Below are 144,179 nucleotides of genomic sequence, written 5' to 3' on the forward strand. Positions count from 1 at the left end.
ACCTATAATCTAGGCTGCAATAATTTGCAGGTTGCAGAAGCTTCGAACAATAAGAATGCTTTCAATACCAAGGCAGCTGATTGGTGCAAATTTCAGGACACTATTCAGCAAATCGGCAGACCTTCATCTAGGATTGTATCACATACTGAGGCCAAAGCCTATATTGAGTCAGCTATTATCCAAATCTCTTCTGCATGCGTGGAATCCATTCCTAGGAGGAAGAACAAAAAACGGATAACTCCATGGTGGAATTCGGATTTATCTCTTATGCGCCAGAACAACAACAGACTGCGCAGGGTATTTCAGAGATGTCATGATCAAAGGAGGGAGGAACTGCGAATGCAGTACCTCTCTTACCAGAGAGGGTATAAGGAGGCCATTAAGAAGGCAAAACTTGATTCTTGGAAGTCCTTCTGCGCAGGTGCAGGTAAAGACCCATGGGGGTTTATATATAAGCTATGTGTAAACAAACTCAAAACTCCTAGTTTTTTTAGTAGTAATATTGACAGCCCTGCCAGTCTTGAGACCACAGTTTCCGGCCTTTTCGATTATTTCTGTCCTTCTGACTCCCTCGTGGAGGACACTCCCGAGCACTCTGCAATTAGAAGATGCAGGAATGATGGTGAGCTCTCAGAGGATGACCCGCCTTTTACCTTTTCTGAGGTCAATGACTCTATAAACCGTCTCCCAAGGAACAAAGCCACGGGTCTAGATGGGATAAACAAAGACATTATTCTAACAATATGGAAAACCTGCCCAGATCTACTTCTCAGCATTCTCAACTTTTGCCTCAAGTTCGGTATCTTCCCTCAGCCATGGAAGAGGGCTCTTTTTGTTTTAATTCCGAAAAATCGGGGAAAACCTGTTGACATTCAAAACATGCGAAATATCTCCTTGTTGTCAATCTTGGGGAAGATCTTAGATAGGCTCCTTTTTAATCGCATTTATTGGTTTTGGGAATCCAGAGGACTGTTCCATGATTCCCAATATGGTTTCCGGTGCCAGCGTGGAGCTGTTGATGCATTGATGGACTTAGTTGGGCACATCAAACATTTGCTACGAAGCAACAAATTTGTCTTTGGCCTCAGCCTAGATCTGAAAAATGCATTCAATTCGGCCTGGTGGCCGCAAATTTTACGCAGATTGGGTGAGAGCAATTGTCCGGCTAACTTATTCCATCTTGCTGCTAATTATTTTGAGGATAGAGAAGCAATTATCTCTCTGGGGCATCTTCAATTTACACGTAAGCTACAACGTGGCTGTCCACAGGGGTCTGTTTGTGGGCCCCTGTTCTGGGATATTTTATTCGATAACTTCTTCCGTACTGATTTCGGCTACCAATGTCGTGTCTATGCATATGCAGACGATGCCTTCTTGGTTTTTCCTGCTCCATCAAGAAACTACATAGAAAGGGCAGCTACTGACATTCTTAAGAAAGTGTACAACTGGGGTATGAGTAATAAACTCAGTTTTAACATGGCAAAAACTAAGGGAATCGTTTTCTCCTCTCCGGGTGCCTCCGATCTTTACAGACGTGTACCTTGTATCAGGTTTCGTAATGAATCGATAAAGGTTGTAAGTCATCTCACTTTCCTTGGGGTTGTGATTGATCATAAACTCTCTTGGAAACAGCATATAAAACACATTACTAGTCGAAGTAACTTGACCTTTAATGGTCTTTTAAGGGTCGCTAGATGTAATTGGGGCCTCGGTCTTGAGGCAACTAATGCCATATATGATTGCCTGTTTTTACCAACCATTTCATATGCATCTGCTGTTTGGAGCGCTGCTGCCTCTCAATCTCATAACCATCGGCTTCTGAGGTCTGCACAACGGATTGCCTTATTACGACTTACCAGGTGCTATTCCACTGTTTCAAATGCAGCCCTCCCTGTTGTGGCTGGGAAGCTCCCCATCCTACAGTTTCTCCAATTTAATAGCAAACGTTTCTGTATCTCTAGGGGCAGGGATGTTGATATTAATGGAACCATCTTTAATGCCACCATGTTTGAATTAGACAGGCCTGTATCTACACTCCCACATCCTGCTTTAAGGAAGGGACTCTCTCCTCGCGTTACCTCTACAGAGATTGAAGCTTTTACAGATGGATCCAAATCGACGGATGGCACGGCAAGTGCCTTTGTGATCTTTCAGGCCGGTGAAGAGGTCTACAATAATTCCTTTGCTCTACACCCAGAATGCTCTGTCTTCCAAGCTGAGATCTTTGCTGTGCTGATGGCAATCAACTGGTGCAACACTAACTTTGTGAACAAACTGATAAACATCTTCACAGACAGTGCTGCGACTGTTGCTGTTTTGGGGAATAAAGATAACACTCACCCTGTTGCGAACGACATCTTCGCTGCAGCTTCTACGTCTTTTAACAAATATGCCATCAATTGGATCAAAGGACACAGCGGCATTCCGGGTAATGAACGGGCTGACTTTCTGGCACGAAACGCAACGCCTAATCCTGATACCCCTCCTGCCTACAATCTCATTCCTAAGTCAAGACTTAAATACCTTATCTGGGACAATGCCTTGGAGACCTGGCAACTGGATTGGGACAAGATCCCAGAACAACACATAACAAGACGTTTTATCCCAAAGGTCAAGGAACGTATTCAAAGCAAATGGATTCAACCCACACATGATTTAGTCCAATTTTTGACTGAACACGGGCGCTTTCGTGCTTACCTGAAAAGGTTTCACCATTCTAATTCTGACTGCTGTCAGCTCTGTGGGGTGCGGGACGGTGTCATGCACTATTTATACAACTGTCCTATGCTGGATGACATTAGGCATCAGTGCATGCAGCATGCCAATATAAGCAATCTAGACTGGCCAGTAAAGCCTGATTTTTTTCTACAAAACAACAGCAACTTTAACTTGTTAAAGAAATTTGTTGCACTCTACTCCATTAGATGTGGGATCCGTTGACCTGCTCTCTTGTGATCCGATTCACTCTAGCCTTGATGCCAATGTTTTTACATGCCTTGCTCTGCTATTACAGCATTTAGACTTTGATGTACAGTAATTTTATTTTAGTTATAGTGCACTTTTATTTTTTTTAATCATTTATTTAATTTTTATTCTTTTTTATTTTAATTCATTTATGTTATTTTATTTTATTTCCCTTTTCTCTGCCATTTTATTGTATCCCTTGTATGACTAACGGCATGTATCTACTATGTACTTTTTGTATTTCTGCCTGGCTGTGCTCAGCGGTGCCAGAGAATAAAGATTATTTGACTACTATATCAGAACTACAAACATCAAAGCTCGACAACAGTCTCTACTCCAATCCACGGCTGTTTAAATGCTACCATATTGCAATTACCCTATCTGTGATCATCACCCTATAAACAAGGTTATTCCCAGGGTACATTCCTCCACGGATAACCATGCAGACATTAATATCTACACAGATGGGTCCAAAAGCCCCCTTCATGTCCGCTCAAGTATCTGTAGCTTCCTCCAAACTGACATATTTTGCCCAAAATATGTTAGAAGATACCCTCACATCAAGCTGAAGAAGATGCTGTCTACCAAGCTGTTTAGTGGGTCACTTCACTACCAAACAAAACTCTGTCTATCAACATTTACAGTGATTTTTAGTCCGTCCTAAAATTTCCAATAAATACCAATTTCAATAGCAAAAAAATCACATACATCCAGAAACATATTAAAACTCTTGTAAATAAACTACTTCTATGTTTGTTTGTGGCCATACTGGCATCCTAGGAAATGAAAAGCCGACTTTCAGGCGAAGTCAGCTGCAAAGGACATTGACTTGGACTACACTCGCAACCCTCTCTCACGCAGCAGCCTTAAATATTATATTTATGACAACGCTATGCAAAAGTGGAATTAACAATAGTTGAGTAGTAAAACTGGTAGAATAAGATTATTTTCCTAGCGTTGAATGCAGGTTCTCGTTATTACTTAGAGATTTAACGTTTGCTACTGCTCAACTACTTACTGAGCATGTATAACCAGACAGAAACTGCCTCTTGCTTTTGCTCTACAGGAAACCTAGACACCGTCGACCATGTGATCTATCATTGTTTAATTTACGATCAAGATAGATTTATTCTGAAATTAAAAATCTTTACGCTTGGTATTAGGTGGCCATGTCCACTCGATAAGCTTGTTCGGTAGCCACTGTTTGATACTTTTTACAATTATGTTAAAAAATATGGAAGATAAGATTATTTATACTTTCTAATTTCTAGTTTTACAGTTTAGTTTTCACTAAAAATCGAATACTAATTTTATGTTTACTTTGAATCATGAATTTCGGTTTATGTATTCTTAGTGTTATAACCCATAGGAGAAAAGCACTTATTCAAATAAAAAAAAAAAAAAACGGTTCGACACTTCTACCCGGCCTTTCTCCCATGATAAAAAATGTGTAGAGAATGAGTCTGCTAGCGTTATTATTCTATCATGTCACATCTGATGGCGTTAGTACAACGGGCGTTCTTAATAGAAACCGCCAAATTAAAGCCAAATTCAAAACTTCACCACTCAACGAGATCAAAAAGTAAAAACAATATATTACGTAAGACAAGATCTATTACCCTTTACCCCTGAGTAAGAAATCGTAAGAAATCCTTGACCCCCACCCATTCCAAAATACCTTACGTAATTTATGGACGGTTCCTTACTCAAATCTCGTTCGAATAAATCGTCTTATATTAAGATGTGTTTGCGCTTAATTTCAACCATCTTTGTATCAAAATGTTTTCCGTGGTACAAAAAATTAAATCCTTGAAATTGTCATAGATATATCTTGAAGATAGTGTACGAAATCAGTCCAAATACACTCAGGGCGGATCTAGTTTTTCGAGGCCTAGGGCTTATTCAAGTCCAATGCAGCCCCATTTTTTGTTCGATTAAGAATTTTTAAATTTGGGTTTAAAATTGCAACTTGGTGACCTGACCAATTACGTTACATCAATTACAATAAAACAAATAATACTATAAATTATTATCAATATTATTATATTAACTATTTTTTACTATACGATAAGTACTCATTGTTAATGAAAAAGTATTAAAAATTTATGATAATAATTCAATTTTTGTGTGCCCTTGACACTTGGAATTCAGGGCTTAAGCCTTATCAGTCTCTATGTAGATCTGCCCTTGAATACACTGGAGGAGTTCGTGTCATCTATCAAAGCTAAACTTTCTCTATTTCCCAAACTTTTGACTTACATTGAGGAAGTTTGGGATTGAACTAAGCATATTGATCATATTATAACTGAAATCATATTTGAAGCTATTTATATTTAAGTAAAATTTGTGTACTTCGTATTTCACTCTGGGCATATAAAACAAATGACCTTGGAAAGTATACACAGGAAACTTTGAACAAAAAATAAGACATTTGACAAATGGGAGGTGGCCTACAAACAGACGAAAAGATATTTTTTAAAAATTGAATAAAATAGGAAAAGTTTAAAAGATAATCCCAGGAGAAAAATCGTCAAGAAAGAATGAAAGTCTTTGCTTAACCTGACACAGTGGCGTAGCGTGGGTGTCAGTAGCCGGGCAGAAAAAAATTTCGCTGCACTCTTAAAATTTCGCCCCCTTAAATAAAATACGAGGAATTCCTACAAGTGAGTACAGACGGTATTGTCGGTCGCTACAACGAGCAAAATATCATTATTATACATTCATTTAAAGAAAGGAGATTCTCCATTTTCGTCACAGAATAAGTAATGAAAAATTCCGTGCTCATTTCAATCGGTCCGAATCGTAGGTGTGACAAAAATATGAAATGAAATGGTTCAAATTTTTACAAGATATTATTATTATTTATTGTGAAAAAATGCCGACCCCCTAAAAGTGCGGCCCGGCGCGGGCCACCGCTGCCGCCCCCACTACGCTATGCCACTGACGAACGGGCCCTGACGCGCAATTAATTGATTGCCCCTGTATGTCGGCTTCTTACGGAAACACAGCTTCTCTTACATCAAATGTCACGGCACGCCACTGTAACACAAGTGCTTCACTTCGGTCGAGTTTACTGCCCGACACGTGTTCTCGATCCGGTTGAACTTCCGAAATTCCCCAACATAGCGATTTTGTAAATAATCACGATTTCGACGCGATTTTAAAGATCTTCACAGTATAAAGCCAATATTCTTATTGAAATGACGTGTGCAACAATTGATTAAGAGATCGTACGCTTCTAAGTAAATGATGCAAGTGGCTCGCGTATTAAATAATACGTATATAATAAAGTGTAAAATAACATTTTGCTTTAGTGGCATACAGGTTTTTATACTTGAAGCGCTGTATTTTTGCGTAGTGACGCAAATGTAAAATAACTTTTGTTTCCCTGAAGTCTATATCCCACGATGCAAATTGCATGAATACAAAGTTTTATCGACGAATGAAATTAAAACCAGCTGCAGAAAGATCTGAGTGGAATTCGTTTAATAGTCAACTCGTACGATAAAGGAATGGTTTTGACCAGTAACGTGCTGTCCATGAAAGCTGTGGAAGCACCGCTTCCTTTTTATTTTCTAAAATATATATACATATTGTGCGATTATTTTTTATTTTAACATACTTTGAATTAATTAAAATTAATATTTTTTATAACCGCTAATTTGTAATAAGATAATATGTAACTTATTACAAATTACTGTATTACATTTGAAAAAAGGGATAAGATTGCTATTGTAGATTCGAAAATAAATTCGTACATACATCTTTCCAATGGAAGCGTTGTATTGTCGATTACGCGACAGCTTTCATGGCCAAAAATACTTGAATGGTGTAAAGCAGGGGACACTAAACTTTTTCACAGCGGACCAAATAACCGAGAGAATGACAAGCACGGACCACGTAATCATTTTGTTCAATAAAGTTTTGTTCAGAAAATAAAGAACACTAATATATTTATTTACCAGCACACAAACACGATCGCTGCAGCGAGCTCGTAATCGCTTTTCTTAGGAACTTCATTGCAGATACATACACAAAAAATGTTCTCATATCAAAAGTCGCAAAAAGTCGCCGAAATTTTCGTTTCACTGATTTTCCTAAAAATTATATTATTGTTAAATATATTAATCAAATTGGACCAATTCGGCATTTTTACTTACTTTTATTTTAGTTTTTTCTACATAGTAAGTTCATCTACAATCTACGTATGATATTTCCATTGGCACAGTGCGGCAGCGGGCCGGATGAACTGACCTCGCGAGCCAGATCCAGCCCGCGGGTGGTAGTTTGGTGACCCATGATGTAAAGCAACCAGATTATACGCATTCGCGCATGAGCTTTACAGAGCACCCACCTCACGCGGCTACACACCAAAATATCGTATAATGCTTCCAATGATTCTATCCAGGGGACCTATTTTGAGTAATATCGTTAAGCTAACGAATACGATAAAAACCAGTTCCTATCGGTACCACGTGATTCGCGTTTAATCATCTGTGAAAATGCTATTCCGAGCCGTACGTTTCGTTTCCGGTGCCGATAGTCACGTGCGATAACTAAGCTTATGTTATCGGTCACTCTTGAGCTGCCATTAGGAACGTAACGAAAGGGAAAATAACATGGCGTCTTTCGGTATAAGAATAATTTTACTTCACGAAGAATTGGAGAGAAAGGAAATTAGAATTTGACGTCGCGAATCTCAGTTTGATGTTCGAGCTGATGCTTTTCGGTTGAATGATACACAGTTTAAATAACTTTATCGTCTTCCGAAACCATCTATATATGTAATGAATTACGAGATACGCTAGAGCCAGTGTTTTAAGAAAAATGCTGTATCTGCAGAAAAAGTAAGTAGCTTTTTAATGTTAATAAACTATGTTGTTGTATTGCTTAAAAATAATTACCTTAACTATTTATTAATATAATTGCTTTTTTGTTAAAATTTAAAGTAAGTACCTATAGCATGAACATTGTTTCTGAAATAAGTTTCATTCGCATATGTATAAATGAAAATGATAGCTTTGAATATAAATATGGAGATTAGTATATGCATGTTACACTTTTTAAATGTAATTTTTAACAAGAATTTTGAATAAACATTATTTCTTATATATACAATGTAAGCTGCAGCTTTGAAGAAATTAAACTTTATACACTATAGTTTGATATATTAATTAAGTAATATTAACATTTACTGCTTTCAAAATATATAAAAGTATAAATTTTAACTTATAGTAACCAATTATAAAATATACTATATGTGAAGATCTCACGTTAGGGTCGAGATTTAGGGCTAATTTGTGAAATTATTATTTTAAATTTAATTAGAAATAATATTTTTAACCACAACAAAATTTTATCAACGGATGTACAATGCTTTCGTTTCTGAAAGAAAAAGGAAGTTGAACTTCCCTTAGACGGCCGACTCTTGTCTTATTCAGATGCAGCTTTTGCACACGTTACTTGGCCGTCTACAAAAGCCGTCCGTTCCTCATAAAAAGGGATGTTTTCCCGCCTTTTTGCGCAGTTCATCGGAGGTTTATGTGAAATTCGGAATTTTATCTAGTTTTTCCAAATTAATTATTCTTACGATTTTGGAAAGCGAACAACAGAATTCGTGGGAAATTTTATAATTTTTCCTATTAAAGCAACCGGTCTCACGCTGTAACATCATAAAATTTATACTTAACATCCGAGTTCATCATTTTCTTCCGTCCTGACAACGATCTCGTGACTTAGTTCCCACGACGAATCTGTAAAAACCGCGTCTTTCCCCCCAGGGGAATCTTATTTCGATCTGCCAGTCGAGCATGTTGTGGACGAGCCGCGAATTAATTGTTCATCGCAGTCGCGAAAATTTGACCTAGTGGCTTGTGGATATCAAGTACCTTATTCCGGAATCACGTCAAAAGTTTCCTCAGAGATTTTTAAGAGGTATGAAAATGATTTATGTAAAATCTCTCTTGGGCTCCCCCTACGCCTAATTGAGAGTTAGAACTGTAGCTAAATTTTTTGACTTTAATAAACATTTGTTTTGTTATAAAAAAAGAAGAAAAATCAAATTTAACTCACGCATATAAATATAGCTCTTGTACATTAATTGTCAAATTAAATTAAATAATGCTTTTCTCCGTCTTCTCACATATCCTTTTTCCCTTTCAGAAATCATTGCCGCCCCCGAGCAAGACTCCGCGTTGGCTGCATTAGTAAGCTGCCCGATTTGCTATAATATAGTTCAGCCGCCGGTATATCAGTGTACCGATGGCCACATTGTTTGTTCTCAGTGCAGGCCGAGAATCTTCACGTGTCACACATGTAGAGAGCCTCTCGGATAGAAACGGAGCCTTGTGGTGGAGCAAATAGCGGCAACATTATTACTTCATTGTGGCAACAACCAATATGGATGCACCGCCTTGTTAAGGGAAGTAGAGAGAGAGACTCATGAAAATGATTGCCCTTACCGGCCGGTGGCTTGCCCCCTTTCCGATATCAATTGCATGTGAAAAGGAGGAAGAGTCAACATCATATCCCATTTACAAAGAGCCCAACCGCAAGTACCCGTCCATCAACAGTCCCATTTAATATTTTTAGGTGTCCCAGCCAGTGAACAACGCCTTTTGATTTGGGCTACAGTATTAACCTGTTATGAACGCCAATTTCTCCTTGTCGTCACTAAACGACATCAGGAAAATCCCTCTTTTTGCATTAAAATTTATTTACTATGCGAATCCCAAAGCTGGCCCGATTCCCCTAAAATATAAATTTATATACCGATATAATTATATCAATTTGTTATACATCAAATAAGAATTATAAAGATTAGTTTTACTTAATGTTTCGAAAAATTGTCAACGATGATAAAAACCTTTAATTTCTTCCATTTCACATTTATCTGCATAGTCCAAACATCTCTGACAGGAGAAAAAAATCAATTATATATAAATTCTAATGGTCTTTATTATAAACTAATTTAGATTTACGCACAAAAGGTAAATTATCATTTCATTTTAATTTATATAATGATATTTTATATAATTTCTGATAGTATTTGTTTGATTTAAATATAAACTTGAAGAGAGAATTTCGGAAAAGATTTTTAGTTCTTTTATTCTAATATTTTAATTTAATGTACAGTACTTTTTCCTTAATGTTTAAATGAATATGTCGAATAAACGAGGAAAATATTTTGCTATTTGAAAAATTTAGTAAACATACACAAATAATATAATTTGGCAACCGTTATATAACTAAAAATTTAACATTTATAAGGTGTATAAACTTGGTGTTTCTAAATTGACATATCAGCTATTTTATGTTGACGGCCGGATGGCCGAGCGGTCAAAGGTGGCAGCCTACCGCTCTGGGGGACCCGGGATCGAATCCGATACGGGTCGAATAATCCCCAGGAATTTTTCGGGGGGTGGTCCGTTCGGATATGTCGGGCCCCGTCCCTCACCACCCGGTCGCCCCATTGTGGGCCTGGCCGAACCCATAATGGCCCTAATGTGAAGGATGAATCTGAAGTATTTCGACCAGTTCGTTAATATCAGGGTCGAATTCACTTAAAATCAGCTGTAAGTCGCCGCGTTCAGTAACTTGCAGCCGATTTCTGTTTTTAGTTAGCAACGTTGCTGCAGCACTAAATCCACGTTCACACAAATACGACGATGGGAATGCTATCAGAAATCGTTGAACAACTGACCATAACTCTGGGTACAGTTGAGAGATTTGCTTCTGCAGCCAAAATTCTTGGTAGCCATTCTTGAACTTTCATTTTTAGCATATTTATACAATAATGTTACTATAATAAGTTCATTCATGCTATAATATAAGTCAACGTGTTAGAAATATTCAGGTTGTGAGCTTCAATAAAAATTAAAAAATATATAGATTGTCAGCATTATATATATATTATAGTCAGATTTTTATAGATAGAATTTGTCTGCCATCGCCCCTCTAGATTTCCTTAATGCCCTCTAATTTCCTTTGAGCCTTCTACTGCCCCCCTGAAAGCCTCCAGTACCCACAAGGGGGCGTTATCGCCCACTTTGAGAAACACTGGTCTATAGTGCTGGTTGACCCCATTTCAAGTGAAAACAACGCCAGCAATGATAAAATTAAGAAATTCTCAAAGTAAATGCAAAATTTTAAGTTTTAAATGTAATCCCTAAAAATTCTCAAAAGAAAAAAAAATCATACTAAATTTTTCAATAAAAAAATCTTCTTCCTAAATTCCCCCTAGACTCGAAAGTAATCCCTAAATCTAGGATAAAAAACCCTAACTTGGCAACACTGCTAATAAGTTGTCACCGCTCCTGAAAAAAATGAATTCACTCAGCACGTGTAGTGCGAACTCATTTTTTTTCAGGAGGGGGAGTCTATTTATTTATTAATATATAATTAATATATTTAATATATTAATATTAATAATATATATTTAATATACATATTAATAAAAATGCCTTAACGTTTTATGTATTTTTATGTGAAAAAAGAAATAAACAAAAAGAAAATACACAATCTACATCTACGTAACACCAGAATCCAATTTTGCATTTTCTCACGATAGAGGCATTAAGAATCCTTAGACGTTACTTGCTAACGATTGACAATTGCGAAGATGATGTTTTCAAGGCGTTCGTGATCGTTGAAAAAGAAAGTCGAGACAGTTAAGTGCTCAAAACAAACAACACTAAACGAATTTTTCAGTTTTTCATCTACAGAGTAATTGTAAATGGGGGACACAGTGTATTGTAAGCCTATACTCTGTTTAACGCACTACTGTATTTTCCTAATTGTAGTTTTGTGGGTTTTTTTTCCAACTTCGCTTTAGTCGTCACATCGGAAAACTCGACACATTTCCACTTCCCCTTGGGGTGTCGACTTATGCGGACTTGACTGTATAAAATTTTCCAAACCTTTTATAATAGTTAATAGTATAATAGTAGACATTGGGTCTTATCTGCTAGTTAATTTATATTTAATTCGTTAAGAGCTTTACAACTATAAAACGATTAAACATCGTATTTTTTATTTAAAACACTTAAACCAATGACTTAAAACACTTGAATTTCTCATTTAAAAAAAAAAAAAACGTGCAAATCGTGAAGAAAAATAAAACACAACTAAAATAGTATATTAGTTTATAATAATGGCGTTTATGGTGTGAATGGAAGTTTGGCTCACCAGCGGAGAGAGTGGACCAATTTTCATGAATGCCATAATCGTTAATTATAAGCTAATTGCCATACGGTATTTCGTGGTTAGGCTACACCTATACAAATATACGATTTTAAATAAAAAAGCAAAACATGGAATTTTAGTAACATCCTATATAGTCGGTGACGATATATCGTCAGCTGAGCATGACGTCATTAGGTCAAAGCCACTTGATATAATCTCAATTACCTTGGTGACGTTAATGTAGTGCTGTTTGGAATATCGGTTGGCCATATTTGCATGACAATAAAATGATACATACCTTTAATTAATGTTAAGAAATGTTAATTACTTTAGAATTGAATAGAATAAGTATAAACTTACACGTGTATTTGCAGTTGGATCGAAATCTCCTCTTGCTAATGCACCAATCCATTTTCTCCTAATATCGGAATCAGAAAGAAATTTAAACGTAAAAACACTTGGAGCGTTTTTATGATTTCTTCGGCACCTCGGTGCTCGACATTTAAACACCATCTTCTCAGATATTAAGAAAAGACAAAAAAGTACTAAACAAAAGAAGAACTTGTACGAACGATAACGACGAAATGGCGACTATCGGTCAACTTTGGTGACGTCACGCAACTGTACCATGTGGACTAGAGGGCCTTCAGTTATAAGAGATATTGGATAAACTGTTACGTAAGATAACCTTTCTTATTGTATAAATCAAATACTATAATAAAATATGATAAAACGGTTGGAGTAGGAAATAATCTAATAATTTTAATGTTTCGTGTTCTTATTTTTGTTCGGACAAGGCTGGACACATCTAAGGTCCTAGATTATATTGGGTCTCATCTAATTAAATATAAATTAAACTAGCAGATGATATTGGGTCTCATCTGCTAGTTAATTTATATTTAATTCGTTAAGAGCTTTACAACTTTAAAACGATTAAATATCGTATTTTTTATTTAAAATTATCGACGGATTTCAAATGGAATGAATTTATTTTATGAAAGTAAGCCCACATTATGTAAACACATCGGCCTATAATCAACCTGTGTTTATGAATATAAAAAATATTAAATTCGTTTAGAGAATGATTTATAACTTCTATTTGTAGATGTTATCATTAGCTTAGGTTATTTTAAGTGTGTTTCTATCAAATATAAGAGTTAAGTATGTAAAAGTTACCTTATTTATTTTACGTATTAAGTATGTAAAAGTCACTCTTTTATTTTACGTTCTATTAATGGGTAGTCAATACTACTGTTCACTTTTCAAACCTTGTAGCTCTGACCTAGAAAATAGTTCAGGGGACCATCATTAGGGTGTGACTATCCAGCTGCGAATATAATAACGAGCGACAGGTTGAGAACGGAGGAAAACCATGCACAAGCGAGAAGCGAGAAATCTCGCTGGTGAGAGCGAATTTCTCGCTTTCGCAAATATCTGACAGGGTTTGATATTTTTACGCGTCTCGCCTCTTCTCGTTAAATACTGTGCTTGCGTCTTGGTACGATGGTTTCTTGTATATTTCATCCAATGTATATATAAAAAGATGTTTGTTATTTTTTTAAGGTATAAATATACATAAAGTGATATAAATTCTGTTTTATTAGAAAATTATCATAAAGTTATTTATCCTTTCGTTGTTTCCAGAGAGAAGGAACACAGTATTTTCGATTTCTTTTTACGTGTTCATCATGTAGTAATCCAAATAATAAAAGTTTTTTTTATTATTAGGATTACTTTGCTATTTGCTATCAGTAACCTCATAATGAAACCATTTTCTTTTTATCTCCGCAATGTGCGATATTTCACTTATAGCTTCAAAGCAAACGTGTGACGTCATCATCATCTCGCCACTTTCGTTTGCTCGCGTCGATGTGGTCGTAATTAAGAAGAGCGAGAAACGTCGTTACCTCTTCTCGCAACATATTGTCGCTCGTTTGTCAATCGCTCGAAAAATTTACTCGCATGCATCAGCATAGTCGCACCTTTATGTACGGGCCTAAATGACGTCATAGATGAAGTTTGGGAGCTATACGGAATATGTTAGAATGGTTGGATTGAATTTTATTTTTTGTGATGATAATTTCAAATTGATATCTTTTTCTAGTTTAGAAAAGTCGTATTTATATTTTTATTAAATATTAATATTAATAAAATATTTAAAGTAATGGAAGCATTAATTAATTAAAATAGCTTTTGTCGCGTTAATTCTAACAAATATAAAGGAAGATGTTTTGTAATTACAAAGTTCACACCATTGCGTATGAACATATTGCTGTAAAAATAAGCTAAGGACGGAGATAATTTATAAGACAAAAACATCGCGTACTGTTTATTAATTTAACACTTTGCGTTTTAATTAAATATAACCGAAAATTATGAAATTTTTAATAAAATCATTTCTTATTGACGAAAATTTAAAAATAATTTATATTTTTAACTAAAAGAAATTAACGATTATATATAAATATTTCTTGTATGTGTTAAACTCTTTGCATGTGATATCCACTTTACATTTTGACTAAACAAAATAAATAAAAGTCAAGTTATTAAAATACTTTATTTAAGCAAATTATGAATCATCAAAAACTTGAATAAAATTTTACAATTTGAATTAACTCAGAATTTAAAATATAAATTTATATACCGATATAATTATATCAATTTGTCATACATTAAATAAGAATTATAAAGATTAGTTTTACTTAATGTTTCGAAAAATTGTCAACGATGATAAAAACCTTTAATTTCTTCCATTTCACATTTATCTGCATAGTCCAAACATTTCTGACAAGAGAAAAACGTCAATTATATATAAATTCTATTGATCTTTATTATAAACTAATTTAGATTTACGCACAAAAGGTAAATTATCATTTCATTTTAATTTATATAATAATATTTTATATAATTTCTGATAGTATTTGTTTGATTTAAATATAAACTTGAATAGAGAATTTCAGAAAAGATTTTTAGTTCTTTCATTCTAATATTAATTCAATGTACAGTACTTTTTCCTTAATGTTTAAATGAATATGTCGAATAAACAAGGAAAATATTTTACTATTTGAAAAATTTAGTAAACATACACAAATAATATAATATGGCAACCGTTATATAACTAAAAATTTAACATTTGTAAAATGTATAAACATTGTGTTTCTAAATTAACATAGCTATTTTATATTTTAATAATATTTTTTATAATTTCCTCAAAAGTCATGTGGATAAAAATCATATCAGTCATTATATCTTACTGTCAGTACATTATTCATAATATAATAAACTAGCAGGTAGACCCGGTCTTGCTCGGGCAATTGTAACGATAGCGAAGATTAAGATTATTACGTTATAGTCACAAAAGAAAAAGAGTAATTTCATCAACAAACTAAATATTTCTAAAGACAGGTCGAATTTGAAAATCGAATATTCTAATATTGTTCGATTTTCATCGAATGTTCTAAAGAAGAAAGGTGGAGAAAAACCGAACTAATCTGTTTAAATTTGAAAATTGAATATGTTCTAACATATTACTCTTTTTCTTTTCTTTTTTTTCTCCAGCGCCCGTAAATCTTGCACGTCGCTTTCTCTTGTTCTCCATTGTTACTTAACACTTCCATTGTTATTTAACACTTTGGTACTTAAATTTGGTACCCTGTGTACCAAATTTCAACTTTCAACTCCTAACTATCTTAGCGAAAATTAAGATTATTACGTTATAGTCAACCTTACCCATTTTCACAGAATGCAGGAATTTGGTCCCCCCTGTTTTCAGACTAATTACAGAATTTCTAGATAGGTCTAAAAATATGTTCGATTTCCCGCAAAAACGTAAAAAACTGCATCTGCGTCTTGCGCGTCACTTTCTCTTAACACGTCCATTGTTGACACTTCCATTGTTACTTAACACTTCCATTGCTACGTAACACTGAGTTAAGCCTTAATACTGTCCCTCTCCCCCGTGGGGAGAAATTTTGAAAAATCCCTTCTTAGTGTGCGTTCTCGTGACACTAAGAACTAACTGTGTACCAAATTTCAACTTTCAACTCCTCACCGTTTGGGCTCTGCGCTGATTATTATTATGTTGGGTGTAGCAGGTTACACTCGGTTGACAACGGTGGCTGTGTACTATGCCGAACCTGAGTCAAGGCATAGCAACCAAAACAAAACTAATATTAAGTAAGTGTGTCAGTGTCAGTATTCAGGAATTTCCTAACAATATGGCATGTATTCAATATTGTGGCCTTCTGTAGTGTGATGTATGTATTTCTATTCAATTGTAATGTTCCCAGGCTTTTGTGTAGTGTGTGTGGTATCACACCTGTACAGGAGAGAACGACAGGTACAGTACAATACGCACTCTATCCATCCTCCACAGATGCCTTCTTTCCTGGGCGAGTTCTGTGTACTTGCTGATTTTTCCAGTGAAAGTGTTTTGTACATTGTGTGAGGACTGAATTAAGCCGGTCCGATTTTAACATTTCTTTGTTTCAAATCCCCTCGGGAGATAACGATCAAAATCAAAGATAACAATCACAAGTCAAAGGATGTGCAGTCTTCCGCCGTCAAACTCGCTTCCCTCCTCCCCGGATCCCACCGCTGCGTCACGGAGCTCAAGTCATCACCCTCCGTCGCGATTGGTGATCGTAGCGGACGGGACCGGGGTTATATAAAGGAGGGAGATATCTAAGAACGGGGTGGCTGAACGTCCGAAGAAGACGAACGTCCCGGCGATTGAGAGTCCCATACGAAGACCATTCCGAAGACGCCGGATCCTTCCGCCCACCGCCAGAGCCGCCGCCAGCCGAAGAACATTCTGCGATTGTTGTCGATATCAGAGAGGTATAAACCCCCCAACAATTGTGAACTCTCTCTCTCCCGCGATTAGGGACAGGACGCGGTAGATTTTTGTATTTTGTTTGTCCGTCTAAATAAATCGTCATGTGTTTTCATCCTGGGTCCGTTTATTCGAATATCGCCTTAACCTTATCGTCGAACCCACACACTTCCTCCACTCGACCTGACAATTAATTACCCAATCCCGACGAGTCGGGATATCATAAAAATTTTAGCCATCCTTGACAGTGGGGTGGGTCTTACCGACCTGTTCGCCGACAAAAAGGAGGTACGACTCCGTCCTACCTCTCGGCGTTCCCACAATTGTGAGTGTTTGGAATGGATATGTCTATAATATATGTGATTTTATTGTGTTTGTCAATGAGTGTGATGTCTGGTCTGTTGTGGTAAATTGTTTTATCTGTGATTATGGCTCTGTCGAAGTACAATTTGTGCGTGTTGTTTTCCAATACTGTCTGTGGAATGTACTTGTAGTATGGTTCGTGGATGTCTACTAATTTGTGTTTCTTTGCAAGCTCTTGGTGTATTATATTTGCTACTTGATTATGTCTGTGTAGATAATCTGTCTGTGCCAAGAGCTTGAAACCAGAAGTCATGTGTTGTATAGTTTCTGGCATGATATGACATTTATTATTATTATTATTATTATCAACTCGTCTCGATTATATATATAGATTAGATATCAAAAATACTTCAAATTTCAAGTAAATTAGAAAATATATATTGTTTCTGTATGTTTCTGTCGCACATTTAAATGTTAAGTGTCACATCATAGTATTAAATGAAACTGCATGTATTGTTACTTGAACTAATTCAACCAGTTTTAAATGCTTTAGTTATTATACCATAATTGATTTAATAAATTTTCTATAAATAAATTGAATCGCCTAGTTGCCGTAGTACTTACTTCAAGAATGGGATAAGTACTTGGATTGTCCAAACTGTAGGTATATAAAGCTGAACTGTAACATTTCAGAAATTTGTCGTATAGCTATTAATAAAAATATCGTTAAATTGTGAAATAAGTAATAATTAAGACAATGTTCAGAAATACGAATGAATTACGAATACCGTTCCATTTGTCTGTCGGATATCACAAACGAACTCGCAACAGTCCTCTGAGGTTTGGCAAAATTGTATTTGTTGAGCACAGTTTCTACCGAGCTCTATCATCTAGACATTAAATAATAACAAGTTATTGTTTGGAAAATTCATTCATAAAATAAAACTTTTGCCAATGTTCGAAAACTTACAACTTGCAAGTTATTTTCAATTAAGCAATATCGAACGTTTCTTTTGCCGGGACAAGTCATTACTAATAAAAAAAAAAAAAAAAAAAAATGAGAATCGCGAAAAATGAATATATTTTCATTTAATAAATTAAGACATAGTCGCTCTGGAAACATTTTTTACTTCCCTAGACGATCTCCATTTTTTCTTTTGTTCTAGAACAATTTTTCTTTTAGATGACCGGACCTTTCTTTATAGGCTACTCAGCCATCCAATATTAAAAACGTTCTTTAAAACAGGATTAATTCCAGAGCGACTATGTCTTAATTTATTAAATAAAAATTTCACATCCGACGAACTTCAAAAAAAAAAAAAAAAAAAAAAAAATATATATTTTCATTAAATCTAATGTAGATTATTGTAAGCATAATAAGAATATTATAATGAATATTTATGAGTAAAACATGAAACGAACTACAAAAAGTTAATCGTATTATTAACACTTACCACAATAAATGTCGTAGGCCTTTGAAAGCTCTGTATATGGATCTTTAGGTCTAACATTCGGAACGTCCATAGAATTAATTGGAGAGAAAACAATAGCAAACATAAATAACACTAGCATAAATGCCAAATTTATTGAAGTTTCCATTTCGTTCGTTGATTTATGTAATATATTTTATCAGGTGACAATTGATCTGTTTTATTACCTTACCAAGAAAATTATAATTTCAGATCATCTAAAAAGATAAGAAATATTTAATCTTAAAAAAATAATTTATTTGCATATGCATTTCTTAACTGATATCGTTATTTTATCAGATTCCTTTACTTTTAGTGATTGACTAAATTATGAGAGACTGTTTTATTATACCTTAATGCTAAATATTTAAACTAGATATATATTTTCAGATATATTATTAGTTTTTAAATACTATTGAATTTTATCTAGTTTATATTTTAATTTTAAGATTGAAAAAATAAAAAAAGAAAAGAAAAGAATGAAAGCTTGCAGCCTTTCTAAAAGAATAGAAGCAAGCAAATGCTCTCGCACGACTTTCGAAGATCCTCACATATTCAACAATCACATAAATGCAGAAAACCTAACTACAAATAAAGAAGGCATCAATTGTCTCAAACGAACCACCCAAACCCTCAAAAAAAGCCACCAAAGCAACTCTAAAAAAATAATAAATAAACAAAATAATTTTTAAAATTCAAAGAAAAAGAAAAATCCAATATTCACCCCACATGCATAATAGACGAATATGCTAAAATCTTTCTCAATGAAATCTGATTAAACCTCCCATAAAAACCAACCAAAACAGAACAAACAATAACAAATTGAAAAAAATTAAATTCACTAACCAAAAATAAAGGAACCAACCTCCGCCGAGCCAACAAAACAGCACAAGAAAATCATCCCAACCCCTCAACAACAGAAGGAAATCACCTATGAAAAGGAGCTGCCCCTAATTTAATAAACAAAGCTAACATAACAATAAAACAAAACTCAAAAGCCGCAATAAAAAAAGGAAACAATAAACCCACCAAAATTAAAAGAGAAGCCAAAAACTGAGCAAAAAAATACTTAATTCCGCTTTCATTTCTCTCCATCAGTCCACCTCAAAAAATGATGGAAAGAAATGAAAGTAAATTTTACTCCAAGCCAACCCAGGCCACATACCAAAAAGACGCTCTTATGGTCATCACACTCCCTGCAATTACACCAGAGCCAAACAAAATGAAAGAAGACAATTTAAGGAAATTTACATTTTTGAGGTTGAAACCCAACAGCTTACTTTAGCTTACTCTTAAAATAGGAGATAAAACATAATAAATCTCATCAAGATTTCCCTTTACTCAGGCACCCTATTAACAATGAAAAAAGCTTCTCTGAAGCCAAATTCCAGCGTGTAACACTCTTGTTAATGAATAAGTTATATACTCACCTCCTACCCCAACCTTACTATCGGGAGGTGAGCTCCCCCATTTCATATAAGTATTATATATTATCTTCCTATAGTCCACATCTGTTTTACCCGCATATCATATTAGTATTATATCTTATCTTTCTGTAGTCCACATCTGTTTTAATCTCATATCATATCAGTATTATATCTTATCTTCCTGTAGTTTATAATTTTTTTTTACCTTTTCTTCATCTCTACTCCATATAATAAATAGTTACATTCATTATTTATATTATTATAACTATCTCTTTGTAAAATTGTCTAGTCTTTGTAAAATTTCTTTTTTTAGAGAGTCATGATCGCAACTCACTCTTCATTATTAAATATTGATTGCTTGTTGGAAGGGTGACCCTTCCAACAAGCAATCATGACTCTCAAACGAAAATAAAAATAATTAGGGCTTATTAGCCCTAATTATTTTTATTTTCGTTTCTTAGAGGATAGGGGGAAATACTTTCGGTCGCGGTGCTTCCTCGAGTCCCCCGGGGGACTATCCCGTTTTTCATAATAAAATTCCTATATGGAGTATATACACATCGTCCAGAGCAGGAATGGACAACCTGCGGCCCGCATTAGTATATTGTGCGGCCCGCGTCGCACAAAATATTACAAAACAATATAACAGTCTATAAAATAAAAATTTAAAATACTAACATCTACTCGTCTGTAATCGTACTAAATACCAAGAACCCTCTTCGTATATATATTCGACGCAGCTAGAGACGGCCCTTGGGTTGATTCATTTTTGCGTTTTTAAGGGGTGCTACAATTGTTTACAAATGCACGTGTACTTTCGTAGATTGTCCATACGCGCTTGACCCTTTTTCAAGACTAAATGAAGCTCGAGGGAGTAATATGCATTCGTAAACAATTCTGTTGCCTCTTAAAGACGCAAAAATAAACCAATTCGAGGGCCAATTCTAATTGCAAGGTATCTGGTAATTTAACCCGACTTCACTCGATACTTCATATTGAGCTGTAAAGTTTTACCAACGCTTTGTATCATTGCATTTAATTTTTTAGTATTTTCTACATTTTTACTATTAATCTACTGTGGTTTATCCGAATTATAGAAAAAGATATGTTAAATGTTTGAAATTTTACGGAAATAGAATTTTTAATGTGGAATTTCGAATTTTAAATATCCAAGTTAGAATTTCTGTTTAATAATAAATGTTACTATTAATTTCCAAAATTGAAATTAAAAATGTTTGAACCAGAGAATTATTAATATTTTAAGAAAAATTCAGACTTAGAACTGGACAGTAATAAATACAAAACCCACATATGAAAACGTTTTAATTTTGCATTATTTTCAATGCTAAAACTGACCTTGAGGTTCGCACGTGGTTTTGTACAGTAAAAGCTCGATATAACGGACGGTTGCTGATGTCGGTCTGGCCAAAAGTAAAAAAATTATAAAAAAAACAATAAAACTCCTTGTAACGGACTCCTGCTACTTCGGATTATTTTTTAGTCCTCGCAAACCATGGTTATTACGGACTTTTTAGTCGCCGTTTCATTTAGTCAAGTCATTGTTTTACAATCACTTCTCGAGTTATGATCACCTCGTCCGAAGTTGCGAAACCGAACCCCGTCGTAAGTCGAGAAGTGACTAGTTATTTCACCATAGTCGTAGTTTTATTCATTTTATTTGACAAAAGTAAACACAAATTTAATATAAAGTTTATTTTAATCATTTTTTCGGTGTAGATTTTCACCTTACATGCAGTTTTGGTTTCGTTTTCTGATCGACTTGTTTTTGGACTGCAACTTGAAAAATTTGCAAACCTATAAATTCCCACAGTCGTCCGTCTGTCTTTCCTTAAACTAGGGGCAGGAGGCCCCAATTAACTATTTACGAACTTCCGGTTCAAAACCCAAGTCACGTTATTTCAATTCAAAAATTTCCCCTGAAAGAAGTTAGATAAATGACCGGCACTACTAATTTGAGGCGGAGAACATATATTATCTTAAAAATTAGATTAATTAAAAATGTGATTAAAAATTGCAGCCCAGCATTGTTCAGTTTTGGTTTCATTTTGCGATGAGTGATGCGTCGTGGATTTGTTTGTAAAGCGAAGATATGGATCATAAAAGAAGACGATAAGCTTTAGATTTAATACAAAAAAATAGATATACAGTCAAACCTGTTTTTATGCGGTCTTTTTTGTGCGATTTTTTTATGCGAATTTTCAATTTGTGCGGTATAGTTGGCGACTAGTCTCGTGCGATTCGTCATGTCTCACGTTGACTTATTATAGCTAAATAAACTTATTATAGCATAAATGAACTTATTATAGTAATATTATTGCATGAATATGCGAAAAATGAAATAATTTATTTTTTAAGTCAAAAAACACCACCTGGACAAAAATATGTAAAACAGACGATAGACGAGACGATGCAGTCAAGTGCTGACATCTGTTGTCAATAAATTCTATTTCGTACGGTTTTGAGTTATTTTCTATGTGAGACTTTTTTTATGCGGTCCCTATTGACCGCATAAAAAAATATTTTTTAAATTGTGTTGCGAAAACTATTTTTTATAGCCACTCGTAAAGTTTCGTGCGATTTTTTTTATGCGGTCCCTATCCACTGCATAAAAACAGGTTTGACTGTATTTCGTTAGATTTAAGATGGAAAATATCAAGATGAAGTTGGTAAAGAAATGTTTCCGAATAAATAGACAACTTCAGACATCTCGATAGCGAGAGAAAAATAACAGACTTTTCTTAAATATGACAGTTCAACTAAAACTAAAAAGTCTTTTACTTTGTCTGATATCATTTAGGCTGCGTAATAGAGTAAAATTTTAAAATAAGAAAAGTACAGCAGTAGTAGCCGTTTTTACTCTTCGTTTTTCGCTTTAATCTAACAATATTTTTTTTTATGTAGACAATTTTGATACAGGTGGTAATTAGTCTAAAGTTGAAAATTAATTTAATCAAGATCCCGTTCTAACGTGATTCTACTATATAATAATATACTGTTTGATATAACGGACGAGTCCGTAGTAATGAGTTATCGCGATAAAATGGACTTTCATTGTGATAAACCAATATCTTCAATTCCATAGTAGTTTGTTACATCGAGCTTTTACTATATTTATTAGTGCAGTATTTTATTCATTTTATTTATCCTCAATTTATAGATGTCAACAAGAAAGAAAAGAAAAATTGAAGATGAGAATCGAATTTATAATGAGTCGTGGAAATATGATTACTTTTTCATTCATTATGAAAAAAATCTTGTTTGTTTAATTTGTTCGGAATGTATTGCAGTTTTTAAGGAATATAACGTTAAAAGGCATTACACCACTAAACATTCCAATAAATACGACCAATTTACTGGAGACTTAAGAAAACAGAAAGTGGAAAAACTGATGAAAGTCGTAACCTCCCAGCAAACATTCTTAATGAAAACAAATAATGAATCTGAATCCGTTACAAAAGCCAGTTATGAAATTTGTAATCTATTGGCAAAAACTCTTCATTGTTATTCTGATGGAATGTTTATAAAGCAATGTATTGAAAAAGCAGTTGAAATTATATGTCCTGATCAGAAGAAGATTTTTGCTAATATTAGTTTATCTCGACGAACAGTTGCGAGAAGAATCGATGAAATGGCAGATAATGTTGACGAATCATTAAAAAAACGAGTAAAAGCCTTTGAATATTTTTCCATTTGTTTGGATGAATCCACCGACATAACAGATACGGTTCAACTTGCAATTTTCATTCGAGGCGTTGATTCAGAATTAAACATTACTGAAGACTTTTTAGATTTAGTTGGGCTAAAAGGAAATACTACAGGAGAAATTATGTACGGGGCTTTTGAAAAAACCTTAGAAAAAAATGAACTCTCACTATTAAAACTGAGTGGAATTACAACTGATGGCGCCCAGTCTTTCAGAGGAGAGCGACCCGGTTTAATTGGTATTCTCTCGAATAAATTAGCACAAAACGAAAATCCAAATGATTTATTTATTTGCCATTGTGTTTTGCACGTGGAGAATTTATGCGCTAAGAAAATTAATATGGAACATGTTATGGATATAGTAGTATCCACAGTGAACTTTCTGAGAGGTCGTGCATTGAACCATCGTCAGTTTAAAGAATTTTTGTCTGATATTGATGCTGAAAATAATGACGTTGTTTATTTTACTGACGTCAGATGGTTAAGCAAATCTTCAGTTTTACAAAGATTTTACAATCTCTTACCAGAAATAAAATTATTTATGGAAATGAAAGGAAAACCTGTTAAAGAACTTTCAGACTGCGAATGGCTGACAGATCTTGCGTTTTTTGTCGATATTACAATGCATTTGTCAGAATTAAATATAAAAATGCAAGGAAAAAATCTTATCATATCTGAATTTATAACGTTTATAAAAGCATTTATATCCAAGCTCAAATTATGGAGCACGCAATTGCGTAACAAAAATTGTCACTTTTTCCCCACTTTATTACAACGCACCGAACCTAAAAATTATTTTAAATATGCAGAGAAAGTCGAAGAACAGAACAAGAATTTAAAAATAGATTCGAAAAATTTCTTAGCCGAGAAAACGAAATACGAATAATTACGGCACCTTTTTCAGTAAACATAGAAAACGTACCAAATGAACTTCAATTGGAGTTAATAGACTTGCAAAGTAATTTAGATTTGAAAGATACTTTTAAAGAAAAAAATTTGGTAGATTTTTATAAAACTTTTATCAAAGAAAATCAATTTCCTAACTTAAGAAAGTATGCGGCAAAAATTCTGTCCTTATTTTGTACAACTTACGTATGCGAACAGTTTTTTTTCCGCAATGAATTTAGTAAAAAGTAAAACAAGAAATCGGCTAACAGACTCTCATCTAAAAAATAATTTAAAATTAGCGATGACAAATATTCAGCCAAATATATCTGATATATTACATTCGCATCAATTCCAGCAGTCACATTAAGTACAGTATACCTATGTTCATTATGAATAAATATTTGTGATTTACCCGTATTTTTTTTCTTCTTATGTGCGGCCCGCGTCAATTCGGAAGTTTCAAATGTGGCCCTTACATAGAAAAAGGTTGCCCATTCCTGCTTTAGATATTGCCCCGCCTTCGTCTAAAGATGACTCAGCTCTTGGTCTCTCCAAGTATTTCAATCTCTCAGTCAATGCCAGAATCATGCTGAGAGTCAACTTATGGATACGAGGAAGTCTCGTCAATGGTTCACTAGAAACTATACGCTACATTATATATGCTCCTAATGCTCGCCCTCCAGCTCTTCATCTGTTTATTTTAGTGGAATTCGATAGCTATCAGGGACCTGTCATCTATAGTAATCTGTTTCCAATAATCCCCATAACACGTTCTTCGAACGATAGCAGTATATTGCGATTTCGTAGACAGTTTCCCCCTTACCTTAGCATACTCGATGACTATACATAAATCATGGGGATTAACTCTTCCAAAAATCAAAATAGATACAGGAAAAAAAGAGAGCTATCGGTCTTACCTATGTTACATTGAATCGAGTGAAAAAATAACTGACAATATTTTTAAAGAGTTACAATAAAGATCGTTACGAGTCTAAGTCCAAGACCCATAGTGACAGTCAGAATTTCATGAGACGTTGACATAGCAATTAATTAATGGCTTATTCTGACCTTATATTTGTACGTTTAAATGATCCAATAGAAATCAAATATATTGTTGAGAACGAATGATTCTTTGTTTTTTTTTCTTCTTCATAATCTAGTGAATAAAGGTGCGAGCAGCTTCGTTCTGACTACACGCTGATGCAGCGTTACTTAACTAGTTAAGTTGTACTAACGGATATTACGACAAATTTTTATTTCAAAAATTATTGTAATAAAAATTTGTCTTAATATCCGGCTCAATTAAAACACAACAATTTGATTTGTTTAAAATAAAATAACACCAAAACGAAATTACAATAGAGCGTCGTTTATCCGAAAGCCGGTCAACCGAAAGCTTTCCAGTCAAACTGTGTCGTGCTGAATCGAACGTTTTTGATACTGGATTAACTTCCAAAGTATCATTTTCTTTGTTTTTATATTTTTCAATATATTTATTTTTTTTGTACAAAGTAAAGAAATAATTTTTAACGATACAATAGCCTCAATTATTTAAAAATTTTCGTTAGGCTTAAAATCGACGAAAATTCAACACGAAGCGACACGCAACGGAGAAAAATTTCAACATCGAATAGTTAATATATTTTTTCGTACATAGTCGGTTATCCGAGCAACCCCAGTCTCCAATTGATTCGGATAAACGACGCTCTACTGTATTTTGAAAGATTTTCATTTTTACATAGATGTAAATAACTTTGTTTATTTATTTAAGCTTTTTCCACTTTTTCATTTAGTTTATCTAAAACGGGACCAATTTCTGCAAGTAAATGGAGTAATAAATTTTGGCCGTTGTTGACAATATATTCCCGTTGTAATTTTTGATATTTTAAAATGTGCCCCCAAGAATAATGATTTTGGAAGTCATCAATAAATTGTTAGTCAAGTATTTGGTAAAGGAAAGCAAAATTCCAGTTTAGATAATCTTTTAATTCGCGTAAAGTCGCAGATTTAATCGTTGATATTTAAAAATTTTTATTATATCTAACTTATGTATGTGTCGCCTAATAAAATTATCTGAAAGAATTTGAATATTGGGGACTTTATTCCTATCAAGTTGCCCGAAAAGTGGGTCAAGAATGTTTCGTCTAATACCTGAAGTTCGCAAATTAAATCCCATTTTGCATATTTAATGTTTTTTCAATAAATAAAGTAGCAAATATGTAATTTTTCCATATGAATTCCCAATTTAACTTATCAGCTAATTCCGAAATGAATGTGTAAGATAAATCATTTCGTTGACTGATGTGATCTCAGTCAACATAATTGCATGGCAAAGATGATAAATTCTCCCAGTTAGCTGCGAGTTATGGTCTTTAAAGAAACAATTTTTTTCCATATTAGGAAATATCATTGTTTATTTAGTGACATAATAGGATACATTATTCATATTAATAATAGATATCATAACAGAATATGTTATTTAAATTGAATACATATATAAATGAATACAAAATTATTTTTGTTACATATTTTGATAAAAGTTACTTTCAATACATTCTCCGAAACCTTTTTCATTTCTGTTAGTGATATTTAATAAAGTGTTTTTTTTTTATATATATAGAAGTTGCATGCATAATTTTTTTCAAAAATTATTTGGGCAATAGTTTTCCAGCTTTTATAGTAACATTTTCTTCTCCGAAGTTATACATCAACACGCCAATATTTTCTCGGTAGTCACAGTCAATTACCCGTGCATTAATTATAATATTATTTAATGATAAAGAAAATTTTGGGCAATTCTACCGTAACAGTTATTCGGCATCTCAGTAGCCAGATATGTAAATATTACTTTTTTTCATTCGGATTAATTATGATCTCATTGTTACAAAATATATCATATTCAGCTGCTCCCGTAGAAGCCTTTTTCGGAACTTTTGCATTTTCGGATAATTTTTTACATTATACAGATCCTAGAAAATAAATTCAAAATATTTATTTATTACATTTCATACAATCGTATCTTATAAAATATTTATTGCATATAGGTAATGTTATTTTATCATGTTACAATATGTTTACAATGATAAAATGTTTACAAACAAAACTTTAAATCGAATGAATTTTTCTCGCGGAAATTTAATTATAGGTTCAAGCGTGCCGTAAGATAAAAGAAAGTTAAAAAAAACACTGATAGAAACGAACGAGTTAACATACACCGTTCGTCCAGAATTTTCGCTTTTTTAATATGAAAATCTATATCCCCGGCCCGGACAAAAGTACTGTTTACGAACTAACGGGATTCAAACTATCGATTTCGAATTAACGAGATTTTCCTGTATTGGGAATCAGAGCAAAATGTGCATTGTCTTAATTACCGATCGAATAAATTAATATTAACTGTAATTAATACGCGCAAGTATAGAACAATTATTTATTCAAGAAACAAGATAATAATTGATAAATGTTTGTAAAACATTTATATCTGTAGTAAAAATAGCATTCCATCATATCTGAAAATAATACAATTGATAAATTTCTTACAATATGAAAGAGTAATCATTGACTTGATCGTTTGATTTAAAACGATTCATTCGATCTTTAATAGATCGAATGAATAGTTTTAAATCATACAAACCATGAAGTCATACAAACCGAGATAAAACACATTACTGATATCAAATTAAAAGATTTAAATTAACATTAGTGATATAGAATAAACCCATGTATATTAAATACAAGTAATTTAAAAACTTCAACACTTAATATAAAATTTAGCGACCAAAAAAATCAACTAATGATCACCTCTTTTTAAGTTTTCTAATCTATACACATTTTTAAAAAATACTGCCAAATCTCTTGTTTTGTAACAATCCATTTTTTCTATCAAAATTGTACAGTTCTAATATATTTTCCAAATTAAAAACCTCACTAGATATTAAGAGTAAGTATCTATCATAAACATGGGAATGGTGATGATGATGATAAAAAAGCATTATAAAAATGAAATTTAGGATAATTCATTGAACTATAGGCCTAAATATGATTGATTTAACAGAAAATTTGTGAATTTTACCAAAGTAAGTAACATGTAAATTAAAAGCTTTGCCGGTTGATAACTTACGTTAATATTGCGGATAATTTTTAAAGACTTATTAAATAAAAATATAAAATTTTCCAAACGTTTATAATAGTTAAACCAAATATAATTGACGTAAAACACTTGAATATCTCATTAAAAAACGTGTAAATCGTAAAGGAAAATAAAACACGACTAAAATAGTATATTATACAATTAGTTTATAATAATGGCGTTTATGGCATGAATGGAAGTTTGGCTCACCACCGGAGAGAGTGGACCAATTTTCATGAATGCCATAATCGTTAATTATAAACTAATTACCATACGGTATTTTGTGGTTAGGCTACACCTATACAAATATACGATTTTAAATAAAAAAGCAAAACATGGAATTTTAGCAACATCCTGTATAATCGGTGACGACATATCGTCAGCTAAGCATGACGTCTTTAGGTCAAAGCCACTTGATATAATCTCAATTACCTTGGTGACGTTAGTGTAGTGCTGTTTGGAATATCGGTTGGCCATATTTACATGACAATAAAATGATACATACCTTTAATTAATGTTAAGAAATGTTAATTACTTTAGAATGGAATAGAATAAGTATAAACTTACACGTGTGTTTGCAGTTGGATCGAAATCTCCTCTTGCTAATGCACCGATACATTTTCTCCTAATATCGGAATCGGAGAAAAATTTAAACGTAAAAACACTTGGAACATTTTTATAATTTCCTCGGCACCTCGGTGCTCGACATTTAAACACCATCTTCTCAGATATCAAGAAAAGACAAAGAAAGTACTAAACAAAGGAAGAACTCGTACGAACGACAACGACGAAATAGCGACTAGTTGCATAGTTGCCAGATTTGAAGGTTAAAAAGTAGCGTGGTTGTGCTCCAAAAGTAGCGGATTTGAACTGTTTGTAGCCCAAATAATAAAAATGAATTATTTTGCAACTATGCACTTACTAATGAAATAAGTTCGTAATATATATATATATATATATATAGGACATTCGGTGTTTCTGCATAAATTTTCTCTAAATCAAAGCGAGTCATTCGCAGGCGCGGCGATTCACTTTTTGAACTTAGAAACTTAGCGACTGCGACTTTTGTTTTCAGTTTTAAGGCCTCTCTGTTTACACTGTATCAAGAATTGTTGTATCTGTTAGACTAGTTTAGAGACTGTCGGAGAGATTAGTAAAAACTAGTTAGACTCGAGTAACTGGTTATACAACAAAGAATACACAAGATTACACTGTCTTGACTCACGAAAGGTCAGCGCTGGAAAGGGGAGTGTGAAACGAGGTCACTGTCCCCGAAGGGCAGCGTCACTAACCTTTTATTACGTAACGGAAGAACGTTTACAAAACATCGCGACACAATTTGTTGTACGTAACGATGTATCACATTTGACAATAATTTAGATCGTTGATTCCAACAATATCAAAATTTAATAACTTTTGGATCACGTATTGGGAGAGAAAATTGGCAATTCCAAGATAATGCTGCCATTCATGCATCAAAATCAACTAAAAATTGGTTTGCTGAAAAAAAATTAATGTAATTGATCGGCCATCATGGAGTCCTGATATAAACCCAGGGATATAAACCCAATGTTAACAATGGAAGTGTTAAGAAAAAGCGACGCGCAATATTTACAGGCGCAAATGCGTTTTTGCGAAAAATCGAACATATTTTCAGACCCATCTAAAAATTCTCTAATTAGTCTGGAAACAGGGAAACCTAATTCTTGCATTCTGTGAAAAAAGATGAGATTGGCTATAATGTAATAATCTTAATCTTTGCTGTCGTTACTATTGCCCGAGTAACACTGGGCCTATTCACTACATTTTTAGTAGACGTTTCCTTTTTTTCTTTTTTTAGGTATTCCTTGGAAACCTAAAAAAAGAAAAAAAGGAAACGTCTACTAAAAGTGTAGTGTAGTGAAATCGTCAAATTAGAGAGAGGAACGTTCTGAAGCAGAATCAAGAAGTCAAGCAGGAAAAAACAGGAAAACGAAGTAAAAGTACAAATAAATTTGTGAGTAGCATATTTTCGTTTTAAAAAAAAAATGAAAAATAGGCGCATATTGATAGATATATGAGAGTAAAAAAATTAATAAAATTAGCAGTGTTAGTGGCAATGGATTGTGGATTACTGGAGCGAACGACAGATAGAAAACGGAAGCAAAGTATCTTTATCTTTGTTAAACGTTGCAACTTTATATCAATTAAGTGTAATGAAATTAAATAAAACTTTATTAGTTTTGTATGATACAATAAATGTTGTGCGATTTTATATATGAAAATAAAAAAGTAGCGTATTTTTAAGAATTGTAGCCTGAAGGTAATTATTACTAGCCCAAAAAGTAGCGTGTCGCCCAATTTAAAATTTTTGTAGCGAGGGCACTTAAAAAGTAGCCCAATCCGCTACTTGTAGCCCAATCTGGCAACTATGACTAGTTGGTCAACTTTTGGTGACGTCACGCAAACTTTGCTACGTGGACTAGAGGGCCTTCAGTTATAAGAGGTATTGGATAAACTGTTACGTAAGATAACCTTTCTTATTATATAAATCAAATAGTATAATATAATATGATAAAACGGTTAGAGTAGGAAATAATCTAATAATTTTAATGTTTCGTGTTCTTATTTTTGTTCGGTCAAGGCTGGTCTCATCTGCTAGTTACCCGTATATCTCGGCGGATAAGACGATAGTTGAATCATAAAAAAAGGCCCCGAAAATCCGGGGTCGTCTTATAGTACAGATACAAAAAATTAGATTGAAATTTATATAAATTAAAACCATTATAAAAAAACAGACAAACAGTAATTATTTACTATAGAGAGTAGGGTATGTGCACAAAATAGAATAGCCTATAGGACGTTTTTGTGAATAGTCAAGGTCATTACCCAAATGCCGAATCAGTGCAAATGCTTGCAACAATCGCAAGGCAGTGCTGCCAGATGCATGAAAATAAAATTTTATGTTCTTTCAAAAAATTACGAATATAACGTAATTCCGTTAATGCTATACAGTATTATTATCCAGAAGATGATCGCTGATCTAAACTAAATTCATAGGCTGTTGATAGTTTGGGGGTCGTCTTATAGGACAGATATATGCTAAAACTATAAAACTTCGACGAAAATTTATAGCTCGTCTTATCCGCCGAGATATACGGTAATTTATATTTAACTCGTTAAGAGCTTCACAACAACAAAACGATTAAATATTGTATTGTTTATTTAAAATTATCGACGGATTTCAAATGGAATGAATTTATTTTATGAAAGTAAGCCCACATTATGTAAACACATCGGCCCATAATCTACCTGTGTTTATGAATATAAAAAATATTAAATTCGTTTAGAGAATGATTTATAACTTCTATTTGTAGATGTTATCATTAGCTTAGGTTATTTTAATTGTGTTTTTATATACATTTTATAAGGGTAAGGAAAAGTCACCTCTACTCTTTTATTCTACGTTCTATTAACGGGTAGTACTAACTGTTCACTTTTCATACCTTGTAGCTCTGACCTTGAAAATAGTTCAGGGGTCATCATTAGGGTGTGACTATCCAGCTGCGAATATAATAACGAGCGACAGGTTGAGAACAGAGGAAAACCATGCACAAGCGAGAAGCGAGAAATCTCGCTGGTGAGAGCAAATTTCTCGCTTTCGCAAATATCTGACAGGGTTTGATATTGATATGAGTCTCTCCTCTTATCGCTGAATACTGCGCATGCGACTTCGTACGAGTAGAGGATGGCTTCCCGTATTTTTTATCTGCTGTATATATAAAAAGATATTTGTTGTTTTTGTTTTTCCAAATTATTGATATACATAATGTGATAAAACTGTTTTATCGACAAATTATAATAATGTTCTTTGTCCTTTTGTTGTTTCCAGAGAGGAGGAACACAGTATTTTCGTTTTCTCTTTACGTGTTGATTATGTAGTAATCCTAATAATAAAAGTTTTTCTTTGTTACTAGTAACCGTCATAATGGAATCATTTTGTTTTCACCCCCGTAAAGTGCTATAATTCACGCTTGCAAGTTCAAAGCCAACGTGTGACGTCATCATCCTTTCGCCACTTCCTTTTCCTCGCGTCGATGTGGTCCTACTTAATTAAGAACAGGTTGGTTGGATGGAATCAAATACCTGAGATATTTGTAGATATGCTATATAAGCAACATCTTTTCTCTTATAATTTTGTAAAATTGTATGTATTGTTTCATGTAAATTTGTACAAGTTGAGTAATTTCGTCTTCCATATTCCACAAATAACTTATTTCACAACTTATTTGTTGATATACTTTTTGGTAAAAACATATTTCGAATATTTTTAGCATGGCAGACGAGATTGTGATTGGTGTATATGTTATTTTATTTTTGTGGATCCACTTTAATTTTTGACAGAAACCATTGTTTCGGAACAAATACAAATTGAAAGTGCAAAAAAAAAATAGTTTTGGTGGTATTACAGATCAAGCAGATTTTAATCTTATATATAAAATTCTCGTGTCACAATGTTAGTTACCTTACTCCTCCGAAACGGCTTTACCGATTTTCACCAAATTTTATATGCATATTCAGTAGGTCTGAGAATCGGCTACTATCTATTTTTCATACCCCTACACCATTTCCCCCTTTCAAAAATATATTTATATATGGATTAAGGCTTTTATGTCCAACAGATGGCGCTAACTTCCGACGACCTAAGTTTGCTTTTCTGTGAGGCATTATGCTTTTCTGTGAGAATGGACTGAAGCAGATCATTTTCTATCTATCTATATAAACAAAATATAACGTTCGTTTGTTCCTACCGATTCCTTTGAAATTTTGACACAACGTTGCATTCGAATACGCACGTGTTTTTATATAATATACATGTCAAAATTCCCCCCAGTGGGGGAGATGGACGGGATTAAGGCTTACCGTGAAGAACTCGGCTTCTATTATACTATTTTACATGCGGTTTTTGATTGCGTTTTAATAGGTTACGTCAACAGAATATACACTAAAAAGGGATTTTTCGATATTCCCCAGCGGGAAAAGTGACGGGATTAAGGCTTACTGTGAAGAACTCGGCTTTTATTATACTATTTTAGATGCGTTTTTGATTGCGTTTTAATAGGGTACGTCAAGAGAATGTACACTAAGAAGGGATTTTTTGAAATTCCCCCACGGAGGAAGTGTTATACATTTATAATAGATACATTTTGAGCCACAACAACGCGTGGCCGGGTCAGCTAGTTTTATATAAAATAAGTACTACATATTATTAGATTTATTTAGTTTAGTGATCGACTCTTTGACCTCGGTGGAAGAAAGGAAATAATTTATTAGTTTTTTCCCCCTATTATTCTACATATAATATCATTTTATAAAACAAAATGTTTTGTTGAAATTTTGTATTTCTGATCATACATCCTTTATTGTGTTCAGTGTTTATAGGCCTATATTAGACGGCCGGATGGCCGAGCGGTAAAGGTAGCAGCCTACCGCTCTGGGGGACCCGGGATCGAATCCGAACGGGTCGAATAATCCCCAGGAATTTTTCGGGGGGTGGTCCGTTCGGATATGTCGGGCCCCGTCCCTCACCACCCGGTCGCCCCATTGTGGGCCTGGCCGAACCCATAATGGGCCTACTAAAAGAGGCTCTCTTAGTGCCCACAGGGCGGAAAGAGTTAAAAAAAAAAAAAAAAAAAAAGGCCTATATTTATTTATTATTATTATTTTTAAAATAGCATATTTATATCGTTTTCGAATTAACTGAAAATTATCTGGACTAAATAATTCAAGCCGGTTCGTAGTCAAGTGATAGAATAGAATACGGAAATACTTTCTAAACTTCCGTTTTCGGTAGAAAATGAACATCATTTTACATTCCTTCTAAACCACGTGACTACAGATCGACTGATGAAATCACGTGTCTCGACGTAAAGTAGCTGAGCTTCTCGTACCAATAAAAACACGTTTATGCTTATAAGCTGACCTTTTAAAATTATTTTAAGAATAGCTAGAAATATTTAAAACTACCGTGAATTAATAAGTCACTACTAAAATATTATATTTTGTATTGAGTATCATGTTCTTTGTTCTATTGTTCCCTTTTTTCTTGTCTATCATCTCATTTGGGAATGGCTCTCAGGGGACAGTGCACAGTGATGCGAAATTGGGACCACGGTGTCTTTTCGCTGCTTAGCAAAATATTTCCCAGATTGCCAGATATTTCTGTTCCGAGAAACATTTCCTTTTTTTATTTATTTTTTTGTTTTAGTTTCTACAACTGAACAAATTAACTACTCATGAAGTGAGCTTGCTCTTGAGTCGACTGTCTTTAATAATGAGACGGTCAGACGTTCGACTCTGCGATTCTTGACGAATGAAACTTGGCGAGCAAGTTCTAAATTAACAGACCCTTTTGTGAAGCGTTTCCTAAAAACGTACCTCTGTAAATTGAGTGTTTAGCTTATAAGACTGGACGTTACACCTGTCTTTAGCACTACGATATCGGTGTGGATAAGGTACCAGGCATTGAAATTATGGAACGTCCAGTGCAATTTTAATTTTTTATACGTGTAACATAATTATTTTATTATTTTGCCGTAGCATGAAGTTTATTATTACTATTATTATTCCTCACGTTTAAAGCTTATAGAACAATAGATTTTAAAATAATGCGTCATTTCATGTTCTGCGAAAAAGAAGTATCTTTTCATTTAACTCTTTTCTGTCGTAAAATAAAATTTTTATTTTTTCATATTTATTTCCAAATATTTCGGCTGTTTGTTACATATTATGAGCCCACATTCGAATCATCTTACGTTACTATGCATGGACGAATAAGACAAGGCTTTATATGAAAATTGAGTCATTACTTATTTTTGATTGTTAATTATATGGGCAATTTCCTCGTGCGCTCATGTTTTTTACACTTCGAATATAACAATATCATCAGATCGAAAAATAAATATAAAAAAAAACAATTATTTTGGGACAGAAAAGAATTATATCTAGAAATTTCTTTGCTAAACAGGAAATGACGTCACGAGTTTATACGCCCTTCTTCTATAAGCTTTAAACGTGAGGAACAGTGGCGTGTCATGACTTTTGATGATAGGGAAGCTGTTTCTGTGAGAAGCCGACTTCCAGGGGCAATCAGCTAATTGCGCGTCAGTGATGATCTTGGTTCCGTTCGTATTGTTTGTAACATACATATATAAAAAAAATTCAAGAAATACAGAATTATTTTCAGAAAAATTGTTAAAAATGTAGTAAAGTGTCTGATCAAGTCATATTAAACATAAATATTCTTTTTAATAAATATAAAATATAAATACGACTTTTCAAAGTTGGAACTTTGTTTTGTCTTTACTTCCGCCGTTCACACCATCAGCAGTCTTTTAGAATTTAGAATTAGTCCTTTTTACCTGTTTTACATTCTTTTACGGAGGCAGTACCGTCAAAAGAAAGGTCGTCTCCGAGCGACTGTGAATTCTAAAGGACTGCTGATGGTGTGAACGGCGGAAGTAAAGACAAGACAAAGTTCCAACTTTGTAAAGTCGTATTTATATTTTATATTTATTAAATGTGAATAACGCCGGCCATGTTTTTGTATTTAATTTTTACTTATAAAAAGATAACAATGTTTACATAAACGTTGCAATGGAAGCAATAAATTTGCTACCAAAGACACTGCTTGATTTTTAAGCTGTCTAGGATTTATTCTTTATCTAAAAATTAAATATCTTTCATAATTATTTCATGTAGATTGTAACAATTATGAATATAATATATTTTAAATTCTTTCGTTTTTAGTTTTAACAAATGTCTAAATTTAAATTTTGTTTTGATACAATTTCATATGAGATAAGCAGAGGGTCAGCGGTTAATCCTCGCTGACCACTTACACTGCACAGGTTGGCAAAACCTGATCTCTTTGTCGTTTCGGATGGCTAGGAGGGTAAAAAGTGAGTGGGGAGGTCATCAGTAAGTCGGCAGGCATCTTGGATTGACAGGAGACAGGTTAACGAATATAACATTTATTGGCTAACTAGCAGTAGCGTGCCGTCATTGGAAAATGGAAGCGGCGCTTCCACCTTTCAATGACCTTCCCTTGTATTTTATAAAATATAAATTTTCATATTTTAACGTACTTTTAATTAATTAAAATTAATATTTTATTATAACTGCATTATGCATCTTTTACAAATTTCTATACTACATGTGAAAAAAACGATAAAATTGCTATTGTATATTCGAATAATCCGGTGGCAAAAGAAATGTCTAAACAGGGTCAGTTTCCAATCAGCCAGATTATAGGCATTGGCACATGCGCTTTACAGAGCACCAACCTCACCCGTAGAAGACCGCTGGTAGAAGCAACACACGCATAAAGCATCCAATTTTATATCCTGGACCAGTTCTGGGCTGTTAACCGCCTGCTAGATATTCGGCCACCCTCGCCCGGTTATGTGAATCATGAGTAGACTAGATCAACGGCGGGGCAACCCCCGGCCCGCGGGCCAGCTACGGCTCGCGAAAAGTTTCTATCCGGTCCGCGAGATCTTTAATAGATTATTAAATTGGAAAAGTAACTAATTAATAGTTATTTTTCCAATTTGTAATTTTCGAAAACGATAAGAGAAATTAATGTAGTAATTAACTTTTTACTTATTTATTTCATATTTGCAGACTAAAAAAATTACAAGTCACAAAAAGGCGTCAATTAACTACTACGGCCCGCGGAAAAAACGTAACATTTATTCTGGCCCATGTTATAAAAAAGGTTGCCCACCATAGACTAGATTTATAACTTAACCTAACCGATAAGAGTTTACTGGTATGTTTTTATGATAGTGGTGTATAGTTGACAGGAGTTTTAAAAAATCCATTAAAATATTTGATATATTTATTCTGCGTTTATTCTACTCTCCCATGTTATATTACTTACGGATTTCAATGTTAAACCGGTGATATTACGATTTAGTATGTCCCATCTGTAAGGGAATGCAGTAAAAACGTGTACAATTCTTGTATAATGTTAAAAAATTAACTGTTACTTTGGCAGCATCATTTACAACCAAATTTAATGAATGAGACGTACAATGGTACAAAAAAGCTCTAAAATTTATTTTCCTTAGATCTACGATTTATGTATCGGTTGTCATAAAAATTTCTTTCCACTTCTTTCCCAAGACTACAGATATTCAAGTACAAAGTAACCGGTTTCAACTTATTTCTATTTAAGACGTAGTTAAATAATTAAGCAATTAGGGAATTAGAAACATAAATAAAACCCTGATGAAAGAGCTGAAATTTTACTTAAACAGAAGCTTAACCGAACCAATCACTAGCTCAGTACAGTGGGAACTGATTTCCGTGTACACCTGGTATTAAAACAAATTAGTTAGAAAACAAATGACTATTAAGTTTAACATATTTACATTTTTACAGCTATGGTGAGAAACGTTTAAAATCTACAACAACCCTGTCGCGTCCTTTGATATATACTAGTGATGCGGCAAAAGAGACATTTAACATTGACCGGTATCGGCACCCTCGTGATTTGACAACCTGCGTGCATGCACGCGCCGCACATCTACCAGGACGTCTCTGATTCCATTCATTAGCCATTCGTAGGGAGCTATTTCACCAAGTAGATTGTTTTAAGATTTAAAAAGTAAAGAATATTTTGTTATTTTTATGTACGTTTCTTCACAAAGTTATATTTAATTACAAGTTTCTTTAAAAGTATATTCATACGATTGAAGAATTTTTTGTACTAGGTATGTATATTCATCACACATTTTGTTTTACCAAGTAAGTTTTTTTTATAATTTTAATTTTAGCCCTTATATCGTGGCTAGTGATTCAAAAATTTATTTTAAAAAAGTTTTGGCTCAAGACCATATAATGAAAAAGAAAACATTATTAAAAGAGAAAGACCAATGCCTAAATTAAATATAAATACAACTAAAAAATTTTTCGACAATTTGACGATAAAATTTATGAGGAATGACGATTCTTTCGTAAAATTGAAGCAATTTGGAAATCAAAATAGAATAGAATTTAACATTGGTAGACAATATAAAATAAATATTGAGAATTATAACAAGATAATTACGATTAATAGATGTATCTAAATTAATAGATGTTATGTTTTTTCTCAAAGCAAGAATTGGCATTTAGAAAGCATATGGAATTTATTCAATCTAATAAGAAAGTTCAATATAATTACCTCTGTTATTTATTAAGTACGTCAGATAACTATAAAATACATTTAAAGAAGTATACGGTTTTTACTGGCTTATCGAACAAACGAATACGAACGGCAGTGGCGTAGCGTGGGTGTCAGCCGCCCAGGCGGAGGAAAAATTCGCCGCCCCCTTAAAATTTCGTCCCCCTTAAATAAAATACAGTGTTGTCAGTCGCTACAATGAGCAAGATGTCATTATTATACATTCATTTAAAGAAACGGGATTCCCCATTTTCGTCACAGAATAAGTAATGAAAAATTCCGTGCTCATTTCAATCGGTCCGAATCGTAGGTGCGACAAAAATATGAAATGAAATGGTTCAAATTTTTACAAGATATTATTATTATTTATTGTGAAAAAATGCCGCCCCCACTACGTTACGCCACTGACCTGACATAACAGTGCTGGAACGATGGGAAAGTGGAGAGGATGATGATGTCGTTCAATTGCAATTAGATATTTTAAATGTTGGTGGTGTACCTTTTGATAATTCTACAAAAAACCAACGAAACTTAAGGCATTGGATATTTAAATCAGTTTTCTTTCGTTTTAAATCGTCTAACGATGTGAAATGTAAAATATAAATAGATAGATGTTCGCCACGATATCAAAATTGCACGTCATCTTGACATTCAAATTAATAGCAATAATATTAATGAAGACATATGGCATTGACAGACTTTAATAAAATTTCTTTTAAAAACCCCAAATAGCGTTTATTAAAATATCAATAACAAAAATAAACAGATTGTAATAATGTTAAACAATACGCCAAGAAATAATGAAAAACGTTTTCATTGTCAGAATGCATTCTTTTCGCTGCCAGTTTTCTTTCGACAAGATGTTCCGAATGCTAATATTTTCTGTTATTATTTCAAGAAATTACTGCACGACCAATGCCACGATTAAGTTCTACGGTGACCTGGCTCGAATCTAAATTAACAGAATTGAGGGATGAAAAGATGAAAGAATTAGCTCTCGTTTTGACACAACAATCCGTCGGTACAGAGCCAGCTACGAACAATCCAGAAACCGTATCTATCGACGAACAAATAAAAAGGCGATATTTAACATTAACAATGTCGCTATCGATTTTGTTTTTTATAACAACGATCACCTTTTGTGGCATGTTGATTCAACGACATTGCTATAATGAATCCAATCAGAAAATGCGTCGAACTGTCGGACAGAGACAAGACAAAGAGGAAAAAAGAAAACCGGATAAGACACTGTCACCCGAACCCGAGCAACAACCTCTATTAGAACCAGACGAAGTCGAGGAAAACGCTCGACCTTCGTCCATTTCTTCGACAATTGATACGGAATATTCATTCGACAAATTCCTGAGATTGGTCGAACGTTTACACGACGATGAAATAAAACAACTCGAAATGACTTTTAAAAGTCCTGAACAGATCTGAAGTGTTTTATTGTGTTTACAAGTTTATTTATTGGTCGAAGCGATTTGGAAAGAAATATTACTAATAATAAAAACTATAAGTAAATCCATCTATAATTATTTACATTTGATATTAACGAAATGAATTCTGAATTTAATAATGAAACAGATATAATGCAATTCAATTTTCAAGACGATGAATTGAGAAATCAGAGTGATTCGAACAATAGTGATAATGTGTTGGAAGCATTATCCCTCACATCGTCGCCTCAAGAAGACTACAATGCTGATGATCAAATAGACGGAACTAGATTATCCACTGAAGTTTCTATAAGTACTGGCAGTACAATTGATAATGATTTTACAAAAAAGTCTGGCAATGAAGAAGAGAAAGAACTAACATTAAGAAAAAGAAAATTAACAGACAGTACTACTGAAAAAGATGAGGCTTCAGATGGAAAGGGTGCTATCTTTATCTCACATCTGTGCCATGATAACTTTTTGAATTGAAACTGTATATATATATAAATATGCAAAGTGAAATGCAAAATTAATTTGCAGATGATGTCTTAAAATAGTTTCTGATCCTAAAATTATAGTATTATCAGATTGTGAACTTTGATAGTTAATAAAAATATAATTATTAGTAATTGTGTTTATTAATTACTTATTGTCACGAAGGTAGATGAAGATAATGTAAGGAAACGAGCGTGTTTTTATGGTATACGATTTCAGTGAATCAACTGATTTGGTTGATTCTTCTAAATCGTATAAGTTTCGTCTCCGGAAACAAAATCCTGCGAGTACCCTTGGCCGCAGTGACTTTAGTTTCTCAATATGGATTTAACAAAACATATCTATTTAATCGATTTTGATTCGTGGTACTACTACGACGGGATTTTAAAGGAAGAGTGAAAATGATCTCTCATTGAAGCATACGATTATTGGAAATGCGATAAATATTTTCGACAATTTGTAAATATTTTCTTTTTCTTTAGTTTCTTGATTGAGACGTGGGCCCGCTTGGCCCTCTTCTGGAACTCGATGTAAAAACAATTGTGAAAAATATTTCGCATGTTTAAGAAAATATTTATTAAAACAAATAAATTTTTTTAGGAATAAATTACGAAAAAATAAATCTTAGCATTTTATTAACAGTTTTTAAATTAAAATGTACCAAAAATATTTTGATAAAATACGGTACGATCTTGGTACAAACAGATGAAATAAAATTTAATTACTTTATGTTGGTTTAGATGCGCAGACATTTCTCTTAGAAAATTGATTAATAGTGCGATCATACTTTAATCATCAGGAATTCTTAGCTGAGAAATGAACATTAAAATGTTTATATTACTTAATATTACACTATAACAATGGAGGCAACTTGGTATATATATCGGGCAACATTTTATTTTTATGAAAAGTACGTTTTACCGTAAAGATGAAAATATACTTGGATCCCTACCTTAAAACATACTTATTTGACAAATTTTAATGGATATATCGCTAAAATCTTTCACGAGGAGAGACAGATGAAAATAATAGAACGTTCAAAGTTCGTTCAAGGAATCGAAGTTTCGATGAATTTATCATAATCATTCGTTAATGGGTTAATTATTTTATTCTGTTGAAATAATTTTTAGTAGATCACTAACTGAAAAATTTTACAAAATATATTAATACTCTAAATACCAATCGTAAATAAAAATTTATTTGTTTTTATTATTGTTAATCACAAGAGAAAATCCCTAGTCATATGATTGATCGTATTGTCGTTTTCGGTATTGATGAATCTGATTTCTAGTGAAGCCTGCTAACATAATAGATAATGAAGCAAATAAATCCTATATAATAGCGAGCTGGGTTGTGCGCATTTCAAAGGTATATAGCGAGAAATTCGCACTTAACGTTGTAGACTGTTAATCTTTTCAAACAAATATTGTTTTTTTTTAAGGTTATTGTTTCTTATCCATACTATTACTATGCTAATCTTTCGGAGGTCTGAGTTATTAATAATGTAAAAAATGTATGTTATCTTTAGTGTCCATGTACAGTTTAGTCTCTACAGGGGGCCACAATGAGATTTCGCACCACCTTAAAACCCCTGAAAACCTTGCTAGGGTCTTCCCCGGCCATGGAAACTATCCTGTATTTGACAATAGAGTGCTTTCATTAAAAATATGCATATACGAATTTATATTCGAATATACAATAGGAACCTTATCATTTTTTTCACATGTAGTATAGATATTTGTAATAAGATACATAATGCGGTTATAATAAAATATTAATTTTAATTAATTCAAAGTACGTTAAAATATGAAAATAATCGCACAATATGTACTCATAATTTAGAAAAAAAAAAAAAACAAGGAAGCCGTGCTTTCACAGATTCCGTGGCCGGCTCGCCACTACTAGATAAGGAACCAGATTTCTTTTATTACACGTTTTTATACCCCAAACGAGGAAGTCGGAGGCGAATCCTGACCAAAACTTTTGGGCATGCTGAAAGTTATAATAAGAATGATAGGCCTATTTCTAGCACTAAACAATAGGCAGAAACGTTATTTGGTGTGAATAAAACGTGCACATGAAATATATGAAATATATTATAATGAAAAAGTTTTAAAAATTTACGATAATACTCGTAATTCAAATTTTGTGGACCTTTGACACAAGGGGCCCAGGGCTTAACCCTATTAGTCTCTATGTAAATCCGCCTCTGTACACAATACGTGTATGCTAACTGAGTACCACAAGCTTTTGATACAATCTGGTCGTGTTAAATGCTTCGAATAACGTCATACTCGCGCACTTGTTTCCTGCGGCAAACCACACGAGAAAGCGTCGAGTTCCCTGAAGCATCGCACTGACTTAAAACGGTTAGCCGCTAGCTGCCAATGTAAAAGTTAACACAAATGATAAAGAGTTTACATGTTAGAATAAATTATTATTGGAATATTTGTTCTCATATAAAAAGTATATTAACAGTCAAAACTTTCTCTTAAGCATGCGACGCATGCTAAGCAAGCCGAGAGAATTCGCCCCTGCACGAAGTAATAGTGTTGCCAATGCATACAAACCCTGAAGCGAAAATTTGCCAATACATAAAGATACAGAATAATGGATACAGAATAAAAACTGGTGCATGAGAGACAACATGAGATCAAACTCGTTCGTTTTTTGAACGTGCCTGCACTTCAGCAGCAATTTACTGTCTCCAGATATGGCGCCAAATTTTAATTTCGATATTCTTACTACAGTAATGAGTTAATAAAAGATTGGTTTGGAGTCCAGGCAATTGCACTTTTTATCCATAGGATAACCTGACGCTGAATGAAAATTATGCAAATCTTAGGGGCCGTTTATAAATTACGTAAGGGCGATTTTGGCCATTCTAGACCCACATTCCCCCGCCCCCTTCCTTATCTTACGTAATATTTAGGCATAATTTTATAGAAAGATTTTAACGGAAATAAATTTTTTAATGAAACTTTAAAAACTTTAGGTCCAAAATATATAATTACTAATTAGTTAATTAATATGTACTATTATTTATAAAAGACCATGTTAACAAATTTAAAAATATAAAAATTTAATGAATTCGAATAAACAATTTATGTTAAGAACATTATTTTTTAATTATTAACAACCTTTTTATTATTATCATTAATCAACATCATAATATTCATTTTTATATTAATTTTAATTTTCACAAAACGACGCAAAAATCTTCGACAGATCGACCAGCTAGTGCACGTGTAAACAGAAACTTCATACAAAATAAAGCTAGTTAAGTAACGCTACATCAGCGTGTAGTCGGAACGAAGCTGCTCGCACCTTTATTTTATAGATTATGAGGAAAAAAGAAACAAAGAATCATTCGTTCTCAACAATATATATGATTTCTATTGGATCATTTAAAGGTACAAATATAAGGTCAGAATAAGCCATTAATTTATTGCTATGTTATTGTCTCATGAAATTCTGTCAATCACTATAGGGCTTGGACTTACAGATTGACTCGTTGCGATCTTTATTGTAACTTTTTAAAAATACTACGTCAGTTATTTTTTTACTGTACTCAATGTAACATAGATAAGACCGATAGCTGTTTTTTTTCCCTATATCTATTTTGATTTTTGAAAGAGTTAATCCCTGTGGTTTATGTATAGTCATCGAGTATGCTAAGATAAGGGGAATCTGTCTACGAGATCGCAGTATACTGCCATCGTTCGAAGTGCGTGTTATGGGGATTATTGGAAACAGATTATCATAGATGAAAGGTCCCTGATAGCTATCGAATTCCACTAAAATAAACAGAGGAAGAGCTGGAGGGCGAGCATTAGGAACATATATAATGTAGCGTATAGTTTCTAGTGAACCATTGACGAGACCTCCTTGCACCCGTAAGTTGACTCTCAGAATGATTCTGGCATTAACTGAGAGATTCAAAAACTTGGAGGGACCGAGAGACCAAGAGCTTGAGTCATCTTTGGACGAAGGCAGGGCAATATCTGGAGTGTTTTCAGATGATATATAACAGGCATGGGCAAGTGCGGCTCTTTTTGAGTTACATGCGGCTCTTGCTAAAAGTGCTATCCTTTCCGGCCTTACCATACTATCCACCACGATAGTATAGAACTGCGGCTCCCATGCATTTCGCAAAACCTACATTTCGGCTCCCACTGAACTCTTGCTTGCCCACCCCTGCTATATAAGCAACAGGGCATCCAGATGACTGCAAGTAGTCTTCATTGCTTTGTTTAACTTGCTCGTTTGTTGGATATAGCTGTACTGCCGTTTGGAACTGATCAAGTTCATCTCTGGATAAATAGGCTCGATTTCTTGTCGTCAGAATGTTCAGATCTGTATCAGAGAAATCACCCGAAGCTAGATGTTGTAAGACATCCGCAAAGGAACTATCTGAGCTATTTTGTCTATGAGAATTACTAAGTTCAATGAACTTCTCAAAAGAATCAAATGCGAATCTACCTTGTTGGGACATTACATCGTAAAAAACACTCGAGTAGAGAGGAGTATTTTTAACAGAGGAAAGCTGACGAAAATCACCTAACAAATAGATAAAGAATCCACCAAACGGCTCATCTTTCTCGGGGTTTATCTCCTTCAATCTTCTCTCGATCATGTAAAGCAATCTTGCACCAATCATTGACATTTCATCGATGATGATGAATTTGAGCGACTTCATCTCAATTTGGAATCTCTGCGCAGCTTCTCCATTTAGAGATCGAAATTTCGTACTGACGATAGGAAGACGAAGGAGAGAATGGATCGTAAAGCCATCAATATTAATCGCTGCTGCTCCAGGTTTTAAAAAGAAGACTTGTTTAAACTTATTATGCTATAAAGATTCTTTATATTTGTTGTTGTGTATCTAGTTAGCGATAACATTTACCTTTGAAAATTACCGTTTTAATGCTTGTCATATTTTCCGACCACCAAATGGCGCTTCTACACGTGCGTGCAGGAAGCGACTAACACTTGACTACAGGCATTCCTTGTCAACATTATAACTCTAGAATAAATTGTCCGATCTTGATGAAATTTTCCAAGACGATTCATCATCACTCAAGGATGAACTGATTAAAATTTCAACTCTCAAAAATGATCCATACTGAAGAAAAACACCTATATCCAGTTCTACAAAAACGGATCATTTTTGAAAGTTGAAATTTTAATCAGTTCATCCTTGAGTGATGTTGAGTCGTCGTAGAAAATTTCATCAAGATCGGACAACTCATTCCAGAGTTATTCTGCGGACAAGGAATGCACGAAGTCAAGTATTAGTCGTCACTACGTTTCGACAACAAGAGGAAATAGAAACCACATTCTCTTGCCATATTGGTTACATCTTGGCTAAAGCCAAGAAAATAAACTACATGCTGTAAAATGTGCTAGGTGCACCGGGGAACTAAATCATAAAGCTTATAAAACTGTATATAATGGGGCAATACAACCAATGCTACTTTACGCGGCCTCTAGCTGGGATCATGTAACTAGTGAAAATTCAGTAGCAAGTAAATTACTCTCTCTTCAAAGACAGTTTGCCATCAGAATTTCAAAGTGCTGCAGAACTGTTTCTACTAATGCCTCTCTGATTCTAGCAGAGCTCCTTCCTTTGCCACTATGTATTGTAGAAAAGGTTCTGAACTACTATATCAGAACTACAAACATCAAAGCTCAACAACAGTCTCTACTCCTATCTACGGCTGTTTAAATGCTACCATATTGCAATTACCCTATCTCTGATCATCACCCTGTAAACAAGGTTAACCCCAGGGTACATTCCTTCATGGATAACCATGCAGACATTAATATCTACACAGATGGGTCCAAAAGCCCCTTCATGTCCGCTCAAGTATCTGTAGCTTCCTCGAAACTGACATATTTTGCCCAAAATATGTTAGAAGATACCCTCACATCAAGCTGAAGAAGATGCTGTCTACCAAGCTGTTTAGTGGATCACTTCACTACCAAAAAACTCTGTCTATCAACATTTACAGTGATTCTTAGTCCGTCCTAAAATTTCTAATAAATACCAATTTCAATAGCAATAAAATCACATATATCCAGCAACATATTAAAAATCTTGTAAATAAGATAACTTTTATGTTTGTTCGTGGCCATACTGGCATCCTAGGAAATGAAAAAGCCGACTTTGAGGCGAAGTCAGCTGCAAAGGACATTGACTTGGACTACACTCGCAACCCTCTTTCACGCAGCAGCCTTAAAAATTATATTTATGATAACGCTATGCAAAAGTGGAATTAACAATAGTTGAGCAGTAAAACTGGTAGAATAAGATTATTTTCCTAGCGTTGAATGCAGGTTCTCGTCACCACTTAGAGATTTAACGTTTGCTACTGCTCAACTACTTACTGAGCATGTATAACCGGACAGAAACTGCCTCTTGCTTTTGCTCTACAGAAAACCTAGACACCGTCGACCATATGATCTATCATTGTCCAATTTACGATCAAGATAGACTTATTCTGAAATTAGAAATCTTTACGCTTGGTTTCAGGTGGCCATGTCCACTCGATAAGCTTGTTCGGTAGCCACTGTTTGATACTTTTTACAATTATGTTAAAAAATATGGAAGATAAGATTATTTATAATTTCTAATTTCTAGTTTTACATTTTAGTTTTCACTAAAAATCGAATACTAATTTTATGTTTACTTTGAATCATGTATTCTGTTTTATGTATTCTTAGTGTTATACACCCATAGGAGTGGTGCACTTATTCAAATAAAGAAAAAAAAACGGTGAGAAACTCTTACACGGCTTTTCTCCCACGATAAAAAATGTATAGAGAGTGAGTCTGCTAGCGTTATTATTCTATCACGTCACATCTGGCGGCGTTAGTACAACGGGCGTTCTTAATAGAAACCGCCAAATTAAAGCCAAATTCAAAACTCCACCACTCAACGAGATCAAAAAATAAAAACAATATATTACGTAAGGCGAGATCTATTATTCCCCTACCCCTGAGTAAGGAATCGTAAGAAATCCTTGACTCCCAGCCACCCCAAAATACCTTACGTAATTTATGGACAGCCCCTTACTCAAATATCGTTCAAATAAGTCAACTTATATTAAGATGTATTTGCACTTAATTTCAATTATCTTTGTATCAAAATGTTTTCCGTGGTACAAAGAACCGAATCCTTGAAATTGTCATAGATATATCTTGAAGATAGTGTACGAAATCAGTTTAAATACACTCAGGGCGGATCTAGGTTTTCGAGGTCTAGGGCTTATTCAAGTCCAATGCAGCCCCATTTTTTGTTAGATGAAGAATTTTTAAATTTGGGTTTAAAACTGCAACTTGGTGACCTGACCAATTACGTTACATCAATTACAATAAAACAAATAATAATATAATAATAATGATAATAATTTATAGTAACTATTTTTTACTATACGATAAGTACTGATTGTTAATGAAAAAGTATTAAAAATTTATGATAAAAACTCAATTTTTGTGTGTCCTTGACACTTGGAGTCCAGGGCTTAAGCCTTATTAGTCCCTATGTAGATTTGCCCCTGAATACACTGGAGGAGTTCGTGTCATCTATCAAAGTGAAACTTTCTCTATTTCCCAAACTTTTGACTTACATTGAGGAAGTTTGGGATTGAACTAAGCGTATTGATCATATTATAACTGAAATCATATTTGAAGCTACTTATTTTTAAGTAAAATTTGTGTACTTCGTATTTCACTCTGGGCATATAAAACAAATGATTTTGGAAAGTATACCCAGGAAACTTTGTGAACAGAAAATAAGACATTCGACAAATAGGAGGTGGCCTACAAACAGGCGAAAAGATATTTTAAAAAAATTGAATATACAGTAGAACCTCCATTATCCGGACCTCTATTATCCGGATTTTCGATTATCCGGATTGTTCAACATAAACAAAAATTGTACGAATTTGCTGATTTGCACTTGGCAAGTTGTGACATTGTTTATGTACGTACGTGATGGAACAAAATTTTGAAAAGACCATTAGTAAATTCCAGTAACAGTAGAAAGTGGTATAGGACAACTTATGTTTTAAAAGTATTCGCGTTTAGCAGCTTCAAAAAGAACAGCTAGCTTTAAACAAAAATCGTTAATTGAATTTCTTAATAAAAAATAATTCAATATTGAAGCTATATGTAAATCTAGACAAATAAAAAGTATTCATACTATATGCTCAGGGTGGGCAAGCAAGAGTTCAGTGGGAGCCAAAATGTAGGTTTTGCAAAATGCATGGGAGCTACAGTTCTGTACTGTCATGGCGGATAGTATGGTAAGGCGCGCGATTTTATTATATAATATAAATATAATATAAAGCAAATGTTTAATTTTTTTAACAAACATCTTTTCATAAAATTATATAAATAAAATTGTAAAAACAATAATAAAAAACAAAAATTAACACTCAGCAAGAGCCGCATGTAACTCAAAAAGAGCCGCATTTGCCCATGTCTGCTATATGCACTGTCAATTATTATTTTTTTGATTATCCGGATTTTTCCTTATCCGGACTACCTTCATCCCCAATTAGTCCGGATAATAGAGGTTCTACTGTAATAGGAAAAGTTTATAAGATAATCCCAGGAGAAAAATCGACAGGAAAGAATGAAAGTCTTTGCTTAACCTGACACAGTGGCGTTGCGTGGGTGTCAGCTGCCGGGCAGAGGAAAATTTCGCTGCCCCCTTAAAATTTCGCCCCTTTAAATAAAATACGAGGAATCCCTACAAGTCAGTACAGACGGTGTTGTCAGTCGCTACAATGAGCAAGATGTCATTATTATACATTCATTTAAAGAAAGGGGATTCTCCATTTTTCGTCACAGGATAAGTAATGAAAAATTCCGTGCTCATTTCAATCGGTCCGAATCGTAGGTGCGACGAAAATATGAAATGAAATGGTTCAAATTTTTACAAGATATTATTATTATTTATTGTGAAAAAAATGCCGCTCCCCTAAAAGTGCCGCCGGGGCGGGCCGCCCCTGCCGTCCCCACTACGCTACGCCACTGATGAACGGGTCCTGACGCGCAATTAATTGATTGCCCCTGTATGTCGGCTTCTTACGGAAACACAGCTTCCTTATCATCAAATGTCACGGCATGCCACTGAATAACATACAAGGCGATTAAAACTATTCTACGATACTATGCGATTAAATGCAGTTATATGCAAGTAGATATAAAGCTCTACAAGTTCTAAACAAACAGGTGGCTATGAGCTAAGCCTATTGTTGTTGGGAGAGAGAGAGTTTACAAAGGTCCTAACAAAATATCTCTTGGTGTGAGATTGGACGATATAATTCGATGTATGGCGGTCGCCGATGATATGGAAGAGTTGCTGTAGGTCTTCTCTCGAACAGGACTTCGTTCCTGGGCATGGAGATGGACACAAGTACAATAATAACTTCCTATGCGAGCGCCCTAAGTTTCCAGTGGCGCGAGCTTTTATAGCGTTAGTGGGAGAATCGGTTGTTGACAATGATTTGCAAATTCTTGACAGCTAAGTGTTGACTTTCCCACCTAACTGTTGATAGTTACTGGAGACCTCTACTCCGTTTCTCGGGGAAGAGTTTTTTCTATCGGTGATTGTTTACAAAATTCTTGAACAAAAAAAATGTGAAAGTTTCTTTTATTTACAAAAATTTTCCCACTAAAATCCGCGGTCTCACACTCGTTTTTAGTTTTAACGAATGTCTAAATTTAAAGTTTGTTTTGATACAATTTCATAATAATTTTGAAATGATTTTTTTCTAGTTGAACGATGAAATTAAATGTTTTTTTCATTACAGAAAAACAGTATTTTCATTAAAACATTTGATTGCTGTCAACCTTTGATATGGCAATTCATACAAATGAAATATTCCAACTGTTTAAGCAATTTTTACAAGGTATAGCTTTATTTTTGATGCTTTCACTTTTCCGGCACTGTTCTGCCTATACATAAGAGGGAAAGTATAGCGATCAGTCAAAAATGAACCCCTCCAACATTTTTATATTTCGGATTCGAACACCTTGAAACGTCGAGAAATGCAAAAAGCGGAGGGTGTATGAATGTGTGTGTGGGCACGATTTCGTTCATTTTCTTGTTAAGCTTAATATCTTTGTCTTTTATCCATAATTTCTGAAATTTTTCAGGGAAGTTTGAGTATTATGAGGATTGATGATATTAAATTTCGGTTGCTAAAGCTCGAAGGAATAGGGAGATAAAGGAGTCGTATGTTGTATCTCGAATAGAATTGGACCTAATTACGATTTTACTTGTTATTAGCATTTACAATTTTTATAAAATTCATCCTTACTCTCAAAATTATTTTCCATTTTATAATAAATAAAAATAAAAAAGTTTTTAATTATAAAATGTCATAACAGGTGGCGATACAGGCACAGATTTAAATGTTGCCGGGAAAGTTAAGCAACTCGTTGTTGATTTTTTAATATGGTGAGTAATAAAATTTATTGAAATCATTTTTCATTAATTAATTCCACAGAGGTTCAAATTCCACAGAAGATTTCTAAAAATTTATTGTAATTTTACTAAATGTGTACTCTGTTTATTTGTAAATATTAAATAATTCAAAAACACAATTTCTATATTTTAAAAGATTAACGTAGAGAATAGAAATTTTAATCACTGTACAAAATACTTTGAGTATGAATTTGTCTGATATTTAAGAATGTTTTATTTTTCCATTTAGCTAATTTTCATCCTGAAAATACAGAAAACAGAAACTAAAAAAGAGAAGAACGAAATTCAATCCTGCAAGAATGAAATCCATGATTCACTCTTAACAATTTGTATTTTACAGGTTTCAACGTTGTGAATTCCTATCATTGAAAAGGTGTTATAAAGAAAGTAGTCTTTATAACACCAAAGTACAATTTTACATTTAACAATACGAATGAATAATGCATTCTAATGTTAAAAAATTATATTAAAAAAAATTTATAGAATTTATTTTATGTATGTTGTTATTATTTTCAGTTGTTCTTTGGATGAAACACAAAGATTTGAAGAAAATATTTTCCAGGTTTATAGAATAATTAGATATTAAATACTGCTTTACTTACATCAATGCCTTTCATTTGAAAATATAGTTGAAGAAGCAGGAAATTATTTTAAGAATATAAATAGAAAATTCATAAAGATATAAAAACACCTTTAAAATGTTTTACAGAAATTGTTTACTTAAATATGTCGTCTCTGCTTAGCTGTTGTTGAATATATTAGTGACATAAAATACATATACGCGAACTTTATCATTTCTGAAATTAGTTTTTGTGTTTTGATACAGAAATTTGCTGGTAGATATAAAAAGTATTATTTAATTAAATATTATTATTTTTATTTAAGAAACTTTTTATTATACATCGATAACCTATTATTTAAAACAAGTTTTTGAATTGCAAAGAAAAAGAAGAAAAAGAAATTTTCATGTAAGCACTGTAAGAAGAACTTTATATCTAAATATTATTTGCAAGTTCATGAAAGAATCCATACAGGAGAAAAGCCTTACAGTTGTGATGAATGTAAAAAGAAGTTTTCAGAAAGGGGAGGCTTAGTTAGACACCTTCGAACCCATACTGGAGAAAAGCCTTACAGTTGTGACATATGTAAACACAAATTTTCAGATAAACGAAATTTTCAAAATCATGAACGTTTTCATACAGGAGAAACGCCTTACCATTGTCACGAATGTAAAAAGAAGTTTGCAGGAAAGGGAAGCTTAATGAGACACTTACAGATCCACACTGGAAAAAAGCCTTTCAGTTGTAATATATGTGAACAGAAGTTTACAACTAAACATTATTTGCAAATTCATGAAAGAATCCACACAGGAGAAAAGCCTTACAGTTGTGAGGAATGTAAAAAGAAGTTTTCAGAAAGGGGAAGCTTAGTTAGACACCTTCGGACACACACTGCCTTACAGTTGTGACATATGTTAACACAAGTTTATATGAAGAGAAACTTAAATTCAACCTTCTGATTCACACCAGAGAAAAACCATATGAATGTCAATTATGTTCAGCGAAATTTATTCTAAAGCATGGTCTAATAAAACATTACAATATCCACACTTACAAATAATTCTACTTCGAAACATATAAGTTCTATTTATGTATTGATATAATAATTAGAAGATTTAAGCGAAATGGTTTTAAATTAAAATCATTAACAACCAAATATAAACGCAACATTTTAAATACTTAATGAACTCTCACTAAACCTTGTGTTGCTGAAAAATATTTATTAAACAAACCACAAACGTTTTCAGCCAAATACAGTAGGCCAGCTTCAGGTGAAACTGAATTCCAACGTCTTTTCAAAAATTTAACATTTTGACGACAGAACGTCCGAACATTTTTACATTTAAATTTAAAACAAAAATGTTCGATAAATTAGCAAATAAATAATAAAATAAAATACCAAAACAATGCTTCCAAGTATAATAGCAAGTGCGGACTAAGAACTTTATATACCGTATTTTACGGACTATAAGACGCTACGGACTATAAGTCGCATCTGAATTTTGGAGGCAATTTTTCGAAGAAAAAAGTGCGTCTTATAGTCCGTAAAATACGGTATTAATTTTTCTTTTTTATAGCAGTAGCAAGTCCATCCGCATCTCTGTCATTAATACATTAATACAACCATCCTCTAAATTACTTTTATAGATTTCAATGTTTTCTTCGTTCATCGCTAACGATGGGAAACGCATGGCCCTGAGGATAGTCAATACATTCTATTTAACTACAGAGTCCGCTACTTGTGCCATACTGGACAAAACTGTGTTGCAGTACCCTTTATTAATACATATTTATGCTCATTAAGTCTAATAGCTAAACTCCTTCTGATGACTCCAATATAGTCTTTCTTAATTCCTAATTGCTGTCTTTCAAATGAAATTTTTATATACGCTCGCTTTTTCTTCTTTCTTAAGCGTGTCTTTATCGTTTTGCAGAATACTACAGTATATAAATTAGGAGCTCTTTTGAAAACTATTTTGAAACGTTTTTTGTCCACCACCTCTTTCATGATGTTCTTGATGTTTTTATTATAAGTGAACTTGGCGATTTTACATTGATTCGTTTGGGTTCTTTTTTGTTTCCTTTATATCTCATAGTCATTAAAATACTTATTTAAGTAAATATTTTACCAGAGATTATTCATCCTGTAGGATGATCTCAGCATGAAAATCATCAACTGGTAACAGTTTTTAATACATTTTATGTTGTAGGAGGGTTTTACTTAATTCCTGAACCGTGTTAGAGTGAACCCGTGCTATAAAAGCACCGTGTTATACGGGGGATGTTCCCAATTCTCGAACCGTGTTAGAGTGTATGCTATAAAAGAGCCGTGGGGTGGAGTAGCTATCAAAGAACCGAGGAGTGCTATAAAAGTGCCGTGTTATACGGGGGTTACCTGTACTCTCTTCTAATGAGTGTATGAAAAGCGAACAGTTTGTATCCGGTCATTTGGGTTAGCTGGAATGTCTAGTAAACTATGTGTTGGTTTAGATACTGTTGTTATATCATTTTGCTTCAACTGGATGTCTAAATCTAAAAATGTATCCGATCATAACTTTCTTGTTCTAGTTCAAGTTTTAATCCATCATTGTTGTTATTGTTGATTACCTGTACGGACTCGTGTATTCTCTTGCCGTTTTTCCGGATAATCCACATGCCTTTTGTAAAATAGAATACGCATTATGAACCCATTAACCCCTTAAACCCATTATAAGATATTCTTTAGGGCACGGATGGGCAACCTTTTTCTATGTAATGGCCACATTTGAAATTTCCGAATTGACGCGGGCCGCACATAAGAAGAAAAAAAAAAATACGAGTAAATCACAAATATTTATTCATAAATTAACATAGGTTTACTGTACTTAATGTGACTGCTGGAATTGACTGTAATATATCAGATATATTTGGCTGAATATTTGTCATCGCTAATTTTAAATTATTTTTTAGACGAGAGTCTGTTAGCCGATTTCTTGTTTTACTTTTTACTGAAATTCATTGCGGAAAAAAACTGTTCGCATACGTAAGTTGTACAAAATAAGGACAGAATTTTTGCCGCATACTTTCTTAAGTTAGGAAATTGATTTTCTTTGATAAAAATTTTATAAAAATCTACCAAATTTTTTTTTTTTAAATATCTTTCAAATCTAAATTACTTTGCAAGTCTATTAACTCCAATTGAAGTTCATTTGGTACGTTTTCTATGTTTACTGAAAAAGGTGCCGTAATTATTCGTATTTCGTTTTCTCGGCTAAGAAATTTTTCGAATCTATTTTTAAATTCTTGTTCTGTTCTTCGACTTTCTCTGCATATTTAAAATAATTTTTAGGTTCGGTGCGTTGTAATAAAGTGGGGAAAAAGTGACAATTTTTGTTACGCAATTGCGTGCTCCATAATTTGAGCTTGGATATAAATGCTTTTATAACCGTTATAAATTCAGATATGATAAGATTTTTTCCTTGCATTTTTATATTTAATTCTGACAAATGCATTGTAATATCGACAAAAAACGCAAGATCTGTCAGCCATTCGCAGTCTGAAAGTTCTTTAACAGGTTTTCCTTTCATTTCCATAAATAATTTTATTTCTGGTAAGAGATTGTAAAATCTTTGTAAAACTGAAGATTTGCTTAACCATCTGACGTCAGTAAAATAAACAACGTCATTATTTTCAGCATCAATATCAGACAAAAATTCTTTAAACTGACGATGGTTCAATGCACGACCTCTCAGAAAGTTCACTGTGGATACTACTATATCCATAACATGTTCCATATTAATTTTCTTAGCGCATAAATTCTCCACGTGCAAAACACAATGGCAAATAAATAAATCATTTGGATTTTCGTTTTGTGCTAATTTATTCGAGAGAATACCAATTAAACCGGGTCGCTCTCCTCTGAAAGACTGGGCGCCATCAGTTGTAATTCCACTCAGTTTTAATAGTGAGAGTTCATTTTTTTCTAAGGTTTTTTCAAAAGCCCCGTACATAATTTCTCCTGTAGTATTTCCTTTTAGCCCAACTAAATCTAAAAAGTCTTCAGTAATGTTTAATTCTGAATCAACGCCTCGAATGAAAATTGCAAGTTGAACCGTATCTGTTATGTCGGTGGATTCATCCAAACAAATGAAAAAATATTCAAAGGCTTTTACTCGTTTTTTTAATGATTCGTCAACATTATCTGCCATTTCATCGATTCTTCTCGCAACTGTTCGTCGAGATAAACTAATATTAGCAAAAATCTTCTTCTGATCAGGACATATAATTTCAACTGCTTTTTCAATACATTGCTTTATAAACATTCCATCAGAATAACAATGAAGAGTTTTTGCCAATAGATTACAAATTTCATAACTGGCTTTTGTAACGGATTCAGATTCATTATTTGTTTTCATTAAGAATGCTTGCTGGGAGGTTACGGCTTTCATCAGTTTTTCCACTTTCTGTTTTCTTAAGTCTCCAGTAAAATGGTCGTATTTATTGGAATGTTTAGTGGTGTAATGCCTTTTAACGTTATATTCCTTAAAAACTGCAATACTTTCCGAACAAATTAAACAAACAAGATTTTTTTCATAATGAATGAAAAAGTAATCATATTTCCACGACTCATTATAAATTCGATTTTCATCTTCAATTTTTCTTTTCTTTCTTGTTGACATCTATAAATTGAGGATAAATAAAATGAATAAAATACTGCACTAATAAATATAGTAAAAGCTCGATGTAACAAACTACTATGGAATTGAAGATATTGGTTCATCACAATGAAAGTCCATTTTATCGCGATAACTCATTACTATGGACTCGTCCGTTATATCAAACAGTATATTATTATATAGTAGAATCACGTTAGAACGGGATCTTGATTAAATTAATTTTCAACTTTAGACTAATTACCACCTGTATCAAAATTGTCTACATAAAAAAAAATATTGTTAGATTAAAGCGAAAAACGAAGAGTAAAAACGGCTACTACTGCTGTACTTTTCTTAATTTAAAATTTTACTCTATTACGCAGCCTAAATGATATCAGACAAAGTAAAAGACTTTTTAGTTTTAGTTGAACTGTCATATTTAAGAAAAGTCTGTTATTTTTCTCTCGCTATCGAAATGTCTGAAGTTGTCTATTTATTCCGAGTCATTTCTTTACCAACTTCATCTTGATATTTTCCATCTTAAATCTAACGAAATATATCTATTTTTTGTATTAAATCTAAAGCTTATCGTCTTCTTTTATGATCCATATCTTCGCTTTACAAACAAATCCACGACGCATCACTCATCGCGAAATGAAACCAAAACTGAACAATGCTGGGCTGCAATTTTTAATCACATTTTTAATTAATCTAATTTTTAAGATATATGTTCTCCGCCTCAAATTAGTAGTGCCGGTCATTTATCTAACTCCTTTCAGGGGAAATTTTTGAATTGAAATAACGTGACTTGGGTTTTGAACCGGAAGTTCGTAAATAGTTAATTGGGGCCTCCTGCCCCTAGTTTAAGGAAAGACAGACGGACGACTGTGGGAATTTATAGGTTTGCAAATTTTTCAAGTTGCAGTCCAAAAACAAGTCGATCAGAAAACGAAACCAAAACTGCATGTAAGGTGAAAATTTACACCTGGCGAAATAACTAGTCACTTCTCGACTTACGACGGGGTTCGGTTTCGCAACTTCGGACGAGGTGATCGTAACTCGAGAAGTGATTGTAAAACAATGACTTGACTAAATGAAACGGCGACTAAAAAGTCCGTAATAACCATGGTTTGCGAGGACTAAAAAATAATCCGAAGTAGCAGGAGTCCGTTACAAGGAGTTTTATTGTTTTTTTTATAATTTTTTTACTTTTGGCCAGACCGACATCAGCAACCGTCCGTTATATCGAGCTTTTACTGTACAAAACCACGTGCGAACCTCAAGGTCAGTTTTAGCATTGAAAATAATGCAAAATTAAAACGTTTTCATATGTGGGTTTTGTATTTATTACTGTCCAGTTCTAAGTCTGAATTGTTCTTAAAATATTAATAATTCTCTAGTTCAAACATTTTTAATTTCAATTTTGGAAATTAATAGTAACATTTATTATTAAACAGAAATTCTAACTTGGATATTTAAAATTCGAAATTCCACATTAAAAATTCTATTTCCGTAAAATTTCAAACATTTAACATATCTTTTTCTATAATTCGGATAAACCACAGTAGATTAATAGTAAAAATGTAGAAAATACTAAAAAATTAAATGCAATGATACAAAGCGTTGGTAAAACTTTACAGCTCAATATGAAGTATCGAGTGAAGTCGGGTTAAATTACCAGATACCTTGCAATTAGAATTGGCCCTCGGATTAATTTATTTTTGCGTCTTTAAGAGGCAACAGAATTGTTTACGAATGCATATTACTCCCTCGAGCTTCATTTAGTCTTGAAAAAGGGTCAAGCGCGTATGGACAGTCTACGAAAGTACACGTGCATTTGTAAACAATTGTAGCACCCCTTAAAAACGCAAAAATGAATCAACCCAAGGGCCGTCTCTAGCTGCGTCGAATATATATACGAAGAGGGTTCTTGGTATTTAGTACGATTACAGACGAGTAGATGTTAGTATTTTAAATTTTTATTTTATAGACTGTTATATTGTTTTGTAATATTTTGTGCGACGCAGGCCGCACAATATACTAATGCGGGCCGCAGGTTGCCCATCCCTGCTCTGGATGATGTATATATACTCCATATAGGAATTTTAGTATGAAAAACGGATAGTTCCCCCGGGGGACCCGAGGAAGCACCGCGACCGAAAGTATTTCCCCCTGTCCTCTAAGAAAGGAAAATAAAAATAATTAGGGCTTATTAGGGTGACCCTTCCAACAAGAAATCAATATTTAATAATGAAGAGTGAGTTGCGATCGTGACTCTCTAAAAAAAGAAATTTTACAAAGAATAATTATAATAATATAAATAATGAATGTAACTATTTATTATATGGAGTAGAGATGAAGAAAAGGTAAAAAGAAATTACAAACTATAGGAAGATAAGATATAATACTGATATGATATGAGATTAAAACAGATGTGGACTACAGGAAAATAAGATATAATACTAATATGATATGCGGGTAAAACAGATGTGGATTATAGGAAGATAAGATATAATACTAATATGATATGCGGGTAAAACAGATGTGACTATAGGAAGATAAGATATAATACTTATATGAAATGGGGGAGCTCACCTCCCGATAGTAAGGTTGGGGTAGGAGGTGAGTATATAACTTATTCATTAACAAGAGTGTTACACGCTGGAATTTGGCTTCAGAGAAGCTTTTTTCATTGTTAATAGGGTGCCTGAGTAAAGGGAAATCTTGATGAGATTTATTATGTTTTATCTCCTATTTTAAGAGTAAGCTAAAGTAAGCTGTTGGGTTTCATACCTCAAAAATGTAAATTCCCTTAAATTGTCTTCTTTCATTTTGTTTGGCTCTGATGTAATTGCAGGGAGTGTGATGACCTTAAGAGCGTCTTCTTAGTTTGTAACCTGGGTTGGCTTGGAGTTAAATTTACTTTCATTTCTTTCCATCATTTTTTGAGGTGGACTGATGGAGAGAAATGAAAGCGGAATTAAGTATTTTTTTGCTCAGTCTTTGGCTTCTCTTTTAATTTTGGTGGGTTTATTGTTTCCTTTTTTTATTGCGGCTTCTGAGTTTTATTTTATTGTTATGTTAGCTTTGTTTATTAAATTAGGGGCAGCTCCTTTTCATAGGTGATTTCCTTCTGTTGTTGAGGGATTGGGATGATTTTCTTGTGCTGTTTTGTTGGCTCGGCGGAGGTTGGTTCCTTTATTTTTGGTTAGTGAATTTAATTTTTTTCAATTTGTTATTGTTTGTTCTGTTTTGGTTGGTTTTTATGGGAGGTTTAATCAGATTTCATTGAGAAAGATTTTAGCATATTCGTCTATTATGCATGTGGGGTGAATATTGGATTTTTCTTTTTCTTTGAATTTTAAAAATTATTTTGTTTATTTATTATTTTTTTAGAGTTGCTTTGGTGGCTTTTTTTGAGGGTTTGGGTGGTTCGTTTGAGACAATTAATGCCTTCTTTATTTGTAGTTAGGTTTTCTGCATTTATGTGATTGTTGAATATGTGAGGATCTTCGAAAGTCGTGCGAGAGCATTTGCTTGCTTCTACTCTTTTAGAAAGGCTGCAAGCTTTCATTCTTTTCTTTTATTTTTTTATTTTTTCAATCTTAAAATTAAAATATAAAGTAGATAAAATTCAATAGTATTTAAAAACTAATAATATATCTGAAAATATATATCTAGTTTAAATATTTAGCATTAAAATATAATAAAACAGTCTCTCATAATTTAGTCAATCACTAAAAGTACAGGAACCTGATAAAATAACGATATCTTAGTTAAGAAATGCATATGCAAATAAATTATTTTTTCAAGATTAAATATTTGTTATCTTTTTAGATGATCCGAAATTGTAATTTCTTTGTAAGGTAATAGAACAGATCAATTGTCACCTGATAAAATATATTACATAAATCAACGAACGAAATGGAAACTTCAATAAATTTGGCATTTATGCTAGTGTTATTTATGTTTGCTATTGTTTTCTCGCCAATTAATTCTACGGACGTTCCGAATGTTAGACCTAAAGATCCATATACAGAGCTTTCAAAGGTCTGCGATATTTATTGTGGTAAGTGTTAATAATACGATTAACTTTTTGTAGTTCGTTTCATGTTTTACCCATAAATATTCATTATAATATTCTTATTATGCTTACAATAATCTACATGAGATTTAATGAAAATATATTCATTTTTCGCGATTCCCATTTTTTTTTTATTAGTAATGACTTGCCCCGGCAAAACAAATCCTTCGATATCTGCTTAATTGAAAATAACCTGCAAGTTGTAAGTTTTCGAACATCGGCAAAAGTTTTATTTTATAATGAATTTTCCAAACAATAACTTGTTATTATTTAATGTCTAGATGATAGAGCTCGGTAGAAACTGTGCTCAACAAATACAATTTTGCCAAACCTCAGAAGACTGTTGCGAGTTCGTTTGTGATATCCGACAGACAAATAAAACGGTATTCGTGATTTATTCGTATTTCTGAACATCGTCGTAATTATTACTTATTTCTCAATTTAACAATATTTTTATTAATAGCTATACGACAAATTTCTGAAATGTTACAGTTCAGCTTTATATACCTACAGTTTGAACAATCCAAGTACTTATCCCATTCTTGAAGTAAGTATTACGGCAACTATACGATTCAATTTATTTTTATAAAATTTATTGTCGGAACGAAGTGACGACTAATACTTGACTTCATGCATTCCTTGTCAACATTATAACTCTAGAATGATTTGTCCAATCTTGATGAAATTTCTAGGACGACTCACCATCACTGAAGGATGAACTGATTAAAATTTCAACTCTCAAAAATGATCCATTTTTGTAGAACTGGAGATAGGGGTCAAAACGAAGATCGCGTTTTTCTTCTGTGTGGATCATTTTTGAGTGTTGAAAGTTTAATCAGTTCATCTTTCAGTGATTATGAGTCGTCGTAGAAAATTTCATTAAGATCGGACAACTCATTCTAGAGTTATAATGTTGACAACGAATGCATGAAGTTGACAAGGAATGTAGGAAGTGACTAACACTTTCCTGCACGCACGTGTAGAAGGGTCATCTAGTGGTCAGAAAATATGACTAGAATTAAAACGGTAATTTTGAAAGATAAATGTTATCGCTAACTAGATACACAACAACAAATATAAAGAATCTTTATAGAATAATAAGTTTAAAAAAGTTTTGTTTTTAAAACGTGGAGCAGCAGCGATCAATATTGTCTTTCTCCTTAGTGTTCCTTATCCATTCTCTCCTTCGTCTTCCTATCGTTAGTACGAAATTTCAATCTCTAAATGGAGAAGCTGCACAGAGATTCCAGACTGAGATGAAGTCGCTCAAATTCATCATCATCGATGAAATGTCAATGATTGCTGCAAGAATGCTTTACATGATCGAGAGAAGATTGAAGGAGATAAATCCCGAGAAAGATCCTTTTGGTGGATTCTTTATCTATTTGTTTGGTGATTTTCGTCGGCTTCCTACTGTTAAAGATACTGCTCTCTCCTGAGTGTTTTTTACAATGTAATGTCCTAACAAGGTAGGGACCTTGTTGGGACATTACATTACATTTGCATTTGATTCTTTTGAGAAATTTATTGAACTTAGTAATTCTCATAGACAAAATAGCGCAGATAGTTCCTTCACAGATGTCTTACATCAGCTAGCTTCGGATGATTTCTCTGATACAAGTCTGAATATTCTGACGACAAGAATTCGAGCCTATTTATCCAGAGATGAACTTGATTACTTCCAAACGGCAATAGAGCTATATTTAACAAACGAGCAAGTTAAACAAAGCAACGAAGACTACTTGCAGTCAATTGGATGCTCTCTTGCTTAAATAGCATCTGAAACACTCCAGACATTGCCCTGCCTTCGTCCAAAGATGACTCAGCTCTTGGTCTCTCCTAGTATTTGAATCTCTCAGTTAATGCCAGAATCATGCTGAAAGTCAACTTATGGGTGCAAGGATATCTCGTCAATGGTTCACTAGGAACTATACGCTACATTATATATGCTCCTAATGCTCGCCCTCCAGCTCTTCCTCTGTTTATTTTAGTGGATTTCGATAGCTATCAGGGACCTGTCATCTATGATAATCTGTTTCCAATAATCCCCATAACACGCTCTTCGATCGATGGCAGTATACTGCGATCTCGTAGACAGTTTCCCCATACCTTAGCATACTCGATGACTATACATAAATCACAGGGATTAACTCTTTCAAAAATCAAAATAAATATAAGAAAAAAGAGAGCTATCGGTCTTACCTATGTTACATTGAGTCGAGTGAAAAAAATAACTGACTCAGTATTTTTAAAGAGTTACAATAAAGATCGCAACGAGTTAATCTATAAGTCCAAGACCCATAGTGACAGACAGAATTTCGTAAGATGTTGGCGTAGCAATTAATTAATGGCTTATTCTGACCTTATATTTGTACCATAAAATGATCCAATAGAAATCAAATATATTGTTGAGAACGAATGATTCTTTGTTTCTTTTTTCTCTTATACAGTCAAACCTGTTTTTATGCGGTCTTTTTTTGTGCGATTTTTTATTTGTGCGAATTTTTTTATTCGAATTTTTAATTTGTGCGGTTTTTTTGTGTAATTTTTTGTTTGTGCGGTATAGTTGGCGACTAGTCTCGTGCGATTCGTCATGTCTCACGTTGACTTATTATAGCTAAATAAACTTATTATAGCATAAATGAACTTATTATAGTAGTATTATTGCATGAATATGCGAAAAATGAAATAATTTATTTTTTAAGTAAAAAAAACACCACCTGGACTAATATATGTAAAACAGACGATAGACGAGACGATGCAGTCAAGTGCTGACATCTGTTGTCAATAAATTCTATTTCGTACGGTTTTGAGTTATTTTCTATGTGAGACTTTTTTATGCGGTCCGTATCGACCGCATAAAAAAATACTTTTTAAATTGTGTTGCGAAAACTATTTTTTATAGCCACTCGTGAAGTTTCGTGTGATTCTTTTTTATGCGATTTTTTTTATGCGGTCCCTATCTAATGCATAAAAACAGGTTTGACTGTAATCTAGAAAATAAAGGTGCAAGCAGCTTCGTTCCGACTACACGCTGATGCAGCCTTACTTAATTATTTAAATTTATTATGGTATAATAACTAAAGCATTTAAAGCTAGTTGAATTAGTTCAAGTAACAATACATGCAGTTTCATTTAATACTATGATGTGACACTTAACAGAAGCATACAGAAACAATATATATTTTCTAATTTACTTGAAAATTTGAAGTATTCCTGATATCTAATCTATGTATATAATCGAGACGAATTGATAATAATAATAATAATAATAATAAATGTCATATAATGCCAGAAACTATACAACACATCACTTCTGGTTTCAAGCTCTTGGCACAGACATAATCAAGTAGCAAATATAATACACCAAGAGCTAAGAAACAAATTATTAGACATCCACGAATTATACTACAAGTACTGTACATTCCACAAACAGTATTGGAAAACAACACGCGCAAATTGTACTTCGACAGAGCCATAATCACAGATAAAACAATTTACCACAACAGACCAGACATCACACTCATTGACAAACACAATAAAATCACATACATTATAGACATATGCCATTCCAAACACTCACAATGTACAAAACACTTTCACTGGAAAAATCAGCAAGTACACAGAACTCATCCAGGAAAGAAGGCATCTGTGGAGGATGGATAGAGTGCGTATTGTACCTGTCGTTCTCTCCTGTACAGGTGTGATACCACACACACTACACAAAAGCCTGGGAACATTACAATTGAATAGAAATACATACATAACACTACAGAAGGCCACAATATTGAATACATGCCATATTGTTAGGAAATTCCTGAATACTGACACTGACACACTTACTTAATATTAGTTTTGTTTTGGTTGCTATGCCTTGACTCAGGTTCGGCATAGTACACAGCCACCGTTGTCAACCGAGTGTAACCTGCTACACCCAACATAATAATAATCAGCGCAGAGCCCAAACGGTGAGGAGTTGAAAGTTGAAATTTGGTACACAGTTAGTTCTTAGTGTCACGAGAACGCACACTAAGAAGGGATTTTTCAAAATTTCTCCCCACGGGGGAGAGGGACAGTATTAAGGCTTAACTCAGTGTTACGTAGCAATGAAAGTGTTAAGTAACAATGGAAGTGTCAACAATGGACGTGTTAAGAGAAAGTGACGCGCAAGACGCAGATGCAGTTTTTTACGTTTTTGCGGGAAATCGAACATATTTTTAGACCTATCTAGAAATTCTGTAATTAGTCTGAAAACAGGGGGGACCAAATTCCTGCATTCTGTGAAAATGGGTAAGGTTGACTATAACGTAATAATCTTAATTTTCGCTAAGATAGTTAGGAGTTGAAAGTTGAAATTTGGTACACAGGGTACCAAATTTAAGTACCAAAGTGTTAAATAACAATGGAAGTGTTAAGTAACAATGGAGAACAAGAGAAAGCGACGTGCAAGATTTACGGGCGCTGGAGAAAAAAAAAAAAGAAAGAGTAATATGTTAGAACATATTCAATTTTCAAATTTAAACAGATTAGTTCGGTTTTTCTCCACCTTTCTTCTTTAGAACATTCGATGAAAATCGAACAATATTAGAATATTCGATTTTCAAATTCGACCTGTCTTTAGAAATATTTAGTTTGTTGATGAAATTACTCTTTTTCTTTTGTGACTATAACGTAATAATCTTAATCTTCGCTATCGTTACAATTGCCCGAGCAAGACCGGGTCTACCTGCTAGTTTATTATATTATGAATAATGTACTGACAGTAAGATATAATGACTGATATGATTTTTATCCACATGACTTTTGAGGAAATTATAAAAAATATTATTAAAATATAAAATAGCTATGTTAATTTAGAAACACAATGTTTATACATTTTACAAATGTTAAATTTTTAGTTATATAACGGTTGCCATATTATATTATTTGTGTATGTTTACTAAATTTTTCAAATAGTAAAATATTTTCCTCGTTTATTCGACATATTCATTTAAACATTAAGGAAAAAGTACTGTACATTGAATTAATATTAGAATGAAAGAACTAAAAATCTTTTCCGAAATTCTCTATTCAAGTTTATATTTAAATCAAACAAATACTATCAGAAATTATATAAAATATTATTATATAAATTAAAATGAAATGATAATTTACCTTTTGTGCGTAAATCTAAATTAGTTTATAATAAAGATCAATAGAATTTATATATAATTGACGTTTTTCTCTTGTCAGAAATGTTTGGACTATGCAGATAAATGTGAAATGGAAGAAATTAAAGGTTTTTATCATCGTTGACAATTTTTCGAAACATTAAGTAAAACTAATCTTTATAATTCTTATTTGATGTATGACAAATTGATATAATTATATCGGTATATAAATTTATATTTTAAATTCTGAGTTAATTCAAATTGTAAAATTTTATTCAAGTTTTTGATGATTCATAATTTGCTTAAATAAAGTATTTTAATAACTTGACTTTTATTTATTTTGTTTAGTCAAAATGTAAAGTGGATATCACATGCAAAGAGTTTAACACATACAAGAAATATTTATATATAATCGTTAATTTCTTTTAGTTAAAAATATAAATTATTTTTAAATTTTCGTCAATAAGAAATGATTTTATTAAAAATTTCATAATTTTCGGTTATATTTAATTAAAACGCAAAGTGTTAAATTAATAAACAGTACGCGATGTTTTTGTCTTATAAATTATCTCCGTCCTTAGCTTATTTTTACAGCAATATGTTCATACGCAATGGTGTGAACTTTGTAATTACAAAACATCTTCCTTTATATTTGTTAGAATTAACGCGACAAAAGCTATTTTAATTAATTAATGCTTCCATTACTTTAAATATTTTATTAATATTAATATTTAATAAAAATATAAATACGACTTTTCTAAACTAGAAAAAGATATCAATTTGAAATTATCATCACAAAAAATAAAATTCAATCCAACCATTCTAACATATTCCGTATAGCTCCCAAACTTCATCTATGACGTCATTTAGGCCCGTACATAAAGGTGCGACTATGCTGATGCATGCGAGTAAATTTTTCGAGCGATTGACAAACGAGCGACAATATGTTGCGAGAAGAGGTAACGACGTTTCTCGCTCTTCTTAATTACGACCACATCGACGCGAGCAAACGAAAGTGGCGAGATGATGATGACGTCACACGTTTGCTTTGAAGCTATAAGTGAAATATCGCACATTGCGGAGATAAAAAGAAAATGGTTTCATTATGAGGTTACTGATAGCAAATAGCAAAGTAATCCTAATAATAAAAAAAACTTTTATTATTTGGATTACTACATGATGAACACGTAAAAAGAAATCGAAAATACTGTGTTCCTTCTCTCTGGAAACAACGAAAGGATAAATAACTTTATGATAATTTTCTAATAAAACAGAATTTATATCACTTTATGTATATTTATACCTTAAAAAAATAACAAACATCTTTTTATATATACATTGGATGAAATATACAAGAAACCATCGTACCAAGACGCAAGCACAGTATTTAACGAGAAGAGGCGAGACGCGTAAAAATATCAAACCCTGTCAGATATTTGCGAAAGCGAGAAATTCGCTCTCACCAGCGAGATTTCTCGCTTCTCGCTTGTGCATGGTTTTCCTCCGTTCTCAACCTGTCGCTCGTTATTATATTCGCAGCTGGATAGTCACACCCTAATGATGGTCCCCTGAACTATTTTCAAGGTCAGAGCTACAAGGTTTGAAAAGTGAACAGTAGTATTGACTACCCATTAATAGAACGTAAAATAAAAGAGTGACTTTTACATACTTAATACGTAAAATAAATAAGGTAACTTTTACATACTTAACTCTTATATTTGATAGAAACACACTTAAAATAACCTAAGCTAATGATAACATCTACAAATAGAAGTTATAAATCATTCTCTAAACGAATTTAATATTTTTTATATTCATAAACACAGGTTGATTATAGGCCGATGTGTTTACATAATGTGGGCTTACTTTCATAAAATAAATTCATTCCATTTGAAATCCGTCGATAATTTTAAATAAAAAATACGATATTTAATCGTTTTAAAGTTGTAAAGCTCTTAACGAATTAAATATAAATTAACTAGCAGATGAGACCCAATATCATCTGCTAGTTTAATTTATATTTAATTAGATGAGACCCAATATAATCTAGGACCTTAGATGTGTCCAGCCTTGTCCGAACAAAAATAAGAACACGAAACATTAAAATTATTAGATTATTTCCTACTCCAACCGTTTTATCATATTTTATTATAGTATTTGATTTATACAATAAGAAAGGTTATCTTACGTAACAGTTTATCCAATATCTCTTATAACTGAAGGCCCTCTAGTCCACATGGTACAGTTGCGTGACGTCACCAAAGTTGACCGATAGTCGCCATTTCGTCGTTATCGTTCGTACAAGTTCTTCTTTTGTTTAGTACTTTTTTGTCTTTTCTTAATATCTGAGAAGATGGTGTTTAAATGTCGAGCACCGAGGTGCCGAAGAAATCATAAAAACGCTCCAAGTGTTTTTACGTTTAAATTTCTTTCTGATTCCGATATTAGGAGAAAATGGATTGGTGCATTAGCAAGAGGAGATTTCGATCCAACTGCAAATACACGTGTAAGTTTATACTTATTCTATTCAATTCTAAAGTAATTAACATTTCTTAACATTAATTAAAGGTATGTATCATTTTATTGTCATGCAAATATGGCCAACCGATATTCCAAACAGCACTACATTAACGTCACCAAGGTAATTGAGATTATATCAAGTGGCTTTGACCTAATGACGTCATGCTCAGCTGACGATATATCGTCACCGACTATATAGGATGTTACTAAAATTCCATGTTTTGCTTTTTTATTTAAAATCGTATATTTGTATAGGTGTAGCCTAACCACGAAATACCGTATGGCAATTAGCTTATAATTAACGATTATGGCATTCATGAAAATTGGTCCACTCTCTCCGCTGGTGAGCCAAACTTCCATTCACACCATAAACGCCATTATTATAAACTAATATACTATTTTAGTTGTGTTTTATTTTTCTTCACGATTTGCACGTTTTTTTTTTTTTTAAATGAGAAATTCAAGTGTTTTAAGTCATTGGTTTAAGTGTTTTAAATAAAAAATACGATGTTTAATCGTTTTATAGTTGTAAAGCTCTTAACGAATTAAATATAAATTAACTAGCAGATAAGACCCAATGTCTACTATTATACTATTAACTATTATAAAAGGTTTGGAAAATTTTATACAGTCAAGTCCGCATAAGTCGACACCCCAAGGGGAAGTGGAAATGTGTCGAGTTTTCCGATGTGACGACTAAAGCGAAGTTGGAAAAAAAACCCACAAAACTACAATTAGGAAAATACAGTAGTGCGTTAAACAGAGTATAGGCTTACAATACACTGTGTCCCCCATTTACAATTACTCTGTAGATGAAAAACTGAAAAATTCGTTTAGTGTTGTTTGTTTTGAGCACTTAACTGTCTCGACTTTCTTTTTCAACGATCACGAACGCCTTGAAAACATCATCTTCGCAATTGTCAATCGTTAGCAAGTAACGTCTAAGGATTCTTAATGCCTCTATCGTGAGAAAATGCAAAATTGGATTCTGGTGTGACGTAGATGTAGATTGTGTATTTTCTTTTTGTTTATTTCTTTTTTCACATAAAAATACATAAAACGTTAAGGCATTTTTATTAATATGTATATTAAATATATATTATTAATATTAATATATTAAATATATTAATTATATATTAATAAATAAATAGACTCCCCCTCCTGAAAAAAAATGAGTTCGCACTACACGTGCTGAGTGAATTCATTTTTTTCAGGAGCGGTGACAACTTATTAGCAGTGTTGCCAAGTTAGGGTTTTTTATCCTAGATTTAGGGATTACTTTCGAGTCTAGGGGGAATTTAGGAAGAAGATTTTTTTATTGAAAAATTTAGTATGATTTTTTTTTCTTTTGAGAATTTTTAGGGATTACATTTAAAACTTAAAATTTTGCATTTACTTTGAGAATTTCTTAATTTTATCATTGCTGGCGTTGTTTTCACTTGAAATGGGGTCAACCAGCACTATAGACCAGTGTTTCTCAAAGTGGGCGATAACGCCCCCTTGTGGGTACTGGAGGCTTTCAGGGGGGCAGTAGAAGGCTCAAAGGAAATTAGAGGGCATTAAGGAAATCTAGAGGGGCGATGGCAGACAAATTCTATCTATAAAAATCTGACTATAATATATATATAATGCTGACAATCTATATATTTTTTAATTTTTATTGAAGCTCACAACCTGAATATTTCTAACACGTTGACTTATATTATAGCATGAATGAACTTATTATAGTAACATTATTGTATAAATATGCTAAAAATGAAAGTTCAAGAATGGCTACCAAGAATTTTGGCTGCAGAAGCAAATCTCTCAACTGTACCCAGAGTTATGGTCAGTTGTTCAACGATTTCTGATAGCATTCCCATCGTCGTATTTGTGTGAACGTGGATTTAGTGCTGTAGCAACGTTGCTAACTAAAAACAGAAATCGGCTGCAAGTTACTGAACGCGGCGACTTACAGCTGATTTTAAGTGAATTCGACCCTGATATTAACAAACTGGTCGAAATACTTCAGATTCATCCTTCACATTAGATAAGTTTTAAATTCAAAGCCTTCTTTTAATGTTAATAAAAATACTTCTAAATATGATTAAGTATGAGTTTTATTTCCTCTCATTGAAACATTCTTTGATCTCAGAAATAAGATATAGATCACACCCTATCTATCCTATCCATATAATAATGCATGTTTAAACATTATATTTGCAACTGTTTTTAAGATACGCAACAGATGGTAATGTAAAAAGGCAAGTTAAAAAATATGGGGGCACTACGAATTTTTTTAATCTCAAAGTGGGCGGTGGTCGAAATAAGTTTGAGAACCAGTGCTATAGACTAATTACATATCGAAGCTAGATAATTAGTCTATGCCATCACCCAGCAATAACACGTGATTTTACAAGTATTTGTGTTTGATTTTGATGTTAAATTGTTAAAACTATAGGAAATATTTAAATGTAAGTAATAAAACAAATTTTATAGTTATGCAAATAATTAATTGAAAGAATGAATATAAATTGAAACTTTTTGTAGGGTAATTTATGGTTTGGTTTGGTTAGAAACAATATAATCAAAAAATGTATGACCACATTAATTCTCAATTTACAAATGTATCAGAAGAATTAAATGATGTCTTTAATGTTTTTCAAGATATTTAATTTTCATAATGAATGGTTTTCTTTTAATGTTTTAAAAGTTTTGTAATTCATAAAAGAATAATAAAAGATTTTCAAAATTATAATTTCAAAAAATTAGGGTTTTTTTAGGGTGGAAAAATATATTTTTAAGGATTTTTTAGGGAGTTTTTCCACCAGATCTAGGAGGTGAAAGCATCTGGGACTTGGCAACAGTGCTTATCAGAGTGTGGGACAGCAAAAGTATGTCGACTTATCCAGTAGTGACGAGTTAAACGGTGTCGAGTAAACCGGAGTTTTTTAACATTAATGCCTATGTAAGTCGGCCGGGACCACAGAAAATTGACTACTTAACGGCCGTTCATAAATTACGTAAGGTATTTTGGGGTGGGTGGGAGGGAGTCAAGGATTCTTACGATATCTTACTCAGGGGTAGGGGGTAATAGACCTCGTCTTACGTAATATTCTTATTTTTATTTTTTGATTTCCTTGAGTGGTGAAGTTTTAAATTTGGCAGTTTCTATTAAGAACGCTCGTTGTAAGAACGCCATCTCATGTAACGTGTTAGAATAATAATGCTAGCAGACTCACTCTCTCACTCACAGACCATGGTAGAAAGGCCGTGTGGTGGTTTCTCGGTCTTTTTTTTTTTTAATTAGAATAAGTGCACCATTTCTATAGGTGTATAACACTAAGAATACAAAAACCAAAATGCATGATATCAGTGGCGTGCCGTGACATTTGATGATAGGGCAGCTGTGTTTCTGTAAGAAGCCGACTTACAGGGGCAATCAATTAATTGCGCGTCAGGGCCCGTTCGTCAGTAGCGTAGCGTAGTGGGGGCGGCAGCGGTGGTCCGCCCCGGCAGCACTTTTAGGGAGCGGCATTTTTTCGCAATAAATAATAATAATATCTTGTAAAAATTTGAACCATTTCATTTCATATTTTTGTCACACCTACGATTCGGACCGATTGAAATGAGCACAGAATTTTTCATTACTTATTCTGTGACGAAAATGGGGAATCCCCTTTCTTTAAATGAATGTATAATAATGACATCTTGCTCATTGTAGCGACTGACAACACCGTCTGTACTGACTTGTAGGGATTCCCCGTATTTTATTTAAGGGGGCGAAATTTTAAGGAGGCGGCAAAATTTTCCTCCGCCCGGGCGGCTGACACACACGCTACGCCACTGTGTCAGGTTAAGCAAAGACTTTCATTCTTTCCTGTCGATTTTTCTCCTGGAATTATCTTATAAACTTTTCCTATTATATTCAATTCTTTTTAAATATCTTTTCGTCTGTTTGTAGGCCACCTCCCATTTGTCGAATGTCTTATTTTCTGTTCACAGAGTTTCCTGGGTATACTTTCCAAAATCATTTGTTTTATATGCCCAGAGTGAAATACGAAGTACACAAATTTTACTTAAAAATAAGTAGCTTCAAATATGATTTCAGTTATAATATGATCAATACGCTTAGTTCAATCCCAAACTTCTTCAATGTAAGTCAAAAGTTTGGGAAATAGAGAAAGTTTCACTTTGATAGATGACACGAACTCCTCCAGTGTATTCAGGGGCAAATCTACATAGGGACTAATAAGGCTTAAGCCCTGGACTCCAAGTGTCAAGGACACACAAAAATTGAGTTTTTATCATAAATTTTTAATACTTTTTCATTAACAATGAGTACTTATCGTATAGTAAAAAATAGTTAATATAATAATAATGATAATAATTTATAGTATTATTTGTTTTATTGTAATTGATGTAACGTAATTGGTCAGGTCACCAAATTGCAATTTTAAACCCAAATTTAAAAGTTCTTCATCTAACAAAAAGTGGGGCTGCATTGGACTTGAATAAGCCCTAAGCCTCGAAAACCTAGATCCGCCTTGAGTGTATTTGGATTGATTTCGTACACTATCTTCAAGATATAGCTATGACAATTTCAAGGATTTGGTTCTTTGTACCACGGAAAACATCTTGATACAAAGATGGTTGAAATTAAGTGCAAACACATCTTAATATGAGTCGATGTATTTGAACGATATTTGAGTAAGGGGCCGTCCATAAATTACGTAAGGTATTTTGGGGTGGGTGGGGGTCAAGGATTTCTTACGATTTCTTACTCAGGAGTAGGGGGGTAATAGATTTCGTAATATATTGTTTTTATTTTTTGATCGCGTTGAGTAATGAAATTTTCAATATGGCGGTTTCTATTAAGAACGCTCGTTGTACTAACGCCATCAGATGTGACGTGATAGAATAACAACGCTAGCAGACTCACTCTCTACACATTTTTTATCATGGGCGAAAGGCCGTGTAGAGGTTTCTGATCGTTTTTTTTTATTTGAGTAAGTGCACCACTCCTATGGGTATATAACACTAAGAATACATAAACCAAAATACATGATTCAAAGTAAACATAAAATTAGTATTCGATTTTTTGTGAAAACTAAAATGTAAAACTAGAAAATATAAATTATAAATAATCTTATCTTCCATATTTTTTAACATAATTGTAAAAAGTATCAAACAGTGGCTACCGAACAAGCTTATCGAGTGGACATGGCCACCTGAAACCAAGCGTAAAGATTTCTAATTTCAGAATAAGTCTATCTTGATCGTAAATTGGACAATGATAGATCATATGGTCGACGGTGTCTAGGTTTTCTGTAGAGCAAAAGCAAGAGGCAGTTTCTGTCCGGTTATACATGCTCAGTAAGTAGTTGAGCAGTAGCAAACGTTAAATCTCTAAGTGGTGACGAGAACCTGCATTCAACGCTAGGAAAATAATCTTATTCTACCAGTTTTACTGCTCAACTATTGTTAATTCCACTTTTGCATAGCGTTGTCATAAATATAATTTTTAAGGCTGCTGCGTGAGAGAGGGTTGCGAGTGTAGTCCAAGTCAATGTCCTTTGCAGCTGACTTCGCCTCAAAGTCGGCTTTTTCATTTCCTAGGATGCCAGTATGGCCACGAACAAACATAAAAGTTATCTTATTTACAAGATTTTTAATATGTTGCTGGATATATGTGATTTTATTGCTATTGAAATTGGTATTTATTAGAAATTTTAGGACGGACTAAGAATCACTGTAAATGTTGATAGACAGAGTTTTGTTTGGTAGTGAAGTGACCCACTGAACAGCTTGGTAGACAGCGTCATCTTCAGCTTGATATGTGGGGTATCTGTACCTCTAACATATTTTGGGCAAAATATGTCAGTTTGGAGGAAGCTACAGATACTTGAGCGGACATGAAGGGGGCTTTTGGACTCATCTGTGTAGATATTAATGTCTGCATGGTTATCCATGGAGGAATGTACCCTGGGGTTAACCTTGTTTACAGGGTGAGGATCAGAGATAGGATAATTGCAATATGGTAGCATTTAAACAGCCGTAGATAGTAGTAGAGACTGTTGTAGAGCTTTGATGTTTGTAGTTCTGATATAGTAATTCCGAACCTTTTCTACAATACATAGTGGCAAAGGAAGGAGCTCTGCTAGAATCGGAGAGGCATTACTAGAAACAGTTCTGCAGCACTTTGAAATTCTGATGGCAAACTGTCTTTGAAGAGAGTGTAATTTACTTGCTACTGAATTTTCACTAGTTACATGATCCCAGCTAGAGGCCGCGTAAAGTAGCATTGGTAGTATTGCCCCATTATATAGAGTTTTATAAGCTTTATGATTTAGTTCCCCGGTGCACCTAGCACATTTTACAGCATGTAGTTTATTTTCTTGGCCTTAGCCAAGATGTAACCAATATGGCAAGAGAATGTGGTTTCTATTTCCTCTTGTTTTATTTTGTATGAAGTTTCTGTTTACACGTGCACTAGCTGGTCGATCTGTCGAAGTTTTTTGCGTCTTTTTGTGAAAATTAAAATTAATATAAAAATGAATATTATGATGTTGATTAATGATAATAATAAAAAGATTGTTAATAATTAAAAAATGAAGTTCTTAAAATAAATTGTTCATTCGAATTCATTAAATTTTTATATTTTTAAATTTGTTAACATGGTCTTTTATAAATAATAGTACATATTAATTAACTAATTAATAATTATATATTTTGGACCTAAAGTTTTTAGGGTTTCATTAAAAAATTTATTTCCGTTAAAATCTTTGTATAAAATTATGCCTAAATATTACGTAAAATAGGAAGATGAGGGGGGATCAAAGAAAATATTACGGTTTCTTACACACTTGTGGGTTGGGGTCTAGAATGGACAAAATCACCCTTACGTAATTTATGGACAGCCCCTAAGATTTGCATAATTTTCATTCAGCGTCAGGTTATCCTATGGGTAAAAAGTGCAATTGCCTGGGCTCCAAACCAATCTTTTATTAACTCATTACTGTAGTAAGAATATCGAAATTAAAATTTGGCGCCATATCTGGGCACAGTAAATTGCTGGTGAAGTGCAGGCACGTTAAAAAAACGAACGAGTTTGATCTCATGTTGTCTCTCATGCACCAGTTTTTATTCTGTATCCATTATTCTGTATCTTTATGTATTGGCAAATTTTCGCTTCAGGGTTTGTATGCATTGGCAACACTATTACTTCGTGCAGGGGCGAATTCTCTCGGCTTGCTTAGCATGCGTCGCATGCTTAAGAGAAAGTTTTGACTGTTAATATACTTTTTATATGAGAACAAATATTCCAATAATAATTTATTCTGACATGTAAACTCTTTCATCATTTGTGTTAACTTTTACATTGGCAGCTAGCGGCTAACCGTTTTAAGTCAGTGCGATGCTTCAGGGAACTCGACGCTTTCTCGTGTGGTTTGCCGCAGGAAACAAGTGCGCGCGTATGACGTCATTCGAAGCATTTAACACGGCCAGATTGGATCAAAAGCTTGTGGTACTCAGTTAGCATACACGTATTGTGTATGCTAACTGAGGCGAGTTTACATAGAGATTAATAGGGTTAAGCCCTGGGTCCAATGTGTCAAAGGTCCACAAAATTTGAATTACGAGTATTATCGTAAATTTTTAGTACTTTTTCATTATAATATATTTCATATATTTCATGTGCACGTTTTCTTCACACCAAATAACGTTTCTGCCTATTGTTCAGTGCTAGAAATAGGCCTATCATTCTTATTATAACTTTCAGCATGCTCAAAAGTTTTAATCAGGATTCGCCTCCGACTTCTTCGTTTGGAGTATAAAAACGTCTAATAAAAGAAATCTGGTTCTTTGTCTACTAGTGGCGAGTCGGCCACGGAAGCTGTGGAAGCACCGCTTCCTTTTTTTTTTATAAATATGAGTACAGTACATATTGTGCGATTATTTTCATATTTTAACGTACTTTGAATTAATTAAAATTAATATTTTATTATAACCGCATTATGTATCTTATTACAAATATCTATACTACATGTGAAAAAAATGATAAGGTTCCTATTGTATATTTGAATATAAATTCGTATATGCATATTTCCAATGGAAGCGCTGTATTGTTAAATACAGGATAGTTTCCATGGCCGGGGGAGACCCTAGCAAGGTTTTCAGGGGTTTTCAGGTGATGCGAAATCTGATTGCGGCCCCTTGTAGAGACTAAACTGTACATGGACACTAAAGATAACATACATTTTTTACATTATTAATAACTCAGACTTCCGAAAAATTAGCATTGTAATAGTATGGATAAGAAACAATAACCTTAAAAAGAAACAATATTTGTTTGAAAAGATTAACAGTCTACAGCGTTAAGTGCGAATTTCTCGCTATATACCTTTGAAATGCGCACAACCCAGCTCGCTATTATATAGGATTTATTTGCTTCATTATCTATTATGTTAGCAGGCTTCACTAGAAATCAGATTCATCAATACCGAAAACGACAATACGATCAATCATATGACTAGGGATTTTCTCTTGTGATTAACAATAATAAAAACAAATAAATTTTTATTTACGATTGGTATTTAAAGTATTAATATATTTTGTAAAATTTTTCAGTTAGTGATCTACTAAAGATTATTTCAACAGAATAAAATAATTAACCCATTAACGAATGATTATGATCAATTCATCCTAACTTCGATTCCTTGAACTAACTTTGAACGTTCTTTATTATTTTCATCTGTCTCTCCTCGTGAAAGATTTTAACGATATATCCATTAAAATTTGTCAAATAAGTATGTTTTAAGGTAGGGATCCAAGTAAATTTTTATCTTTACGGTAAAACGTGCTTTTCATAAAAATAAAATGTTGCCTGATATATATACTAAGTTGCCTCCATTGTTATAGTGTAATATTAAGTAATATTAACATTGTAATGTTCATTTCTCAGCTAAGAATTCCTGGTGATTAAAGTATGATCGCACTATTAATCAATTTTCTAAGAGAAATGTCTGCGCATCTAAACCAACATAAAGTAATTAAATTTTATTTCAACTGTTTGTACCAAGATCGTACCGTATTTTATCAAAATATTTTTGGTACATTTTAATTTAAAAACTGTTAATAAAATGCTAAGATTTATTTTTTCGTAATTTATTCCTAAAAAAATTTATTTGTTTTAATAAATATTTTCTTAAACATGCGAAATATTTTTCACAATTGTTTTTACATCGAGTTCCAGAAGAGGGCCAAGCGGGCCCACGTCTCAATCAAGAAACTAAAGAAAAAGAAAATATTTACAAATTGTCGAAAATATTTATCGCATTTCCAATAATCGTATGTTTCAATGAGAGATCATTTTCACTCTTCCTTTAAAATCCCGTCGTAGTAGTACCACGAATCAAAATCGATTAAATAGATATGTTTTGTTAAATCCATATTGAGAAACTAAAGTCACTGCGGCCAAGGGTACTCGCAGGATTTTGTTTCCGGAGACGAAACTTATACGATTTAGAAGAACCAACCAAATCAGTTGATTCACTGAAATCGTATACCATAAAAACACGCTCGTTTCCTTACATTATCTTCATCTACCTTCGTGACAATAAGTAATTAATAAACACAATTACTAATAATTATATTTTTATTAACTATCAAAGTTCACAATCTGATAATACTATAATTTTAGGATCAGAAACTATTTTAAGACATCATCTGCAAATTAATTTTGCATTTCACTTTGCATATTTATATATATATACAGTTTCAATTCATAAAGTTATCATGGCACAGATGTGAGATAAAGATAGCACCCTTTCCATCTGAAGCCTCATCTTTTTCAGTAGTACTGTCTGTTAATTTTCTTTTTCTTAATGTTAGTTCTTTTTCTTCTTCATTGCCAGACTTTTTTGTAAAATCATTATCAATTGCACTGCACTATATCTGTTTCATTATTAAATTCAGAATTCATTTCGTTAATATCAAATGTTAATAATTATAGATGGATTTTCTTATAGTTTTTATTATTATTAATATTTTTTTCCAAATCGCTTCGACCAATAAATAAACTTGTAAACACAATAAAATACTTCAGATCTGTTCAGGACTTTTAAAAGTCATTTCGATTTGTTTTATTTCATCGTTGTGTAAACGTTCGACCAATCTGAGGAATTTGTCGAATGAATATTCCGTATCAATTGTCGTAGAAATGGACGAAGGTCGAGCGTTTTCCTCGACTTCATCTGGTTCTATTAGAGGCTGTTGCTCCGGTTTTCTTTTTTCCTCTTTGTCTTGTCTCTGTCCGACAGTTCGACGTATTTTCTGATTGGATTCATTATAGCAATGTCGTTGAATCAACATGCCACAAAAGGTGATCGTTGTTATAAAAAACAAAATCGAAAGCGACATTATTAATGTTAATGTCGCCTTTTTATTTGTTCGTCGATAGATACGGTTTCTGGATTGTTCGTAGCTTCCTCTGTAGCGACGGATTGTTGTGTCAAAACGAGATCGAATTCTTTCATCTTTTCATCCCTCAATTCTGTTAATTTAGATTCGAGCCAGGTCACCGTAGAACTTAATCGTGGCATTGGTCGTGCAGTAATTTCTTGAAATAATAACGAAAATATTAGCATTCGGAACATCTTGGCGAAAGAAAACCGGCAGCGAAAAGAATGCATTCTGACAATGAGAATGTTTTTCATTATTTCTTGGCGTATTGTTTAACATTATTACAATCTGTTTATTTTTGTTATTGATATTTTAATAAACGCTATTTGGGGTTTTTAAAGAAATTTTATTAAAGTCTGTCAATGCCATATGTCTTCATTAATATTATTGCTATTAATTTGAATGTTAAGACGACACGCTATTTTGATATCGTGGCGAATATCTATGTATTTATTTTTTACATTTCACATCGTTAGACGATTTAAAACGAAAGAAAACTGATTTAAATATCCAATGCCTTAAGTTTCGTTTGTTTTTCTGTAGAATTATGAAAAGGTACACCACCAACATTGAAAACATCTAATTGCAATTGAACGACATCATTATCCTCTCCACTTTCCCATCTTTCCAGTACTGTTATGTCAGGTCAGTGGCGTAGCGTAGCGGGGGCGGCATGGGCGGCCCGCCCCGGGCGGCACTTTTAGGGGGCGGCATTTTTCACAATAAGTAATAATAATATCTTGTAAAAATTTGAATCATTTCATTTCATATTTTTGTCGCACCTACGATTCGGACCGATTGAAATGAGCACGGAACTTTTCATTACTTATTCTGTGACGAAAATGGTGAATCCCCTTTCTGTAAATGAATGTATAATAATGACATCTTGTTCATCGTAGCGACTGACAACACCGTCTGTACTGACTTGTAGGTATTTCCCGTATTTTATTTAAGGGAGCAAAATTTTAAAGGGGCGGCGAAATTTTCCTTCGCCCCGGGCGGCTGACACCCATGCTACGCCACTGTCGTGACGTACCCTAACTGTGTACCAAATTTCAACTTTTAACTTTTAACAGTTTGAGCTCTTTGCTGATTATTATTATTATTATTATTATCAACTCGTCTTGATTATAATAAGATTATTCTTCTAAGTTGAAATTATTATTATTGGTTTTTTCAGAGTTGCCTGGAGAATGCAGATAAATGTAAACAAAAATCAATTTATTGAAGAAACAAATTGATTTTTATCATCTTTATTTTATTTAAAACAACTTGGAATAATTATAATTAATAACAACTTGGAATTTACATTAGTACAGAAATTTATATTTTAAATTGTGAGTCGGTTAAAACTGTCAAGTTTTTAATGATTTAATGAAATAAAATGTTTTAATAATTTGACTATTATTTATTTTATTCAAACAATATAATCAAATGGATGTTACGTGCAAAGGATTTAACCCATACAAGAAATACTACGTTCAAAAAACATTTAAAAATATAAATTCTTTAAGAATTTTCGTAAATAAGAAATAATTACTGTATTTTACGGACTATAAGACGCACTTTTTTCTTCGAAAAATTGTCTCATAGTCCGTAGCGTCTTACAGTCCGTAAAATACGGTATAGTATACTGGCACAATGAAGTGGCTTTCATTCAACACTTGGCTAGTTTTCCATCTTTTATTCAGTTATTCAGTCTAACTGAATAAAAGATGGAAAACTAGCCAAGCGTTGAATGCAAGCCACTTCATTGTGCCAGTATACTATAACATAAATTACAACATGGTTTCGATAGCATCAAGAAATAATTATTTTATTAATTTGTTGATAATTTTATCAAAAAATGATATCACAGTGATAGTTGATTAAAACGTAAATTCTGTTAAAATACAAAACAGTATTTGGTTTTCTACAATATGAAGTATATTCGTTTACAGCAGATTTCTACTCAATATTCGCACTCGGTGATGTGTTGTTTATAATAATAAACTAATAAATGGAACATCTGTCTTCTCGTCCTTTCTTTATATTTGTTAAAATTAACGAGAACACCAAAAATATTTTTAATCTTTCATCTCGAATAATTATGCAATGCTCCATCAAAGTAAAACAACGTTTTACGAATAATTTGTTGATTCTGATCTCTTAGGCATATCTCCACTAATAGATCATTTTAAAAATTCTAAAAAAATTTGGATTTTGAAACAATCAAAAACATTTTTAAAACTTAAAAAATATATAAAAAAAGAGTAAAAATTTTAAAAAAGTAAATTTCATTTATTTATACATTACAATGTGATTTTTATGTTTTAATGTTAGAAATTTGTACAGTACTTACATAGTGCATGAAATCACAGTCAGATTGTACTGATATCTAACACAAGTTTTACGATTTGTACCCCTTCTTGGATTTGGAAACACAATATTCTAAAATGAACGAGCAATTATTTAACCGGGCTGCAATTTTTAATCATACTTTTAATTTATTTCGTTTAAAATATATGTTCTCCACCCCAGATTAGTAGTATATCATCTTTTTTCTTTAGCAATAGAGTCGTGCCGGTCATCTATTAACTGCTTTCAAAGGAAAAGATTTGAATTGAAATTCCACTTTGTATCGGAAGGTCGTGTACAGTTAATCGAGGCCTTCACCGAAACTTTCCATATCTGTTCTTGAATGTAATTTATCTATTATCATCCTTAAGGTTAAGGAAGGAAAGTTGGATGACAGGGAATTTATAGGTCTACAATTTTTTCAAATTGCAGTTCAATAAATAAGTAAATATAACCATTATAGCTGGAGTGATATTGAAACAAATAATGTTCCAAATACTAGAATTTGTGAGATGTTTCCTTTGGTGAATACGAGCATATAACATTGCTTAAGCAAAAGCTAAATATATGTAACTTTCTGATCTTGACGGCAGATTTCAGACTCTCAAGAATAATATTTAATATATGTATGCGGAACTCATACCACTACGAACTGATTTAAATCGTGTGGATAACAGAAAAATAGCACATTTACTTTTTTTTCTTTTCCTCTTATATTATATCTAAATGACAATATAGCATAAAAAAAGCACGAAAATAGCACCGAAAAATTGGCCACCTAAAATTTAATGAAGTTTGTCCTGTTTATGAAATAGCAAAATTTATTTTTAGAAAGCATCTGATTTATTTAAATATTCGTAATTTAAATAAATGTTCTTAGAGATTAATATTCGTTTTTATATTCCTTAAAATTATTACATAAATACGTTACTCATTAAAACCAGTCTAAACATTACATAATGAAATTACGCTGATAAGCAAATGGTATTTCACGTGGTCTACATTATTTAAGGTCTCCCATAATTTAAATATAACCATAGGCAAGAAGTTAAATTAATGTGTATATTCTTAGACATCTTTTCTTATCTTCTTTCGTTTCTTTATTATTTTCCATTTCGTTTGTCTCTTATTTTTTTCCTTTAAACGCTGCTTTTTCATCAACAACTCTATACTCACTCTCTTGTGTTGATGACTATGACTATGAAAACAAAATACTGCAACAATAATAAATATTACAAAGGGGACAGGTGTGAGATAATTCCAAATGTCATACATACTCCATAAAGTTTTGTATACGCAAGATCCATTTCTGAAAGAAAATATACGAACGTTAAATAACTGTTCAACTTGAATCAAATTAAATCTAATAGTGCACTAATTTAAATATAAAGAAAACTTCATTATGAAATGTCATAATTTGAATTGGGTGTTTGTTTAGTTAAATTACGGCAACGCAACATTTGGGCGATCTGCCTAAATGGAATGCCTTCCGAGAGCTCTTTTTAAGGGTAATTGGCTTCTATTCAGGCGTTACAAACGTGGAGAAAACGCAGAAAACTCCACGTGGCTAGCCCGTCCTGGCGAGGTGCGAACCCACAACCGAACTTTCAGTGTTCAGGGAACGAAACTGCTTAGTTACTGGTACACCGAATCGGATGTTAAAAGCTAACAGAAACATGTGAAAAAAAAATGAAAATTTGATTAGGCTTTTCAACTCTACGGAGTGCAGCCGTCAAAAACTTTTACATCAACCTTTCCAGAGTATTGGTTGCAAGTTAGCAAGCTTTGTTTACAATGGGTGTAATCGACCACCTCGAAATTCCCGTTTCCACCGTTTCCACAATTGTTCTTAATTGTTCCCAATTGTTCTTTCATGTAATTGTTAACGGCCATTCATTATTTCTGCACAAACAAAGTTTATTTAAAATAATTTCAAAACATTTATTCCATTTTCAATCTTCTTTGAAAAATTTGTTTGTGTCAGTTTTTAACACTCTATTTAAATTATCGCATTTGCTATTTAACAAATATGATGAACGTCTCTAGTAATTCCCATAAATTAGAAATTTCTTCATATTTAAAAACGTGTATATATTTTTAATAAAACGTGTTTAACACTGGAAAACCTTGAAGAATTACGAGTTTAAAAATATGAAATTGTCATATAATGATACTATAATACAGAATTCAATGAATTCATCCTATACAGACACATACCTAGTACACAGCCCGTGTTCGTTATTGCAAGAAGTCCCAGGCATTTTCACGTAGAATTCGTCTCCGGACGGAAAAAAATGCAAGTCTTTTGCAGTTTGGCACGTACTCGTTTCATTCCTACAGCAAATGTGACATTCGGAATGACGGTTTTTACATTGGCAAAGTTTCATATTGTGATCGCGACAGACGTTGCTGTTGCATAGTCCTTTATTACAGGTTCCAGAATTTTGTCTGCAAGGCGTACCATCCGGTTGTTTCACTGCAGAACAAAATGCAGAAACTCCATCGCAAATTGTGGTAACGTTAAAGCATTCCATATTACTGAAACACGTCCGTTTTTTGTCAAATTCAATAATATTACAATTATCGTCGCAACATTGTCCTTTACTAGGAGAACAAGTCACCCCTTTTCTCACTGTACAGCGTGATGAATATTCACTAAGAGTACAACATTTTTCAACAGCTGTACAGTTTTCTAATGAAGAATCGCAGTCGCACGATTCTCCTTCTTCTACGACTCCGTTTCCACATGTTGATAATTCTCTTCTCATTAGACAATTCTTTATTCCTAATTAGAGAAATAAAAATATAGAGTTCTATTAATAAATTAAATTTATAATTTAATAAGATAAACAATTGTTTATTTTTCAAATAAAATAATTTAAAATAAATTTCAAAATTTACTTGAAGTTTTAAAGAAGTTCTTTATCGTATTTTTGCAACAAGAAGAAAACTGCCAATTATTTTGAAACACACCATAAGATATATTCGGGTGCATGATGTAATTGCCTTGTTTCGGATCGATATCTCCGGGACTACAAAATCGATTATTTTCGGGATCGTGGTGACAACCGAATGCGTGTCCCAATTGATGAACTAAATTTAACGGTATTCTAAATCTCGGAACGATTTCATTATTTTCTAAACTGCTAATAAAACCGACGTTATCCCTACTTTCCGATGCTTTGGAATCATGACAGATTCCTCCAATCTTGTTGACTTTGGAAACTGCGCATTGCGAGTCATTCCAGAAATCTCTGTGAATGAAGCAGATTAACATACAATACGAGTGACGATACTTGGATAAGTTTTGTAGAAATATTTTGTAGTCGTTGGTCTCTGTGCCTAAGAGTAGTTCGGAATCATTTTTACTTTCGAGTATAGTAATTTTGTCAACCGTGAATGCAACGTCATTTTTCAGACCGTCTCCATCGAAATCAGTATTTCGGAATATGGAATCGGCAATCTTGATAAATAAAAGCATTTGGGAGATGATTTTACCACGATTGAACTGCATGTGTTTTGAATATGTGTAATCGGATACAAGTTCCAAGGAGCATATTTTTGTTTGTCTGAAAATTGTAAAAAATAAAGAAGTTTAAATTATAGTTATTTTACTTAATGTATTTGTCATGTTAATTTACTAAATCAAATATAAAAGTTTAATTTATTTATGACTTTTCAATATATTATAAATATAAACGTTAATAATAAATAAAAAAATAAGATTTTATCATAAAGTTCGATAGAGGAAGCGAGCAAACGAACGAAAGTCCTAACAAAGCGATCACGGAGTCGCCATATTGGTTCCGTTGCGTTAGTATATATGGCGTTTGTAGAGAGAATTTTGCAGGTATTTTGTGATCTCAATTTAACTTGATTTGTTTTTATCTATTTTTTTTTAAATAGTTTGGAGTTTGGCACCGAACTCTAAGATTTCGTCGGAAAAATGCGTAATATAGTTTAGTTTTTTTGCTAATAAAACTAGGAAAGCTGAATGGGTTCAATATTGCAGAAGGACCAAAAGTAAGCAATCGATAATTCCAGGCTGTATGAGGTTAATGAGTAAAATATCAAAAATATAAATTTACAAAGTCTTTGCAATAACTTTTGTAATGTAACGTAACCGAAATTTTTAGATACATTTTGAGAAGACACAATTTTAAGATAAAACAGTGCTGCTTCTTGCTGCTGATCAAAAAAATAAATGTGTAAATTATTCTAAATATCGAAGGAACGTGAAGTTTACTGTACGTACAGAGAATAAACTCTTTAACTAAGGAACCAATATGGCGGTTCCATAAGAAATATTGGAGATCTAAACCTTGTATTTATAGACCTTGTGTACGTCATTTTAATTTTAATTTTGCTTGAAAAAATTTAAATTTTTAAATAACACGATATTAAATTTAATTTAGTCGATATTAATATATTGTTCGAACTCTGGATTACAGGTGAAAAAAATCCAGGTGCAGTTCTGGAACTGGATCTGGAATTGATCCAGATGCAAAACTATTTCGACAGAACAGTTTTCTTGGAACTGCTTAGTTTGTTGCACTCATAGATTAATTAATTTTAGAAAGAGAAGATAGAAAACTGCGTAAGGTCTATGGTGTACGAATGTTCGGGGAGATGACGTTAATGATAAGGTAGAGAAACGTGCAAGATACTTCTGCGCCTGCGCGAAAACTGGGCAAAATTGCGGTCGATTTTCATTTAATGGATTTTTGAACGAATAAACAGTAATCATCGAGTTAATATTGCTGCCTGCTCCCGAATTCGGCAAGTGATATAAAGGAACTGCAATAGATAAAGAACGATGTAGCACACAACTTTATTTAAAACCTCCGGATTTTTTATATTTTAAAATATTATACATATAGGCCTATATGTATTATATTATACTTACTACAAGATTTTAAAAAATATTTTAGTTCTCATTTCTTGAAAATATTTAATTCGTTTAAATTAGAGCATTTTCCAGAGAGGTATTGTTGGAAAAAGTAAACCCTTGCCACTTACTCCGAATAATTTGAAATATATTTAAATTTACAAGAAATTTTATTTCTTGTAAAACAAATTTTAAATTTTACGCGTTCTATATTGCGTGTTCGATCCGAAGTATGGCTACCAAAACAGCAGAAAACCTTTCATAAACTATAATATTTCTGTTAAAACAAATGTTTGGATGATTTAAACGAATTACATTTTTAAAGTCGGTTTGAATTTTATTTATTTAAAATTTAACGAATTATTCCAAGAAATTGAATATTCCACTAACCTTATTCGTAATTTGTTGTCGATTAAAACATTATAATGTTGCATTTTGGAATCAAAATGTTTATCTTCTTTGAAAGATTTTATTTTCAGGAAGCTTTCAGCTTCCATTGCCTCACATATCACTCTTCCATCTGGATAAAATGGTTTTAGTACCACATCTTTGACGTCATACATAATTCCGCTTCTATCATTCTTATCATAGGAATATTCGTTTCTTGGCTCTATGTAAAATGTTTTATGTCCGTGCTTAAAAATTCCTATAAACATATTTTCGAAATAATATCCGAAAATTGATGATGCGCGTTGTCCCTCTAAACTTCCTTCATATAAGTACGATCCGGGTATGTTAGAGAGAGTCAATATTTCAACTTTCTCTTCTCCATAGATAACTATTTTAGTCGTTTCCAGGAAATTCGACTTGTCTTTTTGCAGGTGAAATTTGTAGATTCTTCTTTGTATCACTAGTTGCATACCTTTAGATGTCCGTTTGTATTCTACACTCTTCACGTTTCTTATCTGATAATTGCTTGATTCAATAGTTCCTAAGTCAGCAATATTTTCACAAATAAGTGATTTTAGAAGTAGAATCAGTAAATATTGATGCATTACGAAAAGTTCTTTACGTTTGCAATCGAATGTTTAAAAAAGTATTTGAAATGTAGATTTGAAAATTATAAACAAAATTCGATAGATTGTTGATTGGTTACGAAATTTATGATGTAAATCTAGCTACTGTAACTTCTTTATTTCTAGAACTTAAATACTGATTATAGAAAATCCAGCAACGAGAGTTGCTTAACTTTTCTACTGTTATGAGTTTTTATTTAAAAAATAACTTTTATATTATTATTAGGCAAAATAAATAAAATTGTGTTATGCCACTGTTATGAGATTTTGTTATAAAAGGCTTTCTATATGTTTAATTACTATAAAATGGCAGAAAGCTTAATTTTCAAGATAAGGATGAGTAGTTTTATAAATGTAAATGTTAATAACGAATAAAATTTTCATTAAATTTTACCCCTCTCAAGATAGGACATATTACAACCTCTTTATCTCTTCAGCCTCTCGACGTTTAACCACCAAAATTTAACAGCATCAACTCTCACATACAAGCCACCATGCCACATTTCGTTACTCAACTTTACCCCATTCTGAGATATTATGCGAAATAGCGAAAATTTCGTTATTTTTAAAATGTATTAGTAAGATAATTTTATACTTATGAATATATAAACTAAATTACATTTTATAAATCATGTTCAAGAAAATTTTATATATTTCACATAGATTTCATACAATATATTTTGTGACCGCATATAAATCAAAGTCACTAGTGATGTTATAATGAAAATTTAAATACAGTATCTTCTCAGCCCATATGTAGTCATATGCAAAAATAAAATATGTATCGGTTAAAAATATTGCATGAATATTATCTTATTTACAATAAACATTAATGATATGCCTTGTAGTATTGACTATCGTTTGTAATTTCAATAAAGTTTATTTTAAAAATTCTTTTTTGTTATTGAAAGTATTCAGTGCTTTACATTTTTGTTTCTATACTCTCTACTTGGACCTTGTTTATTACTATGATTTAATGTTTGTTTGTTTAATTAAGTTATGGCAACGCAACACTTGGGCAATCTGCCTAGGAGAATGCCTCCCGGGAGGTTTTTTAAGGGTAACTGGTCCCTATTCACGTAGAAAAAACCCGAAAGCTCCACGTGGCCAGCCTGTCCTGGCGAGGCGCGAATCCACGAACGAACTCTAGTTTAGGGAACGGAACCGTTTGATCGCTGGTGGGCCTTAATAGGCTTTAATAAACAAGGTTCAAGTAGAAACATAAAAATAATAAAGTATAGAGGTATACTTAATTAGTATTCAGTTTATTATTTGACATACGGGGGGGGGCGCTTGCGACGTTCGTCAGTGTTGGTGAGTTTTTGAGTAAGCTGTCATTACTGAACTTTAACGCTTTGGATATGGCTTTTTCTACAAATTGTGTATTTCTTTACTTTAGTTTTACTAAAGTTTTTGATCTATATTTATTATTATGTGCTTTATTACTAATTGGAGGCATCGAGTCTAACCCTGGCCCGATGTCTCGCACTCCTCCTTCCTCCCCTCCTTCAAAGTCGTCCATATCATCTGTTGGCAAACGACAAAGATCTCCTAGCGAACCAACTCTAAAATCTCAACGACTGGAATCTTTCTTTCCTCCTCTGGCTTCGTCTAATGTACCTCAAAATTTGTTTTCTTTCTTAGAGGAGAAATTTGATACCATTTTGATTAAACTCGAAGATTTATCTACTAAATTCGAATAGCTGGCAAATTTGCATAAAGACTTTGAACAGCGTCTCCTCAATGTGGAGAAGAAGGTAGAGGAAATTTCTAACGTAAATGTTTCATCTACTACTCCGACCTCCTATTTTTTATATCTCTTAGATTCATCGTCTAACGAACGTCAGAGGAATAATATTGTTATTGCCGGATTAGAGGGAAATTCGACTGAAGTTTTGTCCTTGATTTCCGACATTTTGTCATCTGTTAAAAGACCCAATGGCGACTCTATTGTGGTGAAAGATCTTAAATTAGTCTCAAAGAATAATTTGGTGGTGGCTGAACTCGATGTTGCCTCCGATAAAAAACTCATTTACCGAAATGTACATAACATCCGAAAGAGGGAAAAGTGTTCTAGAGTAAAGGTTTTTGATGATTTACATTGGAGATCGAGAATTAGGAGAAGAAATCTTGTCCCTTTTTATCGAGAGGCTAAGGAGACAGGCAAATCTGCGTTCATGAGAGCTGATTGTCTAACAATTGATGGAGATAACTTTACGTTTGACTTACTGAATAATAAGCTGATGAAGATTGAACCTTTTTTATTACCAGGAAAGTCGCTGGTTCGTCGAACGGACGAAAATTAAAAACTTTACCTGTTATTCCTTACTCAGAAGTTTTATTTACGTTAAAGGTGTTGTCTTGGAATAGCCAAGGTTTATTGTATACTAACTTTACTGATAAGAGTTTTGTTGATTTCATCTTATCATATCATATTATTGGCATAACTGAATCCTGGATGACATCTTCTTTGAAAACACTTCTTTCATCATTAGATTCTCAGTTCTATTTTACTGAATCTCTAGCTCATAAATCTGAGGGACCTGGAAGACCATCTGGTGGATTGTTATTAGTAATTTCTCGGAAACTTGGTAAGTTAGAAATTTGTCATCTCCTCCGATAATTTTATTATCGCTAAACTTACATTCGATAAACTTTTGTTTAATGATCGTCCTAGACTTCTAATCGTCCTGGTTTATATTTCTATCAATAAACATGATTCACTGATTGAGTATCTTGATAGATTGATTCTTGATTTTAAAGATGATGATGACATTTTGATCCTTGGTGATTCTAATGCTAGAATTGCTTCCGAAATAGATACATTATATACAGGCTCTAATCTAAATTTTTACAACCTTAGAGAGTCTAAAGATAGGATCTTTAACTGTAGAGGAAGACATTTTTTGAACTTGGTCAAATCTTATGGTTTGATTCTTCGGTTAATGTTACCCTAGGTGCCAAGATGGCGACTCGTCTCTGATTCCAGCAAGGAAACAGTGGGACGCACGTTCTAACCTAATCTAACCTATTCTAATAAATTACCATAATTATTAGCAACCAAATTATTAGAATAGGTTAGGTTAGGTTAGAACGTGCGTCCCACTGTTTCCTTGCTGGAATCAGAGACGAGCTGCCTTCTTGGCACCCAAGATAACATTAACCGATTCTTTTAAATGGTCGTTTCGTTACTGATTTCCCTGCGAACTTTACGTTTATTTCCTCTTTGGGCGCATCAGTTATTGATTTGATAGTTACAAATTCTGAATTAGTTGATAACATAGTGGACTTTAAGGTTTTGAATAAATTTGATTCCGACCATCTCCCAGTTTCTATTGCCTTTAGGTTTAATTCTCTTCCTCTCAGTAAAGAATCCCCTACCGAAACTTGTCGTTATGTGTGGAGACCTTCGTGTTTGGATAAGTATTTGTGTAATGTTACCAAGCGATACGTAGATCTCAAAAGTGAATTCTTTTTGGATTCTTTTTCTTTTTATTCGTCCTTTGTTGACGTGATCCTTGAATCTGTAATTCAAAGTAATATGTATGTCAAGTATGATTGTTTAAGAAAATTTGCAAAGTCTTGGTTTGATGCTGATTGTTTACGATCGAAAAGAGAAAAGAATCGTGCTCTACGATCATTTCGGCGATCAAGATCTAAGCAACAATTTATTATTTACTCCAACTTGGAAAAAACTTTCAAATCCCTCTGTAAGGCCAAAAAGAAACTATTTTGGAATAAGATTAATTTTCAATTATCGCATATTAAAAACTCTGCTGAATTTTGGAAGATTGTTAATAAATTTAGAACTAACAAATTCGTGTATAATAACATTTCTATCTGTGATTGGTCGGAATATTTGCAAACTTATTTTTCTGGACCATCTTTGGCTGTACTGTTTAGTAGTACTAATGGCAATATGGACCCATTACTTGATGACAAATTTTCTTTTGACGAATTACAATCTGTAGTTCGTTCTCTAAAAAATAATAAAGCCCCTGGCTTAGATGCTATTAAGGCTGAGATGATTAAATTTCTTCCGATTAATGCTTTGAATGATTTGTTATCTTTATTTAATAATTTTAAAACTAATTATTCTTTTCCAACTACTTGGAAAAATATCTGCTTAAAAATGATATATAAGAAGGGTGATCGTCTCGATCCTTTGAATTACCGTCCAATATCGCTAATTAGTGTAATTAGGAAAATTTTCTCTACGATATTGGCTAATCGTTTGTGACTCTGGCTCGAGCAATCTCATATTATAACTATTAGTCAAGGTGCTTTTGTAGCAAGTAGAGGTGTTGATTATAATCTATTTATATTTCTTGGAATTTTACAATTAATTTTGACGAAGAAACGCAAAAAATTTTATGTTGGATTTATCGACTTGTCAAAGGCGTTTGATACAATAGATCATGATATTTTATGGTCGAAGCTTTCTCGGATAGGTATATCATCATCTTTTATTAACCTCATAAGACAATTGTTTTCTGACACTGTTTTCCAAATTGAAGTTAATCGTTGTCTTTCGGAAGCGGTAACTGCTAATAAAGGTCTTCCACAAGGTGAACCACTTAGTCCTATTTTGTTTAATTTATTCGTTAACGATCTCCCGGACTTTTTTTGCAGTCATAATACTATGGGTATATCTATATCACCGGAGGTAGAATTGAACTGTCTTTTGTTTGCCGATGATATTGTAATATTTTCGTATTCATCTATTGGCCTTCAGAAGAAACTTGACCTTCTACAATATTATTGTAAGTCTAATAAACTGCTTATTAATGAGACAAAATCTAAAGTAATGGTTTTTCGGAGAGGGGGTAGACTAGGGAAGGCTGATAAATTTTATTTATCTAATTCTGAGTTGGAGATTGTCTCGTCCTATAAATATCTGGGTGTTTATTTTACTCCACAGGGTTTATTTTCATTTCACCTAGAAAAATTGTTTTTGAAATATAAACTTCAGCTTTCCAATTTAATAAAGCTTATGGTTAGAATGAAACAGTCTTCCATTAAGTCATACTTCCGATTGTTCGACTCCTTGATACGCTCAAGTTTAGGATTTATGTTCCCTATTTGGGGATCATCTCTTATCGATAAACTAGAGAAGACTCAACTGAGGTTTATTAGATCGACGTTTCATATTAATCGTTCGGTGCCTGGACCTGTTTTAAGATTTGAATTGGGCCGTCCGCCGATGGCTATACGTTTAACAATGGCCATTTTCAGATATTGGATGAAAATTTTAGAGTTACCAGATTATGATCCTAGAAAGTTGATTTATAACAAATTGAATTTAATAGGTAGAAATTCTTCGGTTGTAACTTGGCCTTCTTCAGTCCAACGTTTATTATTTGATCTAGGTTATTCTGCTGATTATTATACTCAAATTTCTGATAAAAGACTATTTCTAGCTGAAATATTTCAGTGAAAAAATTCAAGATGGCTTCCTAGAAGTAAGGTTGTGTCTGTGCAAACTCTTGTTTTAACCGTTAGTTCTGCCAGATTATTTTGGATTACCACGGACTTGTGGACTACCATCGCGTCCAGTACGTCAATTCGGTTCGTTCAATATACTTTTTGTCTCAATATCTTAATTAGGGGGAGTAGATTAATTTCTAAGTCCTTGGTTTTCGATCGTTTCTAAGTTGTGGGAACGATTTTTTTTTTTTTTTTTTTTTTTTTGGGAGGTGGCACCGGGGGGTTTTTCTCGGCTGTGCTTCCTTTAGTATCCCCTAAGGTTGGATTAGGATAGATTAATTATATATCGAATTACGGCGATTTTTAGATTTTTATATAAGCTTTTATGGGAAATTTTCAAATCTAAAACGATCGTTAGAGCCGTTTAACGTTCTTTCTAACGGTCCGCTTTAAATCTTAACGATTTTCTAACGTTTTTATTCGCATTGCCGTATTTATCTTTTGTCCGATTTTTCTTTTTTTCTTTTTTTTCTTTTATTTATATAGTTATGTTAAGCTAGTTTTGCACTTGAGGGTTCATTTTGTAATTTATTAGTTAAGTTTTCATTTGTGTTGTCGTGTTTTCGTCGCAAGACTACAGTTCGGATCGGAATCAGGGTAGCTTGCGTTGCTTAGTACTTTTGTGAGTGTTTGATGGCGACGGGCAGCTCATCGAAATTTCTTGACGAGGCGCTCAAGCTCATCGAGGATGAGCTTAAGGGTTATCTTGCTAGAAATAGAAATAGGAAGTTGGGCTCAGGAGCCCATTCGCGGTTTATAACTGTTCAGTTTCAGCGATTGATTGATCTTGCGAGTTCCACAGTGTCAACTTGTTCTGTTCTTGATTCCATTGACACTCGGTTGGATTCGCTTATCACCAAGGGTGATCTCGATGGCGCGTTTGCTGCACATGCTGAGAGAACTGGGGCGGTTTTCTCTGAGGTCTTAGAGGCCGTTCGTGGATTGCAGCGGATTGTTCCAGCGTCGGAGTCGGCGGTTGGTGGTCTCACTGATGCATTTGCTGCACATGCAGAGAGAACGGACGCAGTTATCTCTGAGGTGCTGGAGACCGTTCGGGGAGTGCAGCAGGTTGTGCCGGCTTCAGGGCCGGTGGTATCCAGTGCACCCGGGCTTTATAGTGACGCTGTTAAGCTTCCTGCTCTACCCTTAGATTCAGTTTCGGTGCCTTCCAAATCTTGTCACACTGTACTGGTGTACAGTAACCCCGAGTCTAACGACTCTGAGCTTACCAGAAAAGTCCTAACTTCTGGAATCAATCCGCATAGCTTAAAAATAAGTGTTCAGATAATACGCCGTATTCAAAAAGGCGGGATTGCTGTTGATTTGGGGTGTAGAGCAGATGTGGGAAAGTGAGAATGGAGTTTCCTAGATTGACATTACTATCTGCTCAGGAGGACTTCATCCTTTCATAAAGGACTGGAAGGTTGGCACCATAGATAGTCTCTCGGATCACGAATATGTAACATTTGATCTCTTTTATACTGACCCTTGCTCAGTACAGGAGCTGACCACTTCCCGCCCATTTAACATAAGGTCTGCGGATTGGAGTCTGTTTAGAGATATCCTCGAGGAATGTCATCTCTCTTCCAATCATGACTACACAAAGGAACGGGCAGAGCAGTACATCGAAACCATTATTGAAAACATTGCTTATGCATGCAATATTGCCATTCCCAGAAAGAAAACCAGGGCAAGAGCCAATCCCTGGTGGAATGTAAAACTGGCCACAATGCGCAGGACCAACAACCAACTGAGAAAGAAATACCAGCGTTGTCATGGCATACAAAGGGAGGAACTCCGCAGGCGATATCTTCAATTCCAGCAGGAATACAAGGAAGAGATTAAAAAAGCAAAAATAGAGTCCTGGCGTGCTTTCTGTTCTGGGGCATGTGGCAACCCCTGGAGCTTTGTATACAAGCTCAGTGTCAACAAACTTAAGACATTGAATCCAATTAGCAGTGAAGACTCTGGGTCTGCCGCTGATGATCTCCAGGCCACTGTTGGCAGGCTCTTTGAAGCCTTCTGCCCCAGCGATTCCTGTGAAGAAGACACTCCAGAACAATCCAATATTAGGGATTACAACCATGCCAAGAACCTCTCAGGTGATGATCCACCTTTTTCATTTCTAGAAGTAGATGACATCATTGCCAAGATGCCAAAGAAGAAGGCTGTTGGTATAGATCAGTTAAGCGCTGATATTGTTCAAGAGATCTGGAAAGTACGACCAGATCTGCTCTTGGAGATCTTCAATATCTGCTTGCAAAAGGGCATCTTTCCTCGTCCGTGGAAGTGCGCACGAGTTATCATCATTCCCAAAAAACGCGGGGAACCATTGACACTGAATAACATGCGCAACATTTCTTTGTTGTCCTCTTTGGGCAAAGTTCTTGATAAGCTCTTATCTAACAGAATTTACTGGTTCTGGGAGTCAAGAAGGCTCTTTCACTGTGCCCAATACGGGTTCAGACGGCAGAGAGGAACCATCGATGCCATCATGGATTTAAAGAACCACATTAAACAACTACTTGCAGAGAATGCTTATGTGTTTGGGATAAGTTTAGATCTGAAGAATGCTTTTAATTCAGCATGGTGGCCACAGATCTTACGCAGACTCAGCGATAATGGCTGTCCCAGAAATCTGTTTTACATAGTGAAAGATTACCTCAAAGACAGGCAGGCCACGATCACAGTGGGTCAACACCTCTTTTCCAAAGATCTACAACGAGGGTGCCCTCAGGGCTCTGTCTGTGGCCCCCTGTTTTGGATAATTCTTTTTGACACTTTTCTCCGTTTGGACTTTGGGCATCAGTGTCGAGTTTTTGCTTATGCCGACGATGCTTTTCTCATTTTTCCGGCCAGATCCAGGCGCATGATTGAGACTATCGCCAATGACATTCTTATAAAAGTAAATGAGTGGGGAGTTAACAACAAACTAATCTTTAACACTGCCAAAACGAAGGGTATTGTTTTTTCAGCCCTTAGATCAACGAGTTTATACCGGCGGGTTCCCTGTGTTCACTTTGGAAACACCTCGATTAAGATAGTGGATCATCTTGCTTTTCTTGGAGTGGTCTTCGATAACAAGCTCACATGGAAACAGCACATTGCGTATATTACTAAGCGGACAAACCTTATCTTCAACAATCTTCTTCGTGTCGCCAGAAACAGTTGGGGACTGGGATACGAGGCTGTCAATGCAATTTATGACTGTGTATTCGTTCCTATTATCTGCTATGCTTCGGCTGTCTGGGGCGAGGCGGCCTTTCATTCACACAACCACCGCCGACTCAGATCAGCTCAGCGCCTTGCGCTCTTGCGCTTGACACGGTGTTACCGTACAGTCTCCAATGTCGCCTTACCTATTCTTGCCGGAAAGCCACCTATCCTTCAACAAATCCAATACTGCACGGGAAGGTTTCTTCTCTCCCGTGGTAAGTGCATTAACATTTCAGATACCACATTTGATGCGTCCTGCTATGAGACAAACAGTTCTTTTGCGGACTTGCCCCATCCTGCTCTCAGAAGAGGCCTTGGATCCCGGGACTGTTCGACTACAATTGAAGTCTATACTGACGGGTCTAAGACCAATCAGGGTACCGCTTGTGCATTTGTGGTTTATGTATGTAACAATGAAATTCACCATGACACCTTCCTCTTACACCCAGAGTGCTCAGTGTTCCAAGCCGAAGTGTTTGCTGTTTACAAAGCCATCGAATTCTGTAACACAAAGTTTAATAATTGTAATATCTCTATTCTTTCGGATAGCAAGGCTACTGTCCAAGTTCTAACTAATAAGGATACCACTCATCCCATTGCAAGAGAGACTTTGTCTTCTGCCAACCAGTCTAGTAACAAATTTTACATCAAATGGATCAAAGGGCACTGTGGCACTCCGGGCAACGAACGTGCAGACATGCTTGCTCGTACAACAACCATGCTCACGGACATCATTCCGGCATACAATCAACTCCCGGTTTCAAGACTAAAAGAACTCCTGTGGCATCAGACTGTTGCCAGATGGCAAGAAGAATGGGAGCGAACTCCGGAATCGCACATCACTCGACAATTTTTCCCAGACGTCGAAAGACGGCTCAAGTGGAAGTGGCTTCACCCTGAACACCGCAGTTCTCAACTGCTTACAGAGCACGGAAAATTTAACGTCTACCTGTATAGGTTTCGGCATAGTGACACTGACTGTTGTCCTATCTGTGGGGTGCGTGACGGGGTTAAACATTATCTGTTATCGTGCCCGATATTGGAAGATATAAGACGCGAACTCAAGATCTACATAGAAGACAACCTGAGTTGGCCATGTAAGCCAGAACATCTTGTGTCAAGCAAAAAGTACTTTTTTCTTTTTCAAAGAATGGTTAAACTTTACTTCATCAGAACATTAATACACTAATTATTGTTTTACTGTTTTAGCTTTATTGTATCGCCAAAGACCTTTCATGATCTTCTACTAGCCTACTATGTTCTTTTGTGTTGGTTGCTGCACAAATCTGCGCTGTGCCCTCATTCTGGCCTACGTTCTACGGGCGATTCCATCTGTTTTATCTGAGCTCAGGAGCTCCTATATACTTACTGTGAGTAAGTTGCTGCATAAGATCTGTTCAGTGTTTGTCACCTGGTCCTCTGTTTATACGCGGATTCTGTTTAGGCTGTTTTACGGTCATTATAATTGTCAAAAACATTGACTCATTTACTGATATGTTTTTTAGTTAATGTATAATTTCGCGTTTTTGTTTTTTTTTGTTTTTTTATTTTTATTTTTATTTCATTATCATTTACATTGTCAGTTCTATTGCTCAGAATGTAACACTACTGTATTCCATGTCTTTCTACCCCGACTGTGCCTAGCGGTGTCGGGAGAAATAAAGTTTATTTTGTCTGTCTGTCTGTCTGAATTATTTCAGTCATTAAAAGATAAATATTGGGCCCAAGATATTCATTATATTGAGCAAAAGCGTAGTTTTTTTTAAACTTCTTTAGCATCCCCATGGACACCTCGATATTATCTATTATCAAATCTAAATTATAATATTAAATCTCTAATAATACAATTACGACTTAATGAATATACTATTGTATTAAATGGGCGTAGAATGAACATATCGGCTCATTCCAATTGTCCACTATGCAATAGATTCTGTTAAAGCGTCAAGAACCACTTATTTGAATCTTGTGAACTTTCCGAGCATTTAAAGGACACTGTTTTGACAACCGATTTTGATATGTTTTGTCTATACGATGATAATCTAAGTTCCAATACGTTATATAAAGTTTATAAATTTTTCTGTTATTCACTAAATATGTTAACATAATACTAATTAAGTTATATCAATTATTATTTTTGTAATTATTTATGACAATGTCTGTAATTATTAATGTCTTTATGACTTTGTAACCCCCTTTGCGAAGGCGAAAGCCATGGCAAATAAATGTTGATTGATTGATTGATTATTTGACATACAATGTTTACTTTTATATCATGCATTTGTGAAGTATAAGTAGTGAGATGTGGGTCGCTGTAAATCTCGCACCTTGATCCTTAATGGCTTCTATCGAAGAACACTTCAGTTACTCCTTTGTATGGTAGTAGATTTTTCTGTCATGTTCACAGCAGCACAGATTACTGTTTTTACTGAAATTTATGAAAAATAATTTCCGAATTTTCAATTTAAAATGGAAATGTCTAAAATATTAAAGAAAGGAATTCTAGTGCATCCTCTTTTGAATGATCCAGCATTTCACAATTGTATTTTATAATTTATTTAACTGTTATAAATTACAGTTTTATTAAATAACTAGCAGGTAGGCCCGGCGTTGCTCGGGCAAAAGTAACAATAGCGAAGATTGAGATTATTACGTTATAGTCACAAAAGAAAAAGAGTAATTTCATCAACAAACTAAGTATTTCTAAAGAAAGGTCGAATTTGAAAATCGAATGTTCTGATATTGTTCGATTTTCACGACGTGTTCTGATTTTATCGTTCGATTTTCACGACGTGTTCTGATTTTATCGTTCGATTTTCATCGAATGTTCTAAAGAAAAAGCGAACTAAACTGTTTAAATTTGAAAACCGAATGTGTTCTAACATATTACTCTTTCTCTTTTTACTTTTTTTTTCCAGAGCCCATAAATCTTGCACGTCGCTTTCTCTTGTTCTCCGTTGTTACTTAACACTTCGGAACTTATATGTAATACCCTAACTGTGCACCAAATTTCAACTTTCAACTCCTAACCGTTTTAGCGAATATTAAGATTATTACGTTATAGTCAACCTTGCCCGTTTTCACAGAATGCAAGAATTGAGTCCTCCCTGTTTCCAGACTAATTACAGAATTTTTAGATAGGTCTAAAAATATGTTCGATTTCGAAAAAAAACTGCATCTGCGTCTTGCACTTCGCTTTCTCTTAACACTTCCATTATTACGTAACACTTCCATTGTTGACTCTTCCATTCTTAACGCTTCCATTCTTGACACTTACATTGTTACTTAACATTTCCATTGTTGATAGAAGTGTTAAGACTTAATCTCGTCCCTCCCCCCGTGGGGAAGAATTTCAAAAAACCCCTTCTTAGTGTGGGTTCTCGTGACGTACCCTAACTGTGTACCAAATTTCAACTTTCAACTCCTAACCGTTTGGGCTCTGCACTGATTATTATTATTATCATCAACTCGTCTCGATTATATATATAGGTTAAAAAATTGAAAAGTGAAAAATGAATTTTTTAAGTGAATAATGTTACATCTCAATGATATAAGCTATTACATAATTGTATTGTAGATTTGATAAGATGTGATGTAAGAGCGGTGTACAGTCATGTTACAACTTATATCAGGGGAACCTAAAATTTTCAAGAGGAGAGTCACATTACAGTACTAATTTTGACAACAGCGGAAGGCCAGGGCAATTTAATACCACTTACATATATGTAAATTTTAAAAAATAATAATCTTAGAACTTTATTAAAAATTAAGAAAATAACATTGCAAATATCATTTATTTTGGAATGTACAAGTAAGGAAACTTTGTTTTTGTCTGTAATAAGTAATAAACGCGACAAAAACGAAGCAGAATAAAATGCATGTAATACTAACAATAATCAACTGAAATTACAAAATGTAAACTTATTAGTTAAAAGCTGTGAGAATTAAGACTATAAACAGAACTAATACACAGTAAATAACTGCTTAAAAAGAGACGCAAAATGTACTTCGCAGAAAGTAAACGTAAAACTATAATACTTTTTCTTATTAAAATATATTTGTGGCTCACCAGTGGCCAAGCGGTTCCGTTCCCTGAACACTGGGAATTCGGTCGTAGATTCGCTCTTCGCCTGGACGGGATGGCAACGTGGAGTTTTCCAGGTTGTCTCCACCTGAATAGAGGCCAGTTACCCTTTAAAAGACCTCCTAGAAAGCACCTAAGTGTAGTCCCCAGGCAGATCACTTAAGTGTTGTGTTGCCATAACTTAATAAAAAAAATCAAAATATATTTGTCAATTGTAAATGTGATCCATGAAGTAGTTTAGAGTTGGCAATTTTTGATATATTAGGTTTAATATTGGTCACTTCTAAACAGAGCAAATGTTGGTCTGTCATACCAGCAATTAGGTAGCCATCCAAGTTTTGAGTTTTTCTAGAAAATGGGACCTTTGTTTTTAGCAAATATGGCCCTATTGTTTAGTCTCTCTGAATTCAGTTCGAATCGTTTAACGAAATAAGAAAATATATTTTAAATTGCGATTTGTTTAATTGTCTATGAGCAACGCGGGCAGCAGTTTTGGGGATCTCGGGCTTATATCACTCGTGTGACGCCATTCACTTGAAAAAGTAAATTTTTCAGTTTGCGATTTCTTAATTATTTAATAAAGCTATAACTTATTACAGTTAAGTGAATTATAAAAGACAATTGTGAAATAGGAAATAGTTTAAAAGAAGATGTCCTAGACTTCCTTTCTTTAATATTTGAAAGACTTCCATTCAAACTGAAATTTCAGAAATTTAAAAGTTTTTAACGCATTTCTGTAAAAGATAAAAACGGATAATGATGAAGAATGAATGAGAAAAAAATATGTGCTGTACTTAGAATAGATCGCAGTGAGACACCCAGAGAAGAGGCAATAGACCCTATCACGCTCCAAAGAAAAAAGAAAGAAACACTAAATAGTTTTCCAAAAATCTTCTAATTAATATTTCTTTTTATTTATTTATATTGTGTCATATCTTCTATTTTTATACTACTTGCAAATAGGCGGTTATATAAAGTGGAAATTTTATTAAATTCTAATTAAAATTTTTTTATTCGTTTAACTCGGCTCCCCCAATATTCTTTAGTGCGTCACTGATAGATCGGAGAGAAGAATTTTATTTCTAAAGAAATTCTAGGGAATCACTGAGAATCTGACACAGTTGACACATATGATAATGGTAATAACAACTTTACCGCAATGTCACTTTAAAAAACATAGCGTTAGCCTGATGTATTCGAATTTTATGGTTTACTTCATTCCTGCAGCCACAGAGCAAAACTTCATATTCGTGCGAAATTCTATAAAAGCTTATAAAATTTTTGAAAATGGAAAGTAACCTATATCCTTTCTAGAATACATGTACAGAGCTTCGTACAAATCGGTTCAGCCTTGCTTAAACAAATGAACAGACTGACAGCAGGACTGACATGAACAGTGGCGTGCCATGACATTTGATGATAGGGAAGCTGTCTTTCTGTAACAAGCCTACTACCAGGGGCAATCAGTTAATTGCGCGTCAGTGATGGTCTAGGGCAGTGGTTCTTAACCTTTTTATACTCGCAGCCCACCAAATATTTCATAATTTTTTGTGACCCTCATTTTTTTAATAATAATTTATATTTGATAATTTATCTATAATAAATTGATTTTTTTATTATTGCTTTATTTTTTTATAAAATAAATGTAAATCATAACTTTATTATTTCATTTTCTATTTAAATAACATTCAAACTTCACAATTAAACATAAAAACTCATTTATTTTTAACAAAAAATAAAATAAACAATTAAAAATTCATAGAAAAAACAAAAAATATTCGAAAATAATTTAACGAGATTTCTTGTAATTTTGTAATTCCTTGAACATTCTTATTGAACATTCCTTGAATTCTATTCTTACGAACCCATATTTGATATAATCACGATCGTATTTTCTAATTTTAATGTTAATTAATTTTATACCTTTAGTTTAGGACTCGTCGTAGACTGCATATCGTATTAAAACACTACACATATGCCACCTTATAAAATGCAGCCGTGTTTATTCGGTACGAACGTTTTCGGTCGTGTTAAACGACCTTCTTCAGGAAAATATCCAAAAAAGAAAAAGAAAAAATCGAACACATCGAAAATTTGCAAAAGCGAATAAACTTTGGAACGTTTTTAAAAATATTCTAAAGAGAATTGCATGCGCCATCTCTACATCGATGCGTATTAAATAACACATTACATGAGAATAAGATAAAAATAAAAAATAAAAATAAAGATAAATAACGGAGAATGAAAAATAATATGCTCCTTGGAGACATTAAAAGTAAAGTACAAACATAAACTATGGTGCAAGCCGAACGGCGCACAAAACATCGGGAAGGAGAGGAGCTGTGCAGAGACAATAACTACGGTTTCTGTCCTTGCGTAGACGTCCGCATATCCGCTTTTCTGACGTTTACATGTCGCCTGAGCGCCAGGCTGCAGATATTTTACTAGCCTCTCTGAAGTTGATAGATTGTCCTTTCTGGCTTGCTTTGCAGATATGCCAAGCTTCTGTATACCGGAGGTGCTTTATGTTGCGAACTGCTTGTACTAATCTTGCTTGTGCCCATTCAGCTTGGACTTCTTGGGGATCTGCCAGGACGTAAGTCGCCAACGCTGTGCATGGTTGTTCGCTTCTTATATTTCTCTGATGTTCCGCCAGCCTTTCCTTGAGTGATCTTCCGGTGGCTCCGATGTAAAATAGCTTATTTTGCTTCCGTGTGTCCGTAATAGGGATCCTGTAAACCCCCGGAAGGGAGTTAGTGTCCATGGCGTCTTTATCCGCTCTTAGCAGCTGGTATATAGTGGGATTCCGTTTATATATTATTCTTTTGTTAGTGGCGGTTCCTATACGCCTATAGATGCTGCCCAGTTCCGCCCTGTATTCCATCAATGTAAACTCCTCTGTATTTAGGAGGTTTCGCTCCTTATTGCGTGTCGTACTCTTGCTAGTGAAAGCTTTAGGACTGATCCCGTTCTTCTGAGCTAGCTTAATGATGTAGTTCATCTCTTCGTTTTTGTCTTGGGTACTACTGCAGTGTGTGTGTGCTCGTGCAGCGAGCGCTCGGAATGCTGCGAGTTTGTACGCCGGCGGGTCGTGCAAGTTCCATGGGATAAAGATTGGGTTGTAAGTAGGCTTTCTGTATACCTTAGAACGGAAAGCTCCTTGGCTGTCGAGCTGTATGGATAAATCTAGAAAGTGTATATGCTTATCGTTTTCTTGCTCGAGTTCGATCTCGAGGCCGAATTTGTTATCGTTGATGTCCGTTATGAATTGGTGTAAGTTGGGTTTGACATTCCAGAAAACAACCACATCATCAACGTACCTTGCATATGTTAGGATTTGCGTTGCATATTTTGGCAGGAGTGCATTCTCCAAAGTTCTTAGGACCATCTAGCATAAAGTACCTGCCAGGGGGCTACCCATGGCTACACCCTTCTGTTGCGTGTAAGTGATGCCATTAAAGCTAAAGATGGATGAGAAAGTGGTTAGGTGCGCCATCTCTAGTATTTGTTTTCTCTTCTTTTCTGGGGACTTGATCACGGTTAACAGGAAGTCCGTTAGATGACAGAAGCATGGTTCCAGCTTGACAGAGGGATACAGAGCCTTGAAGTCTAATACGGTCATATATATAATTTCTTGCGGGTTCATGTTAGCCATTTTTTGTAGAAGGTCTAGGGGTTGTTTTATGCTCTAAGGGCTCTGGGGTAAATATTTATTAACGAAGCCGTTAACCAACCTTTCCAACCAACTAACCAACCTAACCAACCTTAAGTAAGATTGTGGGTGCGCATCATTTATCTACCACCGGCCTTAATGCCTTATCTGTTTTATGAGTTTTGGCGAACCCAAATAGTCTAGGTGTCGAGGGAGAGTGGACTACGACTTTAGTCAGACCCAGTTCTTTAGCCAGCGGTGTGATGGCAAATATTTTAATCCTTGCTTGTAGTTTCTCTATTGCACTTGGATGCGCTGTAATACACTGCGTGTCTTTTATGTATTTTAGCATGAGGTTGTCATAAGTACTTCTGTTCATGACCACTAAGTCCTTTGACTTGTCTGCCCTTGTGAGCACGATATTATTAGCTTTCAGCCATTTTTTAGTTTTCCTGATATAGTACCAGATGGGGTTGCTGTCTTTTTTACTATTTGCATGCTTGATTTTGAACGCGACTTCCCATCTAAACATTTCTTTCTTGATCTCGCTGAGTCCCTCTATTGCCTGCTCGATTTCCGGCATGATTGTTCCGAGTGTGAGTTTAGGTTCCATGCTTCTGTCATCTAAGGGACTTCCTGTTAACCGTGATCAAGTCCCCAGAAAAGAAGAGAAAACAAATACTAGAGATGGCGCACCTAACCACTTTCTCATCCATCTTTAGCTTTAATGGCATCACTTACACGCAACAGAAGGGTGTAGCCATGGGTAGCCCCCTGGCAGGTACTTTATGCTAGATGGTCCTAAGAACTTTGGAGAATGCACTCCTGCCAAAATATGCAACGCAAATCCTAACATATGCAAGGTACGTTGATGATGTGGTTGTTTTCTGGAATGTCAAACCCAACTTACACCAATTCATAACGGACATCAACGATAACAAATTCGGCCTCGAGATCGAACTCGAGCAAGAAAACGATAAGCATATACACTTTCTAGATTTATCCATACAGCTCGACAGCCAAGGAGCTTTCCGTTCTAAGGTATACAGAAAGCCTACTTACAACCCAATCTTTATCCCATGGAACTTGCACGACCCGCCGGCGTACAAACTCGCAGCATTCCGAGCGCTCGCTGCACGAGCACACACACACTGCAGTAGTACCCAAGACAAAAACGAAGAGATGAACTACATCATTAAGCTAGCTCAGAAGAACGGGATCAGTCCTAAAGCTTTCACTAGCAAGAGTACGACACGCAATAAGGAGCGAAACCTCCTAAATACAGAGGAGTTTACATTGATGGAATACAGGGCGGAACTGGGCAGCATCTATAGGCGTATAGGAACCGCCACTAACAAAAGAATAATATATAAACGGAATCCCACTATATACCAGCTGCTAAGAGCGGATAAAGACGCCATGGACACTAACTCCCTTCCGGGGGTTTACAGGATCCCTATTACGGACACACGGAAGCAAAATAAGCTATTTTACATCGGAGCCACCGGAAGATCACTCAAGGAAAGGCTGGCGGAACATCAGAGAAATATAAGAAGCGAACAACCATGCACAGCGTTGGCGACTTACGTCCTGGCAGATCCCCAAGAAGTCCAAGCTGAATGGGCACAAGCAAGATTAGTACAAGCAGTTCGCAACATAAAGCACCTCCGGTATACAGAAGCTTGGCATATCTGCAAAGCAAGCCAGAAAGGACAATCTATCAACTTCAGAGAGGCTAGTAAAATATCTGCAGCCTGGCGCTCAGGCGACATGTAAACGTCAGAAAAGCGGATATGCGGACGTCTACGCAAGGACAGAAACCGTAGTTATTGTCTCTGCACAGCTCCTCTCCTTCCCGATGTTTTGTGCGCCGTTCGGCTTGCACCATAGTTTATGTTTGTACTTTACTTTTAATGTCTCCAAGGAGCATATTATTTTTCATTCTCCGTTATTTATCTTTATTTTTATTTTTTATTTTTATCTTATTCTCATGTAATGTGTTATTTAATACGCATCGATGTAGAGATGGCGCATGCAATTCTCTTTAGAATATTTTTAAAAACGTTCCAAAGTTTATTCGCTTTTGCAAATTTTCGATGTGTTCGATTTTTTCTTTTTCTTTTTTGGATATTTTCCTGAAGAAGGTCGTTTAACACGACCGAAAACGTTCGTACCGAATAAACACGGCTGCATTTTATAAGGTGGCATATGTGTAGTGCTTTAGTTTAGGACTTGTGGTTTTTTTTCCGTTACGTTTTTCACTGTATCATCGTCGCAACTTTCACTAGTATTTTCTTCAGTATATTTTTTTTTTGAAGGTCCCGGTCCGTGATTACTTACATTAAAAAAATTTCTAATGTTCCTTTCTGTTTTTTGCTCATTTTTGTGGGTTAATTATAAATAATTAAAACTAAACACACAATATAAGAAAGAAATGCACTATTATTAGATCCAAAGCCCATGCTAAAACTAAACTAAAACACCCACAACTTGTCGTAAAGATTTTGCATAACTTTTGCAAAAATATTTAAATTTTCTAACCCTACTACTAAGCCTACTATTTTTGCATAATTATTTTTAAAATTCCAAGCATTAATAGTTTCTTAGAATTACTTTGGAATAAAAAAAGTAAATACTGCTGTGTAAGTAGCATATTTGCATTTATTTCTTCTGTACTAACAAAGTTGTATGTAGGAAGAAATAAAAAAACAAATAAAAAAAACTAAATAGGAAAACTTTATCTTTCTTATTTCACTTTTCAATACGATATTCGGTTATACATCAATTTTCATTTTATTATATTCCGAAGGAAATTTCGATTAATTTGGCGGCCCCCGGCAAACTTCTTATGGACCCCTAGGGAGCCGCGGCCCCCTGTTAAGAATCACTGGTCTAGGGTCCATTCGTATTCATTTGTTCGATAAGCCAGTAAAAACTGTAGACTTCTCTAAAAGTATGTTTAATAACACAATTATATTCTGAATCGCTAGTTACGATATAAGGGCTAAAATTAAAGATAAATTATAAAAAACTTACTCGGTGAAATAAAATTGCGATGGATATACATACCTGGTACAATATATTGTTCGATTGTATTAATATGCTGTTAAAAAAAAACTATAATTAAAATATAGCTTTGTAAAGAAACGTACATAAAAATAAAATAGAATATTCTTTACTTTTTAAATTTTAAAACAATCCACCAATCTTATCAATCCGCTCGATAAGAGTAGCTAATAGATGGAATCGGAGACGGTCCAGGTAGGTATGTAGTGTGTGCGTGCTAAATCCCGAAGGTGCCAATACCGGTCAATGTCAAATGCCTCTTTTGTCGCATCACTAGTATATCTCAAAGGACGCCACAGGGCTGTTGTAGATTTTAAACGTTTCTCACCATAGCTGTAAAAACCTAAATATGTTAAACTTAATAGTTATTTGTTTTCTAACTAATCCGTTTTAATACCAGATGTACACGAAAATCAGTTCCCCACTGTACTGAGCTAGTGATTGGTTGGTTTAAGCTTTTGTTTAAGTAAAATTCTGACTCAGCAGAGTTTCATTTATGTCCCCATTCCCTAATCTCTTAATTATTTAACTACTTCTTAAGTAGAAATAAGTCGAAACTAGTTACTTTGTAATTGGATATCTGTAGTCTTGGGAAAGAAGTGGAAAGAAATTTTTGTGACAACCGATACATAAATCGTAAATTTAAGGAAAATAAATTCTAGAGCTTTTTTGTACCTTGTGCATTTCATTCATTAAATTTGGTTGTAAATGATGATGCCAAAGTAACAGTTAATTTTTTTAACATTGTGCAAGAATTGTACACGTTTTATCTGCATCTGCTTACAGATAGGACATACTAAATTGTAATATCACCTGTTTAACATTGAAATCCGTAAGTAATATAAGATAGGAGAGCGGAATAAACGCAGAATAAATATATCAAATATTTTAATAGATTTTTTAAAACTCCTGTCAACTATACAGAACTATCATAAAAACATGCCAGTAAACTCCCATCGGTTGGGTTAAGTTATAAATCTAGTCTAGGGCGGGCAACCTTTTTTATAACATGGGCCAGAATAAATTTTACGTTATTTCCGCGGGCCGTAGTAGTTAATTGACGCCTTCTTGTGACTCGTAATTTTTTTAGTCTGCAAATATGAAATAAATAAATAAAAAGTTAATTACTACATTTATTTCTCTTATCGTTTTCGAAAATTACAAAGAATTGGAGAAATAACTATTAATTAGTTATTTTTCCAATTTAATAATCTATTAAAGATCTCGCGGGCCTGATAGAAACTTTTCGCAAGCCGTAGCTGGCCCGCGGGTCGGGGGTTGCCCGCCGTTGATCTAGTCTGCTCGTGATTCACATAATCGGGTGAGGGTGGCCTAATATCTAGCAGGCGGCTAACAGCCCACAACCGCTCCGGGATATAAAGTTGGACGCTTTACGCGTGTGTTGCTTCTACCAGCTAAACCGGATGAGGTTGGTGCACTGTAAACCGCATGTGCTAATGCCTATATAATCTGGCTGATTGGAAACTGACCCGGTTTCGACATTCTTTCCGCCACTGAATTATTCGAATATACAATAGCAATCTTATCGTTTTTTTTTCACATGTAGTATAGAAATTTGTAAAAGATACATAATGCAATTATAATAAAATATTAATTTTAATTAATTCAAAGTACGTTAAAATATGAAAATTTATATTTTATAAAATACAAGGGAAGGTCATTGGAAGGTGGAAGCGGCGCTTCCATCGCTTCCAATGATGGCACGCCACTGGACATGAATTCAGTTTTACAGAAGAAACACTCTACGTATTCCATTTGTTCAAAACACAAAAGAATAAGAAAGTCCTCTAAGAGGCAAAAGGGGATATAATTCGTAAAAACTGGTGAAACTAGATTGAAAAGTGAGTTCAGCAAAAACATCTAAATAAAGAGAGCTTGTAAAACTTGTGCCATAAGAATATTGGAACTGGATTAGACAATAAGACACAAAATATGAACACTGTGCACATTAAACAAATAATGTAATTATTTTTAAATATTAAATTGCATTATTATAATTAAAAATTGTATTAAACATATATTTAATTGCTCATTCTCTTAAATTTTTTTAAGCAATTTGTGTTGCTATTTACTATTGTAGAAAATCTAGGCGACAAAATGCTGATCTATAAGTCAAAAACGATCCAATATATTTATACAAAATTTAACAAATCTATAGCACTCATAAATTTTATCCAAATTGGTCCCTCGGTCGTGGAGATATTAAGAGTCAAATTTGGAATTTTAACACGTTGGCATAGATTTACTGTAGATGAATTTATAATACAATTTATAATAAAAATATAAGTATTATGTGAATTTAATAATATTTATTTTTGTCTTCTATATTTCGTGCTTTTTTAGCGTTATTCAAATGTTACTTTGTTCATATGAACAGAATTGGCGTTTTAAACGCTTTCGTTTAACTTGCTTTATATTAACTCCTCAAATCAATCCAAATTTCATCCGCTACTAATTAAGATAGATAAATGAAACCTATTACAATTGAATTTAACGGTTTTAGAAGTGGCCAAACAAGTCTCCTGAAAGATCTACATAACCAAATGTGGAATTTAATTACACCGTAAGATACGGGTGTGTAAATGTACTTTAATGGTTTGTATCAATTGGCGATAGTATACCCCACTCATTTACATTCCAATATCAAAAAACGATCAATTGAAGCGTTTTCAAAAATTATTTTCTTATGTATTAAAGTTATTTACATTTTTTTCGACATTTTTTCTTGCTTTCTTCACTTTCTTTTTTACTTTTCGTGTACGTTCTCGTTTTTTATTCTTTTTCTTTAAACGCTGCTTTTTAACTAAAAGCAGTATACTAGGTTTTTTGTGTTTTTGACTTTGAAAACAACTTATAGCACCAACAATAAATAATACAAAGGGTAGAGGTGTCAGATAATTCCAGGTATTATACATTTTCCATAGTTTCTTACGTACGCAAGATCCATTTCTGAAATAAAATACATAAACAATAAATACTAATTAAATTTTGAATAAACTTCAATTAGTAGTACATTAGGTCATATCTAAATAGAGAGTAGCAAGAAATTTTTAAATTTTAAGAAACAGCCAGCTTTTCTGTTTAAATGTTTGTAAATATCTAGTCATTCTAATAACATTACATATTTACAAAGAGGAGATTCCCAAATAATAAAGACTATAACTTACTACTGAATAAAATATACGTTTAAACAATATACCTTGTGCATATTCCATATTTATTATCGCAAGAAGTTCCGGGCATTTTCACGTAGAATTCGTCTTTGGACGGAAAAAAATGCAAGTCTTTTGCAGTTTGGCACGTACTCGTTTCATTCCTACAGCAAATGTGACATTCGGAATGACGGTTTTTACATTGGCAAAGTTTCATATTGTGATCGCGACAGACGTTGCTGTTGCATAGTCCTTTATTACAGGTTCCAGAATTTTGTCTGCAAGGCGTACCATCCGGTTGTTTCACTGCAGAACAAAATGCAGAAACTCCATCGCAAATTGTGGTAACGTTAAAGCATTCCATATTACTGAAACACGTCCGTTTTTTGTCAAATTCAATAATATTACAATTATCGTCGCAACATTGTCCTTTACTAGGAGAACAAGTCACCCCTTTTTTCACTGTACAGCGTGATGAATATTCACTAAGAGTACAACATTTTTCAACAGCTGTACAGTTTTCTAATGAAGAATCGCAGTCGCACGATTCTCCTTCTTCTACGACTCCGTTTCCACATGTTGATAATTCTCTTCTCATTAGACAATTCTTTATTCCTAATTAGAAAAATAAAAGCATGAATTCCGGTTATCAAATTAAATTTGTATGTTGATTAGATAAGGAGAGAATTAGAGAATTGTGTCGAGTAACATAGCAAGCCCTAAAATAGCCAAATTGAAATTTTTAATAGGTTGTGCACTGCGAAACGATGCAGCGAAATGCATATTTCAGCTACTATTTAAAAATCCGACTGCTTATCCTGAAAAATTTTCCCAACTTATCAACTGCATGATAAAGCGTTGCATGTGGATAAGCAGGCGTTCGCTCTCACCTATTCTGAGCTGTGTATGCAAAATTTATGAATGAGAAGGCATTATGAACCTTTAAATTAAATCATAAAAATTCGAAAATGCGGAGTCAAAAAATGAATATTTGTCACACAGTGGATAAATTAAACTAGCTGTAAATCCCCCGAGTGGGATGAGTGCAAAAATGTTGCAATCACCATGGTGCGAGTTTTGCCGTATGGAGCATGCAAAGACGAATGACATAAAGAATCACAGTATTTAAAAATATATTCTAAAGCAGTGTTTCCCAACGTGGGGCCCACGCCCCACAAGGGGGCAATTTGATTGTTAAGGGGGGCAATTCAAAACTCATCCAGAGTTTAAGTTAACCGTATAGCCGCTGTATGCCATATTTATTGTAAATATTGATTTAAGTTAGTTTTAATTTTCTTTGTTTCCCTTTCCTTCTAGAACTTTCCTTTATAACCCTTTTCCCTTGGGGTGGGAAATTAACAATTCTGGGAACCACTGAGAACAAAGAGATGAATGAGGCCCTGAGGCCGGTGAAAGAGGAGAAAGAACATTCTTTGCCCAGATCTTGAGGTGGGCAGACGTGAGTTGTGGTGTTCCAGGTTGCGTTTGGCAATGACTGGAAAGTGCAAGAGACTTTGATGAAAGGATTGGGTTTTATCGTGGTTACAATAAAACAGTGTGACAATTAAGTGCAAGAAAAAACTTCAACAAACACGGCAACAAGAGACCTTCCAAAAGAGTTCAACATATATGTTGGGGGGCATAAGAATTTTAGAAAGGCTTAGGTGGGGCATAGCACAAAAAAGGTTGGGAAACACTGTTCTAAAGCAAAGAATCTGAAAATGACCTCGACGATATTGATTTACATTACGTCCGATGATCCCTACTCTCATCGAATGTCATGGTCTCATGATAAATTTCTAGCCATAAGATGTAAGGAATTACAGCCGTCGACAAAAAATAGTGCACATAATGCAGTTCTGAATCGCTTTAATGCCTTCAGAACATTCATCATAGAGTAGGCTGCTCTCAATGAAAATTGTAAAGAAAGACCAACTGTCCATGTGCAAGTTCCTGAGTTCAGAAAATGAAAACTTTTGCACATCTCTAAAGTCAGATGAGGAAAGTATTCTAAATAAAGCACAACTTTTCACTCGACAATCTGTACTTCCATTAAAGATATTATCATATTTGGCTAGTGAGATCTATTACGTCCCAAGCAACCTTTATCCATTCTGCTGTCCTTTATTCTTCTTTATTCTTTTTCCCTATTTTTCTTCCGTCTCCTTCTTCTGCCAACTAAACACTTTGTGTACGGTCGTTGTCTTTCGTTAAATAAATAAATAAATGCCGCAAAACATGCCGCTTATGAAATGATGTGTCATGAATAAGAACATTGATTACGAGAGAAATATGTACTTTAAAGACAGAACCTTGCTTTGAAACCAAAATATATAAAACTTTTAAAGCGTTGCCTGCCGCATGTATTCGTACACTGCATTTTTGTTCCATTACATCGAGTGCTTTATCATCGTATTCTAAACTATTTCACGGTGAAAACGACTCAACTTTTGCAGCAATATTATTCATACACCTTCAACTGAAATCAGTCATTGTTTCAACTGTTCCACTGAAATTTTGTGATTTGCCAGTTTTTCGCGTTTTTCTGAAAATTGCTACTTTAGCGCTTGCAACGTTATTTGACGCTAGCCTTCAATTGTTTAATTTCTCAAATAATAATAATTTAAAATAAATTTCAAAATTTACTTGAAGTTTTAAAGAAGTTCTTTATCGTATTTTTGCAACAAGAAGAAAACTGCCAATTATTTTGAAACACACCATAAGATATATTCGGGTGCATGATGTAATTGCCTTGTTTCGGATCGATATCTCCGGGACTACAAAATCGATTATTTTCGGGATCGTGGTGACAACCGAATGCGTGTCCCAATTGATGAACTAAATTTAACGGTATTCTAAATCTCGGAACGATTTCATTATTTTCTAAACTGCTAATAAAACCGACGTTATCCCTACTTTCCGATGCTTTGGAATCATGACAGATTCCTCCAATCTTGTTGACTTTGGAAACTGCGCATTGCGAGTCACTCCAGAAATCTCTGTGAATGAAGCAGATTAACATACAATACGAGTGACGATACTTGGATAAGTTTTGTAGAAATATTTTGTAGTCGTTGGTCTCTGTGCCTAAGAGTAGTTCGGAATCATTTTTACTTTCGAGTATAGTAATTTTGTCAACCGTGAATGCAACGTCATTTTTCAGACCGTCTCCATCGAAATCAGTATTTCGGAATATGGAATCGGCAATCTTGATAAATAAAAGCATTTGGGAGATGATTTTACCACGATTGAACTGCATGTGTTTTGTATATGTGTAATCAGATACAAGTTCCAAGGAGCATATCTTTGTTTGCCTGTAAATTATAAAAAACAAAACATTATTTTAATTAAATTTTGATACTTCCATTAATTATCTTACTTATTAACGAAGTTTTAGTAATATTAATTCACTAAATAAAATATATATTTTTATATATCTTCTCCATCTAAATACAGGTGTTTCCTTCAAGTAATAAATCTTATTTATTTATTTTTATTTTTTAATTTGACTATAACATGTAAAACACAATTTAAATTTATGATTGTGTCGAACTTGTATACTGCATCTTGTTCCATCATATCGAGAATTCACAGTGGAAATGCAAATTTCTGCTGTGAATGATTAAATTTTTAGATATGCCTCACTTTGTAAGCTATAACTTATTATCCGACGCTACGTAACTAATATTTAGAGCTTCGTGCTTTTATCTGTTTGGTAATTTTGGTAGAGAAATAAGAGTTCTTATGTATTACTGAAGTTACAATTAGTTCATGTTTGGTTTAGTTATTCTAAAAAATTTTTGCCTGAAAATGTCTTATTTCAGAAGAAAATAGCAAAAGAAATTGATATTGAATATAGTACAGTACATAGATAATACTGTATATACAACACGTAAATTCAGTATTATCGCTCAAATGGCTATTTATAAGTAGAAAAAAGAAAACTGATGTAACAAAATATTTAATATTAAAAAACCTATCAAGATGAAGTTAATATCAGCAATATCTTTGCAAATTACTTTCGCAAAATGGATGAGTTTTAAAACTCTTCAGCTGACTTCAACATTATTTCAAGAAGGTTCTAATAGCCGTTCTTATAATTTTTTGTTCTTGTGGAATGTACTCCACAAGAAATATGTGTTACAGTTATAAATTTTAAGATTAGTACGATCGATGTAGATTATATTAACATCGAAATATTAAAACAAATAGCCGACATAATTGCAATGCCTTTCTAATATTTAATAAATAATTCACGCAACGCTGGAATGTTTTCGAATGAATTAAATCATAATCTTGTTTTACCAATCTACATGAGTATAGAATCAATATCAAAAATTGAAAATTACTGACCTCGTTTATTATTATTCCAGTTTTAGCAAAAACTACTAAAAAAAATTTTATACGAGTTTCAGCGATTATGTTAAGAATAAAAAAACGTAATTAGTAATAATCAATATTAGTTATATAAAGAATTTCTCCACCATTGACGCATTGTTAAACCTGTGTATTAACATCGATAAGTCTAAATTTCTGTGTTTTGCAAACCATAATAAGCATTAATCGACGATTAATTGCAAATTAAAATAAATAATAAGAAAATTAGTTACATTAATAACGTATAGTACTTAGGTATTAAAATAGACGACAAATTTCGATGGAATAAGCACATAAACTATCTTACTTCAGTACTGGATAAATACACAGGAATAATGAAAAGGATACAGCCATTTTCAAACTTTAATTTGATAAAACGTCTAAACTTGTATCGAAAAAAAACTTATTTGGGTTCCTGTTCATATCTCTATTTAAATAAACTGCAAGTACAACAAAACCGTTTTATCAAATCGATTCATAATTTGAACTATAACGATTCTGTTTCTTCTTATTATTTTCAAAATAAAATGGATAACATAGCAACCTTATATTAGTAACAACTACTGTTGAATGACTTTAAGGTGCTTAGGCGATAAAAAACAAGCTGTTTTCTCTTCGATTTCGTCAGTAAACATCGTAGATCAATAAAATACAGTTGCAGAATAAAAAATAATTATTTGTTACCAGAAATCAAAGTAGCAGTGTGCCAAAGGCCCACTGCTACTTTGACTTTATTCAAGAACGTCTTTATTCGAATTGCTGAAGTTTGCGATAATGAAAAATGTTAAATACTTACAAGTTATTCAAAAAAAGCTTAAATAAATTTTTTGGTTTATTTATGTTTTTCGTTTATTATCAAAATTTTTGGGGTTCTTTCTTTTGTTTTGTTTCGTACTAAACACTTTGAATTTATGTTATTAATTAAATCTTTCAAACAAAATTGTATACTAACCTTATCCGTAAGTTATTGATGACTAAAAAATTATAGCTCGGCATTTTGAAATCAAAACGATAATTTTCGAAAGGTTTCATTTTAAGGAGGCTTTCATCTCTCATTGTCTTGCATGTCGCTGTTCCATCTGGATAAAACGGTTTCAATATGACATCTTTGATCTCATATATAATTCCACTTTTATCATTCGTGTCATGGGAATATTCGCTTCTTGGCTCTATGTAAAATATTCTTTTATCATGCTTCAAAATTCCTATAAACATATTTTCGAAATAATAACCAATAACTAATTCTCCACTCGGTTCACCTAAGCTTCCCACGTATATATACGATTCAGGTATATTAGAAAGAGTCAATATTTCAACTTTCTCTTCTCCGTAGATAAGTATTTTAGCTGATTCGAACAAATTCGACTTTTCTTTTTGTAGGCCTAATTTATAGCTATTTCTTTCTATCACTAGATGCATACCTTGAGATGTCAATTTGTATTCGACACTTTTTACGTTTCTTATCTGATAACTGCTTGATTCAATAATTCCTACGTCAGCAATATTTTCATAAATAAGAGATTTTAGAAGTAAAATCACTAAATATTGATGCATTACGAAAAGTTTTTAACGAACCGAACACAAATTCGAATTTTCTGTGCTTCGAATCGAATGTTTTCGAAGGAATATTTCGAATGCGCAAGAGAAAGTTTGAAAAATTTCGATCGATTCACAAATTCTTTACCGGAAAATTATTGCAAACCGTACCTTTCTGTGGTAAGGAAGTACAGTGTAGTAAATTGGATTATGGGGGATTAGGAAGACCGGTCGCGAATTAGCAGAAAGGATTCGACAACCGGATGGCCGAGCAGTCAACCGTTCTGGGGGTTCCGGGATTGAATCCTAACGGGTCGAAAAATTTCCAGGAATTTTTCGGGAGTGGTCTGTCCGGATATGTCGGGTCCTGTCCCTCATCACCCGACCGCTCCATTGTGGGCCTGGCCTAACCCATAATAGGTTTGCTAAAAGAGGCCCTCTTAGAGCCAGCAGGGCGGATTAAGGTAATAAACAAAAAGCCAGAAGGAATATGTAAACGAGTCAATCGAACCAGTTGTATCGTAAGTAGGAGTGATTCGTGTGCTATCAAGCAAATAGTCAAGATCCCATTGTTACAGTTAATTTTCGCGTTTACACTTATAGTGAATTTCTAGAAAAAAGCGAACATCGGAGAGAATAACACGTCATATATAGCGCCATTTTCAGCGAATTTTACCGTTTGCAAATCCCTCCGAAGTTCGCAACTGTCGAGCTTTTCGCTAGCGAAGAACTCACCACCAATCGTATTCTCGCAAGTGGTGTCGTTGGTTTCTGTTATTTCTAAGGGGGTAATAGAAACTATCTTGAAATAGAGTAGATGTTGAGAGATTATTTGAGGAAATGGAAGCTGCTCCATTTTTAGGCTGCAATTTGAAAAAAATTGTTGATATATAGGCGATGCTTCCCGGGAGGAGTTTCAACCAAAAGTTGGCCTCTATTTAGATGTTAAAAATCCAAATAACTCCACGTGGCCAGCCAGTTTCCAAGGAGGGAACACACGACAAAGTAGCTAGACACGAGAAATTTTAATAATTTCGTGAGAGTTATTCCCGAAAAACTTTTATAATAAACACTAATATAGATATTTTAATATTTTAATTTCTTCAGGTCCTCTGGTTACAAACCTTAGATCACCTGGTATGAAGCAAAATCTCCGTTAACTGCTAACGTTTTAAAATTACTAAAAACACTAAGTCTGACCGTAGCACAAATGACTACGAGTAAAACTCCGAATGGGACTCCGATCTGTAAATTTTTAGTTGATACGATATATAAGCAAAAAAGTTTTTATTATAAAAATGAACTGCACTAGCCTACATACTTAAGTCCCGCTAGAATCGTCTCACGACCCACTGTGCGCCGCCTACGATGTTACGTTTGCCGCGAAACAGCATTCCGGTAAGAAGTCTTTTCTCGCATACATAAGCAAAGCCCGACTAAAGAGATAAGTCAAGCACGATATTATCGCGTTAATTATCGTGACAATATTCCACTCTCCAGCCCTTTTAATTCATGATGGTCAATCTTTTATTTCTTACAAATAATCCATAGTTTAATATGTAGTTACAATTGTTCATAGTACCTTACGACACGGAAAATCCCTTAAGCTTTATTTGTCTATAATATGACGATACATGCGTCAACGAACGATAGTCTTTTCTTCTTGATGTATGGCCAAAACCCAACCAAACTTTTTGATCTGGTTACTACTCTCATCACAACAAAATATGTTATTGGCGACAATTTTGTGTTTTAACATTACGAATGACCACTGCATGTAGAGTAACTGAAGAACATGCAGACAAAGCAGCCAAGAAACCACGAGAACGTAACCGATTGACACATAAAGTATTCACATATCATGTGGGTGATCGTGTTTTCCTTAATCAGGTAGTTTTACTTCAAAAATTAAAGAGAAAACTCGCATCTAGTCAAGTTCCTTCTAAATAGTAAAAAAATTAAATCCCATCTGCTTTATAACCGACAATATCCAAAAAGGTAAGTTCATTCACGCTAATTGGTTAAAACTCTACAGACCGACAAGAATACGAAGAAGAAGAAACTACGAAAAGAAACCAATTATATACTCCACTTTCCGCAAAGCGAAAATCGCTACCTGAAGATTCTCCTCTTACTATGGGATAAACTTGTATTAGCAGAACCCGAACCTGAATCAGAAGAAAAAACCGAATTGGAGGAAGACAGTAAATTGGAATCCTCTATCGTCGACTGCTTCCAGCTCATCACGCTCGATTAGAGAAAGTAGCTAAGTTTTTTTTTTACCAATTTAGCTAATGATTTTAGAAAGGGGTCAATATCGTTTAACATACATTGATAAACATATTTACTTTTTATTTGACTGAGTCATCGCTCGATCGTTAACTTTCAATCTCCAGCGTGCATAACCACGAAAGTGGAATTCGTAAGTTAACGCAAAAAGAGAGGGAAAATATCTAAATCAAAGCTTGTTTTGTCATTGTCAAACAAAACTACGATCTTATCAAGCAATTGTCGAGTTCCTTGTGCATATGTTAAAACTAATATATACTGGATGTCTTTGTTAAAACCCGTTTTGTCTAGTTAAAACTAGTTTTAACTAGACAAAACGGCAAAGTTTAACTCAAATTCATTCTTGACTAGCAGTAAATTCTAGCTTTAACTAGACAAAACGGGTTTTAACAAAGACATCCAGTACAAACTAGTTTCAACTAGTTAAAACGCGTTCTAACTAAAAACGGATTTTGACTGTAACACATATATATATTACTAATATCCGCCGCGAAAACAAGCCTTGTCTAATGTAAGCGCGATTCAATACATTTAATGATATATTCTAATTAATAACTATTTTCGTTACTACCGTACGTAATCAATAGAGTCTATGACTGTAATTAATCAAATAAAGGTTAAAGACAAAGCGTTAATAACGAAAGAAAAAACTTTTGTAACAAAACCGATTAATAACGATAGTATATTCTATCTGTTCGAATGGATGTAATCACTACTATGGATGTAGTCACAATATGTAAACTTAATTGTACGCAAATTGGTGAATTTTTCGAAGTTGATGAACAAAAAGATTAGTTTATGATAACAGGCAACATCATACCCTCGAATCAGCGCCAGATTAAGCCTCTAGCGGGCCCTAGACAAAATTTTAATTGGGGCCCCATTTATATAAGTTGCTTCTAAACAAATCTTATATAATGTGACATTAGCGTAGCTAGCATGGGTGACACCCGGTGCGGATATCGTGGTGTCACCCCAAGTCACACCGTAGTATCACCCTTTTTAACTCTTTTCTAAAACACTATTGAATTGTAATATCTTCGCACTCGAGCAACTTGAACGCTATATAGAATATGCGATGTCGCGACGTATAAGTTTAGATTTAGAAAGTAAATCATAACCATACATCAGTACTACCACGAGAGGCGGCCCTAAGAATATTTCTAGATGGTGCGAGAGATCCCGTGGCGTACATTACTTCTGACGCACGGGTGGCTGTTGACCTTTTTTTTTTTAGGTAATGGCTAGTCGAGCGGAGCTTAGTAGGAATTGTTAAATACAGCCTTTTCTGTCCTATCGAATTTCTTAAATAATTTTTAACTCGTTTTGAAACAGAGAAATCTTCTGCACTGAAGCCGGGCCCCTCCGAATTACGGGCCCTAGACATTTGTCTGCTTTGTTTATTCGATAATCCGGCCCTGCCTCGAATAAGAACATATTGAAGTAGAAATAAGTTATAAATGAAGATAATTTATAAGGCAGCGATATCGTGTATTATTTGCTAATTTTTTAAATTAAATATCACTGAAAATTACCACGTGTATAAAATATCATTATTTTTTATTTACGAAATTTTGAAATAATTTACATTTTTAATTGAAAGAAATTAACAATTACAAATAAATGTTTGTTTTATGTGTTAAATCCTTTGCAGGTGACACTCACTCCAGCATATTGATTAAACAAAATAAACAATAGTCAAGTTATTAAAATACTTTATTTCAGCAAATTATAAATCATCAAAATCTAACAGAATTCTACAATTTATTAACTAGAATTTAAATTGTAAATTAATATTCCAACCAATTTTATATACCAATTTAAATAAATATACCAACATATCACAAATGAAATAAAAACCATAGAAAACCAGCTTAATGTAATTTTTACTTAAATTGTTAATAAAGATAAATTAAAGAAATTAATTTTTCTTAACATCTGTCTGCAGTCGCCAGGCATGTCTGGAAAAAAATAATAGAAACACTCAAAATATTTCATGAAATAATTTAGTGTAAATTGGGATTTTATCGTAAATTTTAGATTTACCAAAAAAAGCTATCTCTTAATTTTAATTTATGTGTGAAATAGTTGCATTTTACATAATTTCTGGTAAAACAGTATTTGTTTTGATTAATTTAAATAAAATCCTGACTAGAGATTGATGGGAAAATTTTAATTATTACATTCTAATATAGTACATTCTAATATTACTTTAATATAATATAGGGGAAGTATGGTTGATTGGCCGTATTTTAATCCCTCTCTCTTTTCATTCCTCCCTAACAGAGGGAAAGTATGGCGAGCGGTCAAAAACTAAACCCCAAGACTTTTACAGTTTTGAACATCTCGAAACGTCGAGAAATGGAACATTTTGGGATAATTTCTGTATATGTTAGTGTTTGTATGTGTGTATGTGTGTGGGTGTGTGTAAGGCACGATTTTCTTTATCCTGTTTGAAGCTTAATATCGCCTATGCTTTTTGTAGAAAGTTTCTGAAATTTTGCAGGGAGGTTTGTTTACTAGGAGGATCGATGCTGTTAAATTTGGGTGACTAATGCTGGAAGGGTAAGAAGATAATGGAGATCGTGTATATCTCCAGTAGGGTTCGACTTGATGACGATTTTACTCGTTATTAGTATTTTCGGTTTTTTTATAAAACTCACCCCAATTCTCAAAATTAAAAGTTTTGCAATTTTATAGTAATTAAACACATAAAAAGTTAATTTAATAAAATATAATACATTGCGACATCAAAATTTTAAACGTTGCCGCAACTCGTTACTGATTAATTTACTTTGCATTTTTGACGTTTATTTACGCTAAGAGGCAAAGTAATGTAAACAATTTTCTTACAAAATTCTGCGTGTATATTTGTACCACTGCATCTATTTCATATTCTATCTCACGACTGGCTACATCTAAAATTTTAAAATTTGTCAAGTTTATATTCATATATGCAACATTGATTCTATTAACTTTTTACAGTTGAAAGCAAAAGGGTTTAAAGACAAATGAGATCGTGTATTGTTTTGAGTGGGGTCAGACTTAATGAAAGTTAAATCGTGATTAGCATTATAATTGTTTAAACGTTCGCTCTTATCCTCAAAAATAAGCATTTTCCGTTAATATAATAAATAATAGTATAAGTATTATTTTAAAATAAAATCCCTTAACAGATAGTGCAACACATAATTTTGTAAAGAACGACTATTGAAAATAGTAAAAACTTACTATGTAATAATTGATATAGTAATTATTTAGTGAGTTATATAAATATATATATACAAAACTCACAGTATATATATACTGTGAATACATTTACTCGCATAATACTCACATCAATAACTTTATAGGTACTTGGATAGTTTAAACTGTAAGTATAGTGAGCTGATACGAGACAGTTGATATATTTGTTATATTCCTATTAATATAAATATTGTCAATTAACGAAATAAATAATAACTAATACAATATTTAGAAACAGGGATAAGTTACTTCTGGACAGAATCGCAGAGTATTACAACGGTAATCGTCCACCTCTTCTGCTGTTGGAAAAAACCGTATTTGTTGAGCACAGTTTTTAGCGAATTCCAGAAACTAAATATGAAATATTGATAAATTATTGCTTGGAAAATAAATTATGAAATTCTTATAAATAAAATAAAATTCTTTATAATTCTTATAAAATTCTTATAATAATAAAATTCTTGCGAATATTTAAAGGCATACCATTTCCAATCCATTTTGTCTCACGCAAGACGCATAGTTTCTTTTTCCGTCACAACTCAGTGCTAATTACAATAGAAATTAAAAACATAAAAGTATGAATATATTTCCAATAAATTTTATTTATATTGTCATAAGCATAATCAGAACATTATAACAATAATTAACGAGTAAAACGTGAAAATATTTATTAAGAGTATGTTACTAAAACACTTACAACAAAAATAATCAATCCCTCGTAAGGCATGTTCATATGGATTCGCAGGTCTAATACTTGAACCTTGTTGAAGCAGTTGAAAAGATTTAATTGAAGGAAAAACAATAGTAAATATGAATAACACTAGCATAAATGTCATATTCATTGATGTTTTCATTTCCTTTGATAGATTGATTTGCTTATATATATTTTTTTATCACGTGACAGTAGAACGTGTTATGATATTTACCAGAAAAATAATTTCATAAACCTAAAATTATAAGAAGCATTTAATCTTAGAAAAATATAATTTGATTTATTATATTTTTATACCAAAAATGATTGAAATATTTAACATAAATTTTAATATAGTAAATCTAAAATTTTAACTTTCAGATATAATAGAATTTTAATTAAATTATAATTTTAATTTTACAATTGCAATTATTTATTCAGCTCCAAGTCTATCTAAAAGAAAAATATTTTGGCAAGGACACTTCCATGAATTTCTTAGTACATAAATATTAGAAAGTTAAAGTTAGGTGTAATGCCTTCTATTACGTAATATAATCGAAAAATTATTTTATATTTTTAATTACTATAAAAACTAGCTTATTATAGTATAGAAGTAAGTTTTTAAAGAAATTGTAATTGCTAATATTGAGTAAAAGTTTCATTACAAAATAAATAGGGTCACGTGCTATATCTCTACTGGGGTCAAATAACAATAAAAGTCCTTTCGAGATATAACAGTAGCGAATCTACATAGAAACTAATAGGGCTTAAGACCTGGGCTACCAAGTGTGAAGGGCCCACAAAAATTAAATTATTATTATTAATTTTTAATACTTCTTCATTAACAATGAACACATATCATATGGTAAAAATAGTTAATGTTATTAATATAATAATAATTTATAGTATTATTTGTATTAACAAACAATGGGGCCCCATTGGTTTTAATAAGCTCTAGGTTCCGAAAAACCTAGATACGCCCCTGCAGTGACCCAACCCACCTTTTCATCGTTTGATCTTTAACTAGAAAAATTAAATGATACCAATGCCCCATACATACAAATTAGATAGCAACACACAATGGTACAAAATATTGTAAGATGGTCTGACATTTTTGGGCTCTTGGAGGGGACCCAAACATGGAAAAATGCAAATTTACCGGAAGGGTCAGAATAGCAAAAGAAAAAAAATTTTCCTATATTTAACACGTGTTAAATATCTTTGTGTTTTTAACATCTTAAATGTTCCCTGACAAAAAGTGACTTTACTAAAATAAATGTTTTCTGCAATTTGTATTTGCAAATGAGAAGAAAACCAAAACAAATAATTACTTTATAATTGGACACGTACTATACGTTCCTCGCTCATATTTTTGTGGTGAAGAAAGATAAAAGACAGAACTTACCTTGTTATAATCTATTAAAATGTGCTGGACTTTAGGTTTTATAAAGTTAAGTTCTTACGCGTCGTTAAAGTAAAGCTACTTAAAAGTTTATGTTCACGTCTGTTCGAATTCTTTTATATACTATTTCATATGAAAACACCAGCTGCACGTATTGTCAACATACGAAATTTGACACGTCGTATGAAAATGAAAACGGAGTTCAAATAACAATTTTAACTCCATTTTCTCATAATTAACTTTTAAAATAGAGAATATTTTAATTATTTTATATTTTGATAGAAGTTGATAGAAGTTTAAATTCTTATTTAATTAATAACATCGCGTCCTTTTCTAAATCGAGTTTGAAGATGAATAAAATTTAATTTAAAATTCAACTTTAAATTGGTTCAATCTGTACTTTAACTTATAAATTAAATTATTTATCTTCCGAAACAGTGTTTTGTTAACTTTTTCTTTGATTCACAAACACGACTTGTGTTTGTGAATCAAAGAATTATAAAATAAATTTAAGAACAATATTAATCATTAATAACAATTGATAGTTTTGTGAAAAAATGCGGAAATGATTTAGACAATTAGTCAATATATGGAAGCTAACCACCACAAAACATACAAATAGGGCGCGCAGTCACACTCATACTCACATACACCCAACACACACATACTCAAAACAAAGAAAGCATAACAATACACGACATTAAACACACACATACATCATATTACAAGTTAAATATTATCGAAGTTTATATTTGCTTTTTACAGAGACGCCCGGAAGGAAGACATAAGGTTTAAATTGCCGAGGAAGTAGGCGCTCTTTTTACAATATTTCGTTTACTTTCTTATTCCAATATAATAATTTAATTTGCTATAGAAGCCCAATATGTACTTTCTTCAAGTTCTGGGAGGCCTCAATTCTTAATATATTACAGTATATTCCCAGTATATATAGATATTATTATATTCAATTTTCAAATCGTTTTAAAATTTTTTTATAAAATAATGAAACACCGCATTAAAAATTTAAAACGCTATCGAAGCACTAATAGCTGCTGTAAGTGTCAAATTGGGAAATACATAAATTATAATACAGATATCTTTGTACAACACGGTACTTCTACAACACGGTTTGAAAATCATCCGTACAAAAATCAACAATTTTTAGGTATTTAGTAAAATTTATTCAAACATTTGTAGATAAGTGTTATTAAACTTTATTTGACCGTAGGCGAGCAATTATTCGTAAAATAACGAACGAAATACGGCGGGGTGTCTCGGTACTCTAGCAATTCGGTATTAGAACACAAATTCTGGAAGAAAAAGTCGCTCGTTAATCTACAGAACAAATTTACGATTAATAACATTTTATTTCTTCATCGATAAGAATTTTTTATCATAAAATTCTACAAAAACCAGCAATGAGTCACTTAACTTTTCCGGCAACATTTGGTGGCGCCATCTGTTATGATATTCTAGTTTAAAGAGTTTTATATTTTTAATTATTATAAAATGGCAAAAATCATCATAATGTTGAGGATAGGGGTCATTTTTTCACCGATCGCCCATTCTTACGTAACAGCGGGAAAGTAATATGCAAATGTTGCTGTTAACTCTGATCAAGATCAACAAAAATGCTAAGATGACGACGATACTTTGTAAAGACGAAAAGGCTACGGATTAAATAAAATTAATTTTAAAATGTAATAGAGTATTTTTAACTGTAATTGTTAATTATTTAATTAATACTCAGTCCTATGCCTCTTAACTTCCGCAACAACACTTTATTAAACGTTACGAACGCTTTCAACCTGTTCTACAGGCCATCTTCGGGTTTTTAAAATCATAGAATATTGATAACTGTTCTCTTTGTGTTGAACAGTTAAGAACACATTTAAAATACAAAATTATTCGAAATATTGAGCTATTTGAATCCAGAGAATAAATTACAATAATATATATACGGTTTAAAACAACAAAATAATAAAATAGGTAAAACAGTAAAAATAAAGAAAAAAAAATTACATTCACAATATCAGTTTCTGATTGTGTGGACATTATGCACTACTTTTTAATAAGTCGTTTTCGACCATGTATTGATTCGTAAATTTATTAGATAATTTTTGAATTTATTTCTATCAAAATTAAGAACAACACCACCATTTCCTAATGCTATTACAGCCACGTGTTAATGCCAAGTAGTCATAACACAAATGTAAAGTTAGCACGGTAAACCATCACAGGTGCAATTAAAATTATAAATTATGTCAGTAAAATATAGGTCACAAATGTCACCATTAAAGTTGGCATTTCCGTTATTCAACGTGAAAATAATTCAATACATTGCTGTTGAAATAAAAGAAACAATCTAAATTTATTTTTATAACGCTTTAAATCTTCTAAAAGCACGAAAAAACATTTAATCAACCTTTTTATATTTAACAGCAATAATGCTTCCATTAATGATTTTATTGCTGTTAATTATAATAAAATTTTATAGAACAAATGAGGTCAGTAAATATTAACAGAATTGAAAAGCACATGTTCGGTAAATACTGTATGTGTTTACATAAACAATAAACATAATTACCATATGAAAGCGTGTGTTAACGAGGTCAATAAACAAATTTAACGTAAATAAAGATAGCGTATTAATTAACATAAATAAATACGCTTAATAACTTAAGCTGACTAGAAGAAACTATACGGAATTTAATTTCATTAATATTAATTTTCATTTATGTTTCAGAGATTGTTTTATTAAACGTGAATGTGTGTCTGTTTATTTTCAAGTGATTGGTTTCTTCGATTATGGAAACGCGACACGTTGGAGATCGGCCCAGGGGAAAGCCGGGGAATCTTTTATGAAAAACTGGGCCCTATTTATGTGTTAGAAACGTTAAGAAAATCTCCAAATAGGCCGTTCCGTTTGCCTGGCGCGAACACACGACCAACATACCAGTGATTTGTGGTTTTATCCACTCGACCACTGGTGGGCAAATTAAGCGGAGCTCTTCATAAGTCAGAACGTGTATTGTCAAATCTGTTGTTTGATCGGAGTTTAAAACAATCACACGACCATTAAACCTGATTTTTTGCAAATGTATTTAATTCGGTAAGGCAGATGTAGTGAGGAAGCCGAAATTTGAAATTCCATATATTGGCTAAGATATTCCAGGTGAAAATTCGCCATGTCAATTCGTCATGTTTATGGGCCCATAGCGGTTTTAAGTTAAAATCAACCGCGCCCACGGAACATCATATTTTGCGAACATAGTCTCTTCTGAAATGATTGAGCCATAGTGAAGTAATTGCGTTAATAACGTAATAAGAAGCACGTTGTGAGACTGATTCCCATGTAAATATAAAATGTTTTAATGTCACTAGTAAATAAATATAGAGCTTCATCATTAACATGTAATCACTCATACCCTGGCCCAAACTTTCTATAAAATATGTGTACATCGAGAAAAGACTGAATTTTCTCAATATGAACAATTTAAACTACTTTGTATTCTTCAGTTAGTTTCTTCGGGATCTGGTTCGGGATCTGTTTCAATTTATTACTCCAGCAACCCAATAGGCTGTTTTTTCTGAAACTTCCACGAATTCTGTATGTTATAAGAATATTCTTTTCAATTTTTTTAAGTTCCTTTAACTCAGTGGTTCTTAACCGGTGGTCCGTGGACTACTAGTGGTTCCTGAAAGCACCCGATGTGGTCCGTGAAGTCATCCTAAAATTATTAAATAAATGACGACGAGTTGACGACGAGTTTTGTCAGTTCAAATTTCAATTACATTTTGCTTATTTAGTGGATTTTTTTGCGCAAACTAAATAAATTGAACCTTTAACTACAACGGTCAAAAAATATGAAATTGGAAGGCACTAGCAATATATTTGCATTTGAAGATAAAATCAGTACGTTTATCGCTAAAATCGACCTATTGATCAGCAAAGTTGAAAGAGAGAATTTTTCTGCGTTTGATACATTGAACCTAATTATTGACAGACAGTGTGCTGAGATGCTCACCAGTGGCCGAGCGGTTCTGTCGCTACTAAACACTGAGAGTTTGGTCGCGGGTTCCCACTGCGTTCGGACGGGCTGGCCACGTGGAGTTCTCCGGGTTTTCTCCACGTTTGTAACACCTGAATAGGGGCCAGTTTCCTTTAAAAGACCTACTGGAAGGCATTATTTGGAAACTGATCCACAATCCTTTCATAGTCAACATTTCTGATGTGCCGGATAAAATACAAGAAGAGTTAATTGAAATGTAACACGATAGTAACTGCAAGGATACTTTCAAGACAGGACTTAATCTTGAAGATTTTTGGAGCCATAAAGCTATTGCTTTCTCTAAAATTCGAGAAATTGCTTTACGGAACCTAACTTTATTTTCAACCACATATTTATGCTAGCAAGGATTCTCAGTGCTTTTGATAATTAAAAGTAAACATCGAAATCAGTTGGATGCCAGTGCCAACATGCGTTTGGCTTTGAGTAGCACTGAACAAAGAATCCAGCAGTTGGTAAACACTATGCAGTTACAAAAATTGCACTAAAATAATATAATTAATGTAAGATTTTCGCAAATAATATAATATTCTTGGTTTCGAATAATTTTATACATGTTTAATTTATAGAACAACCTTATAAGAACTTATATTACTGCCAAACAGCTCGTGGTCCATGGCAAGAGAAAAATTTTGATAAATGGTCCCTCATCACTAAAAGGTTAAGAACCACTGCTCTAACTAAATGCATTTCGGACTCATGTCGTCCCTCTTCGGTTGTTGTACGGTTCTTACATATTAAACCGTACAAAATAAAGATACAAATAAATTCCCGATTTTACCAACAGAACTATTAAAATATAAACAATAAGATAAACTCACAATTGATATGCAAATCAAATTATTAAATACACATTTGGCTCTCAAAACTTCAAATACATTATTGAAATCAACAAGACACATGCCATAGGATAAGCACACATTTAAAATATAAATAAAACACAAAATGAAGTACTTTTACAGGGTCTTGTCTTGGCTGGTTGGGCATGAGTTTCGGACTATATTGCCTCGTAATAAAGTGTGACGTAATTTTCATGTAATAGTAGTTGCATGGTTTACGATGGTTGTTAGCCTGGAATAACGCCCTCCGGAAGGTCTTTTAAGGGTAAGTGCCCCTATTCAGGCGTTACAGATGTGGACAATACCCGGAAAACTCCACGTGGCCAGTTTGGAGAGGCACGAACCCACCACCAAACTCCCAGTGTTCAGGGAACGGAACCGCTTGGCCGCTGGTGGGCGTTTTACACACTTCTTACACATTATTGTAGGTCTCTGCTGGCTAAAAATAGATACCAAGTGGGGTGTAATTGCATATCATCATTACTGTTAATTTTTATTTTTAAGTTTAATTTTCTTAGTTCAAAATGTTTAAGAATATTCCTTTCAAATGTATTAGATTCTTTTCAGTTATATTTAATGTATTTTTTTGAATTCCACAACCATGGATATTACAGTAGCGGGCTACTGCTGACGTGTAATTATTACTTTCAATTGTTGTGATATGAAGAGCTCCACTCAATTAGCCCACCAGTGGTCGAATGGACAAAACCACTAAACACTGGTAATCGGTCATGGGTTCGCAGCCTGGCAAAAAATATCTATTCAATTTTCTTAGAATTAACAGCAATAATAATCCTATTAATGATTTTGCATTCTGAATGAATGTTGTATGGTTATTCAAAGGTAAAGTGATGTCAATTTTTAGAACTTAAGAATGAATTGTTGTCCTTTTTCCAAAATGAAGCTACAAATGCTTTTATAATATGTTTTAAAAATGATATTTAATGTGATAAATAGCATATTTAGTCGATATAATTAATTACTTGAATTACTGAAAATATTTTGACATCCACTGACACTGTCAGCATTTCAGGAAAGTCTCTTTGGAAATTTTTCATTTCAAAAGTATATATATTGATATATATACATATATGTACGTGTCTTCGCTTCATAATAAAAATGTCAACGTATTTTCGTTATAACTGAATATTTAACACTATTGAAAGAAAAGATCGCAAGTTACTTTTCCTTTGTTAAATATGGAAAATTATTACTGAATACGAATATTAACTGAATCGATTTGACCCAGTTAATCCATCAAGTTGTAAATTTTCCTTACGAGAAGAACAATTGGTTATCTTATCAACAGATGATATTTCAGAGAATTATTGTAACTATTGAGGAAGGAATTTTGGAATTTCCTCCAATCGAAATCACCAGCTCTCTCCACAAGAGCACTGAAAACTTTGTTACAGTTTTAAACATATTATTTGTGTGAGTTCTTATCTGACATTCATCAATATATAAATAAAAAACGAGAAAGACTAATATAGACTAAGCAATGAGAGTAGCTATATTACACATTACACCTGATATTGGTGAAATTGGCAAAAATCGACAAGCTCAGGTATCGCGTTTAGGGATTGCAATCCAGCAGTGTTTTTAATCCAGCTGGATTTTTGCTGGATTAACATCATTTTAGCTGGATCCAGCGCGGATCCAGCGCAGATGTATTTTTGGTGCAATAAAGTGTTATCTATCTATCTAATCTATCCAGCAATTTATGTTTTTTTTTTAAAGAAATAAAACATTTTTTAAAATACTTAAGCAACATTTATTATTTAGCCTGGTCACTATAAATCAGTAAAACTTCTTACACATTTAGATACAGTAGAGAGTCGTTAATCGGAACCCCGGTAATCGGAACGATTTTCAGTCGGACTGTGTCGTGCTGAATCGAACGTTTTTGATACTAGATTTACTTCTTAAGTATAATTTTCATGTTTTTATATTCTTTAATATATTTATTTTGTTTGTACAAAATGCAGAAATAATTTTTAGCGATACGATAGCCTCGATGATTATTATAAAAATTTTCGTTAGGCTTAAAATCGACGAAAATTCAACACGAAGCGACACGCAACGGAGAAAAATTTGAACATCGGACAGATTAATGTATTTTTTTTTTTTGTACATAATCGGTAATCGGAACAAATCACTAATCTGAACAACCCCAGTCTCCAATTGATTCCGATTAACGACTCTCTACTGTACTAAACTTAACTGTGGTTCGATTTAACACTTCAGATAGAGATAATTAACTTTAAATGTTTAGTTAGATTATAGTTATAATGCAATCTTTAAGTTAAATAATAACAAAGGTCATTCTAATTCATTTATATAAATATATTATAATAATGTAAGGGCAGATAATCAGTGGCTAAGTGGCTATCAGTCTTACCAATTTTTCTTATATAGGCTCTACATATCAGTCTGTAGATATTTATAACTAATTTAATTATTTGTGTTTGTAAAACAGTAAGTAATTAGTAGTTAGTTATTATTATCACAATCATGAATCACATACATTCATATCATATTGTCGCGGAGACAAACGGCAACCAGTCGTTAGGAACACAAAGTGGTGTTTATTCACTCAGAGAATGTACAGTACAACTGCTGCAACAATAACCGCCCTCAACCTGAGAGCTCGCGATTATATACTGTGAGGACATGGTTAGAATATGTAAATGATAACAAATTACCATGTGTTCTCAGATCGAGAGAACGTACAGTACATACAAAAAAATCATCATCAAAGGGGTTCGAAACGGGAACCTCCTTCCCGACAGGCAAAGCTGCTTACCCCTGCACCAGGAATGACACGGTGGAAAAGGTGAGCCGCGGCATTATACCCTCCCCCCAGAAGACAGCGCCTCGCTGTCGTTTAGGCACTCCCTCATTTGGATCTAGCTCTAGCACGAGTCATTGGCCGGACGATGTTGAGCTTGGAGGACTATCGACATCATAGGTAGACGCAGAGTCTTGCATACTGGAATCACAATACGGTTTCATGCGAAGGACGTGGACGGTATCCTTTGGCTTCCTTCGCTTGGACGTAGGATCGAAACCCTCGACTTCATAGGTAACATCAGACAAGGTTTCAGGACATTGTACAGGCCAAAGTAACGCTTAACTTCTTAACAGTGAGGAACGTAAATCCAAGGCGATCGAGTGGCAGTGGTGAGGGACGACTATAGTCGTTAAAAAATTCTTATAAAATACCTGGACCATTTCGTGAAGTCGTAGAATTTTCACGAGTAGTTGGGTTCTCCAACATTGTTTTGGAATATCCTTTAGTTCTCGAGAAATTACAATAAAAGAGAGAAAATTAAAATAAATATGAAATTTTAGACGGCCATCTATCGACATAAATCGAATTTAAATTTTCCGCCGTCATCTGATTGGTTAAAAAAATTAATATTCCTAATTGGCTCGCGTCAGAAAAAAGTAGGTGTGACTTCTGTAAATGACGCTATCGCGAGAGCACCGGTGAAACCCGAAAAAGTAAACAGCCTACGTCATTAGTCTAACGGTCCTTGTCTGACCTACTTTTTGTAAAATCAATATTAGAGTAAGCTGTAGTAAGACGTAGTAGTTTATAGTAAAACGGTCTTCTCTAATATTCATAGTACTTTGTAAAGCTTGGATTTCAATTTAATAAGTATTATTTAGTTCAGAAACATTATAAATACATCATTAAGTAGGAGAACAACGAAAAACTTTATTTTTTAGTATAATACAATTTACAAAATCGAAAGTTCGTATATCGTAATATTATAAAAAAACTACATCAAAACACACAAAGTCACCTAATTTACTTAAATTCAGTTCATTATACAACTGTCGATACTCTTGCCTTCCTCAGTTTTCTCAAACAATATTCGAAAATTTCAATTAATTATATAAATATTTAAGCGCCATTACTATTCGAATGATATATTATTATATCAAGCTGAATTTTACATAATTTGTTACTGTAATTTCAAATATAACTGAAAAATATTTTCGACATAAACCCTAGGCCATAATTATCAAAACAAAATTCTTCAAGTATAAATTTTTCTGATCGAGTAATATGTAATAATAGTTTTATCTATTAGTCTTGCCATATTCTACTTTCTATGTTCACATCCATTTAGTTTCATCTAATTACACTTTAAATGTAAAAAAATCTACCAACAAATTAGTTTGCTAATAAAGGGACTACTTGCTAATTAAAGTTTGTATTCTTCTTTGACGCAGTTCTACGTTTTAGCACTAAATTGGTAGACATGTCTAAATAACACGCTTATAAACATTAAAAACTACAAATGTCTCGAAATTAGAACTAAATAATTATATGCAGAAATAAATTAGTAAACCTATAATACATGCCTTCATTTACATCCAAACAAAGATCAGTTCTCGCAAATTGTCGAAAATAAATTATTTTCAACTTTTTGTAAAGCAGCATATTCTGAAAAACAAGTTCTATATTCAGAGTAAAATTTCCACCTTTTATCCGTTAAAAACAACGCAAAATGTATGGATCCACGTAATAAAAAATTATCGCAGTGACCTTCGAAAAAAACGAGAAACAAAGAAACATTAAACCGCACTCTTCAAAATTCTGCCGCGAACTGATTCATATAGTATTGCTCCTGTAAAAATTTCATCACATGACGAAAAGTTTTTGAATAAAAGCTAAAAGTTTTTAAAAATTCTTTCATGAAATCCAATGAATTTAATTAATACACAATAACTAAATCTGCTTAATAAAGATTAATAATTTTCCATTATAATTATGCAAATTAGATATAAAAAAGATCATTGCGCAAATTCTCCCGCGAACCATGGATGACTCTTACGTCATCTGGATTGAAGTTTTCTTGCAAAATACTAAAAATTTTATATAATTATTTTACGAGTATTAATCCAGTCAAATTTAAATAATATAAAATGTCTAGATCTGTTTAATAAAGATGAGTAATGTACTATCACTAATATGCAAATTAGATATGACAAAGATCAATGTGGGAAAATTTCGCCACGATAAAAATAGCTTTCGATCACGTGATCACCAAGAAATACCAAGAAATATGTCTAAAATTTAATGTTTCTGTAAAAATTAGTAAATTGTAACAAATTTCATCAAAGACGACAGAATAATTTTCAGCTTATAAAAACTCTACAATAAATGATTATTTCTTCGAAAGACGTCGATATGCACGAATAAATAATAAATATGTAATAATGCTTTTATTCATTTTAAGTGGATATTGTAAAAATTAAGCTACTCAATTTGTTTGGCTTTTATAATTTAGTTTCCGAATATTTTACTGTGAAATTCTATTCAGTAAACAGAAACAAAGATCAGCTATTAATTATAAACAGGACAATAGAATAATTTTTACGTAAATTGAGTGTAAATACAGAAAAAACGAATTATATCAAAGATGGGACGAATAAGCTGACATCCCTCGAACAGAGCTCATATACTCATTGTCATTTTCAGCCTGGTTCCCACTTCGACTGTTTTATCTTGGTAAAAAGTTAATTTTTCAACATAAAAGTACTTTGTTCTTAGTGAAGAAAGATAAAAGTATCGAAATATAATATTCAGAATTAAAAGTATTGATGTATGTCCATATTAGAAATGTATAATTTTTTTTCCGATATTAAAAATAATATCACGAGAAAAACATTAGATATATGAAATACGGCCATAGACAATTTCTTTCTGTCAAATAAATTACGGATTAAACAGGTTTATTTAGAAAAATTCAATCGCGAATAACTGACGTTAAATATACAGAGGGTACAGTATGCTTTTTATGTGATAATATCTGCCTTTACAAATTAACAGAATTTTCCGTTTTTTTACACATTATTATGCTATAATCTAGGAAACTATGTTTAACAAACAGCCTAACAAGTATGTCAGACATTCTAACGATATTTATCGGTATAGAATAAAAAAGCGTCTAACAGGCGACCCTTTGACAGAAATTCACCTCCAAATGTGGAACCCCGACGGCGGCAGTTTCGGTTGCCATCTTGTTTGCGAATGCCACGTTTGTAAGCAAGTTATGTTCTAGGCACGGCGACCAGTGCCTTTAACAAAAAGAATAATACCAATGATCCGCATGTAGTCGTGCGCTTCACGCGCACCCCCACCCCTTGAAACTTTATATCATTAACTTACTCCACAAACAATCAAATGGACTACTCAAAACCGGCATATTATCTGGACCGAATTGTCTTAGCAATGAGCGCAGCGTGACTACCGATCGCGTTTTGAAAGTAGGTTGATTTCGGATGATTGTATCTAGCGAAGGGTCAGATATGGAGGTATGATTTCTTTGATCTGTTTGCTCCTATGGGCATGCTCTTACAACTCTGTTAAAGTCCAAACAGTGTCATTGACATCCGCGATTGTACCCTTATTTGCACATGTGTGCACCTGAATAGTAACGGAAAAAACTCAATTTATGTAGGTAGATCTGATAACATAAAACTAATTCTTATTTTAAAATAACGATACGGTAGGATTAATATTTAAGCAATGAACAGATAAATATACTATAGCCCTACTTACAAAAGTTTAGTTTTATACATGGAAAGTAAATTCCTTCTTTATAGTTGTAAGTTTAAGTAAAATAAGAGGATTATTATAAGAAACAAACGACCAAAACAATATAAATAAAGCATATACACAAGTACCAAACTGCACGAATCCAAACCGAAACTGAAACTATAAGATAATAATTTACAAAACGTAAGAAAATTCTTACGTTTTATAAGTAGACAATGCCTAAAAGTGTCTTCTGACTTTCACCTTTTGTGCGTACACGAGGAAACTGACAGTTCCACGTTGGAGTCGACCTTTCATTTGAGGCTACACTTCCGCCTCAATGTGTAAAACATGAAAAATATTAGCGGAAGTTTTCAACGCGAAAATGTGTACATCGGACGTTCAGCTCCGTTTTCCTGTAAGCCTAGAAGTTTGACAATGGCGTTTGGAACGTCAGTGGAATCACGCTCGCCGTTTCAAACGCCATTTCCATGTCAAACTTTTAGGCTTACAGGAAAGCGGCGCTGAACATCCGATAAACACGTTTTCGCGTTGAAAACGTCGGCTGCAACCTATCTAATAATAAAATATTTAAGTGCAGGTTATCTTTACTTACGTATCTCAAAAAGAATAGCTTTTAATATTGATGTCCCTAATATCGGTACATGTTGTTCTATCAGAAACAATATACGTAGCATATATAATTAATTTACAGGGTAAATGTACTGTATATTATTTATCTTTTCGGCTATACAATTCTCATTTTAATTGAATTCTAAATTGCAATCAGATTGGACAAGATACTGAACGGCACATAAAATTGTGACTAAACGTAAATACTTGTACGTTGATTAATTATTAATTCATCAAAGACGAAGTGGACAGAAGAACGACAAATAAAAATGAAACTTGTTTCAAACGAGTGGACGAAGATCGGTTTAGGCAGAGTTCGAATGTCGAGTTATGAACGCAATTTACAAGCCACTTCCAGGATGGGAAATGTGTTGATATTCGTGCTTTTATAATATCATTTGTGATCTACGCTACTAATAAAAATCAATATAGGGATTTGTCTGCTTTGTAGTTACCGAGTAGGTGTAATTTTTCGAACATTTTTGCTTTTTTTCAACAAATGATTTATAAAAAAAATTACACCTAAACCATGTCGAAATTGTTACGATCATGAATGATGGTCATAAATGCCAGAATACCGAAAATCTTATACTTTAATATGACTGGCAAATCTCTTCATTAGTAATTAATTAGTATTTGTAATTAATCAAATAAAGCTTAAAGACAGAGCGTTAATAACGAAAGAAAAAACTTTTGTAACAAAACCGATTAATAACGATATTATATTCTATCTGTTCGAATGGATGTAGTCACTATTATGAATGTAGTCACAATATGTGAACTTAATTGTACGCAAATTAGTGAATTTTTCGAAGTTGATGAACAAAAAGATTAGTTTATGATAACAGGCAACATCATACCCTCGAATGAAAACATATTGAAGTAGAAATAAGTTATAAATGAAGATAATTTATAAGGCAGCGATATCGTGTATTATTTGCTAATTTTTTAAATTAAATATCACTGAAAATTATCACGTGTATAAAATATCATTATTTTTTATTTAGAAAATTTTGAAATAATTTACATTTTTAATTGAAAGAAATTAACAATTACACTCAAACCTGTTTTTGTGCGGTCTTTTTTTGTGCAATTTTTTATTTGTGCGATTTGTTTTGTGTGAGTTTTTGTGTACGGTATATGAATTTCAATCAAATTGTTATACTGCACAAAAATAATTGCACAAAACACATTGCACATATAAAAAATTGCACAATAAAAAGACCGCACAAAAACATGTTTGAGTGTACAAATAAATGTTTGTTTTATGTGTTAAATCCTTTGCAGGTGACACTCACTCCAGCATATTGATTAAACAAAATAAACAATAGTCAAGTTATTAAAATGCTTTATTTCAGCAAATTATAAATCATCAAAATCTAACAGAATTCTACAATTTATTAACTAGAATTTAAATTGTAAATTAATATTCCAACCAATTTTATATACCAATTTAAATAAATATACCAACATATCACAAATGAAATAAAAACCATAGAAAACCAGCTTAATGTAATTTTTACTTAAATTGTTAATAAAGATAAATTAAAGAAATTAATTTTTCTTAACATCTGTCTGCAGTCGCCAGGCATGTCTGGAAAAAAATAATAGAAACACTCAAAATATTTCATGAAATAATTTAGTGTAAATTGGGATTTTATCGTAAATTTTAGATTTACCAACAAAAGCTATCTCTTAATTTTAATTTATTTGCGAAATAGTTGCATTTTACATAATTTCTGGTAAAACAGTATTTGTTTTGATTAATTTAAATAAAATCCAGACTAGAGATTGATGGGAAAATTTTAATTATTACATTCTAATATATTACATTCTAATATTACTTTAATATAATATAGGGGAAGTATGGTTGATTGGCCGTATTTTAATCCCTCTCTCTTTTCATTTCTCCCTAACAGAGAAAAAGTATGGCGAGCGGTCAAAAACTGAACCCCAAGACTTTTACAGTTTTGGACATCTCGAAACGTCGAGAAATGGAAAATTTTGGGGTAATTTCTTTATATGTTAGTGTTTGTATGTATGTATGTGTGTGTGTATGTGTGTGTGTGTGTGTGTGTGTAAGGCACGATTTTCTTTATCCTGTTTGAAGCTTATTATCGCCTATGCTTTTTGTAGAAAGTTTCTGAAATTTTGAAGAAAGGTTTGTTTACTAGGAGGATCGATGCTATTAAATTTGGGTGACTAATGCTGGAAGGGTAAGAAGATAATGAAGATCGTGTATATCTCCAGTAGGGTTCGACTTGATGACGATTTTACTCGTTATTAGCATTTACGATTTTTTATAAAACTCACCCCAATTCTCAAAATTAAAAGTTTTGCAATTTTATAGTAATTAAACACATAAAAAGTTAATTTAATAAAATATAATACATTGCAACATCAAAATTTTAAACGTTGCCGCAACTCGTTACTGATTAATTTTCTTTGCATTTTTCACGTTTATTTACGCTAAGAGGCAAAGTAATGTAAACAATCTTCTTACAAAATTCTGCGTGTATATTTGTACCACTGCATCTATTTCATATTCTATCTCACGACTGGCTACATCTAAAATTTTAAAATTTAAGATCAAGTTTATATTCATATATGCAACATTGATTCTATTAACTTTTTACAGTTGAAAGCAAAAGGGTTTAAAGACAAATGAGATCGTGTATTGTTTTGAGTGGGGTCAGACTTAATGAAAGTTAAATCGTGATTAGCATTATAATTGTTTAAACGTTCGCTCTTATCCTTAAAAATAAGCATTTTCCGTTATTATAATAATTAATAGTATAAGTATTATTTCAAAATAAAATCTCTTAACAGATAGTGCAACACATAACTTTGTAAAGAACGATAATAAAAAAATATATTTAAATAGAAAAATAACAATATTACATATTTCTAACAAAATTAATTAATTCTAATTTATAAAAGTATTTCAATATTTAAAACAGTATAATAATCATTATACACAAGTTAATATCAGTTAAAATTTTTTTACTATTCAGTTTCTTTGCAGTTTCAGACATAGATAAGCTTAGGAAAATATTATTGTTTGTTAACTTATCTCATTTTTCTTTAATTTAAGGAATTCTCCCTATTTTTCTTAATGATTGATTACACATGAGAAATAAACTGGGAAAAATACTCGGCTGTTTGAAAATCTAGTATGCACGCGCGAGTAGCACTTCTTCAAAAAACTTTAGCGACAGTCATATAAATTTAAAACTTCAACTTTCCTAGTGTTTAAATGCCGTGTTTCTAAATTAAAATAGCAACTATATTACAGTTTTATCACGTTTTGTTTAATTTTCGCAAAAGTGAAATGAAAAACAATCAAATCAGCCATTCTTTATCCCTTCTTTAATATTCCTAAAATAATAAATTTCTTCAAAGAAATTTCAAATTTTCGAGTAAATAAAAAAATATAAATTCTAATTTTTCTATGCATCTAATGTTGTGTCAATATTAAACCGCTAATGATCGGCACGTATTGTTATATAAGTTAATTAAACCAACTCCAAATACTTTAGTTAATATGTAATAATTGATATAATAATTATTTAGTGAGTTATGTATATATATACACTCAAACCTGTTTTTGTGCGGTCTATTTTTGTGCGAATTTTTATTTGTGCGATTTGTTTTGTGTGATTTTTTGTGTGCGGTATATGAATTTCAATCAAATTGGTATACTGCACAAAAATAATTGCACAAAACACATTGCACATATAAAAAATCGCAGAAAAAAAGACCGCATAAAAACAGGTTTGAGTGTATATACTATGAATACATTTACTCGCATAATACTCACATCAATAATCTTATAGGTACTTGGATAGTTTAAACTGTAAGTATAGTCAGCTGAACCGACACATTTGATATATTGGTTATATTCCTATTAATATAAATATTGTCAATTAATGAAATAAATAATAATTAATACAATATTTAGAAACAGGGATAAGTTACTTCTGGACAGAATCGCAGAGTATTACAAAGGTAATCGTCCAACTCGTCTGCTGTTGGAAAAAACCGTATTTGTTGAGCACAGTTTTTAGCGATTTCCCGATTCTAAATATCAAATATTGATGAATTATTGCTTCGAAAATTAATTATAAAATAAAATTTTTGCGAATATTTAAAAGCATACCATTTCCAATCCATTTTGTCTCACGCAAGACGCATAGTTTCTTCTTCCGTCACAACTCAGTGCTAATTACAATAGAAATTAAAAACATAAAAGTATAAATATATTTACAATAAATTGTATTTACATTTTCATAAGCATAATCAGAACATTATAACGATAATTAACGAGTAAAACGTGAAAATATTTATTAAGAGTATGTTACTAAAACACTTACAACAAAAATAATCAATCCCTTCGTGAGGTATGTTCATATGGATTCGCAGGTCTAATACTTGAACCTTGTTGAAGCAGTTGAAAAGATTTAATTGAAGGAAAAACAATAGTAAATATGAATAACACTAGCATAAATGTCATATTCATTGATGTTTTCATTTCCTTTGATAGATTTATTTGCTTATATATATTTTTTTATCACGTGACAGTAGAACGTGTTATGATATTTACCAGAAAAATAATTTCATAAACCTAAAATTATAAGAAGCATTTAATCTTAGAAAAATATAATTTGATTCATTATATTTTTATACCAAAAATGATTGAAATATTTAACATAAATTTTAATATAGTAAATCTAAAATTTTAACTTTCAGGTATAATAGAATTTTAATTAAATTATAATTTTAATTTTACAATTGCAATTATTTATTCAGCTCCAAGTCTATCTAAAAGAAAAATATTTTGGCAAGGACACTTCCATGAATTTCTTAGTACATAAATATTAGAAAGTTAAAGTTAGGTGTAGTGCCTTCTATTACGTAATATAATCGAAAAATTATTTTATATTTTTAATTACTATAAAAACTAGCTTATTATAGTATAGAAGTAAGTTTTTAAAGAAATTGTAATTGCTAATATTGAGTAAAAGTTTCATTACAAAATAAATAGGGTCACGTGCTATATCTCTACTGGGGTCAAATAACAATAAAAGTCCTTTCGAGATATAACAGTAGCGAATCTACATAGAAACTAATAGGGCTTAAGACCTGGGCTACCAAGTGTGAAGGGCCCACAAAAATTAAATTATTATTATTAATTTTTAATACTTCTTCATTAACAATGAACACATATCATATGGTAAAAATAGTTAATGTTATTAATATAATAATAATTTATAGTATTATTTGTATTAACAAACAATGGGGCCCCATTGGTTTTAATAAGCTCTAGGTTCCGAAAAACCTAGATACGCCCCTGCAGTGACCCAACCCACCTTTTCATCGTTTGATCTTTAACTAGAAAAATTAAATGATACCAATGCCCCATACATACAAATTAGATGGCAACACACAATGGTACAAAATATTGTAAGATGGTCTGACATTTTTGGGCTCTTGGAGGGGACCCAAACATGGAAAAATGCAAATTTACCGGAAGAGTCAAAATAGCAGAAGAAAAAAAAATTTTCCTATATTTAACACGTGTTAAATATCTTCGTGTTTTTAACATCTTAAATGTTCCCTGACAAAAAGTGACTTTACTAAAATAAATGTTTTCTGCAATTTGTATTTGCAAATGAGAAGAAAACCAAAACAAATAATTACTTTATAATTGGACACGTACTATACGTTCCTCGCTCATATTTTTGTGGTGAAGAAAGATAAAAGACAGAACTTACCTTGTTATAATCTATTAAAATGTGCTGGACTTTAGGTTTTATAAAGTTAAGTTCTTACGCGTCGTTAAAGTAAAGCTACTTAAAAGTTTATGTTCACGTCTGTTCGAATTCTTTTATATACTATTTCATATGAAAACACCAGCTGCACGTATTGTCAACATACGAAATTTGACACGTCGTATGAAAATGAAAACGGAGTTCAAATAACAATTTTAACTCCATTTTCTCATAATTAACTTTTAAAATAGAGAATATTTTAATTATTTTATATTTTGATAGAAGTTGATAGAAGTTTAAATTCTTATTTAATTAATAACATCGCGTCCTTTTCTAAATCGAGTTTGAAGATGATTAAAATTTAATTTAAAATTCAACTTTAAATTGGTTCAATCTGTACTTTAACTTATAAATTAAATTATTTATCTTCCGAAACAGTGTTTTCTTAACTTTTTCTTTGATTCACAAACACGACTTGTGTTTGTGAATCAAAGAATTATAAATTAAATTCAGAATAATATTAATCATTAATAACAATTGATAGTTTTGTGAAAAAATGCGGAAATGATTTAGACAATTAGTCAATATATGGAAGCTAACCACCACAAAACATACAAATAGGGCGCGCAGTCACACTCATACTCACATACACCCAACACACACATACTCAAAACAAAGAAAGCATAACAATACACGACATTAAACACACACATACATCATATTACAAGTTAAATATTATCGAAGTTTATATTTGCTTTTTACAGAGACGCCCGGAAGGAAGACATAAGGTTTAAATTGCCGAGGAAGTAGGCGCTCTTTTTACAATATTTCGTTTACTTTCTTATTCCAATATAATAATTTAATTTGCTATAGAAGCCCAATATGTACTTTCTTCAAGTTCTTGGAGGCCTCAATTCTTAATATATTACAGTATATTCCCAGTATATATAGATATTATTATATTCAATTTTCAAATCGTTTTAAAATTTTTTTATAAAATAATGAAACACCGCATTAAAAATTTAAAACGCTATCGAAGCACTAATAGCTGCTGTAAGTGTCAAATTGGGAAATACATAAATTATAATACAGATATCTTTGTACAACACGGTACTTCTACAACACGGTTTGAAAATCATCCGTACAAAAATCAACAATTTTTAGGTATTTAGTAAAATTTATTCAAACATTTGTAGATAAGTGTTATTAAACTTTATTTGACCGTAGGCGAGCAATTATTCGTAAAATAACGAACGAAATACGGCGGGGTGTCTCGGTACTCTAGCAATTCGGTATTAGAACACAAATTCTGGAAGAAAAAGTCGCTCGTTAATCTACAGAACAAATTTACGATTAATAACATTTTATTTCTTCATCGATAAGAATTTTTTATCATAAAATTCTACAAAAACCAGCAATGAGTCACTTAACTTTTCCGGCAACATTTGGTGGCGCCATCTGTTATGATATTCTAGTTTAAAGAGTTTTATATTTTTAATTATTATAAAATGGCAAAAATCATCATAATGTTGAGGATAGGGGTCATTTTTTCACCGATCGCCCATTCCTACGTAACAGCGGGAAAGTAATATGCAAATATTGCTGTTAACTCTGATCAAGATCAACAAAAATGCTAAGATGACGACGATACTTTGTAAAGACGAAAAGGCTACGGATTAAATAAAATTAATTTTAAAATGTAATAGAGTATTTTTAACTGTAATTGTTAATTATTTAATTAATACTCAGTCCTATGCCTCTTAACTTCCGCAACAACACTTTATTAAACGTTACGAACGCTTTCAACCTGTTCTACAGGCCATCTTCGGGTTTTTAAAATCATAGAATATTGATAACTGTTCTCTTTGTGTTGAACAGTTAAGAACACATTTAAAATACAAAATTATTCGAAATATTGAGCTATTTGAATCCAGAGAATAAATTACAATAATATATATACGGTTTAAAACAACAAAATAATAAATTAGGTAAAACAGTAAAAATAAAGAAAAAAAAATTACATTCACAATATCAGTTTCTGATTGTATGGACATTATGCACTACTTTTTAATAAGTCGTTTTCGACCATGTATTGATTTGTAAATTTATTAGATAATTTTTGAATTTATTTCTATCAAAATTAAGAACAACATTACCATTTCCTAATGCTATTACAGCCACGTGTTAATGCCAAGTAGTCATAACACAAATGTAAAGTTAGCACGGTAAACCATCACAGGTGCAATTAAAATTATAAATTATGTCAGTAAAATATAGGTCACAAATGTCACCATTAAAGTTGGCATTTCCGTTATTCAACGTGAAAATAATTCAATACATTGCTGTTGAAATAAAAGAAACAATCTAAATTTATTTTTATAACGCTTTAAATCTTCTAAAAGCACGAAAAAATATTTAATTAACCTTTTTATATTTAACAGCAATAATGCTTCCATTAATGATTTTATTGCTGTTAATTATAATAAAATTTTATAGAACAAATGAGGTCAGTAAATATTAACAGAATTGAAAAGCACATGTTCGGTAAATACTGTATGTGTTTACATAAACAATAAACATAATTACCATATGAAAGCGTGTGTTAACGAGGTCAATAAACAAATTTAACGTAAATAAAGATAGCGTATTAATTAACATAAATAAATACGCTTAATAACTTAAGCTGACTAGAAGTAACTATACGGAATTTAATTTCATTAATATTAATTTTCATTGATGTTTCATAGATTGTTTTATTAAACGTGAATGTGTGTCTGTTTATTTTCAAGTGATTGGTTTCTTCGATTATGGAAACGCGACACGTTGGAGATCGGCCCAGGGGAAAGCCGGGGAATCTTTTATGAAAAACTGGGCCCTATTTATGTGTTAGAAAC

The 144,179-nt window shown here is 33.1% G+C and overlaps 8 protein-coding genes, 2 long non-coding RNA genes and 2 pseudogenes across 13 annotated transcripts; 5 read left to right on the forward strand and 7 right to left on the reverse strand.

Moving 5' to 3' along the window:
- Positions 1-1,744: 1,744 nt before the first annotated feature.
- Positions 1,745-2,979, forward strand: LOC136986040 (uncharacterized). Its single transcript, XM_067283487.1, has one exon. It carries the CDS (start codon positions 2,005-2,007, stop codon positions 2,938-2,940), a length of 936 nt encoding a protein of 311 aa, XP_067139588.1. The 5' UTR covers positions 1,745-2,004; the 3' UTR covers positions 2,941-2,979.
- Positions 2,980-14,820: 11,841 nt separating this feature from the next.
- On the reverse strand, positions 14,821-18,937 carry LOC136986041 (uncharacterized). Its single transcript, XM_067283489.1, has 5 exons — positions 18,739-18,937; positions 18,255-18,316; positions 18,073-18,174; positions 17,909-17,992; positions 14,821-14,931 (listed from the first exon to the last, which is right to left on the reverse strand). Exons 1-5 carry the CDS (start codon positions 18,881-18,883, stop codon positions 14,869-14,871), a joined length of 456 nt encoding a protein of 151 aa, XP_067139590.1. The 5' UTR covers positions 18,884-18,937; the 3' UTR covers positions 14,821-14,868.
- A 363-nt stretch (positions 18,938-19,300) lies between these two features.
- On the reverse strand, positions 19,301-20,396 carry LOC136986053 (NADH-ubiquinone oxidoreductase chain 2-like; annotated as a pseudogene).
- Positions 20,397-23,358: 2,962 nt separating this feature from the next.
- LOC136986031 (general transcription factor II-I repeat domain-containing protein 2-like) lies at positions 23,359-24,789 on the forward strand. Its single transcript, XM_067283480.1, has one exon. The coding sequence runs from the start codon at positions 23,359-23,361 to the stop codon at positions 24,787-24,789; it is 1,431 nt and encodes a 476-aa protein (XP_067139581.1).
- A 30,563-nt stretch (positions 24,790-55,352) lies between these two features.
- LOC136986032 (general transcription factor II-I repeat domain-containing protein 2-like) lies at positions 55,353-56,783 on the reverse strand. Its single transcript, XM_067283481.1, has one exon. It carries the CDS (start codon positions 56,781-56,783, stop codon positions 55,353-55,355), a length of 1,431 nt encoding a protein of 476 aa, XP_067139582.1.
- Positions 56,784-59,335: 2,552 nt separating this feature from the next.
- LOC136986033 (NADH-ubiquinone oxidoreductase chain 2-like) lies at positions 59,336-60,265 on the forward strand (annotated as a pseudogene).
- Positions 60,266-61,311: 1,046 nt separating this feature from the next.
- On the forward strand, positions 61,312-66,321 carry LOC136986044 (uncharacterized). Its single transcript, XR_010882417.1, has 2 exons — positions 61,312-61,390; positions 66,076-66,321. It is a non-coding gene; the product is annotated as an uncharacterized lncRNA (long non-coding RNA).
- Positions 66,322-82,177: 15,856 nt separating this feature from the next.
- Positions 82,178-87,207, reverse strand: LOC136986054 (disintegrin and metalloproteinase domain-containing protein 10-like). 4 transcript variants are annotated; one of them, XM_067283508.1, is made up of 5 exons: positions 86,572-87,207; positions 84,465-84,862; positions 84,195-84,386; positions 83,511-84,078; positions 82,178-82,602 (listed from the first exon to the last, which is right to left on the reverse strand). In XM_067283508.1, the coding sequence occupies exons 1-5, from the start codon at positions 87,174-87,176 to the stop codon at positions 82,362-82,364; spliced, it is 2,004 nt and encodes a 667-aa protein (XP_067139609.1). In that variant the 5' UTR covers positions 87,177-87,207; the 3' UTR covers positions 82,178-82,361. The 4 variants fall into 4 exon arrangements, with proteins under 4 accessions (XP_067139609.1, XP_067139610.1, XP_067139607.1 ...); XM_067283509.1 differs by having other exon boundaries at positions 82,179-82,485; positions 82,571-82,602; positions 84,195-84,862; XM_067283506.1 differs by having other exon boundaries at positions 82,179-82,507; positions 82,571-82,602; positions 84,195-84,862.
- A 15,184-nt stretch (positions 87,208-102,391) lies between these two features.
- On the reverse strand, positions 102,392-103,372 carry LOC136986034 (uncharacterized). The gene has a single exon (XM_067283482.1). The coding sequence runs from the start codon at positions 103,370-103,372 to the stop codon at positions 102,392-102,394; it is 981 nt and encodes a 326-aa protein (XP_067139583.1).
- Positions 103,373-104,431: 1,059 nt separating this feature from the next.
- LOC136986035 (uncharacterized) lies at positions 104,432-105,412 on the forward strand. The gene has a single exon (XM_067283483.1). It carries the CDS (start codon positions 104,432-104,434, stop codon positions 105,410-105,412), a length of 981 nt encoding a protein of 326 aa, XP_067139584.1.
- Positions 105,413-109,392: 3,980 nt separating this feature from the next.
- On the reverse strand, positions 109,393-115,925 carry LOC136986029 (disintegrin and metalloproteinase domain-containing protein 10-like). The gene is made up of 4 exons (XM_067283477.1): positions 115,205-115,925; positions 112,522-113,189; positions 109,923-110,490; positions 109,393-109,672 (listed from the first exon to the last, which is right to left on the reverse strand). Exons 1-4 carry the CDS (start codon positions 115,804-115,806, stop codon positions 109,408-109,410), a joined length of 2,103 nt encoding a protein of 700 aa, XP_067139578.1. The 5' UTR covers positions 115,807-115,925; the 3' UTR covers positions 109,393-109,407.
- A 5,699-nt stretch (positions 115,926-121,624) lies between these two features.
- Positions 121,625-122,208, reverse strand: LOC136986052 (uncharacterized). Its single transcript, XR_010882418.1, has 3 exons — positions 122,021-122,208; positions 121,807-121,868; positions 121,625-121,674 (listed from the first exon to the last, which is right to left on the reverse strand). It is a non-coding gene; the product is annotated as an uncharacterized lncRNA (long non-coding RNA).
- Between the last annotated feature and the right edge of the window lie 21,971 nt (positions 122,209-144,179).

The sequence above is a fragment of the Centruroides vittatus genome, unplaced genomic scaffold (genome assembly GCF_030686945.1).
Source record: "Centruroides vittatus isolate TY-2023 unplaced genomic scaffold, ASM3068694v2 contig_988, whole genome shotgun sequence".
Lineage (NCBI taxonomy): Eukaryota > Metazoa > Arthropoda > Arachnida > Scorpiones > Buthidae > Centruroides > Centruroides vittatus.

What these genes read in the sequence shown, in the direction of transcription:
- LOC136986035 (XM_067283483.1), top strand. Translation starts at nt 104,432, where the DNA reads ATGGTCCTAAGAACTTTGGAGAATGCACTCCTGCCAAAATATGCAACG.
- LOC136986031 (XM_067283480.1), top strand. Translation starts at nt 23,359, where the DNA reads ATGTCAACAAGAAAGAAAAGAAAAATTGAAGATGAGAATCGAATTTAT.
- LOC136986041 (XM_067283489.1), bottom strand. Translation starts at nt 18,883, where the DNA reads ATGGAAACTTCAATAAATTTGGCATTTATGCTAGTGTTATTTATGTTT. An exon ending in GGCCTACGACATTTATTGTG is followed by an intron (nt 18,317 to 18,738) that starts GTAAGTGTTAAT and finishes TTTTTTTATTAG; the next exon opens with TAATGACTTGTCCCGGCAAA. An exon ending in TCCGACAGACAAATGGAACG is followed by an intron (nt 17,993 to 18,072) that starts GTATTCGTAATT and finishes TTTTATTAATAG; the next exon opens with CTATACGACAAATTTCTGAA.
- LOC136986054 (XM_067283505.1), bottom strand. Translation starts at nt 87,176, where the DNA reads ATGCATCAATATTTACTGATTCTACTTCTAAAATCACTTATTTGTGAA. An exon ending in GAACTTCTTTAAAACTTCAA is followed by an intron (nt 84,079 to 84,194) that starts GTAAATTTTGAA and finishes TTCTCTAATTAG; the next exon opens with GAATAAAGAATTGTCTAATG. An exon ending in GAACACGGGCTGTGTACTAG is followed by an intron (nt 82,603 to 83,510) that starts GTATGTGTCTGT and finishes ATTTTCTTTCAG; the next exon opens with AAATGGATCTTGCGTATACA.
- LOC136986034 (XM_067283482.1), bottom strand. Translation starts at nt 103,372, where the DNA reads ATGGTCCTAAGAACTTTGGAGAATGCACTCCTGCCAAAATATGCAACG.
- LOC136986040 (XM_067283487.1), top strand. Translation starts at nt 2,005, where the DNA reads ATGTTTGAATTAGACAGGCCTGTATCTACACTCCCACATCCTGCTTTA.
- LOC136986029 (XM_067283477.1), bottom strand. Translation starts at nt 115,806, where the DNA reads ATGCATCAATATTTAGTGATTTTACTTCTAAAATCTCTTATTTATGAA. An exon ending in ATCAATAACTTACGGATAAG is followed by an intron (nt 113,190 to 115,204) that starts GTTAGTATACAA and finishes TATAATTTACAG; the next exon opens with GCAAACAAAGATATGCTCCT. An exon ending in AAATATGGAATATGCACAAG is followed by an intron (nt 109,673 to 109,922) that starts GTATATTGTTTA and finishes ATTTTATTTCAG; the next exon opens with AAATGGATCTTGCGTACGTA.
- LOC136986032 (XM_067283481.1), bottom strand. Translation starts at nt 56,783, where the DNA reads ATGTCAACAAGAAAGAAAAGAAAAATTGAAGATGAAAATCGAATTTAT.